The sequence below is a fragment of the Cannabis sativa genome, chromosome X (genome assembly GCF_029168945.1).
Source record: "Cannabis sativa cultivar Pink pepper isolate KNU-18-1 chromosome X, ASM2916894v1, whole genome shotgun sequence".
NCBI lineage: Eukaryota > Viridiplantae > Streptophyta > Magnoliopsida > Rosales > Cannabaceae > Cannabis > Cannabis sativa.
The window spans coordinates 24,839,419-24,983,597 of NC_083610.1; the positions used below are offsets into that span (position 1 = coordinate 24,839,419).

Genomic DNA, 144,179 nt, shown 5'->3' on the forward strand with positions numbered 1-144,179 from the left:
ATCTCTGGCATGTATTTTTCACTTCAAATACTAGTCTCGCCATGTTGATGACTTAGTCTTAACTTAAAGTTTCGTACTAATACAAAAGTCACAACTAGGTAACTCTCCAAACAATCAGAGGTTAAAAGTATTATTTAACCAGACATCTGCTATTGAGTGGGAGCTATCTGAGATGTAATCAAATAGGGAACATTAGAAGATATTCAAGAAGGATTTATGAAAGTGATCTATATGTCGTATATTAAGGAACCGTGTATCAAGCTGTCTTTGTATCACACCATCTAATTTCGAAATTCTTAAGATGGTGCTTACTTGGGGGGTGGAGGAATTATTGTATAATAATTCAAGCTCTACCGAGAGAAGAACTATAACTTGGTCTATTCGAAAATACCGAAAGTTATATCACCGAAGAAAAGTCTACAACCGTATTATCTCAATTACATATTTTAAAATATGAGAGATATGTCCTCTGTTAATTCGTATGTACTTTTAAAACAAAGAAAGATCTCGCATCCCTTGATGAGTAAAGCATATAGTAAAGGATGTTTCATAAGAGTATTTATGAACTAGTTTCCGAAGTTTGGGTGGATTCAAATATACTACACTTGATCTCAAGATCAAGACATCGATTGACCTATTTGCGCGAGTTTGTTTTATATTAGTGCAAGTGGGAGTTTGTTAGGTTTTATGCCCTAAATAAAACTCTTTACAATCTGATTAGTTATCAATATAAGAAATTTGAAGTGATTGATGTTTGCATGAATTTTACATGCTAATGGTTTAATATGTTTAATATGTTTATTACATTCATACACACAAAATCGCTTAAATCCAGATCATATGTTTATTCACAATTACGTATCGTCAACACAAGGAATGTGTTTGTGATCATATGAATCAAAAGTTTTGGTCCCCGTTTCATCGCTGTTATTGGATTTACACTAATGTGATAATCGCCGATGATGTGTACTTACACTTGGAGTAAGTGTTATGTTCTTTCAGGGACATTAGTAAAGTATACTAGTTTCGAATGTATGGAGTATACATTGGATCGGACCGATATTGCAACTAAGTTAAGATATTACAAACTTACCGTTATACATATCTTTCCAAGTCAATATCGGTAGTTGATCTTAAGATTGAAAAGAATCTAAATCCCGATATGCTTCGGGCTCAACTCGAGTGCTATTCATGTTCTTTGATTTATTAGTTAAGCCTACTTTTGGGTCAGGGTGATACGTATATTTTGGGAACATGATAGTATGATTGAGTGGGAGTGCTGAACATAAATATGGAATCTATAGCTTCTACTGGTGTATAGAAGTTAAGTGATGATTCCCTTCGAGCTTAGCAAATAGAAGTAAATGGATGAGCTCTTGTTTAACTGACTAATTATTAGATCATTAAACACCATTTACGTAGCTAAGTGTTTTAAGGGGCAAAATACATTGAGGGGTGAGAACGGTAAAGAAATCCCATCTCGATGTAAATCATCTATATAGAGGATCTTTAAATCACAATAAGATTATAACAATGGTTAAATGAGATAGTATATTGGTATCGTGAAACATACAATATGCTCTATATAAGTCTGAGAGTGCAATTCTAAGTTCTAAGAGTGGATTCAACGAAGAATTAATAAGTAGGAATTTACTTGGTAAATTTGGTTCACTTATTGGAAGCTCAGCATATAGATCCATGGTCCCCATTCTAGTTGAGAACATTCTGCTTATAAGACTCATTAATTGATTCGTGATTGATCAATTATAATTCTAAAGTTAGACTATGTCTGATTTTATGAATTTTCACTATTCAGGGGTGAAATTGTAAGGAAAAGAGTTTTCTGGGTTTATTTATTTATTAATGGACTTTATATGTCTAATTAATAATTAAATTAAATGACAATATTATTTAATAATGTATTTTAATTATTAAATAATTAGTTTTGGCATTTTAAAGGTTAGAATTGGAAAATTGGCATTTTTGAGAAAATAGAGATAAAATTTGATAAAATTGCAAAATTAAGTGGGGCCCATTACAACACCTATGGCCGGCCACTTATAAGGCTTTTTCAAATTATTATTTTATTATTTTAATGCCAAATAATTCTAAACCTAAACCTAGTAAGTTGCCTATAAATAGAAAGTGATGGCTCAGTCAAATCATAAGTTTTCATAAGCCTTTCTGACAGAAATTTCTCTCTTCAGAAAAACTGAGCCTTCCCTCACTCTCTACCTTGGCCGAAACCTCTCTCCCTCTTTTCCTTCATCTTTTTCGTGACCCTAGTGAAAGAGTAAGTGCCCACACACAAGTAGGCGTAACTCAATCATAGATTGGAAGATCGTGAAGGATCAAAGCTTGAAGAAGAAGGAGATTCTGTGGCTCGGATCTTGATTATACTCGCTGAAAGGAATCAAGGGTTAGAGATTCAGAGTGGACGGAGACATTTATTCCGCTGCATCAATGTAAGGTTTTCTTAACTTTATATGTGTTTATTTTATCGTTTTAGAAAGTTCATATTTAGGATGTTAATAAACATACTTGTGAGTAGATCTAAGATCCTGGTAAAATAATTTCCAACAGTAAAAACATATGTGCATATGAGAACCATGTTGAATTATGTGGCAGACTTTGGCTTCTACGAAGGAAGGCTGAAGTCGCACTAAAATTCAAGCAATGGTTTCACATTCAAGACTAAAGGTGTGAAACCCCATTGGGCGTGTGATAGACTTCAAGCAATCCTTCTCTTCCAGAAGGAAGGTTGAAGATGCATCAAACCCCGAGTGATCTTTCATGCACAGTAAAAACACACGTGCACATGAGAACCATTTTGAATTATGTGGCAAACTTTCGCTTCCGTGAAGGAAGGATGAAGTTGCACTCAATTCAAGCAGTGGTTTCACATTCAAGGCCAAAGGTGTGAAATGCCACTGAGCGTGTGATAGACTTCATTCTCTCTTGGAAGGAGGGTTGAAGACGTATCGAATCACCAATGATCTTTCTCGCATTGTAGAAACACACGTGCCCGAGAGCACCCTGTTGAATTATGTGGCAGACTTTGGCTTCCATGAAGGAAGACTGAAGTCGCACTAAAATTTAAGCAATGTTTTCACATTCAAGACCAAAGGTGTGAAACCCCACTAGGCGTGTGATAGACTTCAAGAAATCCTTCTCACTGAGAAGGAAGGTTGAAGATATATCGAACTCCCTGTGATCTTTCACGCACAGTAAAAACACATGTGCCGATGAGAAGACAAAGAGGTACTGGGATCCTCGGTCGAAAGGTTCTCTGTGATCCAGCCTAAAACTTTGTGCAATGGACCTGACCCACTTTGTTGGAAACTCCTACTTTTTCTGGGGATGTTTAAGCATTTCTGAGATGACCTTCACCTCTTATGAACCGACCTTTTTGGATTCCCAAGTGATTTGGGACCACCACTCCATACTAAATGGATCAACCTTGACTTTACATTTAGGTGATCAGGTTCCCATCTCGAGAGATCAGTCAAATGGTCGATGCAATTCCACATAGGTTGCCCTTTCCACGGGGTCCACTAATGAAACTCTCGTCTATTATTGCTAAGTAGCATTGAGTTTTCAATCTGACAACACTTTGCACAGTTTCATCTTGAGCAAGAGGATTCGGGCTTACTAAAAGATGCATTCTAGAAGCTCAAGGGTGATCTAATCCTCAGGGAGACTGCACGGTACCATGTTGTCCAGGAACTGGCATCCTTCCAGGTGCAGCCTCCGATCCGATGCACGAGATAAGACTTTGGACTTCTATCACTGTGACTATTACTCCAGATTCACTTTACAAGATATCTATTCCTTGAACAATGTTCCATCTCCCATGATATTTTAATAGTTTTCTCCGAGGATCTTGCCACTTTGACATCTTCTGCCCCAAGACTTTCTTATACCTTTTGGAAACTCATCTCGACCATTGCCCATCTCTCATTTTCCAAGAGTTTCTCAAACTCTGCTCCAGGAACCATACTTTGAACAGTTCCAGGAAGTACTTTCCATCCTTTCCTTGTCGCCCCATACCTAAAGAAACAGGTTCGCGTAGGCACTGCCACTGATGTAGGATATTCCTTGATAGTTTGAATACTCAAGATTTTGGGAACAATTACTTACAAAGAAAACATGAGATTGTAGGTGGAGCTTGCCTCTTAAACCCAAGAGGCTCCAATAGACTTCCGGCGCGTGATCTTCGGACAGAGCTCTTGCCCCTATCCTACGTTTAGCAGCAAGGCCGTTTCGGTAGCCTTCTACAGATTGCTCGTCACTGGCACAACATTTCCTGGCCTTGTCGCCAGACCTAAGCATTCTCACACCTTATCCTTTCTACATAGTTGTGCTTCTGTGAGCAGCATGGTGCCCAGGCTTGAAAGTACCGATGGCTTGATGCGTCCCCAGAGGATCAACTGGCCAGACTCAAGCTTTTCCAAATAAGCTCAGGAATTGCTGGAATTTTAAGACTATTATTCTTCACAACGGTTTCAGTCGATGAGTTTCCCAACACATCTTCTTCTAGCTGGATGAGCTCTCCTTTTTGTAAGTTGGGATTCGTAATGACAAACACTGTGCATGTTTAAATATTACCTCAACTCTTAGTGAAAGCACCAAAATGCTTATCGAGATTTTCAGAAATCGATTATGTAACACCCTAACTATTTTAGGCGTATTACGTGATTTTTTAAACGTACTGTGCAGCTCGTTGCTAATCAACGAGGTTTATGGAAAAACGTGATTAATTAAAATTTTGCTTTTTAATTAAACTTATAAACCATTTTACCAAAAAGTCTCGGGATCCCGATTTATAAAAATATTTACAAACTTTTTAACTGTTCAATTTTTACATCAAAATGAAAGTCGTCTAACGACAGTTACAAAAATCTCAGCCCTGCTGTCCCGAGGATCGTACGCTCCAGGCCTAACCGCCCCGACATGTACAATCCCATAAGCTCGCTCACGGTCCATCAGCAACTGCCTTGCCTTTACCTACACATGAACGTAAACTGTGAGTCGACAGACTCAGTAAGAAAAGCATAATAATATCATACATAAAACTGACTGCCGTGTCCAACACGATACAGAGTCCCGCTACTGCCATGTCCAACATGGTACTGAGCACTACTGCCATGTCCAACATGGTACTTAGTTTTGAACGTTCAGGGGACGGTACTATTGACAAGTATCCTCCTGATCGGTCGAACCGGTCATACTCCGGCTGCTGGTCATACTCCACTCGTACCGACGGGATAGGTCAATAGCACCGAACCACCAACCGGTGTCGGCTGATCGGTCAAACCGGTCATACTCCGCCGCCGGGTCATACTCCACTCGTACCGACGTGACAGGTTGGGTGGTTCGAAGCCTAAATACATATCTAATGTAATCTAACAGGCTTCCTACATGCACGCTAAACATGTAAACTACATATGCACACTGTTATACTCATCTTACTTGGATTCCGATTTCGTGTGTGCGGTCAACTCGACCGGAACCGAAGCCGAACTACGGATTACGGCTCCTAAACCATAAAAATCACAACGCTATAAGTGACACGCTAAATCACTTCCCGGACTAAAACTCGAAACTAAAAGTTTCCCTATCGATAAAAAGCATGGCAATACCCCTAAAAACCCAAAAACGAGGAAAACTAGGGTTCGAAAAATCCCCAACCGAAGACCGGTTGCCCAACCGAATTCCGGTTCGGGAAAATCTGAACCCCCATCCGAATTCCGGATGCTCAACCGAATTCCGGTTCCTCGCAAAGAACCAAAAATTCACATATCTTGACCAATTCGAACCCAATTGATCCCAAACTTTCCAGACCTCTTCCATAGGTCCCAAATAACAATTCTAGAGCATCAAACCTACCCAGAAATCACACATGCAAAATTCACCATTGGAGCTCAAGCTTTGAGTTCCAAACTCAAGCTTGAGCAAAACCAACTAAACAAGCAATCCACTAGCTTAATTCAACATAACTAAGTATAAAATAACCTCTGCAAACTAACAAGAACAACAACAACAACACAGAAACAAAACATCACATTTTCTTTCAAAATTCATAACTTTTGCAAAGAAAACCCAAGGCTTTAACAATCTAACCTACATGCTTCTAACATAGCTTAAACAACCACAATAATCATGCTTTAAACAACTTAAATCAACAACAAAACACAGCAGAAACATCTCTCAAAAATCACATGCATTATCATCCATTTTCATCATTTTCTTCAAGGAATTTAAAGAGAAAAGAACTATAAAGCACATACCACAACAAGAGATCAATAGGTTGCAAATTAGGGCTTGAATCACCAAGAAAATCCAGCCTTTTTGAACCCCCAAGCTCAGCCGAAAGAGAGGAAAAGAGAGAGAGAGTTTTCTATTTTTAAAACTTTCTAATTTTTTGGCTAAGTGTAAAATGAAGGAAATTAAAGAATAAAGCCATATATTATCATTTAATAAATCCTTTTTCAGCCAAAAGCAATTAAATAAATAAACATTTAATTCCAATTAAAAGTCACTAAAAGACAAAACACTAATGGGGCAAAAAGACCATTTGGCCCCTCCACCATAAAATCACTAAAATCATACTAAAGGGTATTTTTGGGACATTCAAAATTCCCGGCCATTCCCGACATTCCCAATGTCTAAAACCCGTCCCCAAAATACTAACATACTAAGTTGTGATTTCTAATGAGCCAAACGCCGCGTTCCAAAATACCGGACACCGGAAATGCGAAATATAAAAACTACTGATGACATAATTATGCATATCTGAATTCCATAATAAATTATTTAAATGGCTATAAATAATTTCATGATTAACATAAATAACTGCTAATTTCCAAATTAACTAAGCGGGCTTTACAACTATCCCCCCCTTAAAAGGATTTCGTCCCCGAAATCTAACCTGAATAACTCTGGATATTGAGCTCGCATATCTGACTCAAGCTCCCAGGTGGCTTCTTCCACCTTACTGTTTCTCCAGAGAACCTTGACCAACGCTATGGTCTTATTCCGAAGGACTTTATCCTTTCTATCCAGGATCTGCACTGGCTGTTCCTCATAAGACATATCTGACTGAAGCTGAAGGCTCTCATAACTGAGTATATGAGAGGGGTCTGAAACGTATTTTCTCAACATTGAGACATGAAATACGTTGTGCACTGCTGATAAAGCTGGAGGCAATGCTAACCGATATGCCACTTGACCTATCTTCTCGAGAATCTCGAAAGGTCCTGTAAACCTAGGGCATAACTTGCCTCTTTTCCCGAAACGTTTAATCCCCTTCATCGGAGATACTCGCAAAAACACATGGTCCCCTACTCGGAACTCAACATCTCTACGTTTCGGATCTGCGTAACTCTTCTGTCTGCTCTGTGAGGCAAGCATTCTAGCTTTAATCTTCTCTATTGCCTCATTGGTCCGCTGGACTGACTCTGGACCTAGGTATTTCCTCTCCCCTGTCTCATCCCAAAGGATAGGGGATCTGCATTTTCTACCGTACAACAGTTCGTAGGGTGCCATCCCTATCGTACTCTGGTAACTGTTGTTGTAAGAGAACTCTATCAACGGTAGATATTTATTCCATGAACCCTCAAAGTCCATAACACAGGCTCTCAGCATGTCCTCTAATATCTGAATTGTCCTTTCGGACTGACCATCTGTCTGAGGATGGAATGCTGTACTGAATTTTAACTTCGTACCCATTGCCCGTTGCAAACTTTGCCAAAATTTGGAGGTGAATTTCGGATCCCTGTCCGAAACTATAGACTTCGGTACCCCGTGAAGTCTCACTATTTCCCTGACGTATAACTCTGCCAACTGATCCACTGTAAATGTTGTTCTGACCGGCAGAAAATGAGCAGATTTCGTAAATCGATCCACCACTACCCAGATGGAGTCATACATACCCGTGGTCCTAGGTAACCCGACCACAAAATCCATCGCAATATCCTCCCATTTCCATTCTGGTAGGGTTAGAGGCTGCAACAACCCTGCTGGTCTCTGATGTTCAGCCTTGATCTGCTGACATGTGAGGCATCTCGAAACGAATTCTACCAAATTCTTCTTCATACCGTTCCACCAGAAGTACGGTTTCAAGTCTTGGTACATCTTGGTGGTGCCGGGATGCAGAGAATATGGAGTAGAATGAGCCTCCTCAAAGATCTCGTTTCTCAAGTCCACACTGTTCGGGACACAAACCCTGGCTTTATACAAAAGCATCCCACCGTCCGACACCGAAAAATCTTTGGCTTGACCACCAATACCTCATCTCGGATCTTTACTAACTCCGGATCCGTCGTCCGAGCAACCTTTATTCTTTCTAACCGTATCGTATTGCGTTGTTAAGTTGTGAAGCCGACCTACCACAAACTCAATGCCGGATCTAACCATATCCTCTGCTAGCTGAGGTGAGATCTGAACCATGCTAGCTACTTGCCCGGGACCCTTTCTGCTCAGGGCATCGGCCACAACATTGGCTTTCCCGGGATGGTAAAGGATCTCACAATCATAGTCCTTCACTAATTCCAACCAACGCCTTTGTCTCATGTTCAAATCTTTCTGAGTAAAGAAATACTTGAGACTTTTATGGTCGGTATAGATCTCGCACTTCTCACCATACAAGTAATGCCGCCAAATCTTCAGTGCAAAAACCACTGCGGCCAATTCTAAATCATGAGTCGGGTATCGCTGTTCATAATCCTTTAACTGACGGGAGGCATAAGCGATAACCCGATCGGCTTGCATCAATACGCACCCCAAACCCTGTTTGGATGCGTCACAATAGACCACGAACTTCTCCTTGTCCGAAGGCAAAGCTAGTACCGGAGCATAATCAACCCTCTGTTTCAGCTCCTGAAAACTAGCTTCGCATTTATCTGACCAGATAAATCGCTGATTCTTCTTTGTAAGTTCGGTTAGGGGCATTGAAATTTTGGAGAACCCCTCCACGAACCTACGGTAGTACCCAGCTAATCCCAAGAAGCTTCTGATCTCTGTCACTGTCTTCGGTCTCGGCCAATCCCTGACGGATTCGATCTTCCCGGGATCCACCTTGATCCCATCTTTACTCACTATGTGCCCTAGGAAGGACACCTGAGACAACCAGAACTCACATTTCTTGAACTTGGCGTAGAGTCTATGTTCTCGAAGTCGTTGCAGTACCATCTGAAGATGTAACTCATGCTCCTCTTCTGACTGAGAGTACACGAGGATGTCGTCGATAAACACAATCACACAGATATCGAGGAAATCCTTGAATACTCTATTCATCAGGTCCATGAATGCTGCAGGAGCGTTGGTTAGTCCGAATGACATAACCAGGAACTCGTAGTGTCCATACCTAGTGCGGAAAGCCGTCTTTGGAATGTCCTCCTCTCGGATCCTCAACTGATGATAACCCGAACGGAGATCAATCTTAGAAAAGACCGTCTTCCCCTGAAGCTGATCGAACAAGTCATCGATCCTAGGTAATGGATATTTATTCTTCACCGTCAACTTGTTCAACTCTCTGTAGTCGATGCACATCCTCATAGATCCATCTTTCTTCTTCACGAACAAAATCGGGGCTCCCCAAGGTGACACACTGGGCCGAATGAACCCTATGTCAAGCAACCCTTGGAGCTGAATTTTTAATTCCTTAGGTTCAGCTGGAGCCATCCTATACGGGGCTTTAGAAACCGGATCCACCCCTGGTGCCAAGTCAATCACGAAGTCAATCTCCCGCTGAGGTGGTAACCCTGGAAGTTCTTCGGGAAAAACGTCCAAAAATTCCCGAACCACGCTGATGTCCTCTGGCCGAATGGTGTCTGGCCGAGTGGTGTCCACCACCACGGCCAGAAACCCTAAGCACCCACCGTGCAATAATTCTCTCGCTGACATAGCCGAGATTACAGGGATCCAAGATCCCTGAACCGAACCCACAAATACGAACGGTTCTTCACTTTCTGGTTGGAAGACCACCATCTTCCTCTTGCAATCAATGCTCGCCGAATATTTAGATAGGAAATCCATTCCTAAAATAATATCAAATTCGACTAAGCTCATCTCTATCAGATCAGCGCTTAACTCCCTACCATCTATCCTGATCGGCATAGACCTAATCCACCTATTGGAGATAACCAATTCTCCGCTGTGTAACGGGGTTCCAAACCCCGATTCATATCTATCAAAGGGTCTACCCAACTTACTAAAGACTGCGGCCGCCACATAAGAACGTGTAGCCCCAGAATCAAACAGCACTGAATAAAACGAGTCGTTAATAAGAATCTGACCTGTAACAACTGATGGGCTGGCCTCTGCATCAGCCTGCGTGATCGCGAATACCCTGGCTGGAGTGGGCATCGCTGGAGCTCTCGGTGCCTCTGGCCGGAGCTGGGGACATTCCCTCTTGAAGTGCCCGGGCATGCCACAATGAAAGCATCCCTGCCCCTTGCACTCTCCCCGATGGTGCCTCTTGCAGCTAGGGCACTCGGGATAGGAGAAGCGAGTCTCATTACCACCAGGACGACTCCCTCTCGTTCGGTTCCCCCGAACCTCTTGTTCGACTCGAGCCGCCGGGCGATGGGTGCCCTCTTCCTCCGATCAATGGCCGAACCACTACTCCCCGCTAAATCCCGCCGCAGAGGGGTAGGAGCTCCGCCACTAATCGGAGTACTAGCCGACTCGACATGCACCCCACCGCGCCCTCGGCCCGCAAGGCCTTCTCCACCATCCGAGCGTAGGTGGTGCCGTCGTCTGTGGTAATCATCAGGTCATGCCTGATCTTGGGATTCAACCCGTCCAGATACTTCTCCTTCCTGCTGAAGTCGGTCGGCACGATTCCCGAGGCTAACCTCGCCAACCGGTCAAACTGAGTAGTATACTCAGTGACACTCATGTTCTCCCGCTGGGTCAGGTGAACGAACTCTTTCCTCTTGGCGCTTCTAACCGCCTCATTGTAGTATTTCGCGTTGAAGAGTTCCTGGAACCTTTCCTGTCATGGTGGTGACATCGTGAATCCGAGACACCATGTCCCACCATACCGGGGCATCCTCCCGGAACCGAAATGTGGCGCACACCACTCGTCGTTGCGGTGACACCCATGAAGTTCAAGATTCGGTGATCACCGTAAGCCACCGCTTCGGCTTTCGACACATCCGGACCTCCCAGAATACCGGAGGTGCTTGCTTCCGGAACCGCTCATACAAAGGCTCCAATCTATGGGCCGCCACTACCATCTCGGCCTGGGCAGCAGGGCAGTGCCACCGGAACTACCGGCACCGGAACCGGCAGGAGCACCCCGCCGTCTCAACCTCTCGAATCTCAAGGTCTTGTTCTTCGATCCGGCTTGCATCTCCGCAAACCGCAACTCCCGCCCGGGCTCCCCGATCGGCCGGGGGAGCTCGGGCAGCCTGTGGCGGGTTCTCATCACCCCGACCACGAGCCCTGCCTCGGGGACCTCTACCTCGGCCCCTAGCAGGTGGGGGAAACCGAGCTCCCTCTCCCTGGTTCGACCCCACGGAGTTGCCTCGACTCCTGGTAGTCCGCCTGGCGTCCATCTAGTTAGAACCGCCTGCGAAACCAAGAGTTGGCATATCAGGTCGTAATCAAGGCGAGCTTACTAATGCCGCTTAATTTGGAAATTAGAAATGAAACATGCGCCTATTCTACTATCAGGCTACTAACATGCTTCCTAACAGGCTTTTTTTTTTTTTTTTTTTTTTTTTTAATAACTGAATAAAATAAACTACTAAAGCAATAAAGGCTTACTGAACCGTGAACCGAGCTAACTGCTGATGATGATTGTACATGTCGTGACGATCTTCGGAAGACAACCTGGCGGCTCTGATACCAAATTCTAACACCCTAACTATTTTAGGCGTATTACGTGATTTTTTAAACGTACTGTGCAGCTCGTTGCTAATCAACGAGGTTTATGGAAAAACGTGATTAATTAAAATTTTGCTTTTTAATTAAACTTATAAACCATTTTACCAAAAAGTCTCGGGATCCCGATTTATAAAAATATTTACAAACTTTTTAACTGTTCAATTTTTACATCAAAATGAAAGTCGTCTAACGACAGTTACAAAAATCTCAGCCCTGCTGTCCCGAGGATCGTACGCTCCAGGCCTAACCGCCCCGACATGTACAATCCCATAAGCTCGCTCACGGTCCATCAAGAATCGCCTTGCCTTTACCTACACATGAACGTAAACCGTGAGTCGACGGACTCGCAAGAAAAGCATAATAATATCATACATAAAACTGACTGCCGTGTCCAACACGATACAGAGTCCCGCTACTGCCATGTCCAACATGGTACTGAGCACTACTGCCATGTCCAACATGGTACTGAGTTTTGAACGTTCAGGGGACGGTACTATTGACAAGTATCCTCCTGATCGGTCGAACCGGTCATACTCCGGCTGCTGGTCATACTCCACTCGTACCGACGGGATAGGTCAATAGCACTGAACCACCAACCAGTGTCAGCCTGATCGGTCAAACCGGTCATACTCCGGCTGCTGGTCATACTCCAGCCTGTACCGACGTGACAGGGTTGGGTGGTTCGAAGCCTAAATACATATCTAATGTAATCTAACAGGCTTCCTACATGCACGCTAAACATGTAAACTACATATGCACACTGTTATACTAATCTTACTTGGATTCCGATTTCAGGTGTGCCGGTCAACCTGACTGGAACTGAAGCTGAACGGCGGACATCGGCTCCTAAACCATAAAAATCACAACGCTATAAGCTGACACGCTAAATCACTTCCCGGACTAAAACTCGAAACTAAAAGTTTCCCTATCGATAAAAAGCATGGCAATACCCCTAATAACCCAAAAACGAGGAAAACTAGGGTTCGAAAAATCCCCAACCGAAGACCGGTTGCCCAACCGAAGAGCCCAACCGAATTCGGTTACGGGAAAATCTGAACCCCCATCCGAATTCCGGATGCTCAACCGAATTCCGGTTCCTCGCAAAGAACCAAAAATTCACATATCTTGACCAATTCGAACCCAATTGATCCCAAACTTTCCAGACCTCTTCCATAGGTCCCAAATAACAATTCTAGAGCATCAAACCTACCCAGAAATCACACATGCAAAATTCACCATTGGAGCTCAAGCTTTGAGTTCCAAACTCAAGCTTGAGCAAAACCAACTAAACAAGCAATCCACTAGCTTAATTCAACATAACTAAGTATAAAATAACCTCTGCAAACTAACAAGAACAACAACAACAACACAGAAACAAAACATCACATTTTCTTTCAAAATTCATAACTTTTGCAAAGAAAACCCAAGGCTTTAACAATCTAACCTACATGCTTCTAACATAGCTTAAACAACCACAATAATCATGCTTTAAACAACTTAAATCAACAACAAAACACAGCAGAAACATCTCTCAAAAATCACATGCATTATCATCCATTTTCATCATTTTCTTCAAGGAATTTAAAGAGAAAAGAACTATAAAGCACATACCACAACAAGAGATCAATAGGTTGCAAATTAGGGCTTGAATCACCAAGAAAATCCAGCCTTTTTGAACCCCCAAGCTCAGCCGAAAGAGAGGAAAAGAGAGAGAGAGTTTTCTATTTTTAAAACTTTCTAATTTTTTGGCTAAGTGTAAAATGAAGGAAATTAAAGAATAAAGCCATATATTATCATTTAATAAATCCTTTTTCAGCCAAAAGCAATTAAATAAATAAACATTTAATTCCAATTAAAAGTCACTAAAAGACAAAACACTAATGGGGCAAAAAGACCATTTTGCCCCTCCACCATAAAATCACTAAAATCATACTAAAGGGTATTTTTGGGACATTCAAAATTCCCAGCCATTCCCGACATTCCCAATGTCTAAAACCCGTCCCCAAAATACTAACATACTAAGTTGTGATTTCTAATGAGCCAAACGCCGCGTTCCAAAATACCGGACACCGGAAATGCGAAATATAAAAACTACTGATGACATAATTATGCATATCTGAATTCCATAATAAATTATTTAAATGGCTATAAATAATTTCATGATTAACATAAATAACTGCTAATTTCCAAATTAACTAAGCGGGCTTTACAGATTAATTAGAGCTTAAGAAAGAAATAAAATAATCAATAATAAACATAGAGCTTTTTACGCGGTTCAGGTTTTAACTATCCTTTGTCCACGAGCACATTTTATTGGACTTATCGACAAGTAATGAATATTACAAATGTTTACATTACGGACTTGAACTCTATCTTCATCTCGTTCCTCTTGAAGAAAAAGAAGCTCTCTATGAATTTCAGTAGAGTTTTAGTAAGTAAAAATTTGTTCATTACACTTCCCAGAGTCGTCCTTTATCTTATGAAATACAAGGGTATGTATAGGCAATCTCATCATTCACGTGCTTTCTGGGCTAGTCTTGCTAGAAGAGATCTTACTGTTGATCTAGTAGGTGGCCGCTCCATCGTACGGTGATCTGAGATGACAACCCATACTGTTGAGAGATTCCATAAGTTTCACTCAAAGACCTTTCCTTTTAGATTTCCCTTGAAAATGGTTTCTGGACAATGGGTAGGTACGATGGTGCGCATGCCTTGTACTATGGCCAGACGTGGGGGGAAAAACCTGGTGTCGTATTAGAAAAAGCATGACCATCACTTCTGTAATCTAATAGGTACGGACAAAGCTCTCCCACAACATTTTATAGGGATACAACTCATTCTAATCCTTCCACAATCTACCTAGACATACCCCAAGAAGCCCCTAGCCACCACAGGGCGCTTGGCTTCTACTCCCGAGACTTAGAGATGTCATACGCGCTGATGCTCCATGTGTTCCTACCTTGCGATGGATGTATCCTTTTTGGAAGCTCCTCACTGGAGCTAGGGCCAAAGGCATTGACAAGCTAATGATTATCTTAGCTTCCATAGTTATATTACACGTTTCATGCCTGCAAAAATTTGGACAACAGCCAACATGCATGAATCTAGAATAAAAGTATGAAAAGTAATGTACTACATGGCATTGCAAGTTTCTTGATTGTCGATTGTCTTATGAGGCAATGGCAATGCGATATATGTGTTGGGTTTTGTGCCCTAAATAAAATCCATTTCAATATAATCAGATTTACTTATTAATAAAGATCAGAAATAACATTTTATGTTGCATGGTTCACATGATTTATTTCATGATTATATATATAATGTATGAATTCTATTTAAGTCCAGAACATATGAATTTATTAATGATTATAGTGTTGTCAGCACAGTGGAATATAATCTTAATTATATGTTCGAAAGTTTATTCCCTGATTTGTCAGTTCACTGGATTTAGACTGACATGATAATCAGCGATAGGTACTCTTACACCTTGGATAAGTGTTATGTCCTTTCTAGGGCATTGGAAAAGTTTACCAGCATCTGATGTATGGAGTATACATCGGAAGGGGCCGATATTGAACTTTGATTAGTTATATTAAATTTACCGTAATATCTATTCAATTCAATGTCACCTGTTGATCCTAGATAATATGATCTTAATCCTGATATGTTTAGGTTCGATCTCAAGAGTATTATACATGTTCTTGATTTGTTAGTTAAGCCTACTTTCGGGTCAGGGTGATACGTACATTTTGGGAACATGATAGTGCAATTGAGTGGGAGCGCTAACATAAATATGGAATCTATAACTTCTATATGACAAATAGAAAGCAAAGGATGATTTCCTTCGAGCTTGACCAAACGAAAATAAATGATGGAGTACTCATTTCACTTAGTTGAAATATCATTTATACGGGGTTAAGTGTTTTAAGGATAAAAGGCATTGTAGGGTGTTACGGTAATCTAATCCCTTTACAGTGTAGATCATCTATAGAGAGGATCATTGATCAAATTAGGATTATAACAATGGATAACTAATGACGTGTCTATATAGTGGAACATATAGAGCGTTCTATATAATGAGAGTGCAATTCTAAGTTCTATGCGTGGATTCAACGAAAAATTAATAAGTCAGTGAATTTAAGATATAAATTCTTGATCTGCTTATTGGAAGCTCAGATATATAGACCCATGGTCCCCATACTAGTTGAGACCATACTTCTTGTAAGACTCAGTTAATTGATTTTGATTAATCAATTATAATTCTAAAGTTAGACTATGTCTAGTCTATGAATTTTCACTAAGCAAGGGCGAAATTGTAAAGAAAAAAGATTCTAGGTGTATTTATTAATTAAGAGACTTTATATGTCTAATTAATAAATATATTAAATGAAAATATTATTTAATAATTAATTTTAAGTCATCAAATAATTAGAATTGGCAATTAAATGGTTGAATTTGAAAATTAGCGTTTTTGAGAAAATGATATGCATAAATGATAAAACAGCAAAATTGCATAAGTGAGGCCCATTATCCAAAGCCCAGGTCGGCCACTATTGTAGGCTTTTATCATGTATTTTTTTATTATTTTAATGCCAAATAATTCTAACTTAAACCTAGGTGGTTACCTATAAATAGATAGTGATGGCTCTCATTCACAGTTAACTTTGTTAATTCTGTCAGATGAAAAGTTGAGCCTCCTATTCCTTTCTCTATAGCCGAAACCACTTCCCTTCTCTTTTCCTCTTCAATTTCAAACCTTGAGTGATAGAGTAGTGCCCACACACATCAAGTGGTATCTCAATCATAGTGTGTAAGACTGTAGGAGATTCCAAACAACAAGAAGGAGAATCAGCATCAAAGGAAGGAGAGAAAGAGATTCATGTTCAGATCTTGGTGATGCTCTACTACAGAAAGGAATGAAAGGCTAGAGATCTGAACGGAAGGAGTCATTATATTCCGCTGCACCCAATGTAAGGTTTACTAAACTTTATATGTGTTTATTTTCATTGTTTTAGAATTCATATTAGGATGTTAATGAAACATACATGTTAGTAAATCTAGATCCTGGTAAAATATATCCAACAACTGGCCTCAGAGTCATGGTAATGATTTACTTTCATGAAATATGTGTTGGAATTTATTTTACCAGGATCTTAGATCTACTCACAAGTATGCTGATTAACACCCTAAATATGAACTTTCTAAAACGATAAAATAAACACATATAAAGTTTAGTAAACCTTACATTGGGTGCAGCGGAATATAATGACTCCTTCCGTTCAGATATCTAGCCCTTGATTCCTTTTTGTAGCAGAGCATTATCAATATCTGAACCTGGATCTCTTTCTCTGAATCTTTGATGCTGAAACTCCTTGTTGCTGAAAGTCTTTCTTCACGATCTTCCTCACTATGATTGAGGTATCACTTGCTGTGTGTGGGCACTAATCATACACTAAGTATTTCGAAATCTCAATGAGGAAGAGAGAGAGAGTGGGTTCAGCCAAAGATAAGGAGAGAGAAGGCTCAGGTTTTTCTCTGAAGGAAAAATAGAAAATTTAAGTGTAATTTTCCTGAAACCTTCACTATCTATTTATAGCATTCCACTAGGGTTAGGTTTGAATTATTTGGCATTAAAATAATGAAAATATCAGTTTAAATTACCTACAAAAGTGGCTGGCCATGCTTAGTGGATTTGGGCCTCACTTTTTGCAATTTTGCAGTTTTACCTTTTCTGCATCTGATTTTCTCAAAAACGCCAATTTTCTAATTCAACCATTTAAATGCCAATTCTAACTATTTAATAACTATAAATAATTATTAAATAATATCGTCATTTATCATATTTATGCCCCTAAAACTCTTTCTTTACAATTTCGCCCTTACTTAGTGAAAAATTCACAAATAGACATAGTCTAATTTGAGAATTATAATTGATTAATCAAAACCAATTACATGAGTCTTACAAGCAATATTATCTCAACTAGTGCGGGGACCATGGGTCTATATAACCGAGCTTCCAATAAGTAGATCAAGAATTTAGCACTAAAATTCACTAACTTATTAATTCTTCGTTGAATCCACGCATAGAACTTAGAATTGCACTCTCAGTTATATAGAATGCTCTATATGTTCCACCATATAGATGCATCATTAGTTATCCATTGTTATAATCCTAATGTGATCAATGATCCTCTATATGAATGATCTACACTGTAAAGGGATTAGATTACCGTTACACCCTACAATGTATTTATTCCTTAAAACACTTGACCCCGTATAAATGATATTTCAGCTTATGTGAAATGAGTACTCCACCATTTATGTTCGTTTGGTCAAGCTCGAAGGAGATCATCCTTTGCTTACTATTCGCCAGATAAAAGCTATAGATTCCATGTTTATGATAGCGCTCCCACTCATTTGCACTACCGTGTTCCAAAAATGTACGTATCACCCTGACCTAAAAGTAGGCTTAACTAACAAATCAAAGAACACGAATAGCCTCTCGAGATTGAGCCTAATCATAACAGGATTAAGATCATTTGATCTAGGATCAACTAGGCGATATTGACTTGAATAGATATTACGGTAAGTTTAATAAATATAAGTCAAAGTTCAATATCGGTCCCTTCCAATGCATACTCCATGCATCCAACCTGAGCTTTACTTTAACCAATGCTCTGGAAAGAACATAGCACTTCTCCAAATGCAAGTAAACTCTGTTGTAGATTATCATATCAGTAAAACCCTATGTCTAATAAATCTAGGAAACTTTATTCACATAGTCATGTTTACTTTCCAATGTGTTGACGACACAATAAACAGGATCAAGTATGTGAAAAGGGTTTCAGATGAATCTATACATTATGTACTTATAATCATGAAATAAATCATGTGAACCATGCAACATTAAATGTTATTTCTGATCTATATTAATAAGTAAATCTGATTATATTGAAATGAGTTTTATTTAGGGCATAAAACCCAACAATATGAATTAAAACGATGTTATGTGTTGATTTGGATGGTTTTATGTGGTTTATGTGCTTATTTGATGATAGTTTAGAAATCGGAATATATGTTACTTAAATATTTTTAATTTCAATCTGGAATTATTTTTTTTGGAAAGTAGACAAAAGAATAATAAATTTAGGCTTTTACATAACCTAATTTAGATTTTTTATGAATTAGTTATGATTTTTTGAAGTTGAACGAAAATATCAGCATTTGAATCACTCACGCGCGCGCACAAGCCTGGGATTCGCTCGGACACGCACGCCAATTCAGAGAGTGCTGACCGAGGTTTCTCGGACACGGCTCCTATCTGAAGGGCTGCCAGTGCCGAGCTCCCTCGGTCAAATGAGGCTGCTTGCAGCCTCTGTCTTCGGTGTTTTCATTGCTTCCGCGCGCGCAAGGGTATGCAATGCATACCCCTGTGCCTCAAAATTGTTTTCATCATAACTTTTGATTCAAAAATCGTTTTTCATTGAAACAAAAGCCAATTTTTGGTAGAATTTTGTGTAGAATCTGATTTTTCGATTAAAAATCTAATTGTCAGAATAAAATTAATTTTTATTAATTTTTTTTAATTAATTAAAATTAGTTTCTAATATTAGTAGGCTTTGAATTTTGAAAATTTGATTTCTCACAAAGGAACCTTATGGTTAATTTTGAAATTTTAGATTATTTAATTTATTTTAATTATAAGATCAGATATTATTTTTTATTAAATTTGAATGATCTTACTTTGATCTTAAAATATTATGTTTTAAAATAATCTTGTTCAAATTTCAAATTTTGCTAACCATATTATAATTTTTTTTTCAAATTTGTTATTTTCAAAATATATTTTATTAATTAAAATTATAAGATTAGGAATATGTTAGGTTTAAAATTTTATCTTATTAGACATTTTTTTTATTAAAATTATATTTTGGCAAAAATAACATGAAGATTTGAAAAATTGGTTAGTTTAGTTTGAATAGATATTTTAGGTTTTCAAACCATAAATTTTTCAAACTTCTTATTTTTTTTTTAATATTCTAACCATATTAAATATCTTATTTTTTCAATTAGTTTATTTATGTAATATTTAAATTTATTAAATTATAAGACTTAGAATATAATAATGAAATATCTAAATTTTAAAATTCAAGATATTTTATTATATTATCTTATTAGAAATTTCAAATAAATTTAAATTTTGAATAAACTTGATATCTGAAAAATTGGTTAGATATTTTTTGATTTTTTGTTAGAATTTAGGAAATTTAGGAGTTTGTTGAATTTTGAATTTTTTGAAATATTCTCTAACAACCTAAATTTGAATTCTAGTTAAGATACTAATTTTAAAATTTAATTTTTATTTTAAATTTTAAAATTGAGATATTTTAGCTTACTTTCTAGATATTCCAGATCAGTTAATTGTTTGTATTGTTTGTTTATATATTAATATACAATTTTTTTTTTACAAACCTATTATTTATTTGATCTAAATTGCTATGATTAACTTGTTGACAGATCCAATGATCTGATTTTAATCATAGTCCAATTGTCAATAGATCTTATAAATAATTTGTAACAGGTGAATTTTGTAATTTCTTTCATCTATGTAAACCTAGTAACAAGATAGGGCTCATCCAAATCATTTGACCTGTGTGAGCCTATATGTTTGCTTTTGGGCTTAGATGCATATAAGAAGCCCATTTAAGTTCTACTAAGTAAATGGACTAAGTTGCTAAAATAAATTTTGACATAAGTAAATTTATTTAGGCCCAATTAGATTTGGGCTTATTCATAAATAACAATTGTTTATTTAAAGGTTAAATTCCTCTCTTTTTCAAACTTATTATTTTAAAATACTCTAACCATATAAAATATGTTATTTTTCAATTAGTTTAATTATGTAATATGTAAATTTATTAAATTATAAGACTCAGAATATAATAAAATATGTAAATTTAAAATTAAAGATATTATATTATATTATCTTATTAGAAATTTTAAATAAATTTAAATTTTGAATAAACTTGATATTTGAAAAATTGGTTAGATATTTTTGATTTTTTGTTAGAATTTAAGAAATTTAGGAGTTTGTTGAATTTTGAATTTTTTCAAATATTCTCTAACAACCTAAATTTGAATTCTAGTTAAGATATTTATTTTAAAATTTAATTTTATTTTAAATTTTAAAATTGAGATATTTTAGCTTACTTTCCAGATATTCCAGATCAGTTATTTGTTTGTATTGTTTGATTATATTATTATGTATTCAATTTTTTTTTTACAAACCTATTATTTATTTGATCTAAATTGCTATGATTAACTTGTTGACTGATCCAATGATCTGATTTTAATCATAGTTCAATTAACAATAGATCTTATAAATAATTTGTAACAGGTAAATTTTTGCAATGTCTTTCATTTGTGTAAACCTAGTAACATGATAGGGCCCATCCAAATCATTTGACCTGTGTGAGCCTATATGTTTGCTATTGGGATTAGATGCATATAAGAAGCCCATTTAAGTTTTACTAAGTAAATGGACTAGGTTGCTAAAATAAATTTTGACATAAGTAAATTTATTTAGGCCCAATCATATTTGGGCTTATTGTTTATTTAAAGGTTAAATTCCTCTCTTTTAAGCCTTGTGTGAGAGTTGGGGGCCAATAGAAGTGGGTACGACATACTGAACCCAACTCCCCCTCACATGACCTACCCCAATTGTGAAGCCCATTTGCCTTATTTAAATAATTGTATTAGGTTAATTATATTAGTCTAACCTAATTAAAATTGAATTAGCAACATAATTAACTTTTAAAATATATGAAATTTAATTTTTCATTTAATATTTTAAAGTTAATTTTAGAAAAACACTTAGTAAATAAAATTATTCTAGATAGTTATTTCTAGAACTAGTTATTTTTTCTAATATTTAATTATGAAAATATCTTAGATTGTGAAATTAATTTTGGTACAATCTAATTTAAGTATATTTTTCCTAGTATTAAACTAGAATTAATAATTAAGTCTCTTCTATACTTAATTATTTATTTCTTAAACTTAATACATTTAATTAAATTGAAAATTAAAATATCTAAGTTGATTTTCATAATGATACTTAAATATTATTATTTTCATGTTATTTAATTAAAATTGAAAATTATTTTAATTTTGAAATCTTATTTCAGAATAAATTAAATTTTGAATAATTTTCAAAATATATTTTATTTTATTTTATTAATCTTTTTTCCACAATTTCGAAATTGCATTTCTTAAATGCTGAAATTTTGAAATTTATTTGAAAAATAGATTAATGTTGAAAATTATTTATTTTAATTTTGGACCAACTTAAATCAATGATTTTTTCATTTAATGATTAATTAAAATAAATGAAGTAAAATATATTTAATTAGAAAATGAATCAATTAGTCAATGGAAGTCTAGATAGATATTATCTGTTTTGCTTGAAGTATTTTTCTAGTGTATTTAATTAAATAGAAAATTAATATTTAAGTTGATTTTCATCATGATACTTAAATATTTGAAAATTTTCTTATATATTTAATTAAATAGGAAAATTATATTTTTTGTTGTAAATTAATTTTATTAATTAATTTTGGGCCAATATTAAATTAGAATAATTTTTTCCAGGATTTATTTTATTTTATTTTAAAAAGCATTTTTTTGAAAATAGTGTTTTTATATACTTCAATTTTTCGAAATTAAATATATATATATTTATAGAAAATTAAATTTGAGTGGTAAATTAATTTTGAAACAACTTAAATTGAATATTTTTCTAAATATTTATTGGAAATTATTACTACGATGGAAACAATTCATGTTATTTTCATATCCATCTAAGTAAAATTTATAAATATTAAATTAAAATTTATATTTAGAATTTTTCATTCTAAATTGGAAATTTTAATTAAATAAATATATATTTAAAATAAATTGATTAAAATAAATATTAGAAAAAAATACACTTTAAATAATGAGTTTTATTATTGGGACATTCGATCTCCATTGTTGGTTTTACATAGCTTTTGTTTTAGGGAGTAATCCTCCCTAATAGAGGAACGTTCATTAGCAAGTTAGTACCGTTTAATATCGAAAGATAAGTATATTTGTAAGTGTTTTATATGGTATTGATCACCCTAATGGTGGCGACTGTATTTGACTTACAAAATATGAAACAATGGTGGAAGCTCATAAGATAGAATAGCATTGACTCTCGGCTAAACGGGACAACGCGGGATTCCAATCTTGATCGAATGAAAGGTTGCTAGAATGTTTATCATTTTAGATGAGGTGACAACTCTATTCAATGGATGGTATCACTGACTCTCGCCTAAACGGGACACTGATATCAGGTTGTTGAAGACCTTGGGAAATTATTTATGATTGTATGTTTTAGTATTTTCACTTGTCATTTCTACTTGCTATATGTTTAATAATTTCTGAATTGTGTATGAATTTGTATTGAACGATGTTATATTCTGTTATTAAATTGTAGTTTAATATCGAATCTTCATTGTTGGTCTAACTTGGTTTGTTGTTCTAATGGGATAAATCCCTAATGGATTGTCACCATTATACAAACATAATAGTGTTCGATCTCGAAAGATAATTATTGTAAATGCAACATCTAGTTGTTCATCAATTGATGACACCTTAGACTAGTATTTACAATATTAAACAAGAAGATTAAATAAATAAGATTACTTTGACTCTCGCTAATCGGAGCATCGTTGAATTCTTATTTAAATACGAAATTATTCTAACTCCTCTTAGCTTATTCATTTTGAATTAGCTGAATAACATATCATTGGATGAATGGTCTATAAATCATTTCATGTCATTCTATATTCTCTTAAGAAATTTAATGACACATATGATTATATTTCAGAAATTCTATCCCAAAATTATATAAATCCTCAATCTTAGAAATCTCCTACGTGTATGGGAAAATCTGACTTAGAGTTAAAATTAGTAGTGGTGGTCCAAGAAAGAATTACTCATGCATATTTGGTATAAATTTAAGTCTTTGACTTGAAATTTTAGATTCCAAATAATTTTTTTAATATAATACAGTTTCACTTTCACAAGTGTTTAATAACTATTTTCTATCAATGGATTCAAACTTTATGGAATATGAGTTTAGTATTCTGTGACCAGGATCCAGTTGCACTATTCTAAGAACTCTTTGATGTAACTAAACCTAAGTCATCAAAAAGACACAACCACACATTTTTTTAATCTATGGCATTTGTATCTTGTTCATAGTAGTTTTGACAAGCTCAATCTCTGCAAAGAGTTAATATGCCTATATCCACTGAAAGTAGTTCATCTCATTCGCAGATGGATGTACATTCCGGGGTGGATATGAGTTTTTCGTTGTATTGTTAAAACGATCACTCTAGATTTTACATTATGCAAAGAAATTTGAAATGTTTGAAAAATTTCATGAATTTCTAGCAATGGTGAAAAACCATTAAGGTAAGTGGTTAAAGATTTTGCGAACTAATAGGTGTGGAGAAATAGTTAGTAGATATGCAGTTCAAAGATCATTAAATTGATTTTTGAATTATATCCAAACTTACCTCCCCAGAAATTCGATTCGCATATTGATGATTAGTTACTAGTCGAATGATGTAATGGTTGTATACTTTATGTAAATCATTACTAGATTCATGGATGACCTAATCAAAATCTTAAGGAAAGCTAGAACTGTTAACCATGGTTTGCATGTTTGTTAGCTATTCTAAGTGATTAGGGGTGGAACATCCGATAGTCAATAGATAAGAAAGTGTTTGTTTAAACAAATACTACTTTTCTAAGAAAGTCTGAAAATAAAGTAGCAAATAAAGGAGATATTTTTTCTTGATTCCAAAAGTATTCTATCATCTTATTTGACATATGATGATCCCACTACCTCTATTGTCTTGACACAACCGAAGAGGTCAATACCATTTAGTTTTCTTAGACATAATTCACGGTACCTTGTCGTAGTGGGAGAGTTTCAAGGAACTTCACTTCTTATAACTTGGAAGACACTGGTGATTAAAATACATTGTTAGTTTAAACAAGTAATGGATTGTCAAGATAAGAAACTAAGAAGAAAAGCCAAGAGAACTATGGTTTAATCCATTCACATGGAGTAACCTAAAATTTCTATTACAAGGACATAAAAGGAAACTTTCTTTTATAAGTCTATTCAATGGACTTAACAAAACAACCTGTTCCTAGTATTATAGGTTTGAGTTTATCTAAACCTATGGCTTGTAGTATACCTGGTAATTACTTCCTCTAATGCAAGCAACTTACTTTAGTAAGATGCTGAATGTAAAGACCGCTTAGTTTAATTTGGAAATTAACAGTTAATCATGTTTAATTATGGAAATTTTTTTATAGATATTTAAATAATTATTTATGTTGTTATTATTGAGTTCTGAAATACATTTTATGTCATATGGTGAATTTCATAATTTTGCATTTCCGGTGCCCAGTAACATAGAACTCGTGTTTTGGCTCAGTAAAATCACAACTTAGTATGTTAGTATTGTGGAACGGTTATTTAGACATTGGGAATGTCGGTAGTGGTAGGGAATTTAGAATTTCCCAAAATACCCTTTTAGTACCCTTTATGTTATTTTAGTGTGGAGGGGCAAAATGGTCATTTTGCCCCATTAATGTTTTGTCCTTTTATGGACTTAGTAATTGGAAATTAAATGTTTATTATGTTAATTGTTGGCTGATTATAGAGTTTGTATTGCATTTATCCTTTATTTTCAAAAATTAGAAAAGTTAAAAGAAAAACCAAAATTCTCTCAAAGCTCTCTCTTTCTCTCTTGTTTGGCCTCCTTGAGCATCAAGGATCTTTGTATTTTTTCTGGTGAATCCATCTCTTTGTGGTGTTTTAATCAAGCTAGGTTAGCTCCTAATCTTTTCCTTTTTAAGTTTGTTGAAAATTATGAAAAGAAATGGTTTGCATGCTTAGTTTGATTCATAGTTGCTGCTGTGTTTTTGATGTTGTTTTCAGAAGTTTAATCTTGATTATTTGAGTAGAATAGAGCTACTTGTGATGCATGTTGTGGTGTTGTTTAAAGTTATGGACATTTTACTCAAAGCTCTGGTTTTTCAAAGTGAAATTGTGAGTTTTGTTGTTGTGTTTGTTGGGGTCAATTTCCTGTGTTTTCAGAGGTTATAATAAGCATGTTTAATTAGGTTTGAACTGATTTGGATGCATGTTAGTTAGATTTAACCAAGTTTGAGTTTTGAACTCAAAGCTTGGGGCTTTAATGGCATTTTTAGTATCTGTGTGTTCTGGGCTATTTTGACGCTTTGGTATTGTTCTATGGGGTATTTAGAACAAGTTCTGAAGTTTTGGTGTGGGTTGGATTTGATTTGAGCAAGTTATGAATTTTTGAAAGTTTCCTGCTAGGAACCGGAATTCCGGTTGGGCATCCAGAATTCCGGATGGGGTTCAGGAATTCCGAGAACCGGAATTCCGGTTACAGAACCGGTTTGCCGATTGGGGGATTTTCTGGAACCCTAGATTTTCTCGTTTTTATGTTATTTGGGGTATTGCCATGCTTTTTATTGATAGGGAAACTTTAGTTTCAAGTTTAAGTCCCTGGGAAGTGATTTAGCGTATCACTTAATAGTGTTGTGATTGTTATGGTTTAGGAGCCTGTAAACCGCCGTGCAGTTCGTTCCACTCAGGTTGACCGGCACACCTGAATTTGGAATCGAGGTAAGATTAGTATAACAGTATGCATATGTATTACATGTTTAGCGTGCATGTTAGGAAGCCTGTTAGATTACATTAAATATGTATGTTGGCTTCGTACCATCTGACCATATCACATCGGTTAGGCTAGAGTATGACTAGCAACTGGAGTATGACCAGTGAACTGAGTATAGGATGATACTAGGGTTGGTGGTACTGTGTTATTTGACCGTATCAAATCGGTTAGGCTAGAGTATGACTAGCAGCTGGAGTATGACCAGTGAACCGAGTATAGGCTGATACTGTAACACATCGGTACAGGCTAGAGTATGACTAGCAGCTGGAGTATGACCAGTGTACCGAGTATTGGCTGTTACTTGTCAATAGTACCGTCTTATGAACATTCGAGACTCAGTATCGTGTGGGACACGGCAGTTAGGGTTATGATCAGGGGTATGGGCGTCTGATCATAACCCGGGATTTATGTATGATTATGATTTATGCTTTTCTTACTGAGTCTGTCGACTCACAGTGCTATGTTTATGTGTAGGTAAGGGCAAGGCCAAGGCTGAGCAACCGTGAGAGCGAGCCGGTGAAGATTGTACATGTCAGGACGGTTAGGCCTGGATCGTACGATCCTCGGGATAACAGTGCTTTTTGTAATTAGACGCTAGGCGTCAAGTATTTTGTATTAGACAGTAAACTTTTGTAAAGCTTTTTGTCAATGGGATCCCACAGTATTTTGTATGAAATATTTTATAAGTTTAATTAAAAAGCCAAAATTTTAATTAATCACGATTTCCATAAACCTCGTTGATTAGCATCGAGCTGCACAGTATGTTTAAAAATCACGTAATACGCCTATGCTAGTTAGGGTGTTACAATTTGGTATCAGAGCCGCCAGGTTGTCTTCCGAAGATCGTGACGACATGTACAATCATCATCAGTAGTTAGCTCGTTCTACTGTTCAGTAAGCTTTTATTCCTTTAGTAGTTTATTTAATTATTAGAAATAAGAAAAGCCTGATAGGAACCATGTTAGTAGCCTGATAGTAGAACAGGCGCATGTTTTTAATTTTCAAATTAAGCAGCATTAGTAAGCTCTCTTTGATCATGACCTGATGTGCCAACTCTTGGTTTCGCACGCTGTTCAGACTAGACGGACGCCAAGCGGAACACCAGGAGTCAGGGCAACTCGGTAGGGTAAATCAGGGTCAGGGAGCTCAGTTTCATCCGCATGCTAGGGGCCGTGGTAGAGGTCCCAAGGGCAGGGCCCGTGGTCGGGGTGACGATAACCCGCCGCAGGCTGCCCAAGCTGCTCAAGCCGATCAGGAAGCCCAGAATTGGGAAACTAGGTTTGCTGAAATGCAAGCCAGAATAGAGGAACAAGATCTTGAGATTCAGAGATTGAGGCAGCAGGGTGCTCCTGCGGTGCCGGTGCCGAAAGTTCCTGTGGCACCTGCCCCTGTTGCTCAGGCCGAGATAGTGGTAGCGGCAAATAGAATGGAACCCCTGTATGAAAGGTTCCGGAAGAAGGCACCTCCAGTTTTTCTGGGAGGTCCAGACGTCATGAAAGCCGAGCAGTGGCTAACGGTGATTACAAAGATACTGAACTTTATGGGGGTCACCGGGAATGACAGGGTGGTGTGTGCCACCTTTCAGTTTTAAGAGGACGCGTTAGTCTGGTGGGACATGGTGTCCCAGATTCATGATGTCACCACCATGACCTGGGAAGGTTCCAGGAACTCTTCAACGCGAAGTACTATAATGAGGCCGTTAGAAGTGCCAAAAGAAAAGAGTTCGCAGACCTGACCCAGCAGGAAAATATGAGTGTGACTGAGTACACTACCCAATTTGATCAGTTGGCGAGGTTGGCCTTGGGAATTGTGCCAACCGACTTCACTAAGAAAGAAAAATATCTTGATGGACTTAATGTGAAGATCAAGCATGACCTTATGATCACTACGGACGACAAGACCACCTATGCTGAGATGGTGGAGAAGGCACTGCGAGCTGACGGTGCAGTTGGATGTATGTCGGAGTCAGTTAGGACTCCAGTGAGTGGCGGGGCTCCTACCCCTACTGCATCAGGCTTTAGCAGGGGAGGTAGTTGTTCGGCCATGGACTAGAAGAGGAGAACATCCACTGCATCCGGTGGCTCGGGGCAGAATAAGAGGTTCCGAGGGAACCAGAGTAGAGGCAGTCGTCAGGGTGGTGCGGATACCCGGTTTTCTTATCCAGAGTGCCCCAGTTGCAAAAGGCACCATCTGGGTGAGTGTAGAGGTTAGGGATGCTTTCAGTGTGGCATGCCCGGACATTACAAGAGGGATTGTCCCCAGCTCAAACCAGAGGCACCGAGGGCTTCGGCGAGACCCACTCCAGCTAGGGTGTTCGCCATCACGCAGGCTGATGCAGTAGCCAGCCCTTCAGTTGTAACATGTCAGCTCTCAGTTAATAACTCATTTTACTCAGTGCTGTTTGATTCCGGGGCCACACATTCTTATGTGGCAGCCAGAATCTTTAGTAAATTGGATAGACCGTGTGATAGTTATGAATCATGGTTTGGAACCCTTTTACCTGGCGAAGAGTTAGTTATCTCCAAAAGGTGGATTAGGTGTACGCCGATCAAAATAGATGGTAGAGAGTTAAGTGCTGACTTGATAGAGATGAGCCTAGTAGATTTCGATATTATTTTAGGAATGGATTTCCTATCTAAATACTCAGCCAATATTGATTGCAAGGGGAAGATGGTGATCTTCCAACCGGAAAGTGAAGAACCATTTGTATTTGTTGGTTCGGTTCGGGGATCTCGGATCCCGGTGATTTCGACTATGTCAGCGAGGGAGTTACTGCATGGCGGGTGTTTAGGGTTTCTGGCCGTGGTGATGGACACCACTCGGCCAGAGGACATCAAGGTGGTTCTGGAATTTCTAGATGTTTTTCCCGAAGAACTTCCAGGTGTACCACCTCAGCGGGAGATTGATTTTGTTATAGATTTGGCACCAGGAGTGTAACCGGTTTCCAAGGCTCCGTATAGAATGGCTCCAGCTGAGCTTAAAGAATTAATGATTCAGCTTCAGGGGTTACTTGACATAGGGTTTACTCGGCCTAGTGTGTCACCCTGGGGAGCTCCGGTTTTGTTCGTCAAGAAGAAAGATGGAACTATGAGGATGTGTATCGATTATCGGGAGTTAAACAAGCTAACAGTGAAGAATAGATATCCATTACCTAGGATCGATGATCGTTTTGATCAACTTCAGGGGAAGACGGTCTTTTCCAAGATTGATCTCCGATCGGGTTATCATCAGTTGAAAATCCGAGAGGAGGACATTCCGAAGACGGCTTTCCGTACTAGGTATGGACATTACGAATTCTTGGTTATGTTGTTTGGACTAACCAATGCTCCTGCAGCATTTATGGATTTGATGAATAGAGTATTTAAGGATTTCCTCGATATCTATGTAATTGTGTTTATCGACGACATCCTTGTGTACTCTCAATCAGAAGAGCAGCATGAGTTACATCTTTAGATGGTTTTGCAGCGGCTTCGGGAACACAAGCTTTATGCCAAATTCAAGAAATGTGAATTTTGGCTATCTCAGGTGTCTTTCTTAGGACACATAGTTAACAAAGAAGGGATCAAGGTGGATCCCGGGAAAATAGAATCCGTCAGGGATTGGCCAAGACTGAAGACAGTGACAGAAATTAGAAGCTTCTTGGGTTTAGCCGGTTATTATCGTAGGTTCGTGGAGGGTTTTCTAAAATTTCAACACCCTTAACCGAACTTACGAAGAAGAATCAGCGGTTTGTTTGGTCAGATAAGTGCGAAGCTAGTTTTCAGGAGCTGAAACAAAGATTGATTACTAGTTTTCAGGAGCTGAAACAAAGATTGATTACTGCTCCAGTGCTAGCTTTGCCCTCAGACAAAGAGAAATTTTTGGTTTATTGCGATGCATCCAGACAGGGTCTAGGGTGTGTGCTGATGCAAGCTGATCGGGTTATCGCTTATGCCTCCCGTCAGTTAAAGGATTATGAACAGCGATACCTAACTCATGATCTATAGTTGGCCGCGGTAGGTTTTGCATTGAAGATCTGGCAGAATTACCTTTACGGAGAAAGGTGTGAAATCTATACCGACCATAAAAGTCTCAAATACTTCTTTACTCAGAAAGATTTGAATATGAGACAGAGGTGTTGGTTGGAGTTAGTGAAAGATTACAATTGTGAGATTCTCTATCACCCTGGGAAGGCCAATGTAGTGGTCGATGCCCTCAGTAGGAAGGGTCCCGGGCAGGTAGCTAGCATGATTCAGATCTCACCTCAGTTAGCAGAGGACATGGTTAGATCCAGCATTGAGTTTGTGGTAGGTCAGCTTCACAACTTGACGCTGCAATCTGATCTGTTGGAAAGAATTCAAACCGCTCAGATGACTGATCCAGAGTTAGTGAAAATCAAAGATAAGGTTTCGGCTGGTCAAGCCAGGGATTTTTCAGTGTCAGACAACGGGATGCTTCTATATAAAGCTAGGGTTTGTGTTCCGAGTAGTGTGGAACTCAGGAATGAGATCTTTAAAGAGGCTCATTCTACCCCTTATTCTCTGCATCCCGGCACCACCAAGATGTACCAGGATCTTAAACCGTACTTTTGGTGGAGCGGTATGAAGAAGAATTTGGTAGAATTCGTATCGAGATGCCTCACATGTCAGCAGATTAAGGCTGAACATCAGAGACCAGCAGGGTTGTTCCAGCCTTTAACCCTACACGAATGGAAGTGGGAGGATATCACGATGGATTTCGTGGTTGGGTTACCTAGAACCACGGGCTTGTTCGATTCCATCTGGGTAGTGGTGGATCGATTCACGAAATCTGCTCATTTTCTGCCTGTTAGAACAACCTTTACAGTGGATTAGTTAGCAGAATTGTATGTTAGAGAGATTGTAAGACTTCAAGGGTACCGAAGTCTATAGTTTCGGATAGAGATCCGAAGTTCACCTCCAAGTTTTGGCAGAGTTTGCAACGAGCAATGGGTACAAAACTGAAATTCAGTACATCATTCCATCCCCAGACAGATGGGCAGTCCGAAAGGACAATTCAGATATTGGAGGACATGTTACGAGCCTGTGTTATGGATTTTGATGGCTCTTGGAATAAATATCTACCGTTGATAGAATTTTCTTACAACAATAGTTATCAGAGTACGATAGGGATGGCTCCCTATGAACTATTATACGGTAGGAAGTGTAGATCTCCCATCCATTGGGATGAGACAGGGGTGAGGAAATACCTATGTCCCGAGTCAGTGCAACGGACCAATGAGGCAATTGAGAAAATAAAAGCTAGAATGCTTGCCTCACAGAGTAGACAGAAAATTTACGCAGATCCGAAACGCAGGGATGTTGAGTTCCTAGTATGGGACCATGTGTTTTTACGAGTGTCTCCAATGAAGGGGATCAAATGTTTTGGGAAAAGAGGCAAGTTATGCCCTAGATTTACAGGACCTTTCGAGATTCTCGAGAAGATAGGTTAGGTGGCATACCAGTTAGCGTTGCCTCCAGCTTTATCAGCAGTTCACAACGTATTCCATGTCTCTATGTTGAGAAAATATGTTTCTGATCCATCTCATATACTCAGATATGAGAGCCTTGAACTGCAGCCAGATATGACTTACGAAGAACAGCCAGTGCAGATCCTAGATAGAAAGGATAAAGTCCTTCGGAATAAGACCATAGCATTGGTCAAAGTACTCTGGAGAAACAGCAAGGTGGAGGAAGCCACATGGGAGCTAGAGTCAGATATGAGAGCTCAATATCCAGAGTTATTCAGGTTAGATTTCGGGGACGAAATCCCTTTAAGGGCGAATAGTTGTAAAGACCGCTTAGTTTAATTTGGAAATTAGAAGTTAATCATGTTTAATTATGGAAAATTATTTATAGATATTTAAATAATTATTTATGCTGTTATTATTGAATTCTGAATTGCATTTTATGTCATATGGTGAAATTTCATAATTTTGCATTTCTGGTGCCCGGTAACATGGAACTCGGTGTTTGGCTCACTAAAATCAAAACTTAGTATATTAGTATTGTGGGACGGTTATTTAGACATTGGGAATGTCGGGAGTGGTCGGGAATTTAGAATTTCCAAAAATACCCTTTTAGTACCCTTTATGTTATTTTAGTGTGGAGGGGCAAAATGGTCATTTTGCCCCATTAATGTTTTGTCCTTTTATGGACTTAGTAATTGGAAATTAAATGTTTACTATGTTAATTGTTGGCTGATTATAGAGTTGGTATTGCATTTATCCTTTATTTTCAAAAATTAGAAAAGTTAAAAGAAAAACAAAAATTCTCTCAAAGCTCTCTCTTTCTCTCTTGTTCGGCCTCCTTGAGCAGCAAGGATCTTTGGATTTTTTCTGGTGAATCCATCTCTTTGTGGTGTTTTAATCAAGCTAGGTTAGCTCCTAATCTTGTCCTTTTTAAGTTTGTTGAAAATTATGAAAAGAAATGGTTTGCATGCTTAGTTTGATTCATAGTTGCTGATGTGTTTTTGATGTTATTTTCAGAAGTTTAATCTTGATTATTTGAGTAGAATAGAGCTACTTGTGATGCATGTTGTGGTGTTGTTTAAAGTTTTGGAAATTTTACTCAAAGCTATGGTTTTTCAAAGTGAAATTGTGAGTTTTGTTGCTGTGTTTGTTGGGGTCGATTTCCTGTGTTTTCAGAGGTTATAATGTGGATGTTTAAGTAGGTTTGAACTGATTTGGATGCATGTTAGTTAGATTTAACCAAGTTTGAGTTTTGAACTCAAAGCTTGGAGCTTTAATGATATTTTTAGTATCTGTGTGTTCTGGGCTGTTTTGATGCTTTGGTATTGTTCTATGGGGTATTTAGAACAGGTCTGGAAGTTTTGGTGTGGTTTGGATTTGATTTGAGAAAGTTATGAATTTTTGAAAGTTCCCTGCGAGGAACCGGAATTCCGGTTGTGCATCAAGCATTCCGGATGGGGTTCAGGAATTCCCAGAATCAGAATTCCGGTTACAGAACCGGTTTGCCGGTTGGGGGATTTTCTGGAACCCTAGATTTTCTCGTTTTTATGTTATTTGGGGTATTGCCATGATTTTTATCGATAGGGAAACTTTTAGTTTCAAGTTTAAGTCCCCGGGAAGTGATTTAGCGTATCACTTAATAGTGTTGTGATTGTTATGGTTTAGGAGCCTGTAAACCGCCGTGCAGTTCGTTCCACTCAGGTTGACCGGCACACCTGAATTCGGAATCGAGGTAAGATTAGTATAACAGTATGCATATGTATTACATGTTTAGCGTGCATGTTAGGAAGCCTGTTAGATTACATTAGATATGTATGTTGGCTTCGTACCATCCGACCATATCACATCGGTTAGGCTAGAGTATGACTAGCAGCTGGAGTATGACCAGTGAACTGAGTGTAGGATGATACTAGGGTTGGTGGTACTGTGCTATTTGACCGTATCACATCGGTTAGGCTAGAGTATGACTAGCAGCTGGAGTATGACCAGTGAACCGAGTATAGGCTGATACTGTAACACATCGGTACAGGCTAAAGTATGACTAGCAGCTGGAGTATGACCAGTGAACCGAGTATAGGCTGTTACTTGTCAATAGTACCGTCTTATGAACGTTCGGGACTCAGTATCGTGTGGGACACGACAGTTAGGGTTATGATCAGGGGTATGGGCGTCTGATCATAACCTGGGATTTATGTATGATTATGATTTATGCTTTTGTTTCTGAGTCTGTCGACTCACAGTGCTATGTTTATGTGTAGGTAAGGGCAAGGCCAAGGCTGAGGAACCGTGAGAGCGAGCCGGTGAAGATTGTACATGTCGGGACGGTTAGGCCTGGATCGTACGATCCTCGGGACAATAGTGCTTTTTGTAATTAGACGCTAGGCGTCAAGTATTTTGTATTAGATAGTAAACTTTTGTAAAGCTTTTTGTAAATGGGATCCCATAGTATTTTGTATGAAATATTTTATAAGTTTAATTAAAATGCAAAAATTTTAATTAATCACGATTTCCATAAACCTCGTTGATTAGCAACGAGCTGCACAGTATGTTTAAAAATCACGTAATACGCCTATGCTAGTTAGGGTGTTACACTGAAGCATTTTCTTTCTGATGGAAATCTATAGAAGCTTCTCGACTTCTAGGCATAGATTTTATTTATCTAAGGAAAAGTCTCAACTATTCTAGAAAAGATAAAGGCATGAAAGAATTTCTTAAATCTACAGTGAGAGGTATCAGATATACTTTAGTATGCCTTTGACAAGACATGTAACACCCTAACTACCATAGGCGTATTACGTGAGTTTTAAACATACTGTGCAGCTCGTTGCTAATCAACGAGGTTTATGGAAAAACGTGATTAATTAAAATTTTGCTTTTTAATTAAACTTATAAACAATATTACAAAAGACTCGGGATCCCGATTATAAAAAATCATTTACAAAAAGATTTAACTGATTAACTGTTACAAAAATAAAAGTCGTCTAACGACCAGTTACAAAAATCAGCCTCGCTGTCCCGATGATCGTACGCTCCAGGCCTAACCGCCCCGACATGTACAATCTCATAAGCTCGCTCACGGTACATCAGCTATAGCCTTGCCTTTACCTACACATGAACATAAACTGTGAGTCAACAGACTCAGTAAGAAAAGCATAATAATACTCATACATAATACTAACTGCCGTGTCCAACACGATACTGAGTCCCGCTACTGCCATGTCCAACATGGTACTGAGCCACTACTGCCATGTCCAACATGGTACTGAGTTCTGAACGTTCATAGGGACGGTACTATTGACACGTAACAACCTGATCGGTCGAACCGGTCATACTCCGCTTGGTCATACTCCGGCTCGTACCGACGTGTTACTATATCCTCCGATCGGTCGAACCGGTCATACTCCGGCTCTTGGTCATACTCCAGCCTGTACTGACGGGATACGTCAATAGCACGGAACCACCAACCAAGTGTCAGCCTGATCGGTCAAACCGGTCATACTCCGGCTGCTGGTCATACTCCAGCCTGTACCGACGTGACAGGGTTGGGTGGTTCGAAGCCAACATACAACTAATGTAATCTAATAGGCTTCCTACATGCACGCAAAACATGTAATCTACATATGCATACTGTTATACTAATCTTACCTGGATTCCGAATTCAGGTGTGCCGGTCAACCTGACTGGAACTGAAGCTGAGCGGCGGATTACTGGCTCCTAAACCATAAAAATCACAACGCTATAAGTGACACGCTAAATCACTTCCCGGGGACTAAAACTAAGAACTAAAAGTTTCCCTATCGATAAAAAGCATGGCAATACCCCTAAAAACATAAAAACGAGGAAAACTAGGGTCCCTGAATTTTCCCCAACCGCTAGACCGGTTGCCCAACCGGAATTCCGGTTCTGGAAAATTCAGAACCCTCATCCGGAATTCCGGATGCACAACCGGAATTCCGGTTCCTCGCAGGCAGCAAAACCAAAATTTCATAACTCGACCAATTCAACCCCAAATGGTTCCAAACTTTCCAGACCTGATCTATACCTTCCCTAGAACATTTCTAAGGCCTCAAACTAACCCAGAAATCACAGATTCAAAAATCACCATGTGAGCTCCAAGCTTTGAGTAAAAACTCAAACTTGGCTAAACCTCACTCACAAGCCTCAAGCTAGCTTAGAATCACATAATCAAGCATAGAAATACTGCAGAAATCAAAACCTAGTTCATGCAACAACTACAGCCACCAATTTCTCAATTTTTTTCTTTGAAAACCAAACTTTTGCATAAGAAAATTCTAGCATGCTCAACCTAGGAATCATACAGCACAAGTAGCTTAATTAACATCTAAAAATCATGATTTAACCTCAGAAATAAACAATCAAACTCAGCAGCAACAACATTCAAATTAACATGCATTAACTCCTTTTTTTATCAAAAATTCCAAGAAGACCAAGAAGAACAAGTAAGAGATACATACCACAATCAAGAGTTCCTAAAAAGTGATGAATCAAGCTTGAAAAACCCAGCCTTTGAATCCCCAATACCCAGCCGAAAAAGAGAGAGAGCTTTGAGTGTGTGAGTTTTGAAATTTTCTTTCTAATTTGACTAAGTGTTGAATTTTGTGAAAAAAGGAATATAAGCCACAAATCATATTTTATTTCAGCCAACAAATTAAAATAAAATAACCATTTGATCCATTTAATAAATCACATAAGACAAAACACTAATGGGGCAAAAAGACCATTTTGCCCCTCCACCATAAAACAACATAAATCAAACTAAAGGGGTATTTTTGGGACATTCTAAATTCCCGGCCATTCCCGACATTCCCAATGTCTAAAACCCGTCCCCAAACTACTAACATACTAAGTTGTGATTTCTACTGAGCCAAACGCCGAGTTCCAAAATACCGGGCACCGGAAATGCAAAATATGCAACTACTGAATAACATAACCATGCATTTCAGAATTCCATAAATAACAGTAATAAATTATTTAAATAGCTATAAATAATTTCTTAATTAATCATAACCAACTGATAATTTCCAAATTAACTAAGCGGGCTTTACAACTATCCCCCCCTTAAAAGGATTTCGTTCCCGAAATCTAACCTGAATAACTCTGGATATTGAGCTCTCATATCTGACTCTAGCTCCCAGGTGGCTTCTTCCACCTTACTGTTTCTCCAGAGAACCTTGACCAATGCTATGGTCTTATTCCGAAGGACTTTATCCTTTCTATCCAGGATCTGCACTGGTTGTTCCTCATATGACATGTCTGGCTGAAGCTGAAGACTCTCAAAACTGAGTATATGAGAGGGGTCTGAAACGTATTTTCTCAACATTGAGACATGGAATACGTTGTGCACTGCTGATAAGGCTGGAGGCAATGCTAACTGATATGCCACTTGACCTATCTTCTCGAGAATCTCGAAAGGTCCTGTAAATCTAGGGCATAACTTGCCTCTTTTCCTGAAACGTTTAATCCCCTTCATCGGAGATACCCGTAAAATACATGTCCCCCTACTTGGAACTCAACATCCCTGCGTTTCGGATCTGCGTAACTCTTCTGTCTGCTCTGTGAGGCAAGCATTCTAGCTTTTATCTTCTCTATCGCCTCATTGGTCTGCTGAACTGACTCTGGACCTAGGTATTTCCTCTCCCCTGTCTCATCCCAGTGGATAGGGGATCTACATTTCCTACCGTACAACAGTTCATAGGGAGCCATCCCTATCGTACTCTGATAAATGTTGTTGTAAGAAAATTCTATCAACGGTAGATACTTACTCCATGAGCCTTCAAAGTCCATAACACAGGCTCTCAGCATGTCCTCCAATATCTGAATTGTCCTTTCGGACTGACCATCTGTCTGAGGATGGAATGCTGTACTGAATTTCAGCTTTGTACCCATTGCCTGTTGCAAACTTTGCCAAAATTTGGAGGTGAACTTCGGATCCCTATCCGAAACTATAGACTTCGGTCCCCCGTGAAGTCTTAATATTTCTCTGACATACAGTTCTGCCAACTGATCCACTGAAAACGTTGTTCTAATCGGCAGAAAATGAGCAGATTTCGTAAATTGATCCACCACTACCAAGATGGAATCAAATAAACCCGTGGTCCTAGGTAACCCGACCACAAAATCCATCGTAAAACTTTCCCATTTCCATTCTGGTAGGGTTAGAGGCTGCAACAACCCTGCTGGTCTCTGATGTTCAGCCTTAATCTGCTGACAAGTGAGGCATCTCGATACGAATTCTACCAAATTCTTCTTCATACCGCTCCACCAGAAGTACGGTTTCAAATCTTGGTACATCTTGGTGGTGCCGGGATGCAGAGAATACGGGGTAGAATGAGCCTCCTCAAAGATCTCATTTCTAAGTTCCACACTGTTCGGAACACAAACCCTGGCTTTATACAAAAGCATCCCCCTATCTGTCACTGAAAAGTCCTTGGCTTGACTAGCCAATACCTCATCTCGGATTTTCACTAACTCCGGATCTGTCATCTAAGCGACTTTTATTCTTTCCAACAGATCAGATTACAGCGTCAAGTTGTGAAGCTAACCTACCACAAACTCAATGCTGGATCTAACCATATCCTCTTCTAGCTGAGGTGAGATCTGAACCATACTAGCTACTTGCCCGGGATGATAGAGGATCTCACAATCGTAATCTTTCACTAATTCCAACCAACGCCTTTGTCTCATGTTCAAATCTTTCTGAGTAAAGAAATATTTGAGACTTTTATGGTCGGTGTAGATCTCATACTTCTCCCCGTAAAGGTAATGCCGCCAAATCTTCAGTGCAAAAACCACTGCGGCCAATTCTAGATCATGAGTCGGGTATCGCTGTTCATAATCCTTTAACTGACGGGAGGCATAAGCGATGACCTGATCGGCTTGCATCAATACACACCCCAAATCCTGTTTGGATGCGTCACAGTAGACTACGAACTTTTCCTTGTCCGAAGGCAAAGCTAGCACCGGAGCAGTAATCAACCTCTGCTTCAGTTCCTGAAAGCTAGCTTCGCACTTATCTGACCAAATAAACCGCTGATTCTTCTTTGTAAGCTCGGTTAGGGGCATTGATATCTTGGAGAACCCCTCCACGAACCTACGGTAGTACCCAGTTAATCCCAAGAAGCTTCTGATCTCTGTCACTGTCTTCGGTCTCGGCCAATCCCTGACGGATTCAATCTTCCCGGGATCCACCTTGATCCCGTCTCTACTCACAATGTGCCCTAGGAAGGACACCTGAGATAGCCAGAACTCACATTTCTTGAACTTGGCGTAAAGCTTATGTTCTCGAAGTCGTTGCAGTACCATCTGAAGATGTAACTCATGCTCCTCTTCGGATTGAGAGTACACGAGGATGTCGTCGATAAACACAGTCACACAGATATCAAGGAAATCCTTGAATACTTTATTCATCAGGTCCATGAATGCTGCAGGAGCATTGGTTAGTCCGAATGACATAACCAGAAACTCGTAATGTCCATATCTAATGCGGAAAGCCGTCTTTGGAATGTCCTCCTCTCGGATTCTCAACTGATGATAACCCGAACGGAGATCAATCTTAGAAAAGACCGTCTTCCCCTGAAGCTGATCGAACAAGTCATCGATCCTAGGTAATGGATATTTATTCTTCACTGTTAGCTTGTTCAACTCCCTGTAGTCGATGCACATCCTCATAGATCCATCCTTCTTCTTGACGAACAAAACCGGGGCTCCCCAGGGTGACACACTGGGCCGAAAGAACCCTATGTCAAGCAACCCTTGGAGCTGAATCTTTAATTCCTTAAGTTTGGCTGGAGCCATCCTATACGGGGCTTTGGAAACCGGTTCCACCCCTGGTGCCAAGTCTATTACGAAATCAATCTCCCGCTGAGGTGGTAACCCTGGAAGTTCTTCGGGAAAAACATCCAAAAATTCCCGAACTACTCTGATGTCCTCTGGCCGAATGGTATCTGGCCGAGTGGTGTCCACCACCACGGCCAGAAACCCTAAGCAACCGCCGTGCAACAACTCTCTCGCTGACATAGCCGAGATCACCGAGATCCGAGATCCCTGAACCGAACCAACAAATACAAATGGTTCTTCACTTTCCGGTTGGAAGATCACCATCTTCCTTTTACAATCAATGCTCGCCGAATATTTAGATAGGAAATCCATTCCTAAAATAATATCGAATTCGACTAAAATCATCTCTACCAGATCAGCACTTAACTCTCTACCATCTATCCTGATCGGCCTAGGCCTAATCCACCTATTGGAGATAACCAATCCTCCGCCAGGTAATAGGGTTCCAAACCCTGATTCATATCTATCATACAGTCTTTCCAATTTTCTAAAGACTTTGGTTGCCACATAAGACATTCTTGACCTAAACACTCACCCGGAGAATGCCTCTTACTAATGAGACACTCCATTAGGAATAACGGGTCTCAACACTAGCCTGACGACTGTCTTAATTCTGGTTCCTTCGGAACCTCTTGTTCTGCCTCGAGCCACCGGATGCAGTGGATGATTTCCTCCCCCAGTCCATGGCCGAACCACTACCTCCCCTGCTGAAACCTGACGCAGAAGGGGTAGGAGCCCCGCCACATTCCGAAGTCCTAACTGATTCCACATACATCTAGTTGCGCCCTCAGCTCACCATGCTTTCTTCGCCATCTCAGCTTAGATGGTCTTATCGTCGGTAGTGATCATAAGGTCATACTTGATCTTCACCTTAAGTCCATCGAGATATTTTCTTTCTTACTGAAATCGGTTGGCGCAAATCCCGAGGCTAACCTCGCCAACCGGCTGAACTGAGTAATATATTCCGTCATGCTCATATTCTCTCGCTGGGTCAGGTGGGCGAACTCTTTCCTCTTGGCGCTTCAGACCGCCTCGTTATAACATTTAACGCTGAAGAGTTCCTAAAACCTTTCCCAGGTCATAGTGATAACGTCATGGATCTAAGACACCATGTCCCACCAGACCAGAGCGTCTTCTTAAAACTGAAAAGTGGCACTCACCACTCTATCGTTCCCGGTGACACCCATAAAGTTCAAGATCTTGGTGATCACCGTCAGCCACTGCTCGGCTTTCATCACGTCCGGACCTCCCAGGAAAACCGCCTGCTTCCGAAACCGCTCGTACAAAGGTTCCAATCTAATGGCCGCCACCACTATCTCGGCCTGGGCAGCAGGGCCAGGTGCCACTGGAACTACGAACACTGGAACTGCAAGAGCACCCTGCTGTCTCAACCTCTGAATCTCGAGATCTTGCTCTTCTATTCGGGCTTGCATTTCCGCAAACCGCAACTTCCCTATTCTGGGCTTCCTGATTGACTTGGGCAGCCTGCGGCGAGTTAACATCACTCCAACCGCGAACCCTGCCCCTGGGACCTCTACCTCGGCCCATAACACTTGAGGGGAACTGAGCTCCTCGACCTTGATCTGACCCGACTGAGATGCCCTGACTCCTATTATTTCGTCTGGCGTCCATCTAGTCTGAACCGCCTCGAAATCCCGAGTTGGCACTCAGGTCACGATCATCGAGAGCTTATTAATGCCGCTTAATTTGGAAATTAAAAACGAAACATGCGCCTATTCTACTATCAGGCTACTAACATGCTTCCTAACAGGCTTTTCTTTTTCATAACTGAATAAAATAAACTACTAAAGCAATAAAGGCTTACTGAACCGTGAAACGAGCTAACTGCTGATGATGATTGTACATGTCGTGACGATCTTCGGAAGACAACCTGGCGGCTTTGATACCAAATTGTAACACCCTAACTACCATTGGCGTATTACGTGAGTTTTAAACATACTGTGCAGCTCGTTGCTAATCAACGAGGTTTATGGAAAAACGTGATTAATTAAAATTTTCCTTTTTAATTAAACTTATAAACAATATTACAAAAGACTCGGGATCCCGATTATAAAAAATCATTTACAAAAAGATTTAACTGATTAACTGTTACAAAAATAAAAGTCGTCTAACGACCAGTTACAAAAATCAGCCTCGCTGTCCCGATCATCGTACGCTCCAGGCCTAACCGCCCCGACATGTACAATCTCATAAGCTCGCTCACGGTCCATCAGCTATAGCCTTGCCTTTACCTACACATGAACATAAACTGTGAGTCGACAGACTCAGTAAGAAAAGCATAATAATACTCATACATAATACTAACTGCCGTGTCCAACACGATACTGAGTCCCGCTACTGCCATGTCCAACATGGTACTGAGCCACTACTGCCATGTCCAACATGTAACTGAGTTCTGAACGTTCATAGGGACGGTACTATTGACACGTAACAACCTGATCGGCCGAACCGGTCATACTCTGGCTGCTGGTCATACTCCAGCCTGTACCGACGTGTTACTATATCCTCCTGATCGGTCGAACCGGTCATACTCCGGCTGCTGGTCATACTCCAGCCTGTACCGACGGGATACGTCAATAGCACGGAACAACCAACCAAGTGTCAGCCTGATCGGTCAAACCGGTCATACTCCGGCTGCTGGTCATACTCCAGCCTGTACCGACGTGACAGGGTTGGGTGGTTCGAAGCCAACATACAACTAATGTAATCTAATAGGCTTCCTACATGCACATTAAACATGTAATCTACATATGCATACTGTTATACTAATCTTACCTGGATTCTGAATTCAGGTGTGCTTGGCCAACCCGACCGGAACCGAAGCCGAGCGGACATCGCTCCTAAACCATAAAAATCACAACGCTATAAGTGACACGCTAAATCACTTCCCGGGGACTAAAACTAAGAACTAAAAGTTTCCCTATCGATAAAAAGCATGGCAATACCCCTAAAAACATAAAAATGAGGAAAACTAGGGTCCCTGAATTTTCCCCAACCGGTAGACCGGTTGCCCAACCGGAATTCCGGTTCTGGAAAATTCAGAACCCTCATCCGGAATTCCGGATGCACAACCGGAATTTCAGTTCCTCGCAGGCAGCAAAACCAAAATTTCATAACTCGACCAATTCAACCCCAAATGGTTCCAAACTTTCCAGACCTGTTCTATACCTTCCCTAGAACATTTCTAAGGCCTCAAACTAACCCAGAAATCACAGATTCAAAAATCACCATGTGAGCTCCAAGCTTTGAGTAAAAACTCAAACTTGGCTAAACCTCACTCACAAGCCTCAAGCTAGCTTAGAATCACATAATCAAGCATAGAAATACTGCAGAAATCAAAACCTAGTTCATGCAACAACTACAGCCACCAATTTCTCAATTTTTTTCTTTGAAAACCAAACTTTTGCATAAGAAAATTCTAGCATGCTCAACCTAGGAATCATACACCACAAGTAGCTTAATTAACATCTAAAAATCTTGATTTAACCTCAGAAATCAACAATCAAACTCAGCAGCAACAACATTCAAATTAACATGCATTAACTCATTTTTTTATCAAAAATTCCAAGAAGACCAAGAAGAACAAGTAAGAGATACATACCACAATCAAGAGTTCCTAAAAAGTGATGAATCAAGCTTGAAAAACCCAGCCTTTGAATCCCCAATACCCAGCCGAAAAAGAGAGAGAGCTTTGAGTGTGTGAGTTTTGAAATTTTCTTTCTAATTTGACTAAGTGTTGAATTTTGTGAAAAAAGGAATATAAGCCACAAATCATATTTTATTTCAGCCAACAAATTAAAATAAAATAACCATTTGATCCATTTAATAAATCACATAAGACAAAACACTAATGGGGCAAAAAGACCATTTTGCCCCTCCACCATAAAAACACATAAATCAAACTAAAGGGGTATTTTTGGGACATTCTAAATTCCCGGCCATTCCCGACATTCCCAATGTCTAAAACCCGTCCCCAAACTACTAACATACTAAGTTGTGATTTCTACTGAGCCAAACGCCGAGTTCCAAAATACCGGGCACCGGAAATGCAAAATATGCAACTACTGAATAACATAACCATGCATTTCAGAATTCCATAAATAACAGTAATAAATTATTTAAATAGCTATAAATAATTTCTTAATTAATCATAACCAACTGATAATTTCCAAATTAACTAAGCGGGCTTTACAAGACACCTGCTGTTGAGTGGGAGTAATGAGTAGGTATCAGATTAATCTAAGAGAGTAACATTGGAAGACAATCAAGTAAATCTTAAGATTAAGAAGAGGAACTATATGTTAGTCAATAAGGGTGTATTTAAAACTCTTAGACTACACCACATCAGATTTCGAGACTTGCCTTTGTGCTAGAAAGTCTGCTGATAAGATGGTGATTACTCTGGGGGTGGAGTAGTGATTTTGGAGAAGTGTAAAAACCTATCTAAAGTCTCTAGGTCTACCAGAGAGAGACTGAATGTTAAAGTTACAAGAAAGGTACTTATTCAGTCTAAGGAAAGTTCTATACATTTGTGGCACCGTTCCAACTTGTCTTATCTACTAGTGTTACTTCCTGAATAACCAAAAAGTAGTTGCCAAAAGTATAGAATCTAGTATCCCAAGAGAATAGACATATAGAGAGGAATTTCACATTATCAAGGATTTTGTGATTAAGGAAGAGTAATGGTAAGGTTGTGGTTAATTCAACCTGTCAGATCCTATTACGAAGACTTTACTACTACTACACTTGATTTGTATATCAAGGTGTTGAGATTATTTGAAATGCACATTTTGTTTTATATTAGTGCAAGTGGGAGTTTGTTGGGTTTTGTGCCCTAAATAAAACCCATTTCAATATAATCAGATTTACTTATTAATAAAGATCAGAAATAACATTTTATGTTGCATGGTTCACATGATTTATTTCATGATTATATATAATGTATGAATTCTATTTAAGTCCAGAACATATGAATTTGTTAATGATTATAGAGTTGTCAGCACAGTGGAATATAATCTTAATTATATGTTCGAAAGTTTATTCCCTGATTTGTCAGTTCACTGGATTTAGACAGACATGATAATCAGCGATAGGTATTCTTAAACCTTGGATAAGTGTTATGTCCTTTCCAGGGCATTGGCAAAGTTTACCAGCATCGGATGTATGGAGTATACATCAGAAGGGGCCGATATTGAACTTTGATTATTATATTAAATTTACCGTAATATCTATTCAATTCAATGTCACCTGTTGATCCTAGATCAAATGATCTTATCCTAATATGTTTAGGTTCGATCTCAAGAGTATTATACATGTTCTTTGATTTGTTAGTTAAGCCTACTTTTGGGTCAGGGTGATACGTACATTTTGTGAGCATGATAGTGCAATTGAGTGGGAGCGCTAACATAAATATGGAATCTATAGCTTCTATATGACAAATAGAAAGTAAAGGATGATTTCCTTCGAGCTTGACCAAACGAAAATAAATGATGGAGTACTCATTTCACTTAGCTGAAATATCATTTATACGGGGTTAAGTGTTTTAAGGATAAAATGCACCGTAGGGTGTACGATATTCTAATCCCTTTACAATGTAGATCCTCTATATAGAGGATCATTGATCAAATTAGGATTATAATAATGGATAACTAATGGCGTGTCTATATGGTGGAACATATAGAGCGTTCTATATACTGAGAGTGCAATTATAAGTTCTATGCGTGGATTCAACAAAGAATTAATAAGTCAGTGAATTTAAGATATAAATTCTTGATCTGCTTATTGGAAGCTCGGATATATAGACCCACGGTCCCCATACTAGTTGAGACCATGCTGCTTGTAAGACCCAGTTAATTGATTTCGATTAATCCATTATAATTCTAAAGTTAGACTATGTCTAGTTTATGAATTTTCACTAAGCAAGGGCGAAATTGTAAAGAAAAGAGATTCTAGGTTTATTTATTAATTAAGAGACTTTATATGTCTAATTAATAAATATATTAAATGACAATATAATTTAATAATTAATTTTTAGTTCTTAAATAATTAGAATTGGCATTTAAATGGTTGAATTTGAAAATTTGCGTTTTTGAAAAAATGAGATGCAAAAATGATAAAACAGCAAAATTGCATAAGTGGGGCTCATTATCCGAAGCCCTTGCCGGCCACTATTGTAGGCTTTTATCATTTATTTTTTCATTATTTTAATGCCAAATAATTCTAACTTAAAGCTAGGTGGTTACCTATAAATAGATATTGATGGCTCTCATTCACACTTAACTTTGTTAATTCTGTCAGATGAAAAGTTGAGCCTCCTATTCTTTTCTCTATAGCCGAAACCACTTCCCTTCTCTTTTCCTCTTCAATTTCGAACCTTGAGTGATAGAGTAGTGCCAACACACATCAAGTGGTATCTCAATCATCGTGTGTAAGACTGTAGGAGATTCCAAACAACAAGAAGGAGAATCAGCATCAAAGGAAGGAGAGAAAGAGATCCAGGTTTAGATCTTGGTGATGCTCTGCTACAGAAAGGAATCAAGGGCTAGAGATCTGAACGAAACGAGTCATTATATTCCGCTGCACCCAATGTAAGGTTTACTAAACTTTATATGTGTTTATTTTTATTGTAGTAAATCTAGATCTGAACGGAAAGAGTCATTATATTCAAATTAGGATGTTAATGGAACATACATGGTAGTAAATCTAGATCCTGGTAAAATATATCCAACAATATGGACATCAGTTCTGGCATGGGTTTGCCTGATTAGGCATTGTAATATACGTGCTTGCCTGATTAGGCGATGTGATGCATTGGTGTCAGGCTATGGCACAGCTCATCTAATTAGGTTATGCAGTGATGCAATAAATGGGTGCCAAGTTTTGGCATGGGCTCACTTGATTACGTGATGCGGTGAGTTGATATATGAGTGCCAGGCTATGGCACGATTTTGCCTAATTTGGGCAATGCAATATATGGTTACCAAATTAAAGCATCGACTTTCCTAATTAGGCAATGTCGTGTAATAAAGATGGTTACTGTATGAGGTAACAAATATAATTAATATTATTAAATAAGTATTGGTATATCATTAAATACTTATACTAATGTTAATTTTGAGTGAATGTTTGTATTGACTTGGACTTGTACATATGAGTAATGTGTGATCATTTGGTTCTTATTGTCTGAGTATAAATATTAATATTTGAATAATGAAGTATATAATTTCTATTATTACTCTTCTTGTCGAGTCCTCGTAACTATCAGGTTCTATCTGGTGCAAGTAATAGGTAGGGATGTTTGGACAACCATCAGTCAAGAATCTTCTCTCGTAAATGTACATATCAGCTTATTCGAAATGTGGTGCTGAGTTGTCAGGAACTGTATTTCAAATGTTCTGAACTTTTGAATGTATTTTGTAATAATATTGTTATGGCATGTCTAGTAATATTTAAATAGGGGATCCTCAATCGTAAAAAGGGACTATGCCATGATTTTATGATTAAATTAGTTGGTAAAGCTTTTATTAAATCACATTTTGTTTAAACTGCTAGTTTATGATTATAAACTAGTTTATTAACGCACACATGTTGTCCTTAATGATTAGGGCATTAGAGGTCTCTAGAAGCCATGTGGTGTCCTCTTTCAAGTACAATGCCTTTGTGGTGGTAGATTGTTCAACTACTTACAACATCATGCTTAGACAACCATTTTTAGTTGATTTTAGAGCAGTAACATCTATGCGCCATCTATGTCTTAAATTCCCTAGTGATACTAGAAGTATTGGAATGATCATAGGTAACCATAGAAGTGCAAGAAGCTGGTACAATGTTTCAACCAAGACTGTTCTCACAGTCCTAAAAGGAAACACAGCAGAAGCCGAAACATCTTCTCATTTAGCACTATGGATTTTCGACAAAGAGGATAAACTAGATCCACGAGTGGGTACAGAACGATTAATTTAGCCCATGGAAGAGGTAGAAGAAGTATGAATTGATGATGAAGATCCTACAAAAGTTATGAACGTGGGAAAGAATATTCCTCCAGCTGTTAAAGAAAAGATGGTCTCCACAGTCAAAGCAAATAGTGATGTACTGGGGTGGAATCATTCTGACATGACTGGAGTCTGTCCTCATGTGATTTTTCATGCACTGAACATAAATCCTAAGGTAGATCCAGCTCGATCGAAGTGAAGACCTCTAGATCCACTGAGAGCAGAAGCAGTGAAAATAGAAGTAGACAAGTTGGCAAATATTGACTTTATCAGGGAAGCTTTATATCCCATATGCCTAGCAAATCCGGTCTTGGTCCCAAAGCCTAATGGAACATAGAGAAGTGTATGGATTTCACAGATCTAAACCAAGCTTGTCCAAAATACTGTTATCCACTTCCACAAATTGATTAGATGGTCGACGCAACCTCGGGTTATGAACATGGAGAATGTGTATGGATTTCATAGATCTAAAACTGAGTTGTTAAAATTCCAAGGTTTAGACCATTGGAACAAAGTTCCAAGGAATAAGTAAGAACAATTTGTTAAAAAGAAAATTTGAGTCTAAGCAGTTGGTTGAAATCCTAAAGGCTTAAACTGTTGGAACTAGAAATTCAGGGATCTAGAAGTTAAACTAACTTAGCGTCACCTTAGTGCGAGAAAATTGGAGGGTACAACTTCTTGTGTAATACATAAGTAAGATATGGTTGGGTCTAGAATCCATATATCTAATGATGGAAAAACTTTCCTATTTCTTGTTCATCGCTACACAGAAGCTAAGACTGTACTTTTAGGCCCATGACATAAAGTTGCTGATGAATCACCCTCTCTGCCAAGTGTTAGAGAAACCAGAGTCATCCAAAAGATTATTGAAGTGGGAAATGGAGCTCATCTAGTTCGAAATTCACTATCAACAAAGAGTTTTAATCAAGAACCAAGCTTTAGCAGAATTCATGATGTTGGGTTTTCTGCCCTAAGTAAAACCCATTTCAACATAATCAAATTTACTAATTAATATAAGATCAAAAATTATTTTAATGTTGCATGGTTCACATGATTTATTTCATGATTATATGTTTAATGTATAAATTTTATTAAGTCTAGAACATATATTTATTCATGCTTATAATGATGTCAACATAGTGCAATATAATCATGATTATATATTTAAATGTTTAAGTCCCATGATTTGTCAGTACACTGGATTTAGACTCACATGATAATCAGCGATAAGTTATACTTAACCTTGGATAAGTGTTATGTCCTTTCAGGGAATTACCAAAGTATGTCAGTACTGGATGTATGGAGTATGCATTGGATTGGATCAATATTGATCTTGGATAAGATATCGTAAACTTACCGTTATATCTTTCTAACTCAATATCACTTGTTGATCTTGGGTCTATAGATCTTAATCCTGATATGGTTAGGTTCAATCTTAGTTGTATTACCTATGTTCTTCAATTTGTTCATTAAAGTCGACCAATTGGATCTTCTCGTGACATACTGATTAAGGACATGGTAGTCAATTGAGTAGGAGCGCTAATCATAGATATGAAATCTATAGCTGCTATGTGTATTTAGAAGTGAAATGATAATTTCCTTCAAGCTCAGCTTACTAGAGATAAATGATTGAGATCTCATTTCAGTAATTATATTAGTTTACTAAAATATCAATTATAGGTAGCTAAGTGTTTTAAGGATAAAATACATTGAAGGGTAGAACAGTCAATTTGTCCCTATTCAATGTAGATCAACTATAGAGGATCTTTGACTATTTGGATTGTCACAATGTATAATCATAATGTATCTATATCTTGGTACATATAGAGATTTCTATATAATTAAGAGTGCAATTCCGAATCTATAGTGGCTCAAGGTGGAATTAATAAGTTAGAGAATTTACTTCGTAAATTCTAGTTCTTCTTATTGGAGGCTTGATTATATAGGCCCATGACCCCACGCTTGTTGAGATAATATTTCTTGCAAACTCAGTTAATTGGTTTTAATGAATCAATTATAATTCTAAAATTAGACTATGTCTTATTTATGAATTTTCACTAAGCAAGGGCTTAATGGTTAAGAAAAGAGGTTTTGGGGTTTATTTGTTAATTAAGAGACTTTGTCTGGTCTAATTAATATATAATATAAAGTATAATTTTATTTGATATTTAATTATAATTATTATATAAATAGTTTTGAAATTTATAGGATTGAAATTGGAAAATATGGTATTATTGAAAGAAGAATAAGTGGTTGAAATAAAACGGAAAAATTGTAACTAGTAAAGCCCATGTATGGTCGGCCACTAGTGATGGATTTTTTCCCATTATTTTTGTCTTTTTTAATACATATAATTTAAACTTAAACCCTAGTTGAAATACTATAAAAGGAACATGATGCTCTCATTCTCATCCAACACTTTTCAACCTACCAAATCTAGTTTCTAACTCTGTCAGACAACTAGTAGATGAGAGACACCTTCTATAGGTATTTTGAGCCTCATTAATTGTTCTTCACCAAATTTTCCCATAATGATTGAGTTCCATGCCCACACATAGCAAGTCAAGTACTCAATCATACTGCGGAATATGGTGGTAACCAACCAGAAGGAGAGAAAGAGATCTAGGCCCAGATCTTGTTATTACTCTGCGACAGAAATGAAAAAGGGTTAGAGATTTGAGCGAAAGGATTCATATTATTCCACTACCATCATTGTAAGGTTTTTGTAAAGCCCGCTTAGTTAATTTGGAAATTAGCAGTTGTTTATGTTTAATTATGAAATTATTTATAGCTATTTAAATAATTTATTACTGTTATTTATGGAATTCAGAAATGCATGATTATGTCATCAGTAGTTTTTACATTTTGCATTTCCGGTGTCCGGTATTTTGGAACTCGGCGTTTGGCTCAGTAGAAATCACAACTTAGTATGTAGTAATTTGGGGACGGGTTTTAGACATTGGGAATGTCGGGAATGGCCGGGAATTTAGAATGTCCCAAAAATACCCCTTTAGTATGATTTTCATGATTTTATGGTAGAGGGGCAAAATGGTCTTTTTGCCCCATTAGTGTTTTGTTTTATGTGAAATTGTTAAAGGAAAAATTAAATATTTATTCATGTTTATTTGGCTGAAATGAATAGTGTATGTGTTATATGCTAGGTGTCATTTTTACTATTTTCATTTTCCATAAAAAAATGCTAAGTTAGAAAAATTAGAAAATTGGAAAACCTCTCTTTTCTCTCTCTCTTTTTCGGCTGAAGGCTTGGGGTTCAAGGGCTGGTTTTCTTTCAATTTTCAAGCTAGTTTCATCCTATCTAAGTGTTCTTCTAATCCTTGGTAAAGTCTCTAACCTTTCTTGTTGTAATTTCTTGAAAAAAATGATGAAAAATGGTGATGCATGCATGGTGTTTTGGTGTTGTTGCTGCTGGATATTATTGTTGTTGTTTCTGTGATTAAAGTGTTGAATTCAGTAGGTTTAATGTGATGGAATTGCATGCTTGAATCCTTGTTCTAGTTGGTTAAGTGTTTATGTGAAAAAGTTATGAATTTTTGAGTGAAATGGTTCATTTTGTTTCTGTGAAGTTGCTGGATGTTCTTGTGTGTTTTCAGAAGCTATTTCAAGCTTATTTGAGTAGAATTATGCTAGTGGAATGCATGTTTAGGTGGATTTGCTCAAGCTTGAGTTTAGAACTCAAAGCTTGAGCTTTAATGGTGATTTTTGCTTATGTGTTTTCTGGGTGGTTTTGAGGCCTTAGATTTGTTCTTTGGGGTGTTTAGAGCAGGTCTGGAAATTTTGGTACCAATTGGGGTTGAATTGGTCGAGTTATGAAATTTTTAGTTGGCTGCCTGCGAGGAACCGTAATTCCGGTTGTGCATCCGGAATTCCGGATGAGGGTTCTGAATTTTCCAGAACCGGAATTCCGGTTGGGCAACCGGTCTACCGGTTGGGGAAAATTCAGGGACCCTAGTTTTCCTCGTTTTTATGTTTTTAGGGGTATTGCCATGCGTTTTATCGATAGGGAAACTTTTAGTTCCAGGTTTTAGTCCCCGGGAAGTGATTTAGCGTGTCACTTACAGCGTTGTGATTTTTATGGTTTAGGAGCCAATAATCCGCCGCTCAGCTTCAGTTCCAGTCAGGTTGACCGGCAAACCTGAAATCGGAATCCAGGTAAGATTAGTATAACAGTATGCATATGTAGATTACATGTTTAGCGTGCATGTAGGAAGCCTGCTAGATTACATTAGTTATGTATTTAGGCTTCGAACCATCCAACCCTGTCACGTCGGTACAGGCTGGAGTATGACCAGCAGCCGGAGTATGACCGGTTCGACCGATCAGGCTGACATTTGGTTGGTGGTTCAGTGCTATTGACCTATCCCGTCGGTACAGGCTGGAGTATGACCAGCAGCCGGAGTATGACCGGTTCGACCGATCAGGAGGATACTTGTCAATAGTACCGTCCCTATGAACGTTCAAAACTCAGTACCATGTTGGACATGGCAGTAGTGGCTCAGTACCATGTTGGACATGGCAGTAGCGGGACTCAGTATCGTGTTGGACACGGCAGTTAGTATTATGTATGATATTATTATGCTTTTCTTACTGAGTCTGTCGACTCACAGTTTATGTTCATGTGTAGGTAAAGGCAAGGCTATAGCTGATGGACCGTGAGCGAGCTTATGAGATTGTACATGTCGGGGCGGTTAGGCCTGGAGCGTACGATCCTCGGGACAGCAAGGCTGAGTTTTTGTATTTGGTCGTTAGACGACTTTATTTTGATGTAACAGATAAACAGTTAAACTTTTTGTAAATATTTTTATAATCGGGATCCCGAGTCTTTTGTAATATGGTTTTATAAGTTTAATTAAAAAGTAAAATTTTAATTAATCACGTTTTTCCATAAACCTCGTTGATTAGCAACGAGCTGCACAGTACGTTTGAAAATCACGTAATACGCCTAAGATAGTTAGGGTGTTACAATTTGGTATCAGAGCCGCCGGGTTGTCTTCTGAAGATCGTCACGACATGTACAATCATCATCAGCAGTTAGCTCGGTTCACGGTTCAGTAAGCCTTTATTGCTTTAGTAGTTTATTTTATTCAGTTATAAAAAGAAAAGCCTGTTAGGAAGCATGTTAGTAGCCTGATAGTAGAATAGGCGCATGTTTCGTTTCTAATTTCCAAATTAAGCGGCATTAGTAAGCTCGCCTTGAATACGACCTGATATGCCAACTCTTGGTTTCGCAGGCGGTTCTAACTAGATGGACGCCAGGGGGACTACCAGGAGTCAGGGCAACTCCGTGGGGTCGAACCAAGGACAGGGAGCTCAGTTTCCCCCACCTGCTAGGGGCCGAGGCAGAGGTCCCCGAGGCAGGGCTCGTGGCCGGGGTGATGAGAACCCGCCACAGGCTGCCGAGGCTCCCCCAGCCGATCAGGGAGTCCCGAACTGGGAGTTACGGTTTGCGGAGATGCAAGCCCGGATCGAAGAACAAGACCTCGAGATTCAGAGGTTGAGACAGCAGGGTGCTCCTGCAGTTCCTGTGCCCGTAGTTCCAGTGGCACCCGCCCTCGCCGCCTGTGCCGAGATAGTGGTGGCGACCCATAGATTGGAACCATTGTATGAGCGGTTCCGGAAGCAAGCACCTCCGGTATTCCTGGGAGGTCCGGATGTAATGAAAGCCGAGCAATGGCTGACGGTGATTACCAGAATCCTGAATTTCATGGGTGTCACCGGTAACGACAGAGTGGTGTGCGCCACGTTTCAGTTCCAGGAGGACGCCCTGGTATGGTGGGACATGGTGTCTCAGATCCATGACGTCACCACCATGACCTGGGAAAGGTTCCAGGAACTCTTTAATGCGAAATACTACAATGAGGCGGTCAGAAGCGCCAAGAGGAAAGAGTTCGTTCACCTGACCCAGCGGGAGAACATGAGCGTAACTGAGTATACTACTCAGTTTGATCGGTTGGTGAGGTTAGCCTCGGGAATTGTGCCGACCGACTTCAGCAAGAAGGAGAAGTATCTAGACGGGTTGAATCCCAAGATCAGGCATGACCTGATGATCACCACCGACGACAGCACCACCTATGCTCAGATGGTGGAGAAGGTACTGCGAGCTGAGGGCGCAGTGGGGTGTATGTCAGAGTCAGCCAGTACTCCGGTGAGTGGCGGAGCTCCTACCCCTCCTGCATCAGGCTATAGCAGGGGGAGTAGTGGTTCGGCCATTGATCAGAGGAAGAGGGCACCCACTGCTTCCGGCGGCTCGAGTCAGAACAAGAGGTTCCGGGGGAACCAGAACCGAGGGAGTCGTCCTGGTGGTAATGAGACCCGATTCTCCTATCCCGAGTGCCCTAGCTGCAAGAGGCACCATCGGGGTGAGTGCAAAGGTCAGGGATGTTTTCATTGTGGCATGCCCGGACACTTCAAGAGGGAATGTCCCCAGCTCCGGCCAGAGGCACCGAGAGCTCCAGCGATACCCACTCCAGCCAGGGTATTCGCTATCACGCAGGCTGATGCAGATGCCAGCCCATCAGTAGTCACAGGTCAGCTTTCTATTAACAACTCGCTATATTCAGTGCTGTTTGATTCTGGGGCTACACATTCTTATGTGGCGGCCAGAGTCTTTAGTAAGTTGGGTAGACCCTTTGATAGATTTGAATCAGGGTTTGGAACCCTGTTACCTGGCGGAGAATTGGTTATCTCCAATAGGTGGATTAGGTCTATGCCGATCAGGATAGATGGTAGAGAGTTAAGCGCTGATCTGATAGAGATGAGCTTAGTCGAATTCGATATTATTTTAGGAATGGATTTTCTATCTAAATATTCGGCGAGCATTGACTGTAAAAGGAAGATGGTGGTCTTCCAACCGGAAAGTGAAGAACCGTTTGTATTTGTGGGTTCATTTCAGGGATCTCAGATCCCGGTGATCTCGGCTATGTCAGCGAGAGAATTGTTGCACGGCGGGTGCTTAGGGTTTCTGGCCGTGGTGGTGGACACCACTCGGCCAGACACCATTCGGCCAGAGGACATCAGAGTGGTTTGGGAATTTTTGGACGTTTTTCCCGAAGAACTTCCAGGGTTACCACCTCAGCGGGAGATTGACTTCGTGATTGACTTGGCACCAGGGGTGGATCCGGTTTCCAAAGCCCCGTATAGGATGGCTCCAGCTGAACTTAAGGAATTAAAGATTCAGCTCCAAGGGTTGCTTGAAATAGGGTTCATTCGGCCCAGTGTGTCACCCTGGGGAGCCCCGGTTTTGTTCGTCAAGAAGAAGGATGGATCTATGAGGATGTGCATCGACTACAGGGAGTTGAACAAGCTGACGGTGAAGAATAAATATCCATTACCTAGGAACTATGACTTGTTCGATCAGCTTCAGGGGAAGACGGTCTTTTCTAAGATTGATCCCCGTTCGGGTTATCATCAGTTGAGAATCCGAGAGGAGGACATTCCGAAGACGGCTTTCCGCACTAGGTATGGACACTACGAGTTTCTGGTTATGTCATTCGGACTAACCAATGCTCCTGCAGCATTCATGGACCTGATGAATAGAGTATTCAAGGATTTCCTCGATATCTGTGTGATTGTGTTTATCGACGACATCCTCGTGTACTCTCAATCAGAAGAGGAGCACGAGTTACATCTTCAGATGGTACTACAACGGCTTCGAGAACATAGACTTTATGCCAAGTTCAAGAAATGTGAGTTCTGGTTATCTCAGGTGTCCTTCCTAGGGCACATCGTGAGTAAAGATGGGATCAAGGTGGATCCCCGGAAGATTGAATCCGTCAGGGATTGGCCGAGACCGAAGACAGTGACAGAGATCAGAAGCTTCTTGGGTTTAGCTGGGTACTACCGTAGGTTCGTGGAGGGGTTCTCCAAAATTTCAATGCCCCTAACCGAGCTTACAAAGAAGAATCAGCGATTTATCTGGTCAGATAAATGTGAAGCTAGCTTTCAGGAGCTGAAGCAGAGATTGATTACTGCTCCGGTGCTAGCTTTGCCTTCGGACAAGGAGAAGTTCGTAGTCTACTGTGACGCATCCAAACAGGGTTTGGGGTGCGTATTGATGCAAGCCGATCGGGTTATCGCTTATGCCTCCCGTCAGTTAAAGGATTATGAACAGCGATACCCGACTCATGATTTAGAATTGGCCGCAGTGGTTTTTGCACTGAAGATTTGGCGGCATTACCTTTATGGGGAGAAGTGCGAGATCTATACCGACCATAAAAGTCTCAAGTATTTCTTTACTCAGAAAGATTTGAACATGAGACAAAGGCGTTGGTTGGAATTAGTGAAGGATTATGATTGTGAGATCCTCTATCATCCCGGAAAAGCCAATGTAGTGGCCGATGCCCTGAGCAGAAAGGGTCCCGGGCAAGTAACTAGTATGGTTCAGATCTCACCCCATCTAGCTGAGGATATGGTTAGATCCAGCATTGAGTTTGTGGTAGGTCAGCTTCACAACTTGACGCTGCAATCTGATCTATTAGAAAGAATAAAAGTCGCTCAGATGACAGATCCGGAGTTAGTGAAAATCCGAGATGAGGTATTGGCTGGTCAAGCCAAAGACTTTTCAGTGTCAGACAGTGGGATGCTTTTGTATAAAACCAGGGTTTGTGTTCCGAACAGTGTGGGACTTAGAAATGAGATCTTTGAGGAGGCTCATTCTACTCCATATTCTCTGCATCTCGGCACCACCAAGATGTACCAAGATTTGAAACCGTACTTCTGGTGGAACGGTATGAAGAAGAATTTGGTAGAATTCGTATCGAGATGCCTCACTTGTCAGCAGATCAAGGCTGAACATCAGAGACCAGCAGGGTTGTTGCAGCCTCTAACCCTACCAGAATGGAAATGGGAGGATATTACGATGGATTTTGGTGGTCGGGTTACCTAGGACCACGGGTTTGTCTGATTCCATCTGGGTAGTGGTGGATCGATTTACGAAATCTGCTCATTTTCTGCCGGTTAGAACAACATTTTCAGTGGATCAGTTGGCAGAACTGTACGTCAGAGAGATAGTGAGACTTCACGGGGTACCGAAGTCTATAGTTTCGGACAGGGATCCGAAATTCACCTCCAAGTTTTGCAAAGTTTGCAACGGGCAATGGGTACGAAGCTAAAATTCAGTACAGCATTCCATCCTCAGACAGATGGTCAGTCCGAAAGGACAATTCAGATATTGGAGGATATGTTGAGAGCCTATGTTATGGACTTTGAGGGTTCATGGAGTAAATATCTACCGTTGATAGAATTTTCGTACAACAACAGTTATCAGAGTACGATAGGGATGGCTCCCTATGAACTGTTGTACGGTAGGAAATGTAGATCCCCTATCCACTGGGATGAGACAGGGGAGAGGAAATACCTAGGTCCAGAGTCAGTTCAGCGGACCAATGAGGCGATAGAGAAGATAAAAGCTAGAATGCTTGCCTCACAGAGCAGACAGAAGAGTTACGCAGATCTGAAACGCAGAGATGTTGAGTTCCAAGTAGGGGAACATGTATTTTTACGGGTATCTCCGATGAAGGGGATTAAACGTTTCGGGAAAAGAGGCAAGTTATGCCCTAGATTTACAGGACCTTTCGAGATTCTCGAGAAGATAGGTCAAGTGGCATATCGGTTAGCATTGCCTCCAGCCTTATCCGCAGTGCACAACGTATTCCATGTCTCAATGTTGAGAAAATACGTTTCAGACCCCTCTCATATACTCAGTTATGAGAGTCTTCAGCTTCAGCCAGACATGTCATATGAGGAACAACCATTGCAGATCCTGGATAGAAAGGATAAAGTCCTTCGGAATAAGACCATAGCATTGGTCAAGGTTCTCTGGAGAAACAGCAAGGTGGAGGAAGCCACCTGGGAGCTAGAGTCAGATATGAGAGCTCAATATCCAGAGTTATTCAGGTTAGATTTCGGGGACGAAATCCTTTTAAGGGGGGAATAGTTGTAAAGCCCGCTTAGTTAATTTGGAAATTAGCAGTTGTTTATGTTTAATTATGAAATTATTTATAGCTATTTAAATAATTTATTACTGTTATTTATGGAATTCAGAAATGCATGATTATGTCATCAGTAGTTTTTACATTTTGCATTTCCGGTGTCCGGTATTTTGGAACTCGGCGTTTGGCTCAGTAGAAATCACAAGTTAGTATGTTAGTATTTTGGGGACGGGTTTTAGACATTGGGAATGTCGGGAATGGCCGGGAATTTAGAATGTCCCAAAAATACCCCTTTAGTATGATTTTCATGATTTTATGGTAGAGGGGCACAATGGTCTTTTTGCCCCATTAGTGTTTTGTTTTATGTGAAATTGTTAAAGGAAAAATTAAATATTTATTCATGTTTATTTGGCTGAAATGAATAGTGTATGTGTTATATGCTAGGTGTCATTTTTACTATTTTCATTTTCCATAAAAAAATGCTAAGTTAGAAAAATTAGAAAATTGGAAAACCTCTCTTTTCTCTCTCTCTTTTTCGGCTGAAGGCTTGGGGTTCAAGGGCTGGTTTTCTTTCAATTTCCAAGCTAGTTTCATCCTATCTAAGTGTTCTTCTAATCCTTGGTAAAGTCTCTAACCTTTCTTGTTGTAATTTCTTGAAAAAAATGATGAAAAATGGTGATGCATGCATGGTGTTTTGGTATTGTTGCTGCTGGATATTCTTGTTGTTGTTTCTGTGATTAAAGTGTTGAATTCAGTAGGTTTAATGTGATGGAATTGCATGCTTGAATCCTTGTTCTAGTTGGTTAAGTGTTTATGTGAAAAAGTTATGAATTTTTGAGTGAAATGGTTCATTTTGTTTCTGTGAAGTCGCTGGATGTTCTTGTGTGTTTTCAGAAGCTATTTCAAGCTTATTTGAGTAGAATTATGCTAGTGGAATGCATGTTTAGGTGGATTTGCTCAAGCTTGAGTTTAGAACTCAAAGCTTGAGCTTTAATGGTGATTTTTGCTTATGTGTTTTCTGGGTGGTTTTGAGGCCTTAGATTTGTTCTTTGGGGTGTTTAGAGCAGGTCTGGAAAGTTTGGTACCAATTGGGGTTGAATTGGTCGAGTTATGAAATTTTTAGTTGGCTGCCTGCGAGGAACCGGAATTCCGGTTGTGCATCCGGAATTCCGGATGAGGGTTCTGAATTTTCCAGAACCGGAATTCCGGTTGGGCAACCGGTCTACCGGTTGGGGAAAATTCAGGGACCCTAGTTTTCCTCGTTTTTATGTTTTTAGGGGTATTGCCATGCGTTTTATCGATAGGGAAACTTTTAGTTCCAGGTTTTAGTGCCCGGGAAGTGATTTAGCGTGTCACTTACAGCGTTGTGATTTTTATGGTTTAGGAGCCGATGTCTCGCTCGGCTTCGGTTTCGGTCGGGTTGACGGCACACCCGAAATCGAATCCGTAAGATTAGTATAACAAGATGCATATGTAGATTACATGTTTAGAGTGCATGTAGGAAGCCTGCTAGATTACATTAGTTATGTATTTAGGCTTCGAACCATCCAACCCCGTCACGTCGGTACGGTGGAGTATGACCGACGGCGGAGTATGACCGGTTCGACCGATCAGCCGACATTTGGTTGGTGGTTCGGCTATTGCCCTATCCCGTCGGTGACGGGCCGGAGTATGACCAGCGGCGGAGTATGACCGGTTCGACCGATCAGAGGATACTTGTCAATAGTACCGTCCCTATGAACGTTCAAAACTCGGCACCATGTTGGACATGGCAGTAGTGGCTCAGTACCATGTTGGACATGGCAGTAGCGGGACTCAGTATCGTGTTTGACCCGGCAGTTAGTATTATGTATGATATTATTATGCTTTTCTTACTGAGTCTGTCGACTCACAGTTTATGTTCATGTGTAGGTAAAGGCAAGGCTATAGCTGATGGACCGTGAGCGAGCTTATGAGATTGTACATGTCGGGGCGGTTAGGCCTAGAGCGTACGATCCTCGGGACAGCAAGGCTGAGTTTTTGTATTTGGTCGTTAGACGACTTTATTTTGATGTAATAGATAAACAGTTAAACTTTTTGTAAATATTTTTATAATCGGGATCCCGAGTCTTTTGTAATATGGTTTTATAAGTTTAATTAAAAAGTAAAATTTTAATTAATCACGTTTTTCCATAAACCTCGTTGATTAGCAACGAGCTGCACAGTACGTTTGAAAATCACGTAATACGCCTAAGATAGTTAGGGTGTTACAGTTTTCTAAACTCTTATGTGTTTAATTTCATCGTATTAGAAAATTCATATTTAGGGTGTTAATGAACCATACATGTTAGTAAATCAAGATTCTCGTAAAATAAATCCTAACAACTGGTATCAGAGCCATGGTAATGATTTACTATCATGAAATATTGATTTAAAATGATGAATTTGTTGTTTGGATGTGTTCATGTTGGTTTATGTGAGATTTGATGATTGTATGTGATTTATGAAATTTGTCCATGAAAATAATTTTTTTAGATTCCTTGTGAAAAATTAAGAAATTTTGATTTTTATGGAACTCGATTTCGATAAAAATTTAAAAAGATATGGATGTTTGAAGTTTTGAGTCAAAGTGGTGTCGAGAGACTCGCATCGCATGCACCAGTCACTCGAACAAGGTGTTCGTGCGCGCGCATGCCTTAGACATCACAGTGTCTCAACTCGATCACACGCCCACTTCAGACACGATACGCGCCTAGAAATCCTACAGCTGACCGAGATTGCTCAGTCAAGGAGGCTGCAAGTTCCTCCTTCCGATCGCGCCCGAGGCTGCGTGCAGCCTTCCTAGGTAGTTAGGGATTTTCAACCCAAAAATCGATTTTTGGGTGATGTTTTCACCCAATTTTGATTTTTTCTCTTCAAAACCCTAAATATCTAAGTAAAATATTATTTTTAATATTTAAACTTAAATATCAAATTAATAATATTTAATAATTTTTATAGATTATTATTAATTTTTGATGTTTTGAGGTTTAAACTTAAAAATTGATTATTTTATTTTAAATTATGGTTATATTTTAAAAATTTGTTAATTTCTTTAAATTTACTGATTATTTAATTGTAAGGTTAGATATTTTAATATTGGCTATTGTACTTGAATTTCGGCTGGTACTTCATAGGATGATGCGTGTAAACCTTGGGGGATACGAATCAACAAATATAATGGCAATTAAATTAAAAGATATCAAATGGAATAACTCATTAAATGCAAAGTTAATAGAGCATATCTATAACTCCCTGACTGTATAGTCTCTAGCGAGACAAAGATGTACAAACTATTGATTCACGTATTGACGAGAAACCATTTCGTGTCAAAGGACATAATCATAGGGATGACATCGACGATGCATAGTGAGGCATCAACCTCGCTATGTGTAAAAAGGTATTGACGAGGCAAATAGGCTGTTAGAACACTTAGTGTATAATATACATTATACTAACTAAGTGTAGTAGCTTGAAGTACATGGATAAAGAATAACGAGACATCCATCTCGCCTTGGGAAGGCATACTCTTGGTACCTTCACTAATTAGCTCTAGACATCTTTCAATGAGCTCCACTGCTCCGTCACGTCAGCTGTCTCAAAAAGAAGCTGACATTCAAAAGATGTTGGTTGCTGGCAGTGACGAACCCAGAATTTTTATTTTGTGGGGGCTTATTTATAATTAAAAAATATTTATACTTATATTATAATCACTCTTATTAGATTTATTTAATTTTTTGGAGTCTTTTTCTATTATTTTAATCTATAATTATCAAATTAAAAAAATTACATCTATTTTTTTTAAAAGGCAGTATATTTGGTTGTGGGGGCTATAGCCCCCACATTAATACAAGTGGGTCCGTCCCTGACTGCTGGAGTTCATCTTGTCACTAAGAACTGTGATTTCCAGATGGAGCATTATGTCTTCAAGCGCAGAAACGATAGGATTTACATTATTTACCTTGGAAAGGTATGGGAAAAGCTCTAGCTCGCTGCCAGGGTTATTGTTGCTATTATGCCAAGCGAGATACCCGGCAAGATACACTTTGTAGCGTGTCTTAATCCACGTTAGCGTTGACTCTTTGAAAGCGGTTTAAATCACAGCTGTATGATTTTCAAATAATAACTGTATTTATTTACGTGGAGCATAATTAAGGCCCACAATTTTGGGAAATATTGTTACGGGATTCGAATTTAAATTTAATCAACTGCCAACCTATGTTACAATAAATAGGGGCAGATTATACAGAAAAAGGGACGAAAAAACTTGGAGATAAAAAGAAGAACCTTAGTTCAGTATCAGAAAAGTCTGAATAAGATTGACTCGTGGACTATGCAAAGTTAACTGCAAAACCACGTAAAAAACTTGCTGTTAGTTTTACTTCATTTATTCTCTATATTTTTTGTGCTAAACCTATCACAAAATTAGGCTCCTTATCGTTAACAAAAATCTGTGTTTACAGTTTGGTGCTTTCATTGAGAGCCTACATGAAAAAAATAAGCTTAGAAAATTGTCAACTCCAGCGACGTTTGGAGGAGGCAAACCAACAAAATGCTGAGTTGGAACAGGTGGCAGCCGCAGCCAGGGCGACTAAGGAACACAACCACCACTACAAAAAAGGGTTTTCCCGATGTTTTTAAATAGTTGTTTAAAGTATTCCCGTCGGTTTCTATAACCGTCGCCTATACGACCGTCGTAAAATGAGCATAATAGGCGATGGTTCAAAACTGTCGCCAATGTGGGTTTCCCGACAGTTTAAAACCGTCACCTATAACCGGGTATAGGAGACGGTTTATAACCGTACCTTATACTATAGGTGACGGTTTAAAATCGGCGAAATCGTCGCTGATACCCTGTTATAGGCGACGATTTTAAACCGTCGGGAATGTAAAAAAAAAAGAAAAAAATACAGATTTTTCAGCCATTAATGGCAGAAAAATCTATATTTTCCCCCATTTTTTTTCCTCCATTAGCTTTATAATTTTACTTAAATTAAAATAAAACAACTAATTAATATTGTTACAATAACAACAACTTTAAAACACATTAAATTTATACAATAACAAAATAAATATATATAATAAATAAAAATGTATATAAATAAATAAATGTATTTATACTGAGCTTGGAGAGAAAGAGGGAGACAGACGGGAGGTGCTGGTGGTCCGACGTATGAGACGAAGATGAGAGGGACACCGACGGGAGGTGGTGGTTGTCCGACGTATGTGACGAAGAGTAGAGGGAAATCGACGGGTGGAGGGGTGGGTGGAGATCGATGGACGAGACAGACAAGAAGACATGGAGATCGAGAGAGGCAGGAAGACGGCGAGAGAGGAGGGTGATATGGTGCGGAGGCGTGGGTGGGGTTTTGGAGAGTTAAGATTTTCATTTTAGGGTGTGGGAAATGGAGAAGAAATAGGTGAGAAGATATCGGTGGGCATGTGGGAAATAGAAAACATGTCGGTGGGCACGTGAGAAATGTGGCAAGAAGTAGGTAATGATTTTTCAATGGACCTTTATATGCGACGGTTTTAAACCGTCGCCTATAAAGATCCATTAAAAAATTGCATTTTATTAAAAAAACGTTGCCTATTTTGTTTACTACAATTTTAAACCATCGGGAATACTAAATTTTTCCCGACGGTTTTAAATAGTTACTTAATTTTTTTAGCGACGGTCCGCGAAAAAAATAGTTTTTAGGACCGTCGCGAATTTTAATATTTGTAGTAGTGAACTTTCAAAACCAACATGACCCTGGAGTGAGGAGACAGATCAGGGAGACCCTCAGAACACTCAGGAAGAACAACCAAGGGAAACTAAGGATGCCCTTGGAGATGAGGAACTGAATGATCAGGCACATTGTCAAGAAGTGCCTCGGAGACCCCAGGGATTTACAACCCAGAGGAAATGAAACCGTGATTTACAAGAGTCTTCACGTAGAAATGCGAGCAGAATGCAACCCCAGACTAGGGAATAGGAAATCCTTCGTGGTAACGAGAGAGATCTTGGGACTCAACCTAGGATAGGTGGGTTGCCCCCGAGACACCATCAACATCCTTCTCGCACTGATAGGGAAGGGGCACATACAAATCCGAATAGGGGGCATGTATCAACGCATTCCCAAAAGAGAAGGCCGGTACATGACGAGGCAAGCTATAGTTTGGGACATGCAAGAACTCATAGTCGATCTACGTGAGGAGGGGATAGAACTCATCGCAGTACTGAACGAGAGAGTACGGGCACAACTAGAACTGAAAGTTACATAAGGACGAAGTCTGTAAGTAACTATAATCCACAACGGCCAGATCTTTGTAATCAACTAAACCAGAAAAAACCTCACCTACGTCAACAACTCAATCAAAAACAAGAGGATCCTATCCAATTGCGAATTATATAGTTGGAGGACAAATTCAGGAGGTACCAAGATGGGAAATTTGAGAAACTGCCTGGTTACGACTCGGACGAGGAGCCCAAGCCTTTCCACCCGGACATTATGATCACAGAATTCCCCAGGGATTTAAAAAGCCTCATGTCTCGTCATACGATGGGACTACAAATCTGGTCGTGCCCTTAAATAATTTTAATACTATCATGCGAGTAAGCAATGTAACAAATAATTTACGCTGTATTTTATTCCCTACCACACTAGTTGGGGTAGCGAGCAGTTGGTTCAACAAATTTACCCATCATTCAATCACCTCTTGGGAACAGCTGTCTAAAGACTTTCAGAAGCAGCTGCAGGCAGCAAGAGACAAAGACCCAAAGCGTCTTCTCTTACTAACATAAAACAGTAGTCGGGCGAGACACTTAAGGCCTACTTGAGTCGTTTCAGTACAAATACTGCGAGGGTTAGAAATTAGAATGACAGTATCTAGCTTACTGCTCTCTAAGCATGGATCAAGACTGATCCCTCAACTGCTGGAGGCGAGCTGTGGGATGACTTGCAGGGTCGCCCTGTGAAAAACATTAGTGAGTTCAATGAGAGAGCTCATGTGTTTGTTCAAAAAGAGGAAGCAAGGAAAGAGATGAAGTTGTTAAAGACTGGCTCGAGAAGTAAACCCTGCAGTGTCTCGACAAGCACCGTCTTGACAAAGGCTGACAATCCAGGAGGCTCTTGTACAAAAAGGAAAGATGACTCTAAGGAATCAGCTAAGGACAAGAAAAAGTAGAAGAAGCACCACAAGTACGTGCCAATCAACACTATTTATACCGAGCTTAATGAAACTCTGGAAAATATCTATCTGGCACATGAGCGCAGGGTCACATTCCGTAAACCTGAGCCCATGAGGCATGCGAGACACAAAAGAGATGCAACAAATTTTTGTAAGTATCACAAGGACATTGGGCATACGACAAAAGAATGTCGTCAATTGAAAGACGAGATAGAAAGCCTTATCTCGCAACGTTACTTCTGGCAATATGTGAAACGCAAAGGTGATGGACATAACCAGCCAAATCTGCCCAATAACCTAGGCAACTAGGTACTACAACCTCCTCCTCTTGAAGGAGAGGATATTCTGGTTATCTAGGGAGGGCAACATCTCATTGGAGAAAGTAACAATTCCCAAAAGAGATATGTAAAGGAAGTTAAGAACGAAAATCGGTTTTGCTCTTGAATCTTCTAAGAAAGCTAAGACTGAGGAACCTCCAATTGTGTTCTCAGAGGAAGATGCAAAGCACGTAAGATATCCTCATGTCAACCCACTAGTGATTACAATCTAGCTCGCCAACAAAAGGATGAAAAGGGTATTGGTGGATAACGGGAGTTCAATAAATATCCTTTATAAGGATATAGTGAAGAAAATGGGATGAGAAATGTAAAATTGAAATCTTGCATAGTAAATCTATGCGGATTTACAGGCAACAATGTCGCCAGTCAAGGAATAATTGAGCTCCCATTAACGATGGGCGAAGTGCCTTTATCCACCACCATAATGCAAGACTTTTTAGTTATTGATCTGCCATCAGCCTACAACATACTACTGGGTCGACTAGCGTTAATTGGACTAGGGGCAATTAGTTTAATTAAGCACCTATCCCTAAAGTTTCAGACACCACCAGGTGTAGGAGTGGTGCGAGGTGACCAACTTCTGGCTCAAGAATGCTACCGCATCGAGCTACAGAATAGAAAAGCGGGTGATCAGCTAATGGTAGTCACAACTAAAGAGGGCGAGAAGCAGGATGAGGATCTTGATCCTCGAATTCAGGATGAGCGAAATCAATTGAAACCAATCGAGGAACTGGAAGAGGGTATTTAGATCCATGGAATCCTGCAAAGTGTGTATTCATTGCAAACGGCCTGGATGAAAAACTAAAATAGCAACTAATAAGTTTTTTTAGGGCAAACCAAGATCAGTTCGCCTGGAGCTACTCAGACATGATAGGGATTGACCTTAAGATTATTTGTCACCACTTGAATGTCGACCCAAATACCCAGCCAAGAGACAAAAGAGACGACCCTTGGATTCTGAGAGATAAAGTACACTCAAGCAAGAAGTGGATAAGTTGCTATTTAACGAATTTATACGCGAGGCATTTTATCCCTCGTGGATATCCAACCCTATTCTAGTCCCAAAACCAAATGGAACTTGGAGAACTTGTATCGACTTCTCAGACTTAAATAAGGCATGTCCAAAGGATTGCTCCCGGCTACCAAGGATCGACCAGTTAGTGGATGCAACTACTAGAGACGAGCTTATGTCGTTCATAGATGCATCATCTGGATACAACCAGGTAAAAATGCATGTCCCTGATCAAGAGCATACAAGCTTCGTAACCAACATGGGACTTTATTGTTATAAAGTCATGCCGTTTTCTTTGAAAACTGTTGGGGCAACATATTAGCGACCAGTGAATGAAATGTTTTCGAGAGAGATAGGAAGAAACATGGAAGTCTATGTCGATGATATGTTGGTGAAGTCAATAAAGAGTGGAGATCACACAACAGACCTCGCGGAGTTCTTTGAGATACTGAAAAAGTACAACATGAAACTTAACCCGAAAAAGTGTTCCTTTGAAGTTTCCTCAAGAAAATTTATGGGATTCATAGTCAACGCGAGGGGCATTAAAGCAAACCCTAAGAAAATTAAGGCTTTCATGGAAATTCCATCACCAACGAAACTAAAGGAAGTCCAGGCCTTAACTGGGAGAATGACAGCCCTCAACAGATTCATTTCAAAATCAACTGATAAGTGCCTACCATTCTTCAATGTATTGAGAGGCAACAAAAAGTTCGAGTGGACAGAAGATTGGGAGGAGGCCTTTAGGAGCATAAAGAGGCATTTTTCAACACCTCCAGTTTTTGAAAAATCAATAACTGGGGAAACTTTACTCCTCTACTTTCCTGTCTCAGAAAATGCGATTAGTGTAGAAATAGTGCGAGAAGAGGGAAAGCACCAACAACCAATTTACTATGTTAGTAAGAGGTTATTGAGGGCAAAATCGAGGTACCCCCCTCTTGAAAAACTTGCACTCTGCCTAATTCATCCATCTCTCAAACTAAGGCCTTACTTCCAGGCACATCCGATAAAGGTGTTAACTGATCAACCCCTGAGACATGTTTTATTAAAACCAGATCCTTCTGGAAAATTGATAAAATGGTCAGTTGAACTGGGGCAGTTTGACATAACTTATCACCCAAGAACATCCATCAAGGGTCAAGCCTTGGCAGACTTCCTGATAGAGGGAATAACTCTAGACAAAAACCCTCTTATTTAGCGAGACGTAGACACTTGGAAATTGTATGTGGATGGAGCATCCAACGAGCATGGCTTGGGTTCAGGGGTGATACTAATTTCGTCAGAAGGCTTCAAGTTTCACTATGCTTTAATATTTCAATTCAACACTTCGAACAACGAGGCCTTGATCACTGGTTTAAAGATAGTTGAAGTGTTAAAAGTCAAAAATATCATATGCCATAATGAGTCGCAATTAATTGTAAATCAAGTCCTAGGGGAATACCAGGCTAATGGAAAAGTACCTAGAGAAGGTTCGGAAGAACTTTGAAAAGTTTGATTATTTCAAAATCGAGTAAATCTCAACAGAACAAAACTCTAATGTCGATGCCTTACGAAAACTAGTCTCGCAAAATGAACTAGATGAACGCTGGTGAGTTTTTGTTTGATATTTTGGCCAAATACTCATCTTGTGTATTGTCTTTTGTAGATGAACCCTGGTGAGTTTTTGGGAGGAAAACACTATATCGACCAAGATCTTCTCCAGCTTTTATATGAGGACCAACATCGTCTTCGTGCTAGTCCGCCCTCTTCAAGCGATTAACTTTCTAACTCATGTTTTGAGGATTGGGAGGTGAGTAGTGAAGGTACAACATCATTTTTACTCTGAGCAGATCGCAGGAAAAGGCTACGAGCGATTTATTTGGGAACTTAGGAAGGAGTGGAGACGCTACCTTCCGTCCAACTAGACATATATCTTCTGGCCAGACGTGGCTGATACCCTTCTTATGGGCCGCCCAAGTCCTGGTGCCTTTGACATTACTATTGCTGCTCCTACCGTGGTAGTTGCACGACATACCATCCAACACATGTTTAGGAGGAGGATGATGGCCCGCACGAAACAGACTATGCAGAAAATTAATGCAGCTGACCCTCACGTGGCCCGACATGCCATGTTGCCTAGCGCCAAACAAGCTCAGCCACTATTGAGGAAGACGATTATGAAGGGGACGTCAAAGTCTAGGAGGTATAAAATCAGGATGACGACCATCCTGATAGCCCATCCGAGGCTGAGGAGGAGGGAGCTGCTCAGCCTTTGTGCTTTGGAGGCTACAATGAGGCCGGGGAGCCGGTGTTTGAGGTCAATGACGTTAACAACTCGGTGTCTGAGGTCGATGACGTCTTGGTAGAGGGAGAGGATTACATCACCCAAGAGTATGCCGAGGCAGTCCCTCATAGGGGGCATATTGCCTTAAGGGCTCGGTGGGTGTGTCCTCCGTCCATCAAACCTGAGGACCAGTTACGACATTTGGAGAAGGCTGGGTACCTAGGTTGTTTGAAATGCTTCCTCCCTTCTCCAAATCACCGATCAACTAGTCTAAGGGAGGGATATTGTGCCTGGTCGGGTGCTCACACAAAACAAGGTGCGATGCTGCCTTTGCACTCGTACTTCAAAAGGATTACGGACTACTACCGCCTTTGTTTGACTCAGTTCACACCCAAGGGAATCAAGTACTTATCCGCCCTATTCATCCTTTATGCAACTCAATGATGGGGTGGGCATTCTTCGCACGACACCAACTGTCTCTTTGATTTGAAGTCAACCCCTAAGCAGAGCAGGTCAGGGTACTTCTATTTCTCTCAGCTAGACGATAAGTTGCTAAAGGGCACCGTAGACTCTAAGGTTAGCATATGGCACTTTGTGAATGAGTATTACTTTGTGATTGGCATGGAGACTGTCTATACTCGATTTCAGCAGATCCATGCGTATTTCCACCCTCCTTTTACGCTTGGGCTTAGGGAAAGGGCGCAGAAGATTCTCCAACTATCGGTGGATGCTCAGATTATCACTTTGTTTACCACTGAGGCCAACTTTGTGGAGTACAAACTCTATCAGGCGTATGTTGTACCAAAGCTCGTGAAAGAGAAGAAGAAGAAATCCAAGCTGAGCCGAGTTGAGGATGCCGAGTAGGAGAAAGAGCTCATTCAACTGAAGCGTGAGGCTAAGTTGAAGGGAGGTGCTGGAGCCAAACAGTATGCTCAAGAATATTCAGTGGAGGAGGAGGCTCAAGAATAATCAGAGCAGGAGAGGCTAGGCAAGAAGAAGAAAACTCTCTCGACCGAGCAGGCACCAATAGAACATGCCATTCGGATTAGGGAACCTAGTGTGCCTGCTGGGTCGTCGACCCTTGTGGAGGGAAAAGGGAAAGCTATCCTGGTGGAGCAAGAAGACTCTTCAGATGATGATGCTCCATCGGTGATTGTTCGGGAGAATGCCCTGTAAGCATGTAGAGTACTTCAAGTTGCATTTATTTTCTCTGATTTTTTATGCTTTCAAATATTTTATATCTTCTTCTAATTGCCTTGTTGTACCCGTGCAGAAATGTCTCAGAAGATGATCCAGGCTCTGAAGGAGATAGTGGGAGATAGATTGGGCATGTCTCATTCGGCAAAGAAGTCCAAGGGTGGAGAGACTCCATCCAAGGAGAAAGTGCCTGTTGACGTGGTCATTGATCTTTTTGAGGAGCGACTTGTTGTGGACCCTCCAACCAAGAAGGTCTCAAAGTCTAAAAGTTCTTGAGGAGGGAGTTTGGATGGGTCTGAGCAAGTTAGGATTGGATCTGAGTAGGTCAGGGTCGGGTCTGAGCAGGTCAGGGCCAGATCCGAACAGGTTATGGCCCCTTCAACAACCCTAGCGCTGTGCACAGACCAAGGAGGAGGAACTTGTGAAGGAGGTCAGAGAACTTAAGGAGGAGTCGAGGACAAGAAATCCTGGGTGGAGGAGCTTGAGAGGGAACTGGATGTCTTGGAGATAGGTGGTCTCGAGGTTTTCTACGATTTCTGGAAGGCCAATCCCAAAGGAAACTTTGATTATCTCGGCGATTCCAAATATATGTATTTTAGTTACTGCATGGCCCAGGCAGCCAAGGAAAACCCTGAGGCGACCACTTCCACTGCTCCTACCGACTAGAACACTGACGTTCCTTCCGTCTAGACCGATGAGCCTCTAGCTCCTTCAGACCTAATCGATCCATACCAAGAGCCTGGGACTCCTATTGTCTGAATGTCTTCTTTTTACCTTTCTTTTTTATATATGTCTGTTCGACCAGTAGGCCTTTATTGAGACAAGATGACCAGCCAAGCGGTCTTTAGACTTGGAATATATTTTTCATTTTCAAACAACTAGCTGATTGGGTAGCCTTTTAATCCCAGGTTTACATGCTTTGTTATCATTAATGAATTTTGTTCCTTGTGATGATCATTGTGCAATTGTGTTCATGTTGTTGTTTTTTTTTGTGTGCTTGTTATTTGTTTTTACCAATGCTTTGTACGGGTATAGTTGCTCCCAAAGTGATCGAGTAGACTTTTGACTCTTGGTCACTTGCATTTCACAAGTGTGCTTTTTGTCTGTTCGAGTCTTCGGGTACGACCAGACCTTTGTACGCACTTAATGGTAAATTTATATCTTGCTGACACAATTTGAATTTAAACAAGCATCTTTATTCATATTTTGCTTAAAACACACTTGTTACCGTAGTAACTTACATAAAAGCTATTATACTGATTTGGTCCAATCTTAAGCTTAATTTAAACAAAATAAATTGCATAAAATAAAGATTGTACTTTCAGCGGTGGTCATCTAACCTGAGTACTTTGCCATTTCATCCCAACGTTTGGGCATAGTCCGCCCAGAAGGCCATTTACTTAAGAGTAAATGTTCTTTCATTTCGTACTTGAGATGGTCATTCGACCTAGTACTTTTACTAGTAGTATTTCCTTAAATGTTCCCCATTTTAATACCTTGGTACCAGAACGAGTTGCATGTTTTCGTCGTACTTACCCAGTTTGTATGCTCCTGATTCTAGAACTTCAACAACTTGATATGGTCCCTCCCAGTTCGGTCCAAGCACACCTGCCGTGCTATCTTTGGTGTTCAAGAATATCCTTCTAAGGACCATATCTCCCACAAAGAATTTCCGTGCTTTCACTTGCTTGTTAAAGTACCGAGCTACCTTTTCTTGATGGGCCACTAATTTTAGGTTTGCTGTAGTTCTCTTTTCTTCAATTTTGTGAAGTGATTCTGCAAGGAGTGCATGGTTAACTTCTTGGTCATATGTCAATCTTCTGTGGGACAGAGGTTCTAATTCTACAGGCAGCATAGCTTCATAACTATACGCCATGGCAAATGGACTCTGTCTCGACGCTGTTTTTTTAGTTGTGCGGTAAGACCATAATACTACTGGGAGTTCTTCAAGCCAGTTTCCTTTAGCATCTTAAAGTTGTTTCTTTAAGGTGTCATTAAGTGTCTTGTTGACTACTTCGCCTTGATCATTTGCTTAGGGATGCGCCACTCCAGAGAAACTCTTACGATCCCATGGTTTGCACAGAAATCATTGAAGGATTGACTATCAAATTGTTTGCCATTGTCTGAGTCTATCTTGTACGGTAGTCCGAATCGACAGATTCTATTTTTCACATGAAGTCTTGCACTTTCTAAGATTTGATTGTTGCTAATGGCTCAGCTTCCTTCCATTTAGTGAAATAATCTACTACAACCACTGCATACGGTACCCCACCATTGCCTTTAGGCAATTGTCCGATCAGGTCAATTCCCCAAATGGCAAAAGGCCAAGGATTCTACATCTAAGTTAGTTCGTTGGGCGGTGTATGAGGTATCTTTGAAAATCTTTGGCATTTGTCACATTTCTTAACGTAGGATTTTGAATCTTCAATCATGGTCGGCTAGAAATATCCTTGCCTTAGTATTTTCTTTGATAGACTTTGCCCGGCCTTGTGGTTGCCACAGAATCCATCATGTACTTCGGACAAATGCTGTGCAGCTTCTTCTTGTGTAAACACCTGAGTAACAGCATGGAGAATCCTCTTCTATACATAAATCCTTCTACGATGATGCACCGTGCAACCTTTCTTCTCATTTTCTAAGCTTCGTTTCTGTCACTTGGGAGTTCCTCAGTGTGGAGGTAGGCTGCTATTGGCGTCATCCAGTTTGGAGATGTGTCAATCATCTCAATTTCTTCTAAGCGGGTGACACTTGGCTTTTCAAGAAATTGGATTGGGATTAGATTGGCTTTGTCAGCTACATTGCTGCTTGCAAGTCAGGCTAAATCATCAGCAGTTGTATTCTCATCTCTTGGAATTTACTTGAGGACATAGCTCTGGAATTGTGCGAGCAGGTCATGTATTTTGCTTAAATAAGCTATCATCTTTTCTCCCCGAGCCTTGTAGTCCCGAGATACATGATTTACTACTAACTGTGAGTCACTACAGATCTCAATGTGTTCGGCATGAAGTTCCTGAGCATGTTTTAGGTCGGCAATAAGGGCTTCATATTCTGCTTCATTGTTGGATGCTCTAAACCTAATTTTGACTGCCTCGTGTAGATGTTGGCCCCATGTGTGACAAGGGCAATCCCTACACCTAACAATTGATCTGTAGCCGACCCATCTACAAGTAATTTCCTTGTGGGTTTGCCTTTGTTGTTGCTTGGCTGAGGCTCTTGTACTGGCTCCGGATTGTTTTTTGAAGTGCTCTCTTCTTTGCCTATACATTCAACTACAATATCTGCTAAGGCCTGCCCTTTAATTGCTGTTCGGGGTTGGAACATGATTTCGTATTGGCCTAACTCCACTGCCCATTTGAGTAACCGTCCAGAGGCGTCAGGTTTTTGTAATACTTGGCGTAATGGTTAGTCAGTGTATACCCGAACAAGATGAGCTTGAAAGTAAGGCCTTAGCTTTCTTGTTGCTACGATTAGGCAATAAGTGAGTTTTTCTATCAGTGGATATCGTCCTTTAGTTTCAACAAGTCTTTCGCTGATGTAATAGACCGAATGCTGGATATTGTTTTCTTCTCTGATCAGTACCGCACTTACAGCATGTTCTGTGATAGCTAGGTATATCCTTAACTCTTCTCCGTCCAATGGTTTTGAGAGTACAGGAGGTTTTGCAAGTTGTCTTTTTAGCTCGTAAAAGGCATTCTCACATTCCTCCATCCATTCAAAAATCTTGTTTCCTAGCAAGATGTTGAAGAAAGGAACACACTTGTCCGTTGATCTTGAAACAAATCTACTGAGTGCGGCAATCTGACCAGTTAAACTTTTGACTTCTTTAGTTTTTGTAGGTGATTTCATACCCAGGAGGGCTTGAATTTTTATGGATTTGCCTCAATACCTCGGGCATTAACAATAAAGCCAAGAAAATTACCCGAGCTGACTCCGAAGGAGCACTTTAAGGGATTGAGTTTAATGTTATATTTCTTAAGGACTTTGAAGCATTCGTCCAGTTCATCTATATGTCCTCGGCCTTCTTGGATTTGACAAGCATGTCATCCACATATACTTCCATAGTACGTCCGATCTGGTCTTTGAACATTATTTTACCAATCTTTGGTATTAGCTCCAGCGTTCTTGAGACCGAATGGCATGACCTTATAATAGTATAGACCCATATCTGTTCAGAAACTTGTATGTTCCTGGTCCGGTGGATGCATTCTAATTTGATTATACACTGAATAGGCTTCAACGAAGCTTAATATCTCGTGTCCGGTCGTTGCATCCACAAGTTGATCTATTCTTGGCAGTGGAAAACAGTCTTTGGTGCACGCCGAGTTGAGGTCGGTGAAGTCAATACATACACGCCATTTTTTGTTCGACTTGTGTATCAGCATGGGGTTAGCTACCATGGCCGGGTAGAAAGCCTCAATGATGAAGTTGTTGTTGCGCAACTTTTCTACCTCTTATTTTAGTGCTTGGGCCCATTCTTTATCCAGCAATCTTCTTTGTTGTTAAATAGACCGAAAGTTTGGATCGATGTTTAGGGCGTGTGAAATTATAGAAGGATCGATACTGAACATGTCCTCATGTGACCAGGCAAAAATGTCTAGGTTTGCTCTTAGAAATTTTATCAGAGCATATTTTACTTCAAGCAAAAAACCTTTTCCAATTTTGAGTTTCCTCGTCGGAACACTTGGGTCAATTTCTATTTCTTTTAATTCTTCCACTGGCCAAACATTGGTATTTGGCTCCCCAAGTCGGGTATCCACATCTTCGTCCCTCCCTAGGGCGGTTCCCTATTTGGCAATGCTTTTCCCCTTGTCTGAACTCTGACCAGAGGATTCTTCCTTTTCGGCCTTGGTTAGGGCAAGGTTGTAACATTCCTGTGCAACTTGTTGATTTCCTTTTAGGCACCCTACCACATTCTTTGTTGGGAACTTGATGCGCGAATGGAAAATTTATGTAACAGCTTTTAAGTCATATAAGGTTGGTCGACCTAACATGACGTTAAAGGATATTGGAAGATCAAGTACTAGGAATTGTGCCATCACACTAATGCTCTTCGGAGCTTGTGCAACAGTGAGGGGTAGGCGAATTTTCCCTAAAGGTGCAACACTCTGGCTGGAGAAACCATATACGAGCTGGGGGATTTGAGAGGGTGCATTCTGAAAACCACACTTCTGATCTCTTCTTCACTCAGAATGTTGCAGATTGCTTCATTCTCCTCCACAGTAACCTGATCTGAAAATAGGGACTCGAAATCTCCATCAAAAATTGGGTCTGCGGACTGGTATAGCTTTTTAAAATTACTCTGGAAGTAATCCCAAATCTGTTCCTCTGCCTAATCCACAAACCCGTGGAAGCTTCAATGCAACTGATACGATTTCATCTTTGTCGAATAACTATTGATGCGTGAAAAATTTTTGTATTGTTATCTCCAAATTTCAGCCAACACTCCCTCGATTTTTGTCTCCATATTCGTTCGATTCTCTCCTCCAAAATCTAGAATTTCCAATTGGATATTGGCTTGCTTTTCAAGATTTTCCTAAGAGATAATTGCTTGTTGAATCAGGCGAAGATCAGTTTTAAGGTTTTTTAGTCTCTTTTCATAGTAGCCGAAACTCGAGGCGTTCAATTTCTTGAGTTATTTCTTCGTATATTTCAATTTTTTGCAAAGGATTGTGCCCTCACTCCCAGTCGCTTCAGAGTTCCATGCTCGAGAGATGATGTCCCCACACTCCATGGAAGTACTCCAAACTTCTAGGAACTGAAAGGGATACAAGAGCTTTTCATTATCTCCCACGACTTTTAGCAAGATTGGAGCATGATCCGATCCATATATTGGCAGATGCACAACCGTAACCCTAGGAAAGGAAACACACCATTGATCATCCGCAATTGCTCTATCAAGTTGTTTGCGGATGTGGTGGGAATAAGACCTTGTATTTTGCCAGGGGCAAGGGGCACCTTCAAACCCCAAATCAACTCCTCCCGTGTTTAAAATGAACTCCTTGAGAATGTTACCTTCACGTAATTGATACGGTCGCCCCCCAAGTTTTTCATTTTCATCCATAATTACGTTCAGATCACCCATTACAGCCCAAGCGTCTGAACAGAGTTGCACTTTTTGGAGAAGCCAATCCCAAAAATCCTTCTTCATGATTGCATAGGGCGGGCCGTACATAGATGCAGAACGGGACCCGTTGTGGATAATCTAGAATTGCGTTTATTTTGACCTTAAATCCCATATCATAAACCTCCATGATATCCACTTGCACCCCAGCTCTCCAAGCTACACAGAAACCACCCGCAGTGCCCACCGCAGGAATACAACAAGTGTTTATAAAACCCAGCCTATTCATTAATTGAACCATGAAAGTTGTGCTCACCTTAGTCTCTGAGAGAAAAATTAGATCCGCATCATTCTCTCGAATGAGTCCCTAGAGGGACCTTTCTGCCGAGGGACGTTGAAGTCCTCAGCAGTTCCAAGATAAGCACCTCATTGGGGAGGTGGGGGTATGCTTCCGGCCGCCTCCTCGCCTTGGCCAAAATTCTGAACATAACTGATTTGGACTTTGATCCAGTTTTCAAGCACATCTTTTAAGTTGCCAATAGAAATTTGCTGAGCCGATTTCCTCTTGCTTCTTGTTTTAACCGTTGAGTTTGCACTTTGCAATGCTTTCTTTTCTTTGATACTCCTCCTTTGTCTACTCTTCTTTTGAGCCTTCGAATTATCTCCTTCGTTTTCACTTCCCCTAGTGAATTTTGCATTTGAGTCCAACGATAGTAGAGGCTCTATTCCTGGGATTTGTTCTGTTGGAATTTTTATTATTTTGCACTGAGAGGGAGACGGCACGGCGTTGTACAAAGTGTGGGCCTTCCTTTTTTGTGTACCAAGTAAATGAGTGATTAACTCTTAAAGGTTAGTAGGGTTGGATATAATTGTCTGTTGGGCTTTGAATTTGTCTATAGCATCAGGCCCATAGAGCTTAAGGAACATTTCCTGAAGTTAAGGATTGTCCGTGGGCCAGACAATTGGGGTGTCTTCAGGGAAGTTGTGGGGCCTTTGGGATTTACAAACCCAAGCATGTGGTATTTCCAAAGACTGGGCAATTGAAGGGCCAATATCCAGGACACCATTCTCTTGCCCCATAGCAAAGTCGGGTCTAGGTAAATTCAAAAAGTTTTGCCCAATCGAAATTGGAACGTTGGGATTCAAGGGGCCATAGCTTCCTGCAACTCTTTCCATTGCCCCTCTGCCACTCAGTGTACTATTTTCTATAGCGCACACTGCATTCGTACCTGACGGTTCACCAACATCCAGCATTCCACATCCATCTTTGGTGTCCTTTGTACTATTGATCGGAGCTTTGTGTCCTCCAGTAGGTTTGTCGCGGCCTCGATTTCTTCTTCTCCAAGTCCCCTTCGTTTCTTTTTTCTTTTTCAGGCCATAATCCGTCATTTGATTCAATCTGGAGACGAGTAACTCCCTTACCAGCTGCAACTAAACAGTTACTTCTATCTGACTCCGTTTTTATCCATGGTCCATACATAGGGGCAGCATCACCCACCTTTGGAATGACCATTGCCATTAGAGAGTTGCAAATTCTGTCAAGGTGGGCGAGCTTCCCACAATTGAAACAGAGGTACGGAAGTTTCTCATACTTGAACTGAATCAACAAATCTTCCTTTCCTACCATTTTTAAGGAAAAACCAGCACTGAAGGGATGGGAGATCCACACATCCACCCAGGCTTTCAAGAAACCCCGTCTGACTATCTCCACTTTTTGCTTATCATCAGATTTAACAAAGGCTCCCACTTTCTTAGCAATAATAGGAGTGTTATCATCGGAGAGGCGTCTCATAGGGAGGCCATGGAACTGAACCCAGAATCTCGCAACTTCGAACTCAGCCACATTTAATTCTCCTTCTAATGGCCATGGTCTGAGGTTAAGGAGAACCCCATTCACCAACCATGGCCTCTTCTCCATTACAAAGGTGCAGTCCTCCTCTAAATCGAAGAAAAATCCCATAACTCGTTCTCCGCACTTTTTCATTCTCCAGTATCTCAAATTTTTCCATATGCCCAACAGGATTTTTTTACCACCGATTGTGGCATTTCTTTGCAACCCATTACCTTTCCAACACAAGCTTTGGTCGCCACCACATCCTCAAGTGTAATGCCTTCGAAGAGTTCCAGCATTTCCATCTCCATGGCACTATCTCATTCCATGGTTTTGCTATTGACAGTGTCAATATGGTCCACTCTAATGTCGACTAGTTCTTGAGACTGATTCTCAATAGCACTTGAAAAAATGAAAAAACGCAACAAGCCCTAGAAAGAACTTAGAGTAAAAATACTCAGCCTGAAACTCAGACTAGAACCGACTAGGAGCCATTTTCCCTCCCGTCAATGAGGGAGAAGGGTTTGATGAGAGAAATTGATGATGTGAGGATCTATAGTAGTTTAATGGAGCAAATTGTTGGAATTATTTTACCAGGATCTAGATGTTGGAAATTATTTTACCAGGATCTTAGATCTACTCACAAGTATGTTGATTAACACCCTAAATATGAACTTCTAAAACGATTATGAAATAAACACATATAAAGTATGAGAAACCTTACATTGGGTGCAGCAGAATAATATGACTCCTTGCGTTCAGATCTCTAACCCTTGTATCCTTTCTATCGCAGAGTATTATCAAGATCTGAACCTGGATCTCTTTCACTCCTTCTTTAGTGCTGAAACTCCTTCTTGTTGAATGTCTTTCTTCACGATCTTCCTCACTATGATTGAGGTATCACTTGCTATGTGTGGGCACTACTCTAATCACTAAGTGGTTCGAAATTTCAAGGAAGAAAAGAGAGAAGAAGGTGGCAGCTAGGTATAGAGAGAGAAGGCTCAGGTTTTTCTTTGAAGGAAAAAGTAGAAAGTTAAGTGTAAATTTCCTGAAGCCTTCACTATCTATTTATAGCATTCCACTAGGGTTAGGTTTGAATTATTTGGCATTAAAATAATTAAAATATCAGATGATAAAACCTATAAAAGTGGCGGGCCTAGGCAATATGGATTTGGGCCTCACTTTTTGCAATTTTGCAGTTTTATCATTTCTGCATCTCATTTTCTCAAAAATGCCAATTTTCAAATTCAACCATTTAAATGCCAATTCTAACTATTTAATAACTATAAATAATTATTAAATAATATTGTCATATATCATATTTATTAATTGAACCACACAAAGTATCATAATTAACAAATATGCCCCTAAAACTCTTTCCTTACAATTTCGCCCTTACTTAATGAAAAATTCACAAATAGACATAGTCTAATTTGAGAATTATAATTGATTAATCAAAACCAATTATATGAGTCTTACAAGCAATATTATCAAAACTAGTGGGGGGACCATGGGTCTATATAACCGAGCTTCCAATAAGCAGATCAAGAATTTATAACCTAAATTCACTAACTTATTAATTCTTCGTTGAATCCACGCATAGAAGTTAGAATTGCGCTCTCAGTTTATAAAATGCTCTATATGTTCCACCATATAGACACATCATTAGTTATCCATTGTTATAATCCTAATTTTATCAATGATCCTCTATATGAATGATCTACACTGTAAAGGGATTAGATTACCGTTACACCCTACAATGTATTTTATCCTTAAAACACTTAACCCCATATAAATGATATTTCAGCTTATGTGAAATGAGTACTCCACAATTTATTTTCGTTTGGTCAAGCTCGAAGGAGATCATCCTTTACTTACTATTCGCCAGATAGAAGCTATAGATTCTATGTTTATGTTAGCGCTCCCACTTAATTGCACTACCGTGTTCCCAAAATGTACGTATCACCCTGACCCAAAACTAGGCTTAACTAACAAATCAAAGAACACGAATAACCTCTTGAGATTGAGCCTAATCATAAAAGGATTAAGATCATTTGATCTAGGATCAACTAGGCGATATTGACTTGAATAGATATTACGGTAAGTTTAATAAATCTAAGTCAAAGTTCAATATCGGTCCCTTCCGATGCATACTCCATGCACCCAACCTGAGCTTTACTTTAACCAATGCTCTGGAAGGAACATAGCATTTCTCCAAATCCAAGTAAACTCTGTTGTAGATTATCATATCAGTAAAACCCTGTGTCTGATAAATCTAGGAATCTTTATTCACATAGTCATGTTTACTTTCCAAAGTGTTGACAACACAATAAACAGGATCAAGTATGTGAAAAGGGTTTCAGATGAATTTATAAATCAAATAGACAAGCAATTGATAAGATGAACCAAAACATACACAAATGAATGAAAAATACTTCGGTTTCTTTATTGATCTTGAATAAAATGGATTACATTGAAATGGAGTTTTATTTAGGGCATAAATCCCAACAAACTCCCACTTGCACTAATATAAAACAAAAAGTGCATTTCAAATAATCTCAACACCTTGATATACAAATCAAGTGTAGTAGTAGTAAACTCCTCGTAATAGGATCTGAAAGGTTGATTTAAACACAACCTTTTCTCCACCATTACTCTTCCTTAATCAAAAAATCATTGATAATGTGAAATTCCTCTCTGTATGTCTATTCTTTTGGGTTACTGGATTCTATACCTTTGGCAACTACTTTTGGTTAATCAGGAAATTAACACTAGTAGTTAAGGTTGGTTAGAACTGTGCCACAGTTGTATAGAACTTTCCTTAGACTGAATAAGTACCTTCCCTGCAACTTTAACATTCAGTCCGTCTCTGGTAGACCTAGAGACTTCAGATAGGTTTTTACACTTCTCAAAAATCACTATTCCACCCCAAGAGTAATCACCATCTTATCAGAAAGATTTTCTAGCACAAAGGCAAATCTCAAAATCTGATGTGGTGTAGTCTAAGAGTTTTAAAGACACCCTTATTGACTAACATATAGTTCCTCTTCTTAATCTTAAGATTTACTTGATTGTCTTCCAATGTTCTTCTCCTGGATTAATCTGATACCTACTCATTACTCCCACTCAACAGCAGGTGTCTGGTCTAAGGCATACTAAAGCATATCTGAGGCCTCTCACTGTTGATATAAGAAATTCTGTCATGGCTTTATCTTTTCTGGTATAGTTGAGACTTTTCCTTAGATAAATCAAATCTATGCCTAGAAGTCGAGAAGCTTCTATAGATTGCCATTAGAAAGAAAATGCTTCAGCATCTTACTAAAGTAAGTTGCTTGCATGAGAGTAAGTAATTACCAGGTATACTGTTGGGTTTTATGCCCTAAAAAAAACTCATTTCAATATAATCAGATTTACTTATTAATATAGATCAGAAATAACATTTAATGTTGCATGGTTCACATGATTTATTTCATGATTATATGTACATAATGTATAGATTCATCTGAAACCCTTTTCACATACTTGATCCTGTTTATTGTGCCGTCAACACATTGGAAAGTAAACATGACTATGTGAATAAAGTTTCCTAGATTTATCAGACACAGGGTTTTACTGATATGATAATCTACAACAAGAGTTTACTTGTATTTGGAGAAATACTATGTTCTTTCCAGAACATTGGTTAAAGTAAAGCTCAGGTTGGATGCATGGAGTATGCATCGGAAGGGACCGATATTGAACTTTGACTTAGATTTAATTAAACTTACCGTAGAATCTATTCAAGTCAATATCGTCTAGTTGATCCTAGATCAAATGATCTTAATCCTGTTATGATTAGTCTCAATCTTGAAAGGCTATTCGTGTTCCTTGAATTGTTAGTTAAGCCTACTTATAGGTCAGGGTGATACGTACTTTTTGGGAACACGGTAGTGCAATTGAGTGGGAGCGCTAGCATAAACATGGAATCTATAGCTTCTATCTGGCGAATAGTAAGCAAAGGATGATCACCTTCGAGCTTGACCAAACAAAAATAAATGGTGGAGATCTCATTTCACATAAGCTGAAATATCATTTATACGGGGTGAAGTGTTTTAAGGATAAAATACATAGTAGGGTGTTACGGTAATTTAATCCCTTTACTGTGTAGATCATTCATATAGAGGATAATTGATCAAATTAGGATTATAACAATGGATAACTAATGATGTGTCTATATGGTGGAACATATAGAGCATTCTATATACTGAGAGTGCAATTCTAAGTTCTATGCGTGGATTCAACGAAGAATTAATAAGTTAGTGAATTTTAGTGCTAAATTCTTGATCTACTTATTGGAAGCTCGGTTATATAGACCCACGGTCCCCCCACTAGTTGAGATAATATTGCTTGTAAGACTCATGTAATTGGTTTTGATTAATCAATTATAATTCTCAAATTAAACTATGTCTATTTGTGAATTTTTCACTAAGTAAGGGCGAAATTGTAAAGAAAGAGTTTATAGGGGCATATTTGTTAATTATGATACTTTGTATGGTTCAATTAATAAATATGATAAATGACAATATTATTTAATAATTATTTATAGTTATTAAATAGTTAGAATTGGCATTTAAATGGTTGAATTAGAAAATTGGCGTTTTTGAGAAAATCAGATGTAGAAAAGATAAAACTGCAAAATTGCAAAAAGTGAGGCCCAAATCCACTAAGCATGGCCCAGCCACTTTTGTAGGCAATTTAATCTGATATTTTCATTATTTTAATGACAAATAATTCAAACCTAACCCTAGTGGAATGCTATAAATAGATAGTGAAGGCTTCAGGAAAATTACACTTAAATTTTCTATTTTTCCTTCAGAGAAAAACCTGAGCCTTTCTCTCTCCCTATCTTTAGCTGTCACTTCTTCTTTCTCTTCCCTCTTGAATTTCGAAATCCTTAGTGTATGAGTAGTGCCCACACACAGCAAGTGATACCTCAATCATAGTGAGGAAGATCGTGAAGAAAGACTTTCAGCAAGAAGGAGTTTCAGCATCAAAGATTCAGAGAAAGAGATCCAGGTTCAGATATTGATAATGCTCTGCTACAGAAAGGAATCAAGGGCTAGATATCTGAACGGAAGGAGTCATTATGTTCTGCTGCACCCAATGTAAGGTTTCCTAAACTTTATATGTGTTTATTTCATCGTTTTAGAAAGTTCATATTTAGGATGTTAATAAACATACTTGTGAGTAGATCTAAGATCCTGGTAAAATAATTTCCAACATATACCACAAGCCATAGGTTTAGATAAACTAAAACCTATAATACTAGGAACAGGAAGTCTTGTTAAGTCCATTGAATAGACTTATACACAACATTTCCTTTTATGTCCTTGTAATAGAAACTTTAGGTTACTCCATGTAAATGGATTAAACCATAGTTCTATTGGCTTTTCTTCTTAGTTTCTTATCTTGACAATCCATTACTTGTTTAAACTCACAATGGATTTTAATCACTAGTGTCTTCCAAGTCATAAGAAGGTGAGTTCCTAGAAACTCTCCCACTACGACAAGGTAACGTGAATTATGTCTCAGAAAACTAAATGGTATTGATCTCTTCGGTTGTGACAAGACAACAGAGGCAGTGGGATCATCATATGTCCAATAAGATGATAGAACACTTTTGGAATCAAGAAATAAATATCTCCTTTATTTGCTACATTATTTTCAGACTTAGTCATTTTCTTAGAAAAGTAGTATTTGTTTAAACAAACACTTTCTTATCTATTGACTATGGGATGGTCCACCCCTAATAACTTAGAATAGCTAACAAACATGCAAACCATGGTTAACAGTTCTAGCTTTTCTTAAGATTTTGATTAGGTCATCCATGAATCTAGTAATGATTTACATTAAGTATACAACCATTACATCATTCTGAAATTGTATTACCATAGAAGGTCTTAGGCAACAACTAGTAACTAATCATCAATATGCAAATCGAAATTTCCGGGGAGGTAAGTTTGGATATAATTCAAAAATCAATTTAATGATCTTTGAACTGCATATCTACTAACTATTTCTCCACCCCTATCAGTTCGCAAGATCTTAACCACTTACCTTAATGGTGTTCCACCATTGCTAGAAATCAGAAATTTTTCAAACATTTCAAATTTCTTTGCATAAGGTATAATCTAGAGTTATCGTTTTAAGTATACAACGAAAAACTCATATCCACCCCTGAATGTACATCCATCTACGAATGAGATGAACAACTTTCAGTGGATATAGGCATATTAACTCTTTGCAGAGATTGATCTTGTCAAAACCACTATGAACAAGATACAAAAGCCATACATTAAAAAAAAGTGTGGTTGTGTCTTTTGATGACTTAGGTTTAGTTACTTCAAAGAGTTATTAGAATAGTACAAGTGGATCCTAGTCACAGAATACTAAACTCATATTGTATATAGTTTGAATCCATTGATAGAAAATGGTTATTAAACACTTGTGAAAGTGAAACTGTATTATTTTAAAAAAAAATTATTTGGAATCTAAAATTTAAAGTCAAAGATTGAAATTTATACCAAATATAATGAGTAATTCTTTCTTGGACCACCACTACTAATTTAAACTCTAAGTCAGATTTGCCCATTCAAGTAGGAGATATCTAAGATTGAGGACTTATATCATTGTGGAATAGAATTTCGGGTTTATAATCATATGTGTCATTTATTTTCTGAAGAGAAAAAATAGAATGACATGAAATGATATATAGACCATTCATCCAATGATATGTTATTGAGCTAATTCGAAATGAATAAGTTAAGAGGAATTAGGATAATTTCGTTTATAAATAAGAATCCAACGATGCTTCAATTAGCGAGAGTCAAAGTAATCTTATTTATACAATCTTCTTGTTTCATATTGTAAAAATACCAGTCTAAGGTGTCATCAATTGATGAACAGCTAGATGTTGCATATACAATATTAATCTTTCGAGATCTAACACTATTATGTATGTCTAATTGTGAAAATCCATTAGGGATTTATCTCATTAGATAAACAAACCAAGTTAGACCAACAATGAAGATTCGAAATTAAACTACAATTTGATAGCAGAAAATAACATGGTTCAATATAAATTCATTCACAATTCAGAAATTATTAAACATATAGCAAGTAGGAATGACAAGTGAAAATACTAAAACATACAATCCTAAATAATTTCCAAGGTTTTCAACAAACTGATATTAGTGTCCCGTTTAGGCGAGAGTCAAAGCTACCATCCACTGAATAGAGTTGTCAGCTCATCTAAAATGTTAAACATTCTAGCAACCTTTTATTCGATCAAGATTGGAATCCAGCGTTGTCCCGTTTAGGCGAGAGTCAAGGCTGTTCTATCTTATGAGCTTCTACCATTGTTTCATATTTTGTAAGTCAAATATAGTCGCCACCATTAAGGTGATCCATACTATATAAAACACATACAAAGCTACTTATCTTTTGAGATTAAACGGTGCGAACTTGCTAATGAACGTTCCTCCATTAGGGAGGATTACTCACTAAAACAAACGCTATGTAAAACCAACAATGGAGATCGAATATCTTAATAATAAATCTCATTCTTTAAAATGTATTTTCATCATTATTTATAATAAAATATATTCATTAAATATCGAATTTAGAATTAAAATTCTAAATTAGAATTTAATTTAATATTTATAAAATTATACTTAGATGGTGATTGAAATAAGTTGAATTATTTCCATCTCAGTAGTAATTTTGATATATAAATATTAAGAAAATTATTTAAGTTTTATTAATTTAAATTAATTTGCAACTCAAAATAAATTTTCATGAGAATATATTTATTGTATTTTGAAAAAGAAAGTATAAAAACTTTATATTTTCGAAATACTTGAATAATAATTACTTAGAAAAATACTTCAAGAAAAAATATCACCTATCTAGATTTTCTTTTGACTAATTAATTTAATTTCTAATAATATACTTTAATTCATTTATTTTAAATTAATCAATAAATGAAAAAAATCATTGATTTAAGTTGGTCCAAGAATCAATTAAAATAAATAATTAATTTACAACTTAATCTATTTTTCAAGACAAATTCAAAATCATTTTGCATTATGAAATGCAATTTTGGAAATTGATTAATAAAATAAAGAAAAAATATATATATTTTGAAAATTATTTAAATTTAAGTTGAAAAAATAAATTTCAACTAAAAATAATTTTCTATTTAATTAAGTGTCATGAAAAAGAAATATTTAAGTATCATGATGAAAATCAACTTAGATATTTAATTTTCAATTTAATCAAATGTATTAAATTCAAGAAATAAATAATTAAGTGTAGAGAAGGCTTAATTATTAATCTCTAGTTTAATACTAGGAAAAAATATACTTAAAATAAATTGTACCAAAATTAATTATTTCAATAATTAATTTCACAATGTATAATATTTTCCTATTTAATATTAGAAATAATAAGTAGTCTAGAAATAACTATCTAGAAAATATATTTTCTGACTAAGTATCTTTTCAACAAAATTTGAAAAAAAAAATATCTTGTTTAAGTTGTTTTAGAAGAATCTAAAAAATCAACTTAAATATCTTTCAAATTAGATTTAATTAAATTTAAAATTAAGCTATAACCACTTAATTTTAAAATATTCCATTTTAAGTTAATATTTGAAAAAATATCAACTTAAAAAATATCTAAAGAATCTTAATAACCAATTCCTAAAATTCCTCAACTTAATTTTGAAATTTTAAATCCAAAAGATATTCAGATTTAAGTTGATTAGTTTGAGATAACTAAATATCAAATTAAATAGGAATATTTAATGAAAAATTTAAATTAAGCTTCAGAAAGAATCTAGATGGTTATAATTCTATATTTAATTAAATACAAGAAAATACATATAGTTTAGCTTAGAATAAAATTCTTTAAACTATGGTTTTCTTAAATTAATTTCAAAATAAATGAAATTAATTATTTGCTAATCAATTTTATTAGGTTAAACTAATTTAATTAACCTAGTACAGTTATTCAAATCAGGCAAATGGGCCTTCACAATTGGGGTAGTTCATGTGAGGGGGGCTTGGTTCAGTATGTCGTACCCACTACTATGGCTCCCAACTCTCACACAAGGCCCAAAAGAGAGGAATTTAACCTTAAAATGAACAACTGTTATTAATTGAATAGGCCCAAAAACTAAATGGGCCTAAATAAAATCTATCAAAAACTCTGATATTTTATTTAGCAACAACAACCTATATGCATCTATAACAAAATTAAACATATAGGCTCACACAAGCACACATTTGGATGGATCCTATCATCTTGATAGTGTTGGAATTTATTTTACCAGGATCTTAGATCTACTCACAAGTATGTTGATTAACACCCTAAATATGAACTTTCTAAAACGATGAAATAAACACATATAAAGTTTAGGAAACCTTACATTGAGTGCAGCGGAATATAATGACTCCTTCCGTTCAGATATCTAGCCATTGATTCCTTTCAGTAGCAGAGCATTATCAAAATCTGAACCTGGATCTCTTTCTCTGAATCTTTGATGCTGAAACTCCTTCTTGCTGAAAGTCTTTCTTCACGATCTTCCTCACTATGATTGAGGTATCACTTGCTGTGTGTGGACACTACTCTTACACTAAGAATTTTGAAATCTCAATGAGGAAGAGAGAGAGAGTGGGTTCGGCCAAAGATAGGGAGAGAGAAGGCTCCGTTTTTTCTAAATGAAAACGTAGAAAATTTAAGTGTTATTTTCCTGAAGCCTTCACTATCTATTTATAGCATTCCACTAGGGTTAGGTTTGAATTATTTGGCATTAAAATAATGAAAATATCAGTTTAAATTTTCTACAAAAGTGGCCGGCCCTATACTAGTGGATTTGGGCCTCACTTTTTGCAATTTTGCAGTTTTACCTTTTCTGCATCTGATTTTCTCAAAAACGCCAATTTTCTAATTCAACTATTTAAATGCCAATTCTAATTATTTAATAACTATAAATAATTATTAAATAATATTGTCATTTATCATATTTATTAATTGAACCATACAAAGTATCATCATTAACAAATTCACAATTTCGATCTTACTCAGTGAAAAATTTACAAATAGACATAGTCTAATTTGAGAATTATAATTGATTAATCAAAACCAACTATATGAGTCTTACAAGCAATATTATCTCAACTAGTGCAGGGACCATGGGTCTATATAACCGAGCTTCCAATAAGTAGATCAAGAATTTAGCACTAAAATTCACTAACTTATTAATTCTTCGTTGAATCCACGCATAGAACTTAGAATTGCACTCTCAGTATAATAGAATGCTCTATATGTTCCACCATACAGATGCATCATTAGTTATCCATTGTTATAATCCTAATGTGATCAATGATCCTCTATATGAATGATCTACACTGTAAAGGGATTAGATTACCGTTACACCCTACAATGTATTTTATCCTTAAAACACTTGACCCCGTATAAATGATATTTCAGCTTATGTGAAATGAGTACTCCACCATTTATGTTCGTTTGGTCAAGCTCGAAGGAGATCATCCTTTGCTTACTATTCGCCAGATAGAAGCTATAGATTCCATATTTATGATAACGCTCCCACTCAATTGCACTACCGTGTTCCCAAAATGTACGTATCACCCTGACCTAAAAGTAGGCTTAACTAACAAATCAAAGAACACGAATAGCCTTTCAAGATTGAGCCTAATCATAACAGGATTAAGATCATTTGATCTAGGATCAACTAGGCGATATTGACTTGAATAGATATTACGGTAAGTTTAATCAATCTAAGTCAAAGTTCAATATCGGTCCCTTTCGATGCATACTCCATGCATCCAACCTAAGCTTTACTTTAACCAATGCTATGGAAAGAACATAGCACTTCTCCAAATGCAAGTAAACTCTGTTGTAGATTATCATATTAGTAAAACCCTATGTCTGATAAATCTAGGAAACTTTATTCACATAGTCATGTTTACTTTCCAATGTGTTGACGGCACAATAAACAGGATCAAGTATGTGAAAAGGGTTTCAGATGAATTCATACATTATGTACATATAATCATGAAATAAATCATGTGAACCATGCAACATTAAAAGTTATATCTGATCTATATTAATAAGTAAATCTGATTATATTGAAATGAGTTTTATTTAGGGCATAAAAACCAACAAACTCCCACTTGCACTAATATAAAACAAAAAGTGTGTTTCAAATAATCTCAACACCTTGATATACAAATCAAGTGTAGTAGTAGTAAACTCCTCGTAATAGGATCTGAAAGGTTGAATTAACCACAACCTTTTCTCCACCATTACTCTTCCTTAATCACAAAATGATTGATATTGTGAAATTCCTCTCTGTATGTCCACTCTCTTTGGATACTGGATTCTATATCTTTGGCAACTACTTTTGGTTAATCAGGAAATTTGGAATGATGCCGAAAATGTATAGAACTTTCCTTAGACTGAATAAGTACCTTTCCTTCAACTTTAACATTCAGTCCCTCTCTATTAGACCTAGAGACTTCAGATAGGTTTTTACACTTCTCCAAAATCACTACTCCACCCCCAGAGTAATCACCATCTTATCAGAAAGATTTACTAGCACAAAGGCAAATTTCAAAATCTGATATGGTGTAGTCTAAGAGTTTTAAACACACCCTTATAGACTAACATATAGTTCCTCTTCTTTATCTTAAGATTTACTTGATTGTCTTCCATTTTTCTTCTCTTGGATTAATCTGATACCTACTCATTACTCCCACTCAACAGCAGGTGTCTGGTCTAAGGCATACAAAAGCATATCTATGACCTCTCACTGTTGATTTAAGAAATTCTTTCATGGCTTTATCTTTTCTGGAATAGTTGAAACTTTTCCTTAGATAAATAAAATCTATGTTTAAGAAGTTGTGAAGCTTCTATAGATTGCCATTAGAAAGAAAATGCTTCAGCATCTCACTAAAGTAAGTTGCTTGCATTAGAGTAAGTAATTACCAGGTATACCACAAGCCATAGGTTTAGATAAACTCAAACCTATAATACTTGGAACAGGAAGTTTTGTTAAGTCCATTGAATGGACTTATAAACGAAAATTTCCTTTTATGTCCTTGTAATAGAAAACTTTAGGTTAATCCATGTGAATGGATTAAACCATAGCTCTTTCGGCTTTCTTCTTAGTTTCTTATCTTCATAATCCATTACTTGTTTAAACTCACAATGGATTTTAATCACTAGTGTCTCCCAAGTCATAAGAAGTGAAGTTCCTAGAAACTCTCCCACTACGATAAGGTATCGTGAATTATGTCTAAGAAAACTAAATGGTATTAACCTCTTTGGTTGTGACAAGATAACAGAGGCAGTGGGATCATCATATGTTATATAAGATGATAGAACACTTTTGGAATCAAGAAAAAAATTATCTCCTTTATTTGCTACTTGTTTTCAGACTTAGTCATTATCTTAGAAAAGTAGTATTTGTTTGAACAAACACTTTCTTATCTATTGACAATGGGATGGTCCACCCCTAATCACTTAGAACAGCTAACAAACCATGGTTAACAGTTCTAGCTTTTCTTAAGATTTTAATTAGGTCATCCATGAATCTAGTAATGATTTACATTAAGTATACAACCATTAGATCATTCTAAAATTGTATTACCATAGAAGGCATTAAGCAACGACTAGTAACTAATCATCAACATGCAACTCGAAATTTCTGGGGAGGTAAGTTTGCATATAATTCAAAAATCAAATTAATGATCTTTGAACTGCATATCTACTAACTATTTCTCCACCCCTATCAGTTCGCAAGATCTTTAACCACTTACTTTAATGGTGTTAGCCATTGCTAGAAATTAATGAAATTTTTCAAACATTTCAAATTTCTTTGCTAAAAGGTATAATCTAGAGTTATCGTTTTAAGAATACAACGAAAAACTCATATCCACCCCTGAATGTACATCCATTTGCGAATGAGATGAACTACTTTCAGTGGATATAGGCATATTAACTCTTTGTAGAGATTGATCTTGTCAAATCCACTATGAACAAGATACAAATGCCATAGATTAAAAAAAATGTGGTAGTGTCTTTTGATGACTTAGGTTTATAAAAGAATTCTTAGAATAGTGCAAGTGGATCCTGGTCACAGAATACCTAACTCATATTCCATACAGTTTGAATCCATTAATAAAAGATGGATATTAAACACTTGAGAAAGTGTAACTGTATTGTATCTGGAATTAGAAATATAAGAAAATTTCTATTTGGAATCTAAAATTAAAGTCAAAGACTTAAAATTTATACCAAATATAATGAGTAATTCTATCTTGGACCACCACTACTAATTTAATTCTAAGTCTGATTTGCCCATACAAGCAGGAGATTTCTAAGATTGAGGATTTATATCAATTGGGAATAGAATTTCGGGATTATAATCATATGCGTGATTTAATTTCTTAAGAGAAAATATAGAATGACATAAAATGATTTACAAACCATTCATCCAAAGATATGTTTTTGAGCTAATTCGAAATGAATAAGCTAAGAGGAATTAGGATAATTTCATTTAAAATAAGAATCCAACGATGCTTCGATTAGCGAAAGTCAAAGTAATCTTTTTTATACAATCTTCTTATTTCATATCGTAAAAATACTAGTCTAAGGTGTCATCAATTGATGAACAGCTAGATGTCGAATATACAATATTTATCTTTCGACATCTAACACTATTATGTATGTCTAACGGTGAAAATCCACTAGGGATTTATCTCATTAGATAAACAAGCCAAGTTAGACCAACAATGATGATTCGAAATTAAACTACAACTTAATAACAGAAAATAACATGGTTCAATATAAATTCATACACAATTCAGAAATTATAAACATATAGCAAGTAGGAATGACAAGTGAAAATACTAAAACTTACAATTGTAAATAATTTCCAAGATTTTAAACAAACTGATATCAGTGTCCCGTTTAGGCGAGAGTCAAAGCTACCATCCATTGAATAGAGTTGTCAGCTCATCTAAAATGTTAAACATTCTAGCAACCTTTTATTCGATCAAGATTGGAATTCAGCGTTGTCCCGTTTAGGCAAGAGTCAAGGCAATTCTATCTTATGAGCTTCCACCATTGTTTCATAATTTGCAAGTCAAGTATGGTCGCCACTATTAGGGTGATCCATTCCATACAAAACACTTACAAACTACTTATCATTCGAGATTAAATGGTGGGAAATTGCTAATGAACGTTCCTCCATTAGGGAGGATTACTCACCAAAACAAACGCGGTGTAAAACCCACAATGGAGATCGAATATCTTAATAATAAAGCTCATTATTTAAAGAGAGTTGTATTTTGTTTGATTCTCTTTATTTAATCTATTTATTTTAAATATATATATATTTATTAATTAAAATTTCCAATTTAGAATGAAAAATTCTAAATATAAATTTTAATTTAATATTTATAAATTTTTACTTAGATGGATATGAAAATAACATGAATTATTTCCATCTTAGTAATAATTTCCAATAAATATTTAGAAAAATATTCAATTTAAGTTGTTACAAAATTAATTTAAATTAATTTACAACTCTGTTAGCCCAAGATATGTTTCCAAGAGGGGGGTGAATTGGAAAATTAAACTAATTTCGGTAAATTAAAACTTTTAACACAAAATTGTGCAATTAGTCAATTAATCAAATAAAAGCAAGTAGTATGGCAAGCAATATATTAAGACAAATAACTAAACTTGTAAAGTAAAGAGTTTAAGGATTAGAAAATGCAAACTCTCGATTTTTACAAGGTTCGGTAGAGCTATGCCACCTACGTCCTTGGTCTTCAAAGCTATGGACCTAGCTTTGAGTTCCAATATCGAGCCAAGTTAACGGGTTTGACTAACCCTTACAACCGGGAAATTTTCACCAAGGTATTTCCAAACCTCTTACAATAGTTTCGCACCCCCGAGGACTATTAACCTCTTTCTCGGATTGTTGAAGTGCCAATCTCACTATTACCGGGTTGTTTACAATACCAGTGCCAACCTCACCTCAATCACAATATGGAAATGTGTTTGACATTACAAGCTAAACTCACTCTAGAAATATGATGATACAATGGAAACCTAGAGTGAAAAGTAAGCACACTCAAGATGAATAAAATCAAATTTTGGCTCAAAGTGTGTGAAAAGTGTTTGTTTGGATTTCAAACTTGGAAGCTCATTAATCTCACATAGATAGGTTAGATATTTAAAATAAATGCTCAACCAACTTATTTTTTGGAAAGAAAAATCGAGTTTATATAGTGTTGAAGAGAAAAATAGCCGTTTATAGCCGTTAGCACGTTTCCCGAGGTGAGGTCAGCCGTGAACCGGAATTCCAGATTGATGACAATCGGTAATAATGAGATTGGCACTTCAACAATTCGAGAAAGAGGTTAATAGTCCTCGGGGGTGCGAAACTATTGTAAGAGGTTTGGAAATACCTTGGTGAAAATTTCCCGGTTGTAAGGGTTAGTCAAGCCCGTTAACTTGGCTCGATATTGGAACTCAAAGCTAGGTCCATAGCTTTGAAGACCAAGGACGTAGGTGGCATAGCTCTACCGAACCTTGTAAAAATCAAGAGTTTTCATTTTCTAATCCTTAAACTCTTTACTTTACAAGTTTAATTATTTCTCTTAATATATTGCTTGCCATACTACGTGCTTTTATTTGATTAATTTACTAATTGCACAATTTTGTGTTAAAAGTTTTAATTTACCGAAATTAGTTTAATTTTCCAATTCACCCCCCCCCCTCTTGGAAACATATCTTGGGCTAACAATTGGTATCAGAGCAAAGGCTCAAATTATTTGATTAGATTTCACAATCTAGAGCATGGCGTTTCCAAGTAATTCACAAAATAACATGTTAGAAGGTTTTAGCACAAATAGAGCACCATACTTCAATGGAGTAGATTTTCCTTATTGGAAAATTAGAATGGAAACTTACCTTCAATCTATTGACTATGATTTGTGGCATATTGTGTCTATTGGTCCTTATGTTGCTAAACATGTCATAAATGGTGTTGAAGTAATTAAGACTTTTGAAGCATATGATGAAAATGATAAGAAAATGCTTTTCTAAAAATGCTAAAGCTAAATATGCTCTTATATGTGGTTTGGATAGAGACATTTTTAAAAATATTGAACAAGCCTCTACCGCTTATGATATGTGGAAAATGCTTGAAGTTACTCATCAAGGAACTAGTGCTATGAAGGAAACTAAAATTCAAATTTATTCCACTCAATATGAGAACTTTAAGATGAAAGCGGATGAAACCATTGCTAATATGTATACTCGTTTCACTACAATTACTAATGGTTTGAACTCTCTTGGCAAGGTACTTACTCAAAAGGATATGGTGACCAAGATTTTGAGAAGTCTCACCAAGGCTTATCAAGGAAAGGTGGTTGCCATTCAAGAAGCCAAGTTTCTCTCAACACTTCCCTTGGAAGAACTAATTGGCTCACTCATGAACCATGAAATTTTCATGAGTGCTCAAGAAGAAGAGGAAGTTGAGAAGAAAAAGAAGACTATTGCATTCAAGTCTTCCTCCTCCCATGCCATTAGTGAAGAAGATGAGGAAAGCTTATGTAGTGACATGGAGGACTTGTCACTCTTCTCTAAGAAATACAAAAAGTTCATGAAATTCAGAAAGAACTTTGGGAAGAAGCCACAAAGAGGGAGTGACTCAAAAGAAAGAAAAAGCAAAGATGATCCACCAATTTGCTTTGAATGCAAGAAGCCCGGACATATGAAGATGGATTGTCCAATGAGGAAGAAGAACAAATACAAAGGAAGGGCAATGTTGGCGGATTGGCTCAATAGTGACGAAGAGGACTCCGAAGAAGAAGGAAAGAATGAAGTAGCAAACATGTGCATGATGGCACTTGATGATGGGGTAAGCATTTCTAACCAAAATGATTGTGATAGCGAAAATGATGATGATAACTTAGATATGTCATATGATGAGTTGTCTAATTCATTTAAGGAACTATTTGATGATTTTGGTAAATTTCTTGTTAAAAACAAAACCCTTAGAGAGAAGACCAACATGCTTTTAAAAGAAATTGAGATTTTGAAAATAAATGAAAAAGAAGTTATAGCTAAATCTCAATGTGCTACATGTGCTTCACATAAGAAAGAAATTGTTGAATTAAAAGCCCATGTGAGAAGCCTAAAAAATGACACATATACCTTCACTAGAGGTAAGGAAGGCTATGATCTCATGGTGGGAAACCAATCATGTGGTTTTTCAAAAAATGGTATTGGTTATGACCCTAGTAAGAAACAAAAGTTTTTGAGAAACTTTTTTGTGAAATCATCTAGTCTACCTCACTTTACATGCACATATTGTAACCGAGACGGTCATACTATTTCCTATTGTCATGTGAAGAAATTTGCATATCTAGGCAAGACTAAATGGGTACCAAAGAGTTCTAGAACTAACAAGAATGGACCCAAAGTTATATGGGTACCAAAAGCTAACAAATGAACTTGTTTTTGTAGGAATCAACAAGAAAGAGCCAAAGCTTATGGTTCTTGGATAGTGGATGTTCAAAGCATATGACCGGTGATCCATCAAGATTTTCAAGCTTTAAAAGCAAGGAAAGTGGCTTTGTCACATTTGGAGACAATTCAAAAGGAAAAATCTTGGGCATTGGTGATATCGGTAACATATACTCTCCATGTATTAAAAATGTGCTTCTTGTTGATAATCTTAAACATAACTTGCTTAGTATTAGTCAATTATGTGATATAGGCTTTCGTGTTGTGTTTGAATCCTCAAAATGCTCCATTGAAAATGTTTCAACCAATGAAGTTATTTTCCTTGGAGTAAGGAAGGATAATGTGTATGTTATTGATGTTGATTCTTTTGATAGTAAATATAAATGTTTAACCGTTATGAATGATAATTCTTTGTTGTGCCATAGAAGATTAGGACATGCTAGTATGGATTCTATTTCAAAATTAGTTAAAAAAGATCTTGTTATTGGTTTGCCATCTATTCCGTTTGTTAAAGATAAACTTTGTGATGCATGCCAATTTGGAAAACAAATTAAAACATCTTTTCATTCCAAGAAAGAGATTTCAACTACTAGACCTTTGCAATTGCTCCATATTGTTGATGATTTTTCAAGATTTACTTGGGTTATTTTCTTGACTCTTAAAAGTGATGTTTTAGAAAACTTTGTCAAATTTTGTAAAAGTGTGCAAAATGAAAAAGGATATTCTATTACCTCCGTTATGAGTGACCATGGTGGTGAGTTTGACAATGATGCCTTAGAATTGTTTTGTGATGAACATGGTTTTAACCATAACTTTTCGGTACCAAGGACTCCACAACAAAATGGAGTTGTCGACAGGAAGAATAGAACAATTCAAGAAATGGCTAGGTCAATGCTAAATGAAATCTCATTACCAAAATATTTTTGGGCCAAGGCCGTCAATACTTCTTGTTATATTTTAAATCGTGTTTTCATTAGGGCCAACATGAATAAAACCCCTTATGAGCTTTAGAAAGGGAGAAAACCCAACATTGGCTATTTTAAAGTTTTTGGATGTAAATGCTACATTTTAAACACCAAGGACAACCTTGGAAAATTTGATGCGAAATCCGATGTTGGAATTTTTATAGGGTATTCAACACATAGTAAAGCTTATAGAATTTATAACAAAAGAACTAATGTTGTTGAAGAATCTATTCATGTTGCCTTTAATGAGACTAACCCGCGTACAAGCAAAAGTTTAGATGATGATGTTGTAGGTTTGGGAGATGAGGTTCAAAATCTCGAAATTGGAGAGACTTCCAATGCTCCTTCACAAACTCCCAAAGAGGAACCACCTGTGGAAAAGGTAAATGAAAGCCAAGGTATGAACTCTAGCCTTCCACATGAGTGGAAATTCAAAAGTGCTCATCCTATAGACCAAATTCTAGGTGATCCTTCTCAAGGTGTCACTACTAGAAACTCCCTTAGAAACTTGTGTAATTTCATTGCTTTTATTTCTCAAATTGAACCAAAGAATTTTAAAGAGGCCGAAGTTGATGAATTTTGGCTTCTAGCTATGCAAGAAGAAATAAATCAATTTATAAGAAATAATGTTTGGGCGTTAGTTCCAAGACCGTCACATCAATCGGTGATTGGAACAAAATGGGTCTATAGAAATAAGGTAGATGAGCATGGGGTAATTGTGGGTAACAAGGCTAGATTAGTGTCCCAAGGTTACAATCAAGAAGAAGGAATTGATTATGAGGAAACCATTGCCCCGGTAGCAAGACTTGAGTCCATTAGAATGTTGTTAGCTTTTGCATGCCACAAGAATTTTATCTTGTACCAAATGGATGTAAAAAGCGCATTCTTAAATGGGTACATTATGGAAGAGGTTTATGTCTCTCAACCACCCGGTTTTCAAAATCATAAATACCCTAACCATGTTTACAAATTGAAAAAGGCTTTATATGGTTTAAAGCAAGCTCCTAGAGCTTGGTATGAAAGATTAAGCACTTTTCTTATCTCAAATGGTTTTTCAATGGGTAAAGCGGATAATACACTTTTTATAAAAAGAAAATCGAAAGACATTATTATAGTACAAATTTATGTTGATGATATTATATTTGGTGCTACTAATGATGCTCTTTGTGAAGAATTTTCTAAGTGTATGTATAGTGAGTTTGAGATGAGCATGATGGGAGAACTCCACTTCTTCCTTGGACTTCAAATCAAGCAACAAAAGGATGGCATATTCATAGGTCAAACTAAGTACATCAAGGATCTTCTTCAAAAGTTTGACTTGGAAAATGCAAAGTCCATGAATACACCCATGAGCACATCTATAAAGATGGACAAAGATGAAAGCGGTAAGAATGTGGCCATCACCAAGTACCGAGGTATGATTGGCTCTTTATTATAGTTAACCGCTAGTAGACCGGATGTTTTGTTTAGTGTTGGTCTTTGTGCTAGGTACCAATCTTGTCCTAAAGAATCCCACTTGAGTGCCGTTAAGAGAATATTTAGATACTTGATGGGCACAATGAATCTAGGACTTTGGTACCCCAAGAACTCAAACTTTGAAATAGTTAGCTACTCGGATGCTGATTTTGCCGGTTGTAAGACAGATAGAAAAAGTACTAGTGGAACATGTCACTTTCTAGGAAATTCCTTAGTGTCATGGTTTAGCAAGAAACAAAACTCGGTAGCTCTATCCACAACCGAAGCCGAATATATAGCCGCGGGTAGTTGTTGTGCAAAAATACTTTGGATGAAACAAACTCTTAAGGATTTTGATATTGATTTTGAATGTACACCCATAAAGTGTGATAATACTAGTGCCATTAACCTCTCTAAGAATCCAATATTGCATTCTAGAGCCAAGCATATTGACATAAGGCACCACTTCCTTAGAGACCATATCCAAAGAGGTGATATTATGCTAGACTTTGTAAGCACCGAATTCCAATTAGCGGATATATTCACCAAGCCTCTTAGTGATGAGAGATTTAGTTTCATTAGAAGAGAGCTAGGCATGACCAACTTAAATGAAATATAAGGTTTGTTAGCCATGAAAAAATTTCATATCTCTTTACTTACTTATTTATGCATAATTATTCCAAATATGATATTAATGAGATTTATATGCATAGATGAGAAAATTTATTGATACTTGACCTATATGAACTATACATGTTGAAAACTCAAAATTATAGGTCAAAATGTGGATTTTTGATGAATTTTGGACTTGTTTTTAAACAAGTGAACATGTGAATTTTTGCATATTCGATTCTCTTGTGTATCTATGTGTTTAAATATGTGAAATTGAATGTATTTAGTGTGCCTATAGGTTTATCTTGATTGAAATTTGCATGGAACAAATTTTTGGTACCTCACTTGTTGAATTTATAGATTTTTAGGCCTAAAAGAGTGTTTTTCGCCAAACTTTCTCATTTTCAACATTTTTCGATTCCGTAAGTTTGTACACCTCACATTTTATTTTATCAAACTTCCGAAAAAAGAATTTTTCAGTTTCGTTTCTTAAAACTCATTTTCGGTAAGGTTCTAATTTTCTTGGCAATTTTCGAAAAACTTACCGTAAATCGTCATTTTTCATTATTTTTCAGTTTTTCTTGTTTGAGCAAGTTTGTTTTATTATATTAAAGGTATTAGAATTGGTTTGGGGTCATTTGGGTTAAAATTGGAATTTTTAGGACGATTTCGGGGGACTTTTTCTGGTCTGCTGCACCAACCAGAATTCCGGTTGTACCATCCGGAATTTCGGATGGCGCAGGACCAGAAAATAAGGTCATTTTCGTCTTTTCCGTGCGATTTTTCCCTTTTAAAACCCTACCATCGAAATTTTCATTCCCCATTCAGATTTTCTAACCTAATACAGCAGCCACTCCTCCCTTTTCTCTCAAATTCTCTCTTTCAAAACCTCACTTTCATCTTCCAATAATCAAAAAAAAGAGGGGTGTGTTCTTCATGGCTTCTTCATCTAATCCCTCCTCAAGAGCTCACAAGAGAATGGCTAGTGCACTTCAACAAAGGGAAATAAGGGCAAAAGCAAGGCAAGAGCCCACTCTATTCTTCAATGATGAGGATCATAACAAATTTGTCAATGATTTCTCTTCTAGGAAGATTCTCAAAGGTAAAATTTGTGATCTCTCTAGCCTTGATTATGTTGATTTTAGTCATCACTTTGATACCCTAGGATGGACATCTTTCATTCAAATTAATACTCCATTATATCCTAGACTAGTACAAGGTTTTTATGCTTGCATTAAACCTTGCTTAGCCCCTTTAGGTGTTAAAGGAACCCTTAGAGGAGTAGCTTTTGAACTCAATGTAGCTCTCTCAATGACATGTTAGGAGCACCAAATAGTGGCATATTACTTGAACCCAAACTTTCTCTTAAAAATGATGCCATTTTTAACTTTGATGAATGTTCTAGGAATATTTGTGGTGATGGCCCTTTTATTATTAGACCAAAAAGACACCAACTCACTTTAGAGGCTAAAATTCTCCACAAATTCATTGTAGCTAATCTTGCTCCTAGAAGTGGACACCAAGATGAGATAAATTCCATTGATCAATTACTCTTGCATCTCATCATAGCCAAAACTACACCAATCAACCTAGGCTATCTTATTTGAAAATTCATCATTGATGTGGACAAGCCTAATATGATTAAGGCACTTCCCTTTGGTTTTCTTCTTAGCTACCTTTTTCCTCTCTTAGGAATCCCTACCCTACATGAAAACAAAAATGATCCTACCTCTAGTGACATTGTAGGATCCAAAACTTTCAAGGCTATGGGTTACAAATTCCTTAACAATGAATGGGTGTTCACACCAAAAGGAGGCCAAAGAATGCAAATTGATTTGGAGAGTGATGATGAAGAAATTAATTTGCCCGCAAGTGAAAGTGAAGAAGAAGAAGAGATGCCTCCTCAAGCTCCTCCCATGCCTAACTTTCCCCAATTCAACCTTGAGGAAGCTTTTACTCGTCTTCACACTTCGGTTGACAATCAATTTCAAACCTTGAGGAATGATCTCAACTCACAACTCACCAACCTTAACAATGATATCAACACTATGAGGAGTGACATGGTTCATGGGTTTGCAAATGTTCAAGAGGAGATGGCACAATGGAGGGCATACATGGATCGCTTTGGCCCTCCACCAAACTAGTTCTTGCATTTTTTTTATTTATTTATTTATTTAGTTTTTTTTTTATCTATTTTGTTTTTGGTTGTGTGCAAAGGCTTCATGCCTCTTGACTTTGTGTTAGTTGGTCTTTTTATTTGTTTTTTTTTTTTGTGTGTGTTGAATGTTATTTTGGATGTTCTGATTTTTTTTAATGCATTGGAATGTTGCTTTGTTTTTATTTTTATTTTTATTATTTTTTTTTCTCTTTTCTTTTATATTTTGTGAATTCCTTGCCACCCTTTTTGATGAATCAAAAGGGGGAGAACAACTATTGATTAATTTTTGGCATCACCTTAATTTTTTTTTTTTGGTATCTAATCTATTAATCATAAGTAAAAATTGAGGGGGAGTTTACAAATTCATGCAAGGTAAATTTTTTTTTTCTTGCACACATTAAGGGGGAGCTAATCCAATTTACTTTGTTTAAATTTTTCTTTCCCTTTCAAAATAATCAAATATTTGATATCATCAAAAAGGGCGAGATTGTTAACTCAAACTTTTAGATCTCCTTGTTTTGATGATTAACAAATATTTGATTATTATTTGTTACTAATGATTTATTTGTTATAAAATAATATAAAATAATATAAAGTAGATGAGAAGAAAGAAGAAGATGAAGAGAGAAAGAGAAAGTGTGAGAATTTCTGAGTTGTTTATTCCAATAGGGTGAACCCCTATTTATACAAATACAAGAGTGAAATAGTAAAGAAACTAAGAAAAAGGGAAACTAAGAAAAAGAGGAATGTTGATTACAATTAATGGTAATAAATAAAAGATTTGGACATCCACATAATTATTAATATTTATAACACTCCCCCTTGGATGTCCATAATAACTGTCTTATTAAAAATCTTACTGAAAAGTTGATCAAAGGAAAAAGAGTATAGTGTAAACTAACTCAACCTCATTTAGGCATTTGTGGAGATCTTCTAATCGACGAATTTCGATCTTTTCTGTCGTCTTCTCAAATGTTGATGTTGGTAATAACTTTGTGAATAAGTTTGCAAGATTGACACTTGATTGAATATGTTGAACACCAATATTGCATTTTCTTGAAGCGTATAAAGAAGAATTTCGTGAAATGTGTTCTAACTCTATCTCCTTCAATGTACACTCCTTTTAGTTGAGCGATGCAAGCAGTATTATCTTCATAGAGAACTGTTTGAGTTGATACTTCTTTATAGAGTGCAATCCATATGTTTCCCGAATATGCTATGTCAATGATCACTCCCACACATTCTCTACTTGCTTCATAAAATGCAAGTATGTTAACATGATTTATATCTGCCTCGTTAAAAACCTTGCCAGAAAAACCCAGTGGGACAAAATCTGAACTAGGGAAAAGGAGTACAATGTATATTTCATATTCATAATTATTTGCAAGTTGCCTCGTTAAAAACCTTGCCAGGAAAACCCATTGGGACAAAACCTGAACTAAGGGAAAAAGAGTGCAACATGAATATGTCTCCCCCTCATGCACATATGATCCATAATTCTTTTGGTGATAATATATCTCATAAGATTATTGTTATCACTTTTAAAATATCACCATATATATCTTTCATCATATATTTTCTATAACTCTTTCAGAGTATGTATGGACTTCTAAATTATAGATGAGGGGTTCGTGGAATATTAGTCTTTATCCAACTAATTGTACCATTCATGTGTGTACACAACTTTGTTCATACTAAAATTTAAAATTTCAAGTAGATATGAACATAACACATTAATGGTACTATAAATTTTCATTTGTGACAATGATGGTACTCCAAGACCACATATTTGTTCCATCTTGTTGTATGATCTTAATTTCCATATCAAATGATCATATATCTATAATTCTTGATACATATGAAGTACTTCAGGACTTCAATACTAATGAACAAACTTTATACATTAATATTTCTCGAAATACAAAAGAAATAATAGTTTGTTCTTTAATTAATCAAAAACTCTTCAAGAGTCTATCACAATGTATAATTTACGTATTTATACTGCATAGACAACCATACATATTTTTCAAACAATAATTTACTTACATGTCTTTATTTCATACAAAGATCTTTGTCATATAGTGCGCGCGACTTAGAATTTATATCACTTAAGACATGTATTAAATTCTTCTAGAATTTTTAGATAAGGCTTATTTCAAATTCTCACTATATTAGGAGCTTCAAATAAATAACCTTTTGTTGTAACATTTATGTGACGCTTATAAATTCTCATAAAATATATTCCAGGCTATAATCAAATCATGATTATATTTTCTCAATATTTAAGCCTTACTTCAATCAATCTCATGTCTATGCAAACTTTGTACAACAATTCATTATGTACAAATACATATATGCAAATTTATCATTAGAAATATTTATTTGCACACCCTACAGGTCTTACTTCACTTTATGTGAGTAAATTTTCCTGGACCGCGTCATAATATTTTGGCCAAAAACAAAATGTATGTCGATAATTCTCGACAAATCTAATACCATGATCCTTGCTGTCTCATGTTAGTTTATTGCATATGCACACATTCAATATTTATTGTCGACAAAAATTTTAATAAATGATAATTTCCTCCCATATTGACATAATTTATAGAGATCTCTTTAAATTACATATTTGTCAAATATGTTTATCATTTATAGGTACCTATATAGAATCACTTCAGGGATTCAATTATGATCAAATGTGTTATGTCTAACTTTTCTTGGGAGTCTCTTCGAGTACCGTTTTCATCACGGTTATCATTTTAATACTTTATAACATTAAGGTATCTCCATGAGTACCTCTAGATTTAACAATTTCAGGATAAATCAAATGAACATTTATTAACAATTTCTATATTGTTCATTTACGCTTCAGGCGTTTTCAACTCATTCTAACTCAACTTTGAATAATATTGATTTGCAGTTTGTATATATCATTTTGAACTATATTGTTCTTATATACTTTGTGCAAGGATCATTTTTCAAAAATTATCATCGATCCCAACTGCTTCTCTCCCCCTTATCGAGAGAATTTTTAAAAATTGTGATATCTAATAATATTAATATACCTGTAGGGATTTCTGTATATCACAATGAATCAATATTTGTTTAAACTCATATATACTATATGACATTGAACTTCAGGTTCAATAAACTTCAGTTTCAAGTTCAATCCTTATGAACTTAATTCATTTATAAGAATGAGTCATACGTGTATAATTAGAAATACATAAATTTACACATTTTATAAATGCATGATCATAGAATCTTATCACATCGATAAGAAACTATGCAATAAAAATCTAACAATGGCTCAAGATTGTTAAAGAAATATAATTTAAATATTTTCTATGTGCAAATAGGCACATTCTTCTTTTGAGCCTTATAAATTAACAATGAGAAGAATCTTCTGGTTCTTCAACAAAATTCAGTCAAATCCTTTGACAATTTATTGCATATGGTTGATTATGTCAAAATAATTCAATTCATGAACTTCAGGTTCACTATAATTTGTATTTCAATGAAACTTTCAAAAGGTAATGTAAATTCATTATAACATAATCATTACAAGTTTCATTTTTATATACACGAATAATATAATTATATTATTATCCATAACATATATACTCTTCAAGAGTAACTAATATGTTTATCAAACTTTATATTTCTTCAGGAATCACTATCATCAATTCAATGATGTGTATAATTTAAAAAATACATGACAACTTCATCATGTTATTGTAATGGTCAAATAGATATAACCATAATACATCATTCATTTTTCCTGGTATCTTTTTAACAAGTCGTCTAATTTATTAATAGACTATTCATCAGTCTAATTATCATGACTTGATATATTATATATTTAAATGTACAATAAGTACATATAATAAGTTATTTCTTATCACTTTCATAACTAGATAAAAGTTATACATCTAGGTACATACAAAGATATTTTACTACTCAAAGTAGCAATTGTATGTAAGACTTCTTCAGGAAGCTTTTCAAATAATTATTTTGTGATTCTTTATCACTTTGATTATATTGGATCACTAACAAATATTAGTAAGTTATATATATTCACTTTTGGGAATATGCAAACTGAATTATATAGTAAATATATATATATACATATCCTGTACCAACAATAGTTTGAAACTATTGATTTCAAGAAATAATAAAATATGTATATATTAATTTTACTTCTGGCATTGCCAATATATGTGAGATCTATATTCTTTGAAATAGAATTTCATGTCTATTCATTCTCTTCAGGGAATGATATTTAAATATTCTAAATGTACAATAAATTTGTACAATTCACATTCTATTCAATAATCAAATATACTTTTATCTTGATTATAAGTGTGTCCGTACTACAGGTACGCGACTACTATTATTCAATTTCACACATGATATATAGATTTTATACACTTTAATTGTGTGTGGTATCTCATCTTTTGGTTGTTTCCACTTTCTTCTGAAAATATTTGAGTAAATAATACCATCGATTGTTTAAAATCATTACATTCACTTCGGGGAATGACGTTGAACAAGTAGAATATTATTATAAATTTCTTAAAAATTTATTACTTGTTCATATATAAAAAGAAATTACTCAGCAATTTCTTTAACAATATTTCAAATAATATATGAATACAATTTTTGCATAATCTCCAAGATGTATGCAAAATTTAATCTTTAATATATGTCACATGCAATAATTTCCAACATTGCAAGTAATAACAATGTATAGTAACATGACTAATACAAACAATCTTTAAAAGTAGTTGAATTCAATTCGTATCATTCTCTGCAGGGAATGATGAACAATAAATACATGTCTCATGTATTTAAATAACATTAGTCATGCTCACTGTTATTCTTATACTTTGATGTTTCAATGCAATTTTCTTAACATTCTTTTTAGGTATTCAAAACCCTCTATAAAATTGCATCAATAATAATCATTTTTAATGATTCTTTAGTTGTATTCACATAAATACAATCATTTTTTTTTTGACAAATATAAAACATTTACTTCAGGAAATGTTTGTCAAAATCTATATCGATATTAGATTACTTTTTATTGTCCTCAAAGAATACAAGAACATATATATAAATATGTATTCATCTCTTTCATTATATATCCATCAACTATATAATGAATATTACGTTTGCATAATCTTCAGGATATATGGAAGATTTTATTGAGGACGCATAATCATCAGGATATATGCAATATTTTATCGAGGATGCATAATCTTCAGGATATATGCAACTTTTTATCGATGATGCATAATCTTCGGGAAAGATGCAATATTTTATCGATGATGCATAATCTTTAGGATATATGCAATATTTTATCGATAATACATAATCTTCTGGATATATGTATAATTTATATAGATTTTCTCTATCATATCATAGGCACACATATATTGTAAATATTATGAATGATAAGAACATAATATATATATATATATGAAATCAATAATAAATATATAAAGACATATACATACATATATAATATACAGATATATAGATAAAAAGAAAAAAGAAAACAAAGGATTCTTGAAATTGTTTCAGTCAGATAAGTATATATATAAATATATATTTAGTGTATCCTGACTTTGAAACAATTCAAGAACTTTAACAAGATACTTACATTGAGACTTGGGCAGACTCATGCTTGAAGCTTGGGCAGAGACTCGTGCTGATAACGTGTTATAAATAATATAAAATAATATAAAGTAGATGAGAAGAAAGAAGAAGATGAAGAGAGAAAGAGAAAGTGTGAGAATTTCTGAGTTGTTTATTCCAATAGGGTGAACCCCTATTTATACAAATACAAGAGTGAAATAGTAAAGAAACTAAGAAAAAGAGGAATGTTGATTACAATTAATGGTAATAAATAAAAGATTTGGACATCCACATAATTATTAATATTTATAACATTATTGATTTTGTAGCAAATTTAAAAGAGAAAATAAATATTTTGGTATTTTTACCAAACTTTTGAAAGCAACACTAAAGGGATTCAACAAGCATATCAAGAGCAAAAGATTCATCAAGGGATCAACAACTCAAGACCCTATTCAAAAGAGGTCTTCAAAAGCCCAAAGTCAAAAGTCAACCCGAAAGTCAAAGTCAAGGTCAACTCTCGGGAAAAGTCAACATGGGATCAAAGACATGAAAATCAAGCTAGGAGGCTCATCTACATCAAGACTACTCAAAATCAAATGGTATAAATTTACTTTAGTCTTGTTAAAGTGATTTGCATAGCACACTAAGTTTTATAAATTTAAATTTTGGCCCATTCACTAACTTGTCCAACAAGTTTTCTCACACGATAGTTCAAAAAAAATTTTGATTGAATTTCTAAATCACATTTTGTTTAACTAAGAGAACAAAGTTGGAATTTCTGAAATCGGATAATCGAGTAAGAAGTTATGCGCGTTTAAGTCCCGAAAAATGGCATTTTGGCCTCTGGTCAGTCATTCGGAATTCCGGTTGTCATCAATCCGGAATTCCGGTTCCCATCCGGAATTCCGGTTCACGGCTGACCTCACCTCGGGAAACGTGCTAACGGCTATAAACGGCTATTTTTTTCTTCAACACTATATAAACTCGATTTTTCCTTCAAAAAAATAAGTTGGTTGAGCATTTATTTCAAATATCTAACCTATCTAAGTGAGATTAATGAGCTTCCAAGTTTGAAATCCAAACAAACACTTTTCACACACTTTGAGCCAAAATTTGATTTTATTCATCTTGAGTGTGCTTGCTTTTCACTCTAGGTTTCCATTGTATCATCATATTTCTAGAGTGAGTTTAGCTTGTAATATCAAACACATTTCCATATTGTGATTGAGGTGAGGTTGGCACCGGTATTGTAAACCTAAATCATCAAAAGACTCAACCACATTTTTTTTTAATCTATGCCATTTTTATCTTGTTCATAGTGGATTTGACAAGTATATATATAAATATATATTTAGTGTATCATGACTTTGAAACAATTCAAGAACTTTAACAAGATACTTACATTGAGACTTGGGCAGACTCATGCTTGAAGCTTGGGCAGAGACTCGTGCTGATAACGTGTTATAAATAATATAAAATAATATAAAGTAGATGAGAAGAAAGAAGAAGATGAAGAGAGAAAGAGAAAGTGTGAGAATTTCTGAGTTGTTTATTCCAATAGGGTGAACCCCTATTTATACAAATACAAGAGTGAAATAGTAAAGAAACTAAGAAAAAGAGGAATGTTGATTACAATTAATGGTAATAAATAAAAGATTTGAACATCCACATAATTATTAATATTTATAACATTATTGATTTTGTAGAAAATTTAAAAGAGAAAATAAATATTTTGGTATTTTTACCAAACTTTTGAAAGCAACACTAAAGGGATTCAACAAGCATATCAAGAGCAAAAGATTCATCAAGGGATCAACAACTCAAGACCCTATTCAAAAGAGGTCTTCAAAAGCCCAAAGTCAAAAGTCAACCCGAAAGTCAAAGTCAAGGTCAACTCTCGGGAAAAGTCAACATGGGATCAAAGACATGAAAATCAAGCTAGGAGGCTCATCTACATCAAGACTACTCAAAATCAAATGGTATAAATTTACTTTAGTCTTGTTAAAGTGATTTGCATAGCACACTAAGTTTTATAAATTTAAATTTTGGCCCATTCACTAACTTGTCCAACAAGTTTTCTCACACGATAGTTCAAAAAAAATTTTGATTGAATTTCTAAATCACATTTTGTTTAACTAAGAGAACAAAGTTGGAATTTCTGAAATCGGATAATCGAGTAAGAAGTTATGCGCGTTTAAGTCCCGAAAAATGGCATTTTGGCCTCTGGTCAGTCATTCGGAATTCCGGTTGTCATCAATCCGGAATTCCGGTTCCCATCCGGAATTCCGGTTCACGGCTGACCTCACCTCGGGAAACGTGCTAACGGCTATAAACGACTATTTTTCTCTTCAACACTATATAAACTCGATTTTTCCTTCAAAAAAATAAGTTGGTTGAGCATTTATTTCAAATATCTAACCTATCTAAGTGAGATTAATGAGCTTCCAAGTTTGAAATCCAAACAAACACTTTTCACACACTTTGAGCCAAAATTTGATTTTATTCATCTTGAGTGTGCTTGCTTTTCACTCTAGGTTTCCATTGTATCATCATATTTCTAGAGTGAGTTTAGCTTGTAATATCAAACACATTTCCATATTGTGATTGAGGTGAGGTTGGCACCGGTATTGTAAACAACCCAGTAATAGTGAGATTGGCACTTCAACAATCCGAGAAAGAGGTTAATAGTCCTCGGGGGTGCGAAACTATTGTAAGAGGTTTGGAAATACCTTGGTGAAAATTTCCCGGTTGTAAGGGTTAGTCAAGCCCGTTAACTTGGCTCGATATTGGAACTCAAAGCTAGGTAGATAGCTTTGAAGACCAAGGACGTAGGTGGCATAGCTCTACCGAACCTTGTAAAAATCGAGAGTTTGCATTTTCTAATCCTTAAACTCTTTACTTTACAAGTTTAATTATTTGTCTTAATATATTGCTTGCCATACTACTTGCTTTTATTTGATTAATTGACTAATTGCACAATTTTGTGTTAAAAGTTTTAATTTACCGAAATTAGTTTAATTTTCCAATTCACCCCCCCTCTTGGAAACATATCTTGGGCTAACAAACTCAAATTTAATTTTCTATAAATATATATTGCATTTTGAAAAATGAAAGTATTCAAGGACACAATTTTCGAAAATGCATGTTAAAATAAAAAATTAATCCTGGAAATATTATTCTAATTTAATGTTGGCCCAAAATCAATTAACAAAATTAATTTACAACAAAAAAAATATAATTTTCCTATTTAATTAAATATATAAGAAAATTTTCAAATATTTAAGTATGATGATGAAAATCAACTTAAACATTAATTTTCTATTTAATTAAATACACTAGAAAAATACTTCAAGCAAAAATATCATCTATCTAGATTTTCCTTTGACTAATTAATTCAATTTCTAATAATATACTTTATTTCAATTTATTTTAAATTAATCAATAAATGAAAAAAATCATTGATTTAAGTTGATCCAAGTATTAATTAAAAATAAATAATTAATTTACAACTTAATCTATTTTTCAAGATAAATTCAAAATCATCTCACATTATGAAATGCAATTTCGAAAATTGATTAATAAAATAAAAAGAATATATTTTACTTCATTTATTTAAATTAATCATTAAATGAAAAAATCATTGATTTAAGTTGGTCCATAATTAAAATAAATAATTTACAACTTTCATCTATTTTTCAAATAAAATTCGAAATTCCAGCATTTAAGAAATGCAATTTCGAAATTTGATTAATAAAAAAAATGTATATTTTGAAAAATTATTTAAATTTAGTTGAAAAACTAAATTTAAACTAAAAATAATTTTCTATTTAATTAAGTGTCATGAAAAAGAAATATTTAAGTATCATGATGAAAATCAACTTAGATATTTAATTTTCAAATTAATTAAATGTATTAAATTCAAGAAATAAATAATTAAGTGTAGAGAAGGCTTAATTATTAATCTCTAGTTTAATACAACGAAAAAATATACTTAAAATAAATTGTACCAAAATTAATTATTTAATTAATTTCATAATGTGTAATATTTTCCTATTTAATATTAGAAATAATAAGTAGTCTAGAAATAACTATCTAGAAAATATCTTATTTGACTAAGTATCTTTTCCACAAAATTTGAAAAAATATCTAATTTAAGTTGTATTAGAAAAAATCTAGAACTTAAATATTTTCAAATTTAAATTTAATTAAATATCAAAAATTAAGTTGTAACAACTTCATTTGAAAATATTCTATTTTAAGTTAATATTCGAAAAGATATTAACTTAAAAAAATATCTAAAATATTCCATTTTAAGTTAATATTCGAAAAGATATTAACTTAAAAAATATCTAAAGAATCTTAATAACCAATGCCTAAAATTCCTCAACTTAATTATGAAATTTTAAATCCAAAAGATATTAAGATTTAAGTTGGTTAGTTGTAGATAACTAAATATCAACTTAAATAGGAATATTTAATGAAAAATTTAAATTAAGCTTCAGAAAGAATCTAGATGGTTATAGTTCTATATTTAATTAAATACAAGAAAATGCATATAGTTTAGCTTAGAATAAAAAATTCTTTAAACTATAATTTTCTTAAATTAATTTCAAAATAAATGAAATTAATTATTTTGCTAATCAAGTTTATTAGGTTAAACTAGTTTAATTAACCTAGTACAGTTATTCAAATCAGGCAAATGGGCCTTCACAATTGGGGTGGTTCATGTGAGGGGGTGCTGGGTTCAGTATGTCGTACCCACTACTATGGCTCCCAACTCTCACATAAGGCCCAAAAGAGGGGAATTTAACCTTAAAATGAACAACTGTTATTAATTGAATAAGCCCAAAAACTAAATGGGCCTAAATAAAATCTATCAAGAACTATGATATTTTATTTAGCAACAACAACCTATATGCATCTATAATGAAATTAAACACATAGGCTCACACAGGCACACTTTGGATGGGTCCTATCATGTTGCTAGGTCATACACAGATGAAAGAAGATTGTAAATATACCTGTTACAAATTATTAACTTGACCAAGGGAGCCATGAGTTAAAATCAGATCATTGGATCTGTCAACAAGTTAACCATGGCTATTTGCAATCAAGCAATAATAGGTTTTGAAAACTTACACACAAGCTAGAACACATACTCCTGCAAGAAGGTTAGCTGGATAGTAGGATGTAGGATTTATTTAATTTTAAATTAAATAATTAATTTCAAAATAATTAATTAAATCAATAAAATATTTATTTTCAAAAATTTTAAAAAAAAAAAATCGAAAATTTAAAAAAAAAAAATAAATTTAAAATTAAACCTACAATTTTGAAAAATTAGGTTTCAACCAACCTAAATATCATTTCAAAATTTGCTAACTACTTTTAAAATTTAAATGTTATTTTATAAATAAAAATTAAATAAAAAATTAAAAAAGATAAATGAATATCTTTTTCAGGTTTTAAATATAATTTAAATAAATAAAATAACAAAATTTAAAAGTTAGCAAAATATCTTACATCTTTTTAAAATTACATGATTATAGTTATCTTATTTTAAATTTAAATAAGGTCAAATTATTTAAAAAAAAAATTAATTTAAAATATTTAAAATCTGACCTTAAATTTAAAAATAAGATAAGATATAATCAAATTTAAAAATAAGATAGATTATTAAGCAAATAAGATAGATACTAACTATTTTTAAATTTAAATTACACTAATATCTTGAATTAAATTTAAAAAAATATTAAATTAATTTAAAATGATAATTAGAATTGAATTAGGAATAGTAATAGTATAAATACAGAACTACACAAAAAATCGGAAGTTAATTCCATGAAAAAGCATGAAAAAACGAAGAAAAACGAAAAAATTGCGAGCTGTACGGACAGTTTTCGCGCGCGCATGAGAATTTGAGCACAACTACGATTTTTTCGAATCTTCAAAAAATCATAACTAATTCAAATTAAATCAAAATTGAGTTCTGTAAAAAAGTAACTTCCTTAATTTTTTCCATACTATCCAGTAAAAATAATTCCAGTAACAGATATTCAATTATTTTTCACGAAAAATTTACAAACACCAATCAATCATCAAATAACTCTCAATTCAACATGATACCATCCAAAAACAAACAAACAATCGTTTTAAAGTCCAAATTTCTTGCAAGTAAATCAATTACCATGGCTCTGATACCAGTTGTTGGAATTTATTTTACCAGGATCTTAGATCTACTCACAAGTATGTTGATTAACACCCTAAATATGAACTTTCTAAAACGATGAAATAAACACATATAAAGTTTAGGAAACCTTACATTGGGTGCAGCGGAATATAATGACTCCTTCCGTTTAGATATCTAGCCCTTGATTCCTTTCTGTAGCAGAGCATTATCAATATCTGAACCTGAATCTCTTTCTCTGAATCTTTAATGCTGAAACTCCTTCTCGCTGAAAGTCTTTCTTCACGATCTTTCTCACTATGATTGAGGTATCACTTGCTGTGTGTGGGCACTACTCTTACACTAAGAATTTCGAAATCTCAATGAGGAAGAGAGAGAGAGTGGGTTCGGCCAAAGATAGGGAGAGAGAAGGCTCAGTTTTTTCTGAATGAAAAAGTAGAAAATTTAAGTGTTTTTTTCCTAAAGCCTTCACTATCTATTTATAGCATTCCACTAGGGTTAGGTTTAATTATTTGGCATTAAAATAATGAAAATATCAGTTTAAATTTCCTACAAAAGTGGCCGGCCCTATACTAGTGGATTTGGGCCTCACTTTTTGCAATTTTGCAGTTTTACCTTTTCTGCATCTGATTTTCTCAAAAACACCAATTTTCTAATTCAACCATTTAAATGCCAATTCTAATAATTTAATAACTATAAATAATTATGAAATAATATTGTCATTTATCATATTTATTAATTGAACCATACAAAGTATCATAATTAACAAATATGCCCCTATAAACTTTTTCTTTACAATTTCGCTCTTACTTAGTGAAAAATTCACAAATAGACATAGTCTAATTTGAGAATTATAATTGATTAATCAAAACCAATTATATGAGTCTTACAAGCAATATTATCTCAACTAGTGCGGGGACCATGGGTCTATATAACCGAGCTTCCAATAAGTAGATCAAGAATTTAGCACTAAAATTCACTAACTTATTAATTCTTCGTTGAATCCACGCATAGAACTTAGAATTGCACTCTCAGTATAATACAATGCTCTATATGTTCCACCATATAGATGCATCATTATTTATCCATTGTTATAATCCTAATGTGATCAATGATCCTCTATATGAATGATCTACACAGTAAAGGGATTAGATTACCGTTACACCCTACAATGTATTTTATCCTTAAAACACTTGACCCCGTATAAATGATATTTCAACTTATGTGAAATGAGTACTCCACCATTTATGTTCGTTTGGTCAAGCTCGAAGGAGATCATCCTTTGCTTACTATTCGCCAGATAGAAGCTATAGATTCCATGTTTATGATAGCGCTCCCACTCAATTGCACTACCGTGTTCCCAAAATGTACGTATCACCCTGACCTAAAAGTAGGCTTAACTAACAAATCAAAGAATACGAATTGCCTTTCATGATTGAGCCTAATCATAACAGGATTAAGATCATTTGATCTAGGATCAACTAGGCGATATTGACTTGAATAGATATTACGGTAAGTTTAATCAATCTAAGTCAAAGTTCAATATCGTTCCCTTCCGATGCATACTCCATGCATCCAACCTGAGCTTTACTTTAACCAATACTCTGGAGAGAACATAGCACTTCTCCAAATGCAAGTAAACTCTGTTGTAGATTATCATATTAATAAAACCCTATGTCTGATAAATCTAGGAAACTTTATTCACATCTGTTCGACTGTTCATTTCCATGGCAGCTACTCATCATTGGCCTTTGCATCAGCTTGATATTAAAAATGCTTTTCTTCATGGAGATCTTGAGGAAGAAGTATATATGGAGCAACCTCCTGGGTTTTTTGCTCAGGGGGAGTTAGGGCGAGTTTGTCATCTTCGCAAATCTTTATATGGATTGAAACAAAGCCCTCGTGCTTGGTTTGGTAAATTTAGTCAGGCTGTTGAGAAGTTTAGTTTGTTGAAAAGTAAGTCAGATCATTCTATGTTTTATAAAAGATCAACTGTTGGTATCATTTTGTTAGTGGTGTATGTTGATGACATCGTTATTACTGGAAATGATACTGAAGGCATCTCATCCCTTAAGTCTTTCATTCACACCCAGTTTAACACGAAAGATTTAGGGGAGCTCAAGTATTTCTTGGGGATGGAAGTTACTCGGAGTAAACAAGGTATTTTTCTGTCTCAAAGAAAGTATGTACTTGATTTGCTAACTGAGACAGGAAAATTGGGAGCAAAACCTTGTAATGCTCCAATGAATCCAGCTGTGCATCTTACACGTGATGGGAAACCATTTGAAGATCCTCAGAAATATCGCAGGTTAGTTGGAAAGTTGAATTATTTAACTGTGACTTGTCCAGATATTGCATTCCCGGTTAGTGTTATCAGTCAATTCATGTCTTCTCCAACAATTCATCATTGGGCAGCATTAGAGAAAATTTTATGTTACTTGAAAGGAGCACCAGGACGAGGTATAGTTTACAAGGATCATGGACATACCCAGATTGAGTGTTTTTCTGATGCAGATTGGGCAGGCTCTAAGGTAGATAGACAATCCACTTCAGGATATTGTGTATTTGTTGGGGGCAATCTGGTCTCTTGGAAGAGTAAGAAACAAAATGTTGTATCTAGATCCAGTGCTGAATCAGAATATGGAGCTATGACCCAGTCTGTGTGTGAGGTAATATGGATTTATCAGCTTTTGACTGAATTCGGGTTTGAGACTTCTATTCCAGCAAAATTATGGTGTGATAATCAAGCTGCTCTTCATATTGCCTCAAATCCTGTATTCCACGAGCGAACTAAGCACATTGAGATTGATTGTCATTTTGTTCGTGAGAAAATTCAACAAGTTCTGATTTCCACAGGATATGTGAAGACCGGAGAACAACTAGGAGATATTTTTACAAAGGCTTTGAATGGGGTGCGGGTTGATTATCTTTGTAACAAGTTGGGCATGATTAACATCTATGCTCCAGCTTGAGGGGGAGTGTTAGACATTAGATGTATATTAGCTGTAAAAGAATTAGATATTTAGTAGATATTTAGTCTCCTAGCTTTGTATATAAATATGTATTATTCTATGAAATCGAGACACATAATTCGAATCACTATTTTCTACATGATTATATGATTCAAAAGATTTGGTCCCTGTTCATCAGTGTTTTGGATTTACACTGATGTGATAATCAGCGATGAAGTATACTTACACTTGTAGTAAGTGTTATGTTCTTTCCAGAACATTGGTAAAGTATACTTAGTTTTGAATGTATGGAGTATACATTGGACTGGACCGGTATTGAACTTGGTCAATGATATTGTAAACTTACAGTTGTATCTTTCCAAGTCAATATCAGAAGTTGATCTTAGATTGAGAGAATCTAAATCCTAATATGCTTAGGCTCAATCTCAGGAGTGCTATTCATGTTCTTTGATTTATTAGTTAAGCCTACTTTTGGGATAGGGTGATACGTATATTTTGGGAACATGATAGCATAACTGAGTGGGAGTGCTGAACATAAATATGGAAATCTATAGCTTCTACTGGTGTATAGAAGTAAAGTGATGATTCCCTTCGAGCTTAGTTAAATAGAAGTAAATGGACGAACTCTTGTTTCAGTGCCTATATATTAGATCACTAAAACATCATTTATAGGTAACTAAGTATTCAAAGGGGCAAAATACATTGAGGGGTGTAAACGGTAAATTGGTCCCATCTCGATGTAAATCATTTATATAGAGGATCTCTAAATCACATTAAGATTATAACAATGGTTAAATGAGATAGCATATTGATATCGTGAAACATATAATATGCTCTATATAAGTCTGAGAGTGCAATTCCAAGTTCTAAGAGTGGATTCAACAAGGAATTAATAAGTTAGGGATTTACTTGGTAAATCGAATAAACTTATTGGAAGCTCAGCATATAGATCCATGGTCCCCATTCTAGTTGAGACTATACTATGATTAATCAATTGTAATTCTAAAAGTTAGACTATGTCTAATTTGTAATTTGTGAATTCTCACAGTTGAAATTGTAAATAAAAGGGTTTCTAGGTTTAATTATTAATTAAGAGACTTTGCATGTCTAATTAATAATTATTTTAAATGGCAATATTATTTAATAATCTATTTTAGTTATTAAATAATTAGTTTTGGTATTTAAATGATTAGAATTGGAAAAATGGCATTTTTGGAGAAATAGAAATAAAATTGAGGAAACTGCAAAATCCAAGTGAGGCCCATACACACCATGGCCGGCCACCCTTTGCATGTTTCCCAATTATTATTTTCAATTTAAATTGCCATGTAATTGCTAATCAAAGCTTAGCAAAATAGGAAAGTGGTGGATCACACTAAATAAGGCAGTTAATCAATTACACAGTAAAAGAGGAAACTGCTTATTAGGAAAGTTGTGCTCTTCCCTTCTCCTATTTATAGCTGCCCCTCTCTTCTCTTGATGCATGTCTTTGTGTGCAATTACTATACACGAAATCAAGATAGAAAACAAGAGAGAATTTCGAAAATCCTTGTGAGAGAGAAGTGCCCACACACATCACTCAGTACCTCAATCATAGTTTGGAAGACTGTGAAGGATCACATCCAACTGAAGGACATTCGGGCTTAGATCTTGATCATACTCTGCTACAGACAGGAATCAAGGGTTAGAGATCTGAGTGGAAGGAGACACTTAATTCCGCTGCCATCACTGTAAGTTATTCTTAACTTTTATGTGTTTAGTTCATCGTTTTTGAAGTTCAATTTTAGGTTATTAAATCAACATACTTGTGAGTAGATCTAAGTTCATGGTAAAATATATATTAAACAACTAGCACCAGAGTCATGGTAATTGATTTGCTTGCAAGAAATTTGGACTTAAAACGATTTGTTTGTGATTTGGATGGTTTCATGGTGTGTCATATTGATGTTTGATTGATGTTTGTGAATTCTGAGAAAATTAATTGATTATCTATATCTGGAATTATTTTTATTTGATATTTTGGAAAATTCTAAGCAATTTACTTTTTTACAGAACTCGATTTCGATTTAATTTGAATTAGTTATGAATTTTTGAAAATCGGGAAAAATCGAGGTGGTGCTCACCCACCCCACGCGCGCGGAACGGCTGCTGGCAGCCTCCCAGCGTCGAGGTTTCTCGGCTGTTACCCTTCATCACGCGCGCGGACAGCATGCTTTACCACCTGCCATTTTTTTTGTTTTCTTCGATTTTTCATGCTATTTCATGGAATTAACTTCCAATTTTTTGTGTAGTTTTGTATTTTGCTTTTTGTTTTTTAAATTTCAAATCTAATTATCAGAAATAAATTAATTTTATTTTAAAATTAATTTTAGATATTAGTGTAAATTTGAATTTGAAAATAGGTTAAAATCAAGTATTGCTTACCTCTTTTCTTATTCTTTTAAATTTTGATTATTTTATCTTATTTTTAAATATAAGGTCAGAAATTAATTTTTTTTAATAAAAATATTTTTTTTGGTAAATTGACCTTATTTAGAATAAGATTACTATAATCATGGTATTTTAAAAGAGGAAATAAGATATTTTTGTTAACACTTTTAAATTTTGTTATTTTTACCTAAATTAGATTGTAAAATCAGAAAAGGGTATGTATTTACCAATTTCTATTTTATTGAATATTTAATTTATTAAATAACATGAAATTTAAAAGGAAAGTTAGCAAATTTATTTTGAAATGATATTTAGGTTACTCAAAACCTAATTTTTCAAAATTGTTGGTTTAATTTTAAATATTATTTTATTTCATTTATTGTTTAAAAGACGAAATTTTTTATTAAATTTCGAAATAAAATTTAATGTTTAAAATTAAATAAATCCTACTTCCAACTATCCAAATCTAACTTGTTGCAGGATTATGTGTTTTAAATTGTTTGTAAGTTTTCTAAAACCTATTATTGCTTGATCTAAATTGCCAGGGTTAACTTGTTGACAGATCCAATGATCTGATTTTAACCCATGGTTCAATTGATGATAGATCAAGTGAATAATTTGTAACAGGTATATTTTTACATTCTTCTTTCATCTGAGTATGACCTAGTAACATGATAGGATCCATCCAAATCTGTGTGCCTGTGTGAGCCTATATGTTTAATTTTTGTTATAGACACATATAGGTTGTTGTTGCTAAATAAAATATCATAACCTGATAGATTTTATTTAGGCTCATTTAGTTAATGGGCCTATTCAATTAATAACAGTTGTTCATTTTAAGGTTAAATTCCTCTCTTTTGGGTCTGGTGTGAGAGTTGGGAGCCTTAGAAGTGGGTACGACATACTGGACCCAGCCCCCCCTCACATGAACAACCCCAATTGTGAAGGCCCATTTGCCTGATTTGGATAACTATGCTAGGTTAATTAAACTAGTTTGACCTAATAAAATTGAATAGCAACATAATTAATTTCTTCCTCGAAATTAATTTAAGAAAAACATAGTTTAATGAATTTTATTTCTAGATAAACTATTTGTATTTTTCTTGTATTTAATTAAATAAAGAATTTTAACTAACTAGATTCTTTCTGAAACTTATTTTTCATTAAATATTCCTATTTAAGATATGAATTAGTTATTACTAATTTTCCCTTTTAACTTAAATTTGAATATCTTTTGAATTTAATATTAAGTTGAGGAATTCTAGGATTTAGTTATTGAAGATTCTTCAAAGATATTTTTTAAGTTGGTTTTAAACTTAAAAGAGAATATCTTTAAAATAGGTAGTTACCACCTAATTTTGATATTTAATTAAATTTTGTTTGGAAAATTTTAAGTTGTAAATTAAAGATTCTTTCTATAATAACTTAAATCAGATATTTTCCAAATCTTGAAAAGATACTTAGTTGATTTGAGATATTTTCTAGATAATTATTTCTATACTAATAATTGTTTCTAATATAGGAAAATATCATTGATTGTGAAATTAATTGTTTAATAATTAATTTTGGTACAATTCAATTAAGGATAATTTTCCTTGTATTAAATTGGAAATTTATAATTAAGCATTCTCTACACTTAATTATTTATTTCCTGAATTTAATACATTTAATTAAATTGAAAATTAAATATCTAAGTTGATTATCATAATAATACTTAGATATTGTTATTTTCATGATATTTAATTAAATAAGAAAATTATTTTAAGTTGGGTATTCTCATAACAACTTAAATTTGAATAATTTTCAAAATATATTTTATTTATTTTATTAATCATTTTTCAAAATTGCATTTGATTATGCAAGATGATTTTGAATTTATCTTGAAAGATGGATTAAAGTTGTAAATTAATTATTTTAATTAATTTTGAATCAACTTAAATCAATGATCTTTTCATTTAATGATTAATTTAAAATAAAGGAAGTAAAATATATTATTAGAAATTGAATTAATTAGTCAAGAAAATCTAGATAGATAGTATTTTTGCTTGAAGTATTTTTTCTAAGTAAAGTTTGATTTATTTTAATGTATTTCGAAAATTGTATATTTTTGGAAATACAATATATATATATATATATTAGTAGAAAATTTTAATTTGAGTTGCAAATTAATTTAAATTAATACAACTTAAATTAAGTAATTTTCTTAATATTTATTGGAAAATTAATACTAAGAAGGAAATAATTCATTTTATTTTCTTAACCATCTAAGTTTAATTTTATAAATATTAAATTAAATTTTATTTAGAATTTTATTCTAAATTTAAAATTTAATAAATATATATAGATTTAAAATAAATAAATAATAGAAGAAAATACATTTTAAATAATGAGCTTTATTATTAAGATATTCGATCTCCATTGTTGGTTTTACATAGCTATTGTTTTAGTGAGTAATCCTCCCTAATGGAGGAACGTTCAGTAGCAAGTTAGCGTCGTTTAATCTCGAAAGATAAGTATATTTGTAAGTTATTTATATTAGTATTGATCACCCTAATGGTGGCTACTATATAAGACTTACAAACGTATGAAACAATGGTGGAAGCTCATGAAATAGGAAGGACCTTGACTCTCGCCTAAACGGGACAACGTCGGATTCTCTTTTCGATCGAATAAAAGGTTGCTAGAATGTTTATCATTTTAGATGAGCTGACAACTCTATTCAATGGATGATAGCTTTGACTCTCGCCTAAACAGGACATTGATATTAGTTTGTTGAAAACCTTGGAAATTATTTAGGATTGCATTTTTTGGTATTTTCTCTAGTCATTCCTACTTGCTATGTGCTAATAATTTCTGAATAAGATTTTGTGTTAAACCATAATTGATATCTATTTATTATCTTGTAGTATTCTGAATTGCAATGTCGAATCCCATGTTGTCACTCTTAACTGAAAATAAGCTAAATGGGTCTAACTTCCCAAAGTGGAGAGAGAACATTAACATTGCTCTCATAGGTGAAAGTGCCTCGTTTGTGTTGACTGAGCCGTCCCCTGAGCAGCCAGGTGACAATGCAACCAAAACTGTGAAAGAGAAGTTCGAGCGTTGGCAGAATGCTAACAACAAAGCTCGATACTTCATGCTTTCCAGCATGGTTGACACCTTGAAAACAAGGTTTGCAAACACTGTCACGGCTGCAGAAATCATGACGCAGTTAACTGAGCTATTCGGTATGGCATCTATCCAGTCTTGCGTTGACGCGACTAAGAAATTTATCAACGCACGGATGGAACCCCATCAGAATGTGCGTGATCACCTACTCCAGATGGCTAGTTATTTCCAGGAAGCCCAGAATCATGGTTCTGAAATGGATCAAACTACTCAAGTGAGTCTCATCTTGAATAGTCTGACTCCAGATTTTCTGCCCTATACATCAAATTATGTCATGAATAAGAAGGAACAAGACTTTCATACTTTAGTCAACGACCTTTAGACATATGAAAATTTGATTGGAGGTCCCAAGAAAAGAGGGAATAAACCTCAGAATTCTTGAAATGGTAATAAGACGAGTAATCCTGAGGCACACGTTGCTTCTACTTCCAAATCCAATAATAAGAAGAAGTGGAAAAATGCCAAGAAGCGAGCTCAAGCTGCGAAAGCAGCTAAGACCAAAAAGGCTGGAGCTTCTGGTGATACACCAAAAGGAAAGTGTTTCTACTGCAATGAGAAAGGCCATTGGAAATCTCAATGTCCTAAGCGTCTTGCAAAGAAACAAGGTATTTCTTTATAAACTAATGTGTTTTAGTGAATTATTATCCATTTGGATTATTAATTCTGGACTACTAACCTTGTTTATTATTCTTCTTATAGCTCAAGCTTCTTAAACTCGGATGTTGTCTTAGCGAGTTGGATCAGGAAGCTGGATGGTGGATGGAGGTCGTCTAGGATAAAGAAGAAGCTCATTTTTTTTGAATTAATTATTTAATTTTTCAAACAATTTGAATTTCAAGTTTGGATTTTATTCCCTGTTTGGTTCTCATAAAATTGCAAACAATTTTTTTTTCGGTTTATAATAAAGTTTTTTTTTTCAATTGCAATCTACGAGTTGAGCTTCAGTACTTCATCTAATAAATCTATTACCAATTGTTATATTTATTATGTTTGTATGTGTATGTGTTTTTATTATTGATACAAATTCTATAGGTATTTAAACTCCTTAAAGAGTTATTACTACATAAACACTAGAAATTATTTCTATGTTTATGAATAATTGTTAATTCTAAAACAATTATTGAGAATTTGTTTAATGAAAAGATCTTTTGATCTGATAGGGGTGGAGAAAAGTTAAGAATAATATGCAGTTCAAAGATCTTTTATATCTAATGAACTCTGGATTATATTCAACTCCACAGACTCTCTATCACACTTAGGGATTTACAACCTTTAGGGGTGGATCATAATCTCTATAAACTTAGGGGTGGACCTTATTCCACAGTACCCCTTATGACACATAACTTAAACATGGAAATAATATAATAAATTAGCTATTATCAAAATAAATCCTTGATCTTGATTATATGTTCCAGTTTAGATTTACTGTTGTAATAGTTAATGATACCATTAAAGTTCTTTGATAATGTATCACATTACCTCAGTTGAGTGGGAGAATATTAAAATTCCTTACCCATCTTCGTTTGGTTGATAATTGTGATAGGAACTTAAGAACACCTCTGATAAAAACAAATCTAACCATTCACATGGATAGAGATAACCTATCAGAATTATGAGAATAAGATAGAAGAAATTCTTGCATAGTCTATTCGAAAGACTTGAGTCAAGATTTCTAATACTCATAACATTTTATGGTATCTTGATTTGATTGCTTAATCTCTAGCAAGTATTCTACACTTCAAATACTAGACTGCTATGTTGTTGATATAGTCTTAAAGAAACTTAAAGTTTCAGATTAAGATAATAAGTCACAACAAGATATTCCTCCAAACAATAGTAAAAGGTTAAAAGTTTTTAACCAGACATCTGCTATTGAGTGGGAGCCATCTGAGATGTAATCAAATGGGAAACATTAGGGGACAATCAAGAAAGATTTATAAAAGTGACCTATATGTTATTAAGGAACTATGCATTAGTGATCCCAATATCCACACCGACTCATAAAGAATTTTGAGATGGTGGTTACTCTGGGGGTGGAGGAATCATTATAGAAGAGTGTAATAACCCATCTATAATAATTCAAGCTTCATCGGAAAAGATATAACTTTATAAATTTGAAATTACCAGAAAGTTATTTTACTGAAGAAAATTCTACACTGCATTATCTCAATTCCAAATTTTAAAATTTGAGAGATATGTCTTCTGTTTATTCAGATGTACTTAATGGGCAGTAAGGATTTCAGTATCCCTTTATGAGTAAAGCATATAGTTAAGGATGTTTCATAAGTTTTATGAACCTGGTTCCAGATATATGGGTGGATTCAAATATACTACACTTGATCAGAGGATCGAGGGAAAAGATTGATTGTAATGCACAACTTGTCTTATGTTAGTGCAAGTGGGAGTTTGTTGGATTTTGTGCCCTAAATAAAACCGATTACAATCTGATTAGTTATCAATTTAGAATTTTGAAGTGATTTATGATTACATGTATGTTACATGTTTGTGGTTTAATATATATACTTGATATATGCACAAAATCAGTTAAATCAAGAACATATAGTTATTCACAATTACAGTATAGTCAATACAGTGGAATGTGATTGTGATTATATGATTCAAAAGATTTAGTCCCTGTTCATCAGTATTTTGGATTTACACTGATGTGATAATCAGCGATGAAGTATACTTACACTTGGAGTAAGTGTTATGTTCTTTCCAGAACATTGGTAAAGTATACTTAGTTTCGAATGTATGGAGTATACATTGGACTGGACTGGTATTGAACTTGGTCAAAGATATTGTTGTTGGAATTTGTTTTACCAGGATCTTAGATCTACTCACAAGTATGTTGTTTAAACACCCTAAATATGAACTTTCTAAAACGATAAATTAAACACATATAAAGTTAAGAAAACCTTACATTGATGCAGCGAAATTAATGTCTCCTTCCACTCAGATCTCTAACGCTCGTATCCTTTCTGTAGCAGAGTATAATCAAGATCTGAGCCTGAATGTCCTTCTTCTTCAAGTTTGATCCTTCACAGTCTTCCAATCTATGATTGAGTTACTGCTTGCTGTGTGTGGGCACTCACTCTTTCACTAGGGTTCAAAATTTATGAAGAAGAAAAGAGAAGGATGATTTCGGCCAGGTATAGAAAGTGGGGAAGGCTCAGTTTTTCTGAAGAGAGAAATTTCTGTCAGAAAACTAATGAAAGCTTGTAATTTGACTGAGCCATCACTTTCTATTTATAGGCAACTACTAGGTTTAGGTTAGGATTTATTTGGCATTAAAATAATGAAAAAATCAATTTGAAACTCCACAAATAGTGGCCGGCCATGGTGTGTTAGTGGGCCCCACTTGATTTTGCAGTTTTATCAAATTTAATTTCTATTTTCTCAAAAACGCTAATTTTCCAATTCTAACCTTTTAAATGTCAAAACTAACTATTTAATAACTAAAAAAGATTATTAAATAATATTGTCATTTACTTTAATTATTAACTAGACATATAAAGTCCATTAATAAATAAATAAACCTAGAATCTCTTTTCTTTACAATTTCACCCTGCTTAGTGAAAATTCATAAAATTAGACATAGTCTAACTTTAGAATTATAATTGATCAATCACGAATCAATTAATGAGTCTTACAAGCAGAATGTTCTCAATTAGAATGGGGACCATGGATCTATATGTTGAGCTTTCAATAAGTGAACCAAATTTACCAAGTAAATTCCTACTTATTAATTCTTCGTTGAATCCACTCTTAGAACTTAGAATTGCACTCTCAGACTTATATAGAGCATATTATATGTTTCACGATATCAATATACTATCTCATTTAACCATTGTTATAATCTTATTGTGATTGAAAGATCCTCCATATAGATGATCTACATCGAGATGGGATTTCTTTACCGTTCTCACCCCTCAATGTATTTTTCCCCTTAAAACACTTAGCTACCTGTAAATGGTGTTTAGTGATCTAATAATTAGTCAGTTAAACAAGAGCTCATCCATTTACTTCTATTTGCTAAGCTCAAAGGGAATCATCACTTGACTTCTATACACCAGTAGAAGCTATAGATTCCATATTTATGTTCAGCACTCCCACTCAATCATACTATCATGTTCCCAAAATATACGTATCACTCTGACCTAAAAGTAGGCTTAACTAATAAATCAAAGAACATGAATAGCACTCCTAAGTTGAGCCTAAGCATATCAGGATTTAGATTCTTTTAATCTTAAGATCAACTACTGATATTAACTTGGAAAGATATATATAACGGTAAGTTGTAATATCTTAACTTAGTTGCAATATCGGTCCAGTCCAATGTATACTCCATACATTCGAAACTAGTATACCTTACTAATGTCCTGGAAAGAACATAACACTTACTCCAAGTGTAAGTACACATCATCGCTGATTATCACATTAGTGTAAATCCAATAACACTGATGAAACAGGGACCAAGTCTTTTGATTCATATGATCACAATCACATTCCACTGTGTTGACGATACTGTAATTGTGAATAAACATATGATCTGGATTTAACTGATTCTGTGTGTGAATGTAATAAAGATATTAAACCATTAGCATGTAAAATTCATGCAAACATCAATCACTTCAAATTTCTTATATTGATAACTAATCAGATTGTAAAGAGTTTTATTTAACGCATAAAACCCAACAAACTCCCACTTGCACTAACATAAAAAAAGTTGTGCAAATAGGTCAATCTGATGTCTTGATCTTCAGATCAAGTGTAGTATATTTGAATCCACCCAAACTTCTGGAAACTAGTTCATAAATACACTTATGAAACATCCTTTACTATATGCTTTACTCATCAAGGGATACAGAAATCTTTATTGTTTTAAAAGTACATCTGCATTAACAGAAGACATATCTCTCATATTTTAAAATATGTAATTGAGATAATATAGTGTAGACTTTTCTTCAGTGATGTAACTTTCTTGGATTTTCGAATACACAAAGTTATAGTTCTTCTCTGGTAGAGCTTGAATTATTATACAATAATTCCTCCACCCCCAAAGTAAGCACCATCTCAAAGATCTCGAAATGAGTTGGTGAGATACCAGGACACCTGATACACAGTTCCTTAATATATAGATCACTTTCATAAATCTTTCTTGAATATCTTCTAATGTTCCCTATTTGATTACATCTCAGATAGCTCCCACTCAATAGCAGATGTCTGGTTAAATAATACTTTTAACCTCTGATTGTTTGGAGAGTTACCTAGTTGTGACTTTTGTATTAGTCTGAATCATTAAGTTAAGACTAAGTCATCAACATAGCAGACTAGTATTTGAAGTGAAAAATACATGCCAGAGATAAAGTAATCAAAATTAAGATACCATAAAATTTTATGAGGATTAAGAATTCTAGGTTCAAGTCATTTGAATGGACTGAACTAGAGTTCTATATCTTATTCTCATAGTTCTGATAAGCCATACCTATCCATGTGAATGGTTAGGTTTGCTTTTCAGTAGTGTTCTTAAGTATCTATCACAAGTATCAACTTGATGAAGATGGGTATAGAATTTTAAAATTCTCCCACTCAATTAAGGTAGTGTGAAACTTTATCAAAGAACTTTCAAAGGTATCAAACTTTTACTTACAACAGTAAAATCGAAATGGAACATACAATCAAGATCAAGCATTTATATTGACAATAACGAACTCATTATATTACTTCCATGTTTAAAGAAAATATGTGTCACATAGGAAATTGTGGAATAGACTCCACCCCTAAGAATATACATATAGGGTACTTGTGGATAACCTCCACCCCTAAGTATATAGAGATTATGATCCACCCCTAAAGGTAGTAAAGATCATTATTCTCTAAGTGTGATAGAGTTTATGTGGACTTGAATACTATCCAGAGTTCATTAGATATAAAAGATCGTTGAACTGCATAGTTTTCTTAACTTTTCTCCACCCCTATCAAATCAAAAGATCCTTTTATTAAACAAATTCTTGATAATTGTATTAGAATGAACAATTATTAATAAACATAGAATTTGTTTCTAGTGTTTATTTAATATAACTCTATGAAGAGTTGTAAATATTATAGAATTTGCATCAATAATAAAAACACTCACACATACAAACATATAAATATAATGTGGTAACGGTTGATGAAGATAAAATAAATGAAGCTTATCTCATAAATTGCAATGGTTGAATTCGAAAATAAAAGAATACTTTATTAATAATAAAATAGAAAATGTATTGCAACAATATGAGAAAAACAGGGATAAATATCCCTAATTAAAATTTGAAATCCAAATTGTCTTTAAACTAAAAAAATTAATTCAAAAATAAATTGAAGAGCTTCATCTTCATCTAGACGATTTCACCCTTTGGTCCAGCTTTCTGATCCAACTCATTTGAGTTCAAGTAGCTTGGCCTATAAGAAGAAGAAAACAAATAAACAAAGTTAGTCCAGAATCATAAATCCAATTGGATAATAATTCACTAAAACTCTTAAAGTTTATAAATGGAAATACCTTATTTCTTTGCAAGAAGTTTAGGACATTGGGGTTTCCAATGACCTTTTTCAGTGCAGTAGAAACACTTTCCTTTAAGTGTAGCATCACCAGAAGGAGCAGCGTTTTTATGCTTCATGGCTTTTGTTCGCTTCTTGGTGTTCTTCCACTTCTTCTTCGATTTGGGTTTCGAAGCAAAGGCAACATTTGCTTCAGGTTTCATCGTCCCATTACCATTCCCAGGATTGTGAGGTTTACTCCCTTTCTTCTTGGGTCCTTCAATCAAATTTTCATAAGTTTGAAGGTCATTGACTAATTCATGAAAGTCAATTTCCTTCTTATTCATGACATAATTTGATGTGTATGGTAGAAATGCTAGAGTCAGGCTATTCAAGATAAGACTTACTTGAGTAACACTTTCCATTTCAGCACCATGATCCTGGGCTTCTTGGAAATAACTTGACATTAGGAGAACATGGTCACGCACGTTTTGATGAGGTTCCATCAATGCATTAATGTACTTCTTAGTCGCGTCAAAGCGTGACTGAAGTGATGCCTTACCGAATAGCTCATTTAACTTCGTCATAACTTCAGCAACCTTCTCGGTTTTAGAAAACTGAGTTTTGAGGGTGTCAACCATGCTAGAAAGCATAAAGTATAGAGCTTTGTCATTTGCTTTCTGCCAACGCTCATACTTTTCTTTCACAGCTTTGGATGCATTGTCCCCAGGCACTTCAGGTGCCGGCTCAGTTAAAACAAACAAGACACTTTCTCCTATGAGAGCAATATTAATGTTCTCATTCCACTTAGTAAAGTTAGATCCATTCAGCTTATTTTCAATCAACAGTGATAACATGGGATTCATTTTGATAATACAGGATACTACAAAATAATAGAAATCAACAAACAGAAATTAATAATGGTTTAACACAAAATCAACTCAGAAATTATAAGCACATAGCAAGTAGGAATGGTATGAGAAAATACTTTTAAAAAATTCAATCCTAAATAATTTCCAAGGTTTTTTAATAAACTGATATCAGTGTCCCGTTTAGGCGAGAGTCAAAGTTACCATCTATTGAATAGAGTTGTCAGCTCATCTAAAATGTTAAACATTCTAGCAACCTTTTATTCGATCAAGATTGGAGTCCAGCATTGTCTCGTTTAGGCGAGAGTCAAGGCTATTCTATCTTATGAGCTACTACCATTGTTTCGCAATTTGCAAGTCAAATATGGTCGCCACCATTAGGGTGATCTATACCATATAAAACACTTACAAACTACTTATCTTTCGAGATTAAACAGTGCGAAATTGCTAATGAACATTCCTCCATTAGGGAGGATTACTCACTAAAACAAACGCGATGTAAAACCAACAATGGAGATCGAATATCTTAATAATAATAAAACTCATTCTTTAAAATGTATTTTCTTTATTATTCTAATAAATAAATTCTCATTAAATTGGAAATTTAGAATTAAAATTCAAAAATAAGAATTTAATATAATATTTATAAAATTATACTTAGATGGTGATTGAAATAAAATTAATTATTTCCATCTTAGTAATAATCTTAAATATAAATATTAAGGAAATTAATTTAAGTTGAATTAATTAGATTAATTAGCAACTTAAAAATTTCCTTGAGAATATATTTATTGTATTCGAAAAATAAAGTATAATAACATACAATTTTCGAAAAAGAATAAAAATTAGACAAGAAATACTTCAAGCAAAAATATCACCTATCTAGATTTTCTTTTGACTAGTTAATTCAATTTCTAATAATATATATATATTAAATTCATTTATTTTAAATTAATCAATTAAATGAAAAAATCATTGATTGAAGTTGGCCCAAGAATTAATTAAAATAATTAATTAATTTACAACTTAATCTATTTTTCAAAATAAAATAAAAAATTCGAAAAAAAATTGCATAATTAAAATGCAATTTTCGAAATTGATTAATAAAATAAAGAAAAATATATATTTTGAAAATTATTTGAATTTAAGTTGAAAAATTAAATTTCAACCTAAAAATAATTTTCTATTTAATTAAGTGTCATGAAAAATAAATATTTAAGTATCATGATGAAAATCAACTTAGATCTTTAAATTTTCCAAGTTAATTAAATGTATTAAATTCAAGAAATAAATAATTAAGTGTAGAGAAGGCTTAATTATTAATTTCTAGTTTAATACTAGGAAAAATATACTTAAATAAAATTGTACCAAAATTAATTATTTAAATAATTAATTTCACAAAGTATAAAATTTTCCTATTAAATATTAGAAATAATAAGTAGTCTAGAAATAACTATCTCGAAAATATCTTATTTGACTAAGTATCTTTACAACAAAAATTTGAAAAATATCTAATTTAAGTTATATATAAAAAAAATCTAAAACTTAAATAATTTCAAATTTAGATTTAATTAAATATCAAAAATTAGGTTATAACCACTTAATTTGAAGATATCTTTTTAAGTTAATATTCGAAAAGATATTAACCTAAAAAATATCTAAATATTCCATTTTAAGTTAATATTCGAAAAGATATTAACTTGAAAAATATCTTAAGAATCTTTAATAACTAATGCCTAGGATTCCTCAACTTAATTTAAAATTTAAACAAAATATTCAAATTTAAGTTAGATAAGAAAAATCAGTTGATACAACTAATTTATAACTTAAATAGGAATATTTAATTAAATAAGCTCCAGAAAGAATCTAGTTAGTTAAAATTCTATATTTAATTAAATACAAGAAAAATACAAATAGTTTGTCTAGAAACAATATCTAAAACTAAAAGTGTTTTTCTTAAAATTAACTTTAAAATATTAAAATGAAAATAAATTTTAATATATTTTAAAAGTTAATTATTTTGCTAATTCAATTTTATTAGGTCAAACTAGTATAATTAACCTAGTACAGTTATTCAAATCAGGCAAATGGGCCTTCACAATTGGGGTAGTTCATGTGAGGGGGTGCTGGGTTCAGTATGTCGTACCCACTTCTATGGCTCCCAACTCTCACATAAGGCCCAAAAGAGAAGAATTTAACCTGAAAATAAATAACTGCTATTAATTGAATAGGTCCAATAACTAAATGGACCTAAATAAAATCTATCAAGATGTGACATTTTATTTAGCAACAACCTATATGCATCTATATAATAAAATAAACACATAGGCTCACACAGGTACACACTTGGATGGATCCTATCATGTTGCTAGGTCATACACAGATGAAAGAAGATTGTAAAATTTACCTGTTACAAATTATTAACTTGACCAAGGGAGCCATCAGATCAATAGATCTGGCAAAAAGTATACATGGCTATTTGCAATCAAGTAATAATAGGTTTTGAAAACTTACACACAAGCTAAAACCACATACTCCTGCAACAAGGTTAGCTGGATAGTTGGAAGTAGGATTTATTTAATTTTAAATAAATTTCGAAAAATAAAAAATTAAATAAATAAATAAATAAATATTTAATTTTGAAAAATAAAATAAATAATAATATTAATTTATTTTTTGAAAATAAAAGAAATAAAATTAATTTTAAATTTCGAAATTATTTAAAAAAAAAAATTAAAATTAAACCTACAATTTTGAAAAAATTAGGTTTCAACTAACCCAAATATCATTTCAAATTTGCTAACTACTTTCAAAAATTAAATGTTATTTTATAAATAAAAATTAAATAAAATTAGAAAAAAAATAAATAAAATAACAAAATTTAAAAGTTAGCAAAATATCTTACATCAAATTATTTAAAAAAAAATTAATTTTAAAAATTTAATATCTGACCTTAAATTTAAAAATAAGATAAGATATAATCAAATTTAAAAATAAGATAAATAATTAAGCAAAAAGATAGATATTTACTAATTTCAAATTCAAATTACCCTAATATCATAAATTAAATTTAAAAAATATTAAATTAATTCATTATGATAATTAGAGTTGAATTAGGAATAGTAAATCTATAAATACAAAATAACACAAAAAATCGGAAGTTAATTCCATGAAAAAGCATGAAAAAACGAAGAAAAACGAAAATTTTGGGAGCTGTACGGACAGTATGCCAAGCATACTGTCCGCGCGCGCAGCCCTGAGTGACAGGCCGGGAAACCTCGGCGGACAGGGGAGGTTGCAGCCTTTGCGCGGTCATAGGTGAGGCTTCAGACACGTGATCCGCGCGTGCAAGAGGAATTCAGACAGCAAACTTGGTGTTGCTTGTCTGAATCCGCGCGCGCGTGAGTGTGCACAACCCCCTTATCTTTTTTTCGAATCTTCAAAAAATCATAACTAATTCAAATTAAATCGAAATTGAGTTCTATAAAAAAGGAACTTGCTTAATTTTTTTCATACTATCGAATAAAAATAATTCCAGAAACAAAATCTCAATTATTTTGCACGAAAATTCACAAACATCAATCAATCATCATATAACACTCAATACAACATGAAACCATCCAAATAACAAACAATCGTTTTAAAGTCCAAATTTCATGCAAGTAAATCAATTACCATGGCTCTGATACTAGTTGTTTGAATTTGTTTTACCAGGATCTTAGATCTACTCACAGGTATGTTGTTTAAACACCCTAAATATGAACTTTCTAAAACGATAAATTAAACACATATAAAGTTAAGAAAACCTTACATTGATGCAGCGGAATTAATGTCTCCTTCCACTGAGATCTCTAACCCTCGTGTCCTTTCTGTAGCAGAGTATAATCAAGATTTGAGCCCGAATGTCCTTCTTCTTCAAGTTTGATCCTTCACAGTCTTCCAATCTATGATTGAGTTACTGCTTGCTGTGTGTGGGCACTCACTCTTTCTCTAGGGTTTGAAATTTATGAAGAAGAAAAGAGAAGGATGATTTCGGCAAGGTATAGAAAGTGGGAAAGGCTCAATTTTTCTGAAGAGAGAAATTTCTGTCAGAAAACTAATGAAAGCTTGTAATTTGACTGAGCCATCACTTTCTATTTATAGGCAACTACTAGGTTTAGGTTAGGAATTATTTGGCATTAAAATAATGAAAAAATCAATTTGAAACTCTACAAATAGTGGCCGGCCATGGTGTGTTAGTGGGCCCCAAAACTGACTATTTAATAACTAAAAAAGATTATTAAATAATATTGTCATTTATTTTAATTATTAACTAGACATATAAAGTGCATTAATAAATAAATAAATCTAGAATCTCTTTTCTTTACAATTTCACCTCTGCTAAGTAAAAATTCATAAAATTAGACATAGCCTAACTTTAGAATTATAATTGATCAATCACGAATCAATTAATGAGTCTTACAAGCAGAATGTTCTCAATTAATGCTGAGCTTCCAATAAGTGAACCAAATTTACCAAGTAAATTCCTACTTATTAATTCTTCATTGAATCCACTCTTAGAACTTAGAATTGCACTCTCAGACTTATATAGAGCATATTATATGTTTCACGATATCAATATGCTATCTCATTTAACCATTGTTATAATCTTATTGTGATTGAAAGATCCTCTATATAGATGATCTACATCGAGATGGGATTTCTTTACCGTTCTCACCCCTCAATGTATTTTTCCCCTTAAAACATTTAGCTACCTGTAAATGGTGTTTAGTGATCTAATAATTAGTCAGTTAAACAAGAGCTCATCCGTTTACTTCTATTTGCTAAGCTCGAAGGGAATCATCACTTGACTTCTATACACCAGTAGAAGCTATAGATTCTATATTTATGTTCAGCACTCCCACTCAATCATACTATCATGTTCCCAAAATATACGTATCACCCTGACCTAAAAGTAGGCTTAACTAGTAAATCAAAGAACATGAATAGAACTCCTGATTTGAGCCTAAGCATATCAAGATTTAGATTCTTTTAATCTTAAGATCAACTACTGATATTGACTTGGAAAGATATATATAACGGTAAGTTTGTAATATCTTAACTTAGTTGCAATATCGGTCCAGTCCAATGTATACTCCATACATTCGAAACTAGTATACTTTACTAATGTCCTGGAAAGAACATAACACTTACTCCAAGTGTAAGTACACATCATCGCTAATTATCACATTAGTGTAAATCCAATAACACTGATGAAACAGGGACCAAGTCTTTTGATTCATATGATCACAATCACATTCCACTGTGTAGACGATACTGTAATTGTGAATAAACATATGATCTGGATTTAACTGATTCCGTGTGTGAATGTAATAAACATATTAAACCATTAGCATGTAAAATTCATGCAAACATCAATCACTTCAAATTTCTTATATTGATAACTAATCAGATTGTAACGAGTTTTATTTAGGGCATAAAACCCAACAATTGTAAACTTACCGTTGTATCTTTCCAAGTCAATATCAGAAGTTGATCTTAGATTGAGAGAATCTAAATCCTGATATGCTTAGGCTCAATCGCAGGAGTGCTACTCATGTTCTTTGATTTATTAGTTAAGCCTACTTTTGGGTCAGGGTGATACGTATATTTTGGGAACATGATAGCATAACTGAGTGGGAGTGCTGAACATAAATATGGAATCTATAGCTTCTACTGGTGTATAGAAGTAAAGTGATGATTCCCTTCGAGCTTAGTTAAATAGAAGTAAATGGGTGAGCTCTTGTTTCAATGACTATATATTAGATCACTAAAACATCATTTACAGGTAACTAAGTGTTTTAAGGGGCAAAATACATTGAGGGGTGTAAACGGTAAATTGGTCCCATCTCGATGTAAATCATCTATATAGAGGATCTTTTAATCACATTAAGATTATAACAATGGTTAAATGAGATAGCATATTGATATCGTGAAACATATAATATGCTCTATATAAGTTTGAGAGTGCAATTCCAAGTTCTAAGAGTGGATTCAACAAGGAATTAATAAGTTAGGGATTTACTTGGTAAATCGGTTCAACTTATTGGAAGCTCAGCATATAGATCCATGGTCCCCATTCTAGTTGAGACTATACTGTATAATTGATTTATGATTAATCAATTATAATTCTAAAAGTTAGACTATGTCTAATTTGTGAATTCTCACAGTTTAAGGATGAAATTGTAAATAAAAGGGTTTCTACGTTTAATTATTAATTAAGAGACTTTGTATGTCTAATTAATAATTATATTAAATGACAATATTATTTAATAATCTATTTTAGTTATTAAATAATTAGTTTTGGCATTTAAATGATTAGAATTGGAAAAATGGCATTTTTGGAGAAATAGAAATAAAATTGAGGAAACTGCAAAATTCATGTGAGGCCCATACACACCATGGCCGGCCACATGCTTGCATGTTTCCCAATTATTAATTTCAATTTTAATTGCCATGTAATTGCTAATCAAAGCCTAGCAAAAATCGGAAAGTGGTGGATCACACTAAATAAGGCAGTTAATCAATTACACAGTAAAAGAGAAAACTGCTTATTAGGAAATTTGTGCTCTTCCCTTCTCCTATTTATAGCCGCCCCTCTCTTCTCTTGATGCATGTCTTTGTGTGCAATTACTATACACGAAATCAAGAGAGAAAACAAGAGAGAATTTCGAAAATCCTTGTGAGAGAGAAGTGCCCACACACATCACTCAGTACCTCAATCATAGTTTGGAAGACTGTGAAGGATCACATCCAACTGAAGGACATTCGGGCTCAGATCTTGATCATACTCTGCTACAGACAGGAATCAAGGGTTAGAGATCTGAGTGGAAGGAGACACTTAATTCCGCTGCCATCACTGTAAGTTATTCTTAACTTTTATGTGTTTAGTTTATCATTTTAGAAGTTCAATTTTAGGTTGTTAAATCAACATACTTGTGAGTAGATCGAAGTTCCTTGTAAAATATATATCCAACAATATAGACCCATGGTCCCCGGACTAGTTGAGATAATATTACTTGTAAGATTCATATAATTGGTTTTGATTAATCAATTATAATTCTCAAATTAGACTATGTCTATTTGTGAATTTTTCACTAAGTAAGGGCGAAATTGTAAAGAAAGAGTTTTAGGGGCATATTTGTTAATTATGATACTTTGTATGGTTCAATTAATAAATATGATAAATGACAATACTATTTCATAATCATTTATAGTTATTAAATAGTTAGAATTGGCATTTAAATGGTTGAATTAGAAAATTGGCGTTTTTGAGAAAATCAGATGCAGAATTGAGAAAACTGCAAAATCCAAGTAAGCCCCATTACTCTACATGGCCGGCCACTTTGAATGAATTTTCAAACTGATATTTTCATTATTTTAATGCCAAATAATTCAAACATAACCCTAATAGAATGCTATAAATAGATAGTGAAGGCTTCAGGAAATTAACACACTAAATTTTGTACTTTTCATTCAGAAAAAATTGAGCCTCTCTCTCTCCCTATCATTGGCCGACCACTCCCTCTCTCTCTTCTTCCTAAAGATTTCGAAATTCTTAGTGTTAGAGTAGTGCCCACACACAGCAAGTGATACCTCAATCATAGGGAGGAAGATCGTGAAGAAAGACTTTCAGCAAGAAGGAGTTTCAGCACTAAAGAATCAGAGACAGAGATCCAGGTTTAGATATTGATAATGCTCTGCTACAGAAAGGAATCAAGGGCTAGATATCTCAACGGAAGGAGTCATTATATTCTGCTGCACCCAATGTAAAGTTTATTAAACTTTATATGTGTTTATCTCATCGTTTTAGAAAGTTCATATTTACGGTGTTAATCAACATACTTGTGAGTAGATCTAAGATCCTGGTAAAATAATTTCCAACAACTGGAATCAGAGCCATGGTAATTGATTTGCTTGCAAGAAATTTGGACTTTAAAACGATTGTTTGATGTTTTGGATGGTATCATGTTGTATTGAGTGTTATATGATGATTGATTGATGTTTGTGAATTTTCGTGAAAAATAATTGAATATCTGTTTCTGGGATTATTTTTAATTGATAGTAGGGAAAAAATTATTACAGAACTCAATTTCGATTTAATTTGAATTAGTTATGATTTTTTGAAGTTTCGAAAAATATCGGAGTCGTGCAACTACACGCACGCGCGCGCACGAGGCTTGTCCCTCGGACAGCACGCACGCAGACAAAGATTTTGTCTGAATTCCTGGGGTCTGTGCGGGGATAGGCTGCTGGCAGCCTCCTGCACCGAGTTCTCTCGCCCATGCACTCCCTGTTGCGCGCGCGGACAGTATGCAATGCATACTGTCCGTACAGCTCGCAATTTTTTCGTTTTTCTTCGATTTTTCATGCTATTTCATGAATTTAACTTCCGATTTTTTGTGTAGTTCTGTATTTATACATTTACTATTCCTAATTCAATTCTAATTATCATAATTTATTTAATTAATATTTTTTAAATTTAATTCATGATATTAGTGTAATTTGAATTTGAAAAATAGTAAATATCTATCTTTTTTGCTTAATTATCTATCTTATTTTTAAATTTGATTATGTCTTATCTTATTTTTAAATTTAAGGTCAGATATTTAATTTTTTAAATTATTATTATTTTTTAAATAATTTGACCTTATTTAAATTTAAAATAAGATAACTATAATCATGTAATTTTAAATGGATGTAAGATATTTTGCTAACTTTTAAATTTTGTTATTTTATTTATTTAAATTACATTTAAAATCAGAAAAAGATATTCATTTATCTTTTTTAATTTTTATTTATAAAATAACATTAAATTTTTAAAAGTAGTTAACAAATCTTGAAATGATATTTAGGTTGGTTGAAACCTAATTTTTCAAAATTGTAGGTTTAATTTTAAATAATTTATATTTTTTTAATTTCGGAAATTTTTTAAATTTTTTTAATTTTTGAAAATAAATTTTTATTTATTTAATTAATTATTTTTCGAAATGATTTATTTAAAATTAAATAAATCCTACATCCAACTATCCAGCTAACCTTGTTGCTGGAGTATATGTTTTAGCTTGTTTGTAAGTTTTTTAAAACCTATTATTGCTTGATTGCAAATAGCCATGGTTAACTTGTTGACAGATCCAATGATCTGATTTTAACTCATGGCTCCCTTGGTCAAGTAAATAATTTGTAACAGGTAGATTTACAATCTTCTTTCATCTGTGTATGACCTAGCAACATGATAGGACCCATCCAAAGTGTGCCTGTGTGAGCCTTTGTGTTTAATTTTATTATAGATGCATGTAGGTTGTTGTTGCTAAATAAATTATCATAGTTCTTGATAGATTTTATTTAGGCCCATTTAGTTTTTGGGCCTATTCAATTAATAACAGTTGTTCATTTTAAGGTTAAATTCCTCTCTTTTGGCCCTTGTGTGAGAGTTGAGAGCCATAGTAGTGGGTACGACATACTGAACCCAGCACCCCCTCACATGAACCACCCCAATTGTGAAGGCCTATTTGCCTAATTTGAATAACTGTACTAGGTTAATTAAACTAGTTTAACCTAATAAAATTGATTAGCGATATAATTAATTTCATTTATTTTGAAATTAATTTAAGAAAATCATAGTTTAAAGAATTTTTTATTCTAAGCTAAACTATATGTATTTTCTTGAATTTAATTAAATATAGAATTATAACCATCTAGATTCTTTCTGAAGCTTAATTTAAATTATTCATTAAATATTCCTATTTAAGTTGAAAATTAGTTATCACTAACTAATCAACTTAAATCTAAATATCTTTTGAATTTCAAATTTCAAAATTAAGTTGAGGAATTTTAGGAATTGGTTATTAAGATTCTTTAGATATTTCTTTTTAAGTTGATATCTTTTCGAATATTAACTTAAAATGGGATATTTTCAAATTAAGTGGTTACATTTTAATTTTTTATATTTAATTAAATTTAAATTTGAAAATATTTAAGTTCTAGATTTTTTCTAATACAACTTAAATTAGATATTTTTTCAATTTTTGAGGAAAAGATACTTAGTCAAATAAGATATTTTCTAGATAGTTATTTCTAGACTACTTATTATTTCTAATATTAAATAGGAAAATATTATACATTGTGAAATTAATTATTTAAATAATTAATTTTGGTACAATTTATTTTAAGTATATTTTTCCTAGTATTAAACTAGAGATTAATAATTAAGCCTTCTCTGCACTTAATTATTTATTTCTTGAATTTAATACATTTAATTAATTTGAAAATTAAATATCTAAGTTGATTTTCATCATGATACTTAAATATTTCTTTTTCATGACACTTAATTAAATAGAAAATTATTTTTAGTTAAAATTTATTTTTTCAACTAAATTTAAATAATTTTCAAAATATATTTTTTCTTTATTTTATTAATCAAATTTCGAAATTGTATTTCTTAAATGCTGGAATTTCGAATTTTATTTGAAAAATAGATTAAGTTGTAAATTAATTATTTATTTTAATTAATTTTTGGACCAACTTAAATCAATGATTTTTTCATTTATTGATTAATTTAAAATAAATGAATTAAAAAATATTATTAGAAATTGAATTAATTAGGCAAAGGAAAATCTAGATAGGTGATATTTTTGCTTGAAGTATTTTTCTAGTGTATTTAATTAAATAGAAATTTAATATTTAAGTTGATTTTCATCATCATACTTAAATATTTGAAATTTTTCTTATATATTTAATTAAATAGGAAAATTATATTTTTTGTTGTAAATTAATTTTATTAATTAATTTTGGGCCAAAATTAAATTAGAATAATTTTTCCAAGATTTAATTTTATTTTAACATGCATTTTCGAAAATTGTATTCTTAAATACTTTAATTTTTCGAAATGCAATATATATTTATAGAAAAATTAAATTTGAGTTGTAAATTAATTTAAATTAATTTTGTAACAACTTAAATTGAATATTTTTCTAAATATTTATTGGAAATTATTACTAAGATGGAAATAATTCATATTATTTTCATATCCATCTAAGTAAAATATATAAATATTAAATTAAAATTTATATTTAGAATTTTTCATTCTAAATTGGAAATTTTAACTAAATAAATATATATATTTTAAAATAAATAAAGTAAAATGAGAATCAAAGAAAATACAACTCTCTTTAAATAATGAGCTTTATTATTAAGATATTCGATCTCCATTGTTGGTTTTACATCGCGTTTGTTTTAGTGAGTAATCCTCCGTAATGGAGGAACGTTCATTAGCAATTTCGCACCGTTTAATCTCGAAAGATAAGTAGTTTGTAAGTGTTTTATATGGTACGGATCACCCTAATGGTGGCAAACATATTTGACTTGCAAATTATGAAACAATGGTGGAAGCTCTTAAGATATAATTGCCTTGACTCTCGCCTAAACGGGACAACGCTGAATTCCAATCTTGATCGAATAAAAGGTTGCTAGAATGTTTAATATTTTAGATGAGCTGACAACTCTATTCAATGGATGGTAGCTTTGACTCTCGCCTAAACGGGACACTGATATCAGTTTGTTGAAAACCTTGGAAATTATTTAGGATTGTATGTTTTAGTATTGTCACTTGTCATTCCTACTTGCTATATGTTTATAATTTCTGAATTGTGTATGAATTTATATTGAACCATGTTATTTTCTGTTATTAAGTTGTAGTTTAATTTCGAATCTTCATTGTTGGTCTTACTTGGTTTGTTTATCTAATGAGATAAATCCCTAATGGATTTTCACCATTAGACATACATAATAGTGTTAGATCTCGAAAGATAAATATTATATATGCGACATCTAGCTGTTCATCAATTGATGACACCTTAGACCAGTATTTTTACAATATAAAACAAGAAGATTATATAAATAAGATTACTTTGTCTTTCGCTAATCGAAGCATCGTTGGATTCTTATTTAAACAACGAAATTATCCTAATTCCTCTTAGCTTATTCATTTCGAATTAGCTCAATAACATGTCATTGGATGAATGGTCTATAAATCATTTCATGTCATTCTATATTTTCTCTTAAGAAATTAAATGACGCATATGATTATAATCCCAAAATTCTATTCCCAATTGATATAAATCCTCAATCTTAGAAATCTCCTACTTGTATGGGCAAATATGACTTAGAGTTTAAATTAGTAGTGGTGGTCCAAGATAGAATTACTCATTATATTTGGTATAAATTTAAGTCTTTGACTTTAATTTTAGATTCCAAACAGAAATTTTCTTATATTTCTAATTCCAGAATACAATACAGTTACACTTTCTCAAGTGTTTAATATCCATCTTCTATTAATGGATTCAAACTGTATGGAATATGAGTTTGGTATTCTGTGACCAGGATCCACTTGCAGTATTCTAAGAACTCTTTGATGTAACTAAACCTAAGTCATCAAAAGACACTACCACATTTTTTTTATCTATGGCATTTGTATCTTGTTCATAGTGGTTTTGACAAGATCAATCTCTGCGAAGAGTTTATATGCCAATATCCACTGAAAGTAGTTCATCTCATTCGCAAATGGATGTACATTCAGGGGTGGATATGAGTCTTTCGTTGTATTCTTAAAACGTAAGTCTAGATTATACTTTATGCAAAGAAATTTGAAATGTTTGAAAAATTTCATTAATTTCTAGCAATGGTTAAAACCATTAACGTAAGTGGTTAAAGATCTTGCGAACTGATAGGGGTGGAGAAATAGTTAGTAGATTTGCAGTTCAAAGATCATTAAATTGATTTTTGAATTATATCCAAACTTACCTCCCCAGAAGTTTCGATTTGCATATTGATGACTAGTTACTAGTCGTTGCCTAAGACCTTCTATGGTAATACAATTTAAGAATGATGTAATGGTTGTATACTTAATGTAAATCATTACTAGATTCATGGATGACCTAATCAAAATCTTAAGAAAAGCTAGAATTGTTAACCATGGTTTGTTAGCTATTCTAAGTGATTAGGGGTGGACAATCCCATTGTCAATAGATAAGAAAGTGTTTGTTTAAACAAATACTACTTTTCTAAGAAAATGACAAAGTCTGAAAAATAAAGTAGCAAATAAAGGAGATATTTATTTCTTGATTCCAAAAGTGTTCTATCATCTTTTTTGACATATGATGATCCCACTGCCTCTGTTGTCTTGTCACAACCAAAGAGATCAATACCATTTAGTTTTCTTAGACATAATTCACGGTACCTTGTCGTAGTGGGAGAATTTCTAGGAATTCACCTTCTTATGACTTGGGAGACACTAGTGATTAAAATTCATTGTGAGTTTAAACAAGTAATGGATTGCCAAGATAAGAAACTAAGAAGAAAGCCAGGAGAACTATAGTTTGATCCATTCACATGGAGTAACCTAAAGTTTTCTATTACAAGGACATAAAAGGAAATTTCGTGTATGTCTATTCAATGGACATAACAAGACTTCCTCTTCCTAGTATTATAGGTTTGAGTTTATCTAAACCTATGGCTTATGGTATACCTGGTAATTACTTACTCTAATCCAAGCAACTTACTTTACTAAGATGCTGAAGCATTTTCTTTCTAATGGTAATCTATAGAAGCTTCTCGACTTCTAGGCATAGATTTTATTTATCTAAGGAAAAGTCTCAACTATTCCAAAAAAGATAAAGCCATGTAAGAATTTCTTATATCAACAGTGAGAGGTCTCAGATATGCTTTAGTATGCCTTAGACCAGACACCTGCTGTTGAGTGGGAGTAATGAGTAGGTATCAGATTAATCCAGGAGAAGAACATTGGAAGACAATCAAGTAAATCTTAAGATAAATAAGAGGAACTATATGTTAGTCTATAAGGATGTGTTTAAAACTCTTAGACTACACCACATGAGATTTCAAAATTTGCCTTTGTGCTAGAAAATCTTTCTGATAAGATGGTGATTACTCTGGGGGTGGAATAGTGATTTTGGAGAAGTGTAAAAACCTATCTGAAGTCTCTAGGTCTACTAGGAAGGGACTGAATGTTAAAGTTGCAGGAAAGGTACTTATTCAGTCTAAGGAAAGTTCTATACATTTTTGGCACCATTCCAAATTGCCTAAACTACTAGTGTTATTTCCTTATTAACCAAAAGTAGTTGCCAAAAGTAGAATCCAGTATCCCAAAGAGAGTAGACATATAGAGAGGAATTTCACATTATCAATTATTTTGTGATTAAGGAAGAGTAATGGTGGTGAAAAGGTTGTGTTTAATTCAACCTTTCAGATCTTATTACAATGAGTTTACTACTACTACACTTGATTTGTATATCAAGGTGTTGAGATTATTTGAAATGAACATTTTGTTTTATATTAATGCAAGTGGGAGTTTGTTGGGTTTTATGCCCTAAATAAAACTCATTTCAATATAATCAGATTTACTTATTAATATAGATCAGAAATAACATTTAATGTTGCATGGTTCACATGATTTATTTCATGATTATATGTACATAATGTATAAATTCATCTGAAACCCTTTTCACATACTTGATCCTGTTTATTGTTTTGTCAACACATTGGAAAGTAAACATGACTATGTGAATAAAGTTTCCTAGATTTATCAGACATAGGGTTTTACTGATATGATAATCTACAACAGAGTTTACTTGCATTTGGAGAAATGCTATGTTCTTTCCAGAGCATTGGTTAAAGTAAAGCTCAGGTTGGATGCATGGAGTATGCATCGGAAGGGACCGATATTGAACTTTGAATTAGATTTATTAAACTTACCGTAATATCTATGCAAGTCAATATCGCCTAGTTGATCCTAGATCAAATGATCTTCATCCTGTTATGATTAGGCTCAATCTCACGAGGCTATTCGTGTTCTTTGATTTGTTAGTTAAGCCTACTTTTAGGTCAGGGTGATACGTACATTTTGGGAACACGGTAGTGCAATTGAGTGGGAGCGCTAACATAAACATGGAATCTATAGCTTCTATCTGGCGAATAGTAAGTAAAGGATGATCTCCTTCGAGCTTGACCAAACAAAAATAAATGGTGGAGATCTCATTTCACATAAGCTGAAATATCATTTATACGGGGTTAAGTGTTTTAAGGATTAAATACATTGTAGGGTGTAACGGTATTCTAATCCCTTTACAGTGTAGATCATTCATATAGAGGATCATTGATCAAATTAGGATTATAACAATGGATAACTAATGATGTGTCTATATGGTTGAACATATAGAGCATTCTATATACTAGAGTGCAATTCTAAGTTCTATGCGTGGATTCAACGAAGAATTAATAAGTTAGTGAATTTTAGTGCTAAATTCTTGATCTACTTATTGGAAGATCGGTTATATAGACCCATGGTCCCCGCACTAGTTGAGATAATATTGCTTGTAAGACTCATATAATTGGTTTTGATTAATCAATTATAATTCTCAAATTAGACTATGTCTATTTGTGAATTTTTCACTAAGTAAGGGCGAAATTGTAAAGAAAGAGTTTTAGGGGCATATTTGTTAATTATGATACTTTGTATGGTTCAATTAATAAATATGATAAATGACAATATTATTTAATAATCATTTATAGTTATTAAATAGTTAGAATTTGCATTTAAATGGTTGAATTAGAAAATTGGCGTTTTTGAGAAAATCAGATACAGAATTGAG

General features: G+C 35.4%; 1 protein-coding gene across 1 annotated transcript; it reads right to left on the reverse strand.

Annotated features, from left to right (window-relative positions):
- Nucleotides 1-75,075: 75,075 nt before the first annotated feature.
- On the reverse strand, nucleotides 75,076-76,158 carry LOC115722809 (uncharacterized). The gene is made up of 2 exons (XM_030652141.1): nucleotides 75,733-76,158; nucleotides 75,076-75,315 (listed from the first exon to the last, which is right to left on the reverse strand). Exons 1-2 carry the CDS (start codon nucleotides 76,156-76,158, stop codon nucleotides 75,076-75,078), a joined length of 666 nt encoding a protein of 221 aa, XP_030508001.1.
- Between the last annotated feature and the right edge of the window lie 68,021 nt (nucleotides 76,159-144,179).

Excerpts from the sequence above, each read along its gene's own strand:
- LOC115722809 (XM_030652141.1), bottom strand. The coding sequence starts at position 76,158 with ATGTACGGCCCGCCCTATGCAATCATGAAGAAGGATTTTTGGGATTGG. Across the intron at positions 75,316-75,732 it reads ATCCCTTTCAGTTCCTAGAA|GCAGAGGAACAGATTTGGGA; the intron begins GTTTGGAGTACT and ends TTTGTGGATTAG.